The sequence below is a fragment of the Camelina sativa genome, chromosome 13 (assembly GCF_030686135.1).
Source record: "Camelina sativa cultivar CO46 ecotype springtype chromosome 13, ASM3068613v1".
Lineage (NCBI taxonomy): Eukaryota > Viridiplantae > Streptophyta > Magnoliopsida > Brassicales > Brassicaceae > Camelina > Camelina sativa.
Window position 1 is genome coordinate 19955362 of NC_141892.1, and position 142686 is coordinate 20098047.

Sequence of the window (142686 nt, forward strand, 5' to 3'; positions counted from 1 at the left end):
TTATTACAATAATCGAAAGCTAAATTATATTCCACCAAAACTTTTGCCAAATACTAACTAAACTAAAGACCGCTCGATAAAGAAAATCAACTTATTTCCTTATAATTATTTTTATTTTACCCCGCCCGTCCGCCTATTGTTCTCAACTTATTTCTAACAAAATCAAAAGTTCTCATATATTTTTCTATATACCGAGGTTTAGACGGTTTACGAACCAAATCAGATAAAAAACCACATAAATCTGATTTGAAACCAATTTTAAAATGGTTTACCGTTCTAACTTTCCAAATTTCAAAATCGTTTCTCAATTACTTGATCAAGTAGCTTTTGTTTCAGTACCAGAATCATTGACATTATCCAGAAGAGAAAACTCTAGATTTTGATCAGAAACACCAACCATCAATAAATCTTCGAAACTTATAACACAACTAACTGAATTAGATAAAAAACCACATAAATCCGATTTGAAACGAATTTTAAAATGGTTTACCGTTCCAACTTTCCAAATTTCAAAATCGTTTCTCAATTACTTGATCAAGTAGCTTTTGTTTCAGTACCGGAATCATTGACATTATCCAGAAGAGAAAATTCTAGATTTTGATCAGAAACACCAACCATCGATAAATCTTCGGAACTTATAACGCAACTAACTGTAGAATCGTTTTTGGAACCTCCATCAGTGTCTCCATCCTCGATTAATATAGTGGGCTTTATATACTTTGATTCCATTTCATTGCATATGATAACTTCCATTGAGGAACCTGCAAGAATCAAAGACCTACAATAGATAAACAAAATTATATCAGAAAAAAAAATCAAAGCTTTCGATATAAACATGTAAATTTATGTAGATGTAATGTTATTTTCTTAATTAGCTTTCCTATTACGTTTCAAAAATAATAATTTTTTTGACATAACTTATGTTATTCTTTTTAGATTTGTTATTTCCTATTTACTGATTAATAATAATATACATGTTTAATGAATTATTTTTTTTTTTATTTACACATGTCAAAATCTAATTGAGAAAACACATAATATAATTACCGTACAATGAATAATATATAATTTTCCTTTTTGATTTAGGAAATTATTTTTTAGATATTAACATGTAAATTTTATATAGATTTAATCCTATTATCTTAATTAGTTCTTTTGAAAAATAATAATATTTGACACATGTCAACATCTCTTCAGTATACTTGATACATGTCATGATCCTGTTAATGTCTAACTTTGAAAACCTAACCTTAACTTTGTAAACCTAACCTTATATAAGATTTTATGATTAACTATTTTTAAATTTCTTGATATTTTAAAAAGATTTTTTTTTTTTAAATTGGAAATTTGTGTAAAATTGACACTTATCACGATCTGGTGAATTAATTATTTTTGAAATTGACATGTGTCACATCTGGTGAGTTAGTAAAAAAAATGCTTTTAAAATTAGAAATTTGTGTAAAATTGACAATTGTCACGTTATGGTGAGTTAGTAATTTTTGAAATTGACACATGTCACAACCTGGTGAGTTAGTAACTTTTGAAACCATACTTTATATAATAAGATATATATATAGCATAAACGTTGCATGGGTTGAAACGAGAGTTACAGACGCACTCACTATGGGACAATGACAACAACGAACAACCTACCGCCAGAACACATTAGGACACGAAAACAAGAAAACGAGGGTTACAGACGCACTAGCTAGGGGAGAATGACAACAACGAAAAACTTACCAGTCCTAAAAATCACATGTTGTTTCCCATGAACAACCTACCAGAGTCGTAATAATCACATATAGAATTCCATGACGCAAAGCAAAAATCCAGCAAGAAGACATGCGAATAAGGATAGAACAATCATGCACACATTGACTATGACAACCCGTCCCGTGGATCCAACTAGCCCTCCACTAGCTGCCCCAACGGACCGTTTGTGGACCCCGTTAGCCCACCGCTAGCCGCCCTAACAAACCCCAAGCTAGCCCTGCAGGGCATCGATCCGAACCCCTCACTGTGGATATCCAAATCCACCAGTAGGTTATTGGTGCGCCAGGCGTTCCTCGAACCATAGTCCCCACCCTTTAACAACCTTCCCACAGGACAAGCTGTCACCAATTGATCTGCACAAGGATCATATGCATGCCGCAAGGGCCGCCACAAAGGCCAAACAAATGTCCTAAACAGGACCGCCACCAAGGCCAAACAAATGTCCTAAACAGCACCGCCACCAAGGCCACTCAATCCGAAGAACCATCACAAAGACCATCTGTCCCGCAGGACCGTCACAAAGACCATCTGTCCCGAAGGACCATCACAAAGCCCATTTGTCCCGAAGGACCGTCACAAAGACCATCTTTTCCGAAGGACAGTCACAAAGTCCATCTGTCCCGAAGGACCGTCACAAAGACCATCTATCCCGAAGGACCGTCACAAAGACCATCTTTCCCAAAGGACCGCCTAAACAGGCAACTCTGGCTAAACAGCCAGCCACAAAGGCCACACTCTGGCTAAACAGCCCGCCACAAAGGCCACACTTTGGCTAAACAGCCCGCCACAAAGGCCACACAACGGCTAAAAAACCCGCCACAAAGGCCACACAACGGCTAAACAGCCCGCCACAAAGGCTACACAACGGCTAAACAGCCCGTCACAAAGGCTAAACAATCGCCACAAAAGCCACACACGTCTCGCAAGACCGCCGCACACGGCACACGATAACCCCATGGCCCGCCACTAAGGCCTTACTAGCCTCTCCAAGGCTCACAACCACTAAAAATGGACAAATTCTAACTCAAATAGAACTTTCCATTTTTAGAACTTTCCACTTCTGGAAAGTTTCCTCTTTTAGCAACTACTAATCAGGAAACCTTTCCCCTTTAAACAACAGGCTCACGGAACTTTTTATCCCAAACACCACCTCATCTTGTTACTTAGTCACAATCAATGACCTGTTCGGACCCCGCAACATGGCCATCTTGAGATACACTTTATCTCCAACCTGAAACTCAAGATCTCTCCTCCCCTTGTCGGCATAACTCCTATGCTGATCCTGAGCTTCCTTCATGTTCAGCTTCAGAATTCAAATCTTTTCTGAGGTCTCCTGCACAAAATCTGCCCCGTACATGCTCCTCTCCCCCACCTGAGTCCAGCATAACGGTGTACAACACGACCTCCCATACAAAACCTCGTAAGGAGTCATCCTAATACTCGTCTGGTAACTGTTGTTGTAAGCAAACTCTACCAAGCACAAGTGATCTGCCCAATGGCTACCCCAATCCAGCACAGACATCCTCAGCAAATCCTCCAACGTCTGGATCATCCTCTCGGACTATCCATCTGTCTGGGGATGATAAGTTAAACTCATATGCACCTTAGTACCCATTTGTGCTTGAAATGCCTTCCAGAACACCGAAGTGAACTTGGAATCCCTATCAGACACAATACTCGCTGGCACTCCATGCAATCTGACTATCTGTTTCACATACTTCTTAGCCAAGACCGCAACCCATCAGTCTTCTTATTGGCCAGAAAATGTGCCGACTTAGTCAACCGGTCCAGAATGACCCAAATAGCATCAAACGTCCTGTACACTGGCAAACCAACCACAAAGTCCATAGTAGTCATAGCCCACTTCCACTCTGGAATGGGAAGACTCTTCATCAATCCACTTGTTACTTGATGCTCAGCCTTCACTAGCTGACACACATCGCACCTCGCAACCCAACTAGCCACGTCCTTCTTCATCCCGACCCAGTGATAATACCTCTTGAGATCACGGTACATCTTAGTCGCTCATGGATGTATAGAGAACATGCTCGCATAAGCCTCTCTCTGGATCTCTTGCCTCAACTCCTCATCCTTAGGCACACAAATACGCCCATGCACCAAAATAGTACCATTAGCCGAAACCTGATACTCTGAATCCACATCCTTTGAGGCATTCAACAGCCCCAAATCCTTCTCCTGAGCCAACCGCACTCTGCTCAACAGATCTGCTCTATCAGCTGCCACCAAACCCAACGGCTCTTGTGAAACAGCACACAGACTCAACGCACTGATCTCTCCTACCAGAGATTCCATATCCTGCTCTTGAGCCGAAGCCACCCGCTTCCGACTCAAAGCATCAGCAACCAAGTTAGCCTTACCGGGGTGATAGGCTATCTCCAAATCATAATCCGCCACCAGCTCCATCCACCGCTTCTACCACAAATTCAGCTCAGGCTGAGTGAATATATATTTCAGGCTCTTATGATCTGTAAACACCTGTACCTTTGCACCATAAAGATAAGATCTCCAAATCTTCATGGCAAAAACTACAACACCCATCTCCAAGTCATGAGTAGGATAGTTGTTCTCATGCTTCCGCAACTGCCGCAAAGCATAGACAATCACCTTCCCATGTTACATCAACACACACCCCAAACCAACTCTGGATGCATTTGTATGTACCACATAGGGGTTTCCCTCCTCAGGCAAAACCAATACTGGAGTAGTAGTCAACATCTCCTTCAGGCTTGCAAAGCCTCCTCGCACTCCTATGACCACACAAAAGGAACATCTTTCCCTGTCGTCTTAGTCATAGGACGTGCTCTGCTTGCAAAGCCCTGCACAAACCTCCTGTAATAACCTGCCAGCCCAAGGAAACTCCTGATCTCTGTGGCATTTTGCGGTCTAGGCCAATCCCTGATAGCCTGAATCAACTCCGGATCTACATAAACCCCATCTACAAAAACTATGTGACCCAGAAAACCCATCTCACGCTGCCAGAAACTGCACTTGCTCAACTTGGCAAACAACTTCTGCTCCCGCAGCTTTTCCAGAACTGCCCTCAAATGCACTGCGTGCTCCTCAGGACTCTTGGAATAAACCATGATGTCGTCGATGAAGATGATGACAGACACGTCCAGAAACTCCTGGAACACGCTGTTCATCAACCTCATAAATGCTGCTGGCGCATTTGTCAACCCAACGGCATCGCCACGAACTCATAAACCCATACCTCATCCTTCTACTTGACAAACAACACCGACTCTCCCCACGGTGAAGTGATACGACGTAAGAATCCCCCTATTTTCTTCCTCAGCTCTACTAGACTAATAATCAAGTATGCTGACATCAACTCACCACCACCCGGATATTAACATCTCTTGTCCATCCAAGAACCTCTAGTAACTTGTCTCTTAGGGAAACTTCCACAAGATAGCTTATTACAAAATTAGTTTTTCGCTTAGTAATTCTCCACAACAAATCATCAATACGAGCGTAATAAAACAAACAAGTACCATACGTTCTCATATTCTGATTCACCGTATCAAATGCTTTGCAAGACGCCAACTTAAACCACTTGCCTTGTTTCCCTCAGCAAGCTTACCAAAACTCTGAATCTAGCAACCCTGTTCATCTCCAATAAACTTAATCCAACATCGTCGAAACAATTAGATTATCCTGCCATGAAGGCTTCTCGTAAACTTATGTATCTGGCAAACATGCTTTTCCCGGCTCAAACCTGCTGCAACTTCCCTTCCCGGGACTCCAGTACCACCGGCCTCACAATGGCGCAACAGCCACGCATTCATAACTACTCTGGTCACAAAACCCTGACCCATTGTCAACACATCCAAAACCCAAGATTAAACCACCATCAATCTCCAGTCTACATTCAATCGGGTTGTTTTTACTCACGTCCTAGGTATTGCTCGCTCCAAACTCCTCCACCCTTAGGTCACAACCTTCGAGCCATACCGATCTCACTCTCAGACCAACGTCTTCGAGTTATACCGTCTCACTCTTGGACCACAATCCTCAAGATCTCGGTATCAGGAGAACTACTCATCCCCTCAGGGGAACATCATCCCCTCTGTCACTCTTGGAGCCCCCAGCCCCTCGAGCTATCGGTATTCAGGAGAATCACCATCCCCTCAGGAGCATCAATCTTTAACGACCAAATGTTACACCTGTCCACTCAACTTCTCATATCAACCTGGATTACCCACCAAAACAGAGAAGCATCTGATCCAACTGCATATGACCACCTATCTGCCCCTCTAGGCTCGATACCTCCTGAGAAGAATCTCGTACCGGTCATCTACAACTGCTCCATCCTCCTAACAAAAGATGGATAGTCCTCAACATCCGCAGCCCTCGGCTGCACCCCGCCTCATGCGGTACAACTAGAGCTTGTACTGGAACCCTCTCGGTAACCGCTCCCACAACACGTCAACAGATCCGCCAAGCGATCATCTCGACCCTGGGCTCCACCTGCAGCAACCCCACACTTGGGTTCCCAGCACCCCCGACATGCTTACCAGCTAACCCCCTCTGGTTCCTCCTGATACGCTTGCGATCCTACGTCGTACCTCCTCGTGGAACTCTGGAACACACAGTCGCTGGCCTCGGAAACCTGCCTGACCACGTCCACGACGAACAACTTAAACACCTGTAACCACTGCACTTCCAAGAACATAGGCTAACAAGCAATCTTAACATAACATACAAACACAAAAACATAAACTCACCGTGGAATCACACTGTAGGCTCGAAGAGGATGTTCTAGGACTACATGCCACACACAATTGACTAACTCACATAATCAATCAAGACATGCAATCCCCAAACATCACAACAGAAACCTAGTGAACCCAAACCTAGAACCGTAAGGGCTCTGATACCAAACTGAAACGACCTGACCCGTTTTATTTTTTTAATAATAAATAATAGTAATAAATAAATATTCTACAACTAGTGGTCTCATACCCACTAGCCACCTATCCACAAACACACATTAGCGGATAACATAACCAAAACCAATATCCAATAATATCGAATAATAAAATAACCAATATCCAAAACATAACCATTCCAATATCAAGAAACAAAGAATCAGCAACCTAGCAAGTTCTAAAGACCCAACTCTAACAGCCTAACAATTCTAGACAACATCCAACTGAGTCCCTAGAACATCCTCCTCTTCATTGCCTCGATTCCACGATCACACTTTGCATTTACCTGCACCACAAACACAAATTGAGATGCATGAGTATTTGATAAACACTCAGTGAGGCAATCCTCCCATCTACTGGGCTATACACACAAGCAATAAGATCTCTCATGCCACAAACAACAACAACAAAACAAACCAGGAACATGCACAAGCAACCCGACACAATCCGGTTACTATCAGAAGGGTGTCGACCGATACCCGAAGGTGTCGACCAACACTGGACATATGGTGTCGACCAACACCACTTGGGTGTCAACCGACACCTGCTCGACACTCCCGAAACCCTAATGGTGTCGACCGACACCTCTACATGGTGTCGACCAACACTCGCTAAGTTCCCGAGCCGTTCTCACGTTGGTGTCGACCGACACCACATTGGTTTCGACCGACACCACTACCGAGCAGTGAATTCCTTTGAGCAGAATCTCTGAAACTCGCCTCCAAACTTCTCCTTTTCATCCCACACGATCCCAGGAACAAATCCAAGCCTCAGGAGCTACGAAAAAACTCACAACAACCAACAGAAACAATCAAACAACACACAATATCACAGAAACAGAGATCTTAGCTTAGATAATTCATGGTCATGCACTCACCTTAGCCAAACAACGAGATATAAGCCCAAACGACAAAGCTACCACCACAACAACCTTCCCACCACGTTCCTAGCACTGGATCTTTACTCCCACAGTAAGATCTTACCAAAAAGGCCTTGAAATCTCACAAAAAACTCCCAAAACCACAAGAACAAAGTTTTTCCCTTTTCTCTCTGTTTCAACGGCGACAGAACAATAAAACCACGACCTAGGTTGTTCTCCCACTTAAATAGTCTGGTTCCATGGTTTTCTTAAACCAAACCGACCCAAAAATCAACAATTAAATTAATTTGGTCGAACCAGAAATAAGTGATGTCGACCGACACCACCTGAGTGTCGATCGACACCCACCCAAAACGCAAAGTTTTGGTCGCGGGTGTTACATCGCCAAAGCTCATGAAAATACATGTGGTAACAAAAGCGGAAACTAGGGAGGCTACATCCAGATACTCCCACCACTAATGAGTTCTCTTAGGACGTAAAGAAAAAAGATAAAACACTGCCCAGAAAGCAGCGCAAAGACCCAAACAAGTGTCTTTAAAGTAGTCAGCTAACGTCTTTGAATCTTGAGGAAGAAAAGGGATTTTGGTGGTTATGTTGACTTTGAGACAAAGCGGAATAAAAACCAACGTTGTTGCTATCACTTTAGCAAAGATTGAATGCAAATCTTGTAATGTCATTTTAATAATTTACGTAAAATTAATTAAACAAAGAGTGGAGTATCGTATATTGCATGTGCAATGTGTAGTACAATGTGCAGTGCAACCTCTTCTCTAGGAGCATATACTTCGATTACACATATTAAGAAAAGTATCAGATAAAATGCTACCATGATGATTGAATTCTATGATAGTATACATGATGAGAAAGATTATTCATAAATTAAGAGATAAATGCTTAGATTTGTGTAGGTAAAATTATATTTGATAAATTAGTTTAGATAAGATCTGTTAGTAGCTTGCATATATCATCTTCTCTCAACAAAAAAAATGTGTTCCACTTTTTAGAGAGACATCATGTATCAACACGACAATATATTAAGGTTTTAGCTTGAACTATTGGTATTTGGTAACATATGTGCTTTTTTATTATATTTATATATATATATATATATATATATATATATATATATATATTATATATACGTATTAGGTGGTAACCCAAACGTGGTGTGGGTTATTACATAATTGTTATTTTCTATTTGAAGAAATAACATAAATTAACATGTTACTATTATTTTGGTTTTTTTGTGAACATCAAAATTTTTTACTTATGTTTTGCTTATATTTTACATAAATTTTACTTATTTTTTTTAATATACTTTTTCATATGAAAATATATGTAAGAATGTGAATTTGTCCATAAGATTATATATTTGTTAAACCGTCTTAAATTTGTTACAGTTTTAGCATAAATCTAATATATTGCATTGATAATGATATCATGCATTTTAAATGACTTTTTGGGATCTTATTATGTTTTAAAATATAAGTAGAACAATATATGGATTTAAATTACAACATTTTTTCAATATATAAATTTTAAATTATATTAGTTTGATCTTTAGTTATTAAAAGAAATGATAAAAAGGAAAAATAAATAAAATGCTGGAATATTATCACTGATATATATTTTTAATATAAATATATCAAATTTGAGTAATAGTGTATCTGAGTTTGATTTTTTTGATTATAATTGAAATTAGCGAAAACAAATAATTCTAAAACTAAATTTTTTAAAATGATAAATGTCAGAAAGAGAACTGTGTATGTGTCAATTTCTTTGAGAATGAATTTAAAGAAAATCTTAATTTATTATATAAGATATTTTTGGTAGATTAAAGAGACACATTATGTCATTTTAAGCCGACAACTATCAATCAATAGGTCCTTTTATATTAGAAGTAATGAAAATTGAAATCTTATTTTTCTAGAAGCAAATGACGTTCATATTTTGATAGACATAGGTCCTTTTATCATTTTGAGCGGACAACTTATCAATGGGTCCTTTTAGATTAGAACTAATGAAATTGGAATCTTATTTTTCAAGAAGCAAATCTTATTATAGACATAGTTAGGATTTCGAAATATTAGGGCAAAAACCGTATATCCATTTTAACCCGACAATAGCTTATGTTAGCTTAGAACAATTTTGAATAGAGTTCTGTTAATTTTAATTTTCTAACTAATTTTTTACTTGATAAATAAATAAAAAAACTCAAAGAATCAATATATAATCGTAAAAATAAATGAAACATATAGGGAATTGTTTTTAGTCAAGTGGCTATGAATCGACTCCACGATGTCGTATTTCCTCGTGTAATAGAGACTGGCTATGAATCGGGTCTTGTCGATTCATTGTTGACAAAAACAAAACAAAACATATAGAAAGAAGAAACAAGTACTTCTTCTTTTTTAACGATCTTCATGTTCCAAAAGAACGTTTTATAATCGAATGATTACAAATTAACAATGTTATTTGTCTCACATGTAAAAATTACATATTATAAAATTATTTGAAAGTATGTGCTACGAATAAAAGTAAAATTATTTTAAAAAAGAGAAATGAATAAGTAGGTTTAGTTACATTAATATTAAACATAAACTGTTACTAAAACACAACAATCAAAATGAAAATTTTAATAAAAAAATATTATGGTAAAAAGACGTAACTTTGCAAAAAACATTGTTTGAACAATTATAAATATAACATATTTTATGAAGAATTATGGTAAAAACCTATGATGACAAATTGATCCTAACTAAGAATATTTATATTACTAGTAAAAACCTATGATGACAAATTTATCCTAACTAAGAATATTAAACTAATGGTTGTAATGAGTAAATGAAATTTTCTAATTATTAATTATAATTAATAAAATATATTTAATACTGAGTAAAAATGTATCAACGAAAAATTAAAATAAAATACAAAATTTTTAAAAAGAAAATAAATTTTAAATATTAAAGTAGTTTTCTTTTTACAAACGTTACGAGAAATAGACGCAACTATAAACTATATATTAAGTCTTACTAAATTTCTATATTACTATATTCATTTCCAAAAATTTATTTAGATCATAGAATAACGTTGAATACTGGATATTAATATTCAAAATATTTAGATTCAACATAAAACGGAAAATTTGTTTGAACGAACAATCATTTGTTAATTATTGTTGAATAGAAAAATATATAAAGAGTTTAAAAGTGTAACGACCTGACCCGTTTTTTTTTTAAATAATAATAATAATAATAATAATTAACTACGACTAGTGGTCCCATATCCACTAGCCACCTAACCACAATCACAAAACAACAACGGAATAACAATACCAATTAAATAACCAATAATAATCCAATATAGAATAACCAATATCCAATCCTAACCATTTCAATGTCAAACAACAAGAAAACAAGGAACTGGCAACCTAGCAAGTTCTAAAGACCAACTCTAGCAACCTAGCAACGCCAGGCAACATCCAATCGAGTCCCTAGAACATCTTCCTCTTCATTGCCTTGATTCCACGATCACACTTTGCCTTTACCTGCACCACAAACACAAATTGAGATGCATGAGTATTTGATAAATACTCAGTGAGGCAATCCTCCCATCTACTGGGCTATACACACAAGCAACAATGACTCCAATGTTCCAAACAATCAACAAACAAAACACACAAACCAGAAAAACGAACATCGTCACACTGGAAGGGAGGTGTCGACCGACACCAGCCTAGTGTCGACCGACACTGGCATTGGTGTCGACCGACACTACCCCACAGTGTCGATCGATGCCCATTTTTACTGGTGTCGATCGACACTCCACCTGCAACTGCTATCCGCACGAAGCCGAGAGTCGAATCTGGCTTCCCAATCTCCTCCAAATCATCCAATACTCAAAACCTATGCCGGAAACATCATTAAGAACCTGTATAATCCAATCGCCAGCAAGAAAACACACAAAAACAACAAAAAACAAGCAAGAACAAAGAAATCAAGGGCTTAGATTAGCCATAGTCATGCACTCACCTCTTTGGAAATAGCAACGAATCCAACCCTCCTAGCAAGCTTCTATCTCCCCCTTAGCCTCAAATCTCCCAATAACAGCCAACAATCTTCTCAAAAATCACCAAAATCTCAAGAACAAGGTTTTTCTCTCTTTTCTCTCAAAAACAAGAGAACGACGACAAACACAACTTGCCAAAACCCTCTTCTGCGACAAAGCACCTAAATAGTTCGGTTCAATGGTTTTCCCTAAACCAAACCGATTCAAATCGATAATTAAATCGATCAGATCGAACCAGAATAAGTGGTGTCGATCGACACCCACCCCCAAAACGCAGAGTTTTGGTTTGCGGGCGTTACAATTCTCCCCCACCCAAATAGATTCATCCTCGAATCTCGAACAACTCCCAGTCAAGCACTCATGTGCTACCGACTCCACGGCCAACACTCCTCCGACTGATATACGAAAGGTCACCTCTAGGTGATAGACTCACGCTCCAGGCGTTATTTGCTCTCGACTTTTGGACTCACCTTTTTTTACTCACAAGCCCAAACCTTGAGTTTTTATTGGCTCGTGTAAGACAACACAATTTCCTACCAACCACATATCCCCTCACTGGAATACCCCATGACCACACAAGGATCATCTCACTGCCCCACGGGCCGCCACAAAGGCCAAACAAATGTCCTAAACAGGACCGCCACAAAGGCCAAACAAATGTCCTAAACAGGACCGCCACAAAGCCCAAACAAATGTCCTCAACAGGACCGCCACCAAGGCCACTCGCCCCGAAGGACCGTCACGAAGACCATCTCTCCCGAAGGACCGCCTCAACAGGCACTATGGCTAAACAGCCTGTCACGAAGGCCACACAATGGCTAAACAACCCACCACGAAGACCACACAATGGCTCAACAGCCCGCCATGAAGGCCACACAATGGCTAAACAGCCCGCCACGTAGGCCACACAATGGCTTAACAGCCCGCCATGAAGGCCACACAATGGCTAGAAATCCCACCACAAAGGCCACACAACGGCTAAACAGCCAGCCACAATGGCCACACAAGCCCTCCCCCAGGCTCTCCGCCACCAAAAATGGACAAATTCTAACTCACATAAAACTTTCCATTTTTAGCACTTACCACTTTTGGAAACTTTCCACTTATAGCAACTTCTAATTCAGGGAACTTCCCTCCAAACACTGCCTTGTGGAAATTTTGTACCCCAAACACCACCTCATCTTGTTACTGAGTCGCACAACCAACCACCCCAAGCGACCGAGTAACAAGAGAGATGGGCTAGAATACTCCATTCCCGCTCCAGCCACGGACTACAGATGGGACCAGGCTAGGCAAGCTCAAGTTGTGGCTTGCTTCTCATACCACTTCTTAAACCTGGCCTTCATCCTCGCCTCAGGCTCCCAAGTCTGCTCCTCAACACCATCACAGTCCCAAAGGACTCTCATCAAAGGAATCTTCTTCTTCCAAAGTTCCTTGATCCTCCTTTCGAGAACCCTCACTGGTCTCGCTTCCAAAGTCATGTTGGGCTGAAGATCCTCGGGGATCTTAGCCAACAACTGGTCATCCTCACGGAGACACTTCCGCAACATAGACACATGGAAAACCTTATAGAATGCTCGCATAACCTCAGGTAACTCTAATCTATATGCCACTGGTCCGACTCGCTCAATCACTCTGAACGGACCCATATACCTCGGACTCAACTTAGTCTCAGTCAATGACCTGTTCGGACCCCGCAACATGGCCATCTTGAGGTACACTCTATATCTAACCTGAAACTCTAGATCTCTCCTCCTCCTATCGGCATAACTCCTCTGCCGATCCTGAACTTCCTTCATGTTCAGCTTGAGAACCCGAATCTTCTCCAAAGTCTCCTGAACAAAATCTGCCCCGTACATGCTCCTCTCCCCCACCTGAGTCCAGCATAACGGTGTATGACACGGCCTCCCGTACAAAGCCTCATAAGGAGCCATGCTAATACTCGTATGCACCTTAGTGCCCATCTCTCCCTGAAATGCCTGCAAAACACCGAAGTGAACTTGGAATCCCTATCAGAGACAATACTCGCTGGCACCCCATGCAACCTGACTATCTCCTTCACATACTTCGTGGCCAAGACTGCTGCTCCATCAATCTTCTTAATGGCTAGAAAATGTGCCGACTTAGTCAACCGGTCCACAATGACCCAGATAGCATCAAACGTCCTGTACACTGGCAAACCCACCACGAATTCCATAGTAATCATATCCCACTTCCACTCTGGAATGGGAAGACTCTTCAGCAAACCACCAGGTACCTGATGCTCAGCCTTCACTAGCTGACACACATCGCACCTCGCAACCCAACTAGTCACGTCCTTCTTCATCCTAACCCAGTGATAGTACCTCTTGAGATCTCGGTACATCTTAATCGCTCCTGGATGAATAGAGAACATGCTAGCATGAGCTTCTCTGAGAATCTCCTGCCTCAACTCCTCATCCTTGGGCACACAGATCCGCCCATGCACCAGAATAGTACCATTAGCCGAAACATGATAATTTGAGTCAACATCCTTTGAGGCATTCACCAGCCCCAAATCCGACTCCTGAGCCAACCGCACTCTGCTCAACAGATCTGCTTGATCAGCTGTAACCAAATCCATCGGCTCCTGAGAAACCGCACACAAGCTCAACGCACTAATCTCACCTACCAGAGAATCCATATCCTGCTCCTGAGCCGAAGCCGCCCGCTTCCGACTCAAAGCATCAGCAACCAAGTTAGCCTTACCAGGATGATAGGCTATCTCAAGATCATAATCCGTCACCAGCTCCATCCATCGCCTCTGCCTCAAGTTCAGCTCGGGCTAAGTGAATATATACTTTAGGCTCTTATGATCTGTAAACACTTGTACCTATGCACCATAAAGATAAGATCTCCAAATCTTTAGGGCAAAGACTACAACATCCATCTCCAAATCATGAGTAGGATAGTTGTCCTCATGCTTCCGCAACTGCCGCGAAGCATAGGCAATCACCTTCCCATGCTGCATCAACACACATCCCAAACCAACTCTGGATGCGTCTGTATAAACCACATAGGGTTCTCCCTGCTCAGGCAAAGCCAACACCGGAGCAGTGGTCAACATCTCCTTCAGGCTTGCAAAACCCTCCTCACACTCCTGTGACCAGACAAAAGGGACATCCTTCCCTGCAACTTAGTCATAGGTCGTGCTCTGCTCGAAAACCCCTGCACAAACCTCCTGTAGTATCCTGCCAACCCAAGAAAACTCCTGATCTCCGTGGCATTCTGCGGTCTAGTCCAATCCCTGATAGCTTGAATATTCTCTGGATCTACAAAAACCCCATCTGCACACACAATGTGACCTGGAAAACCTATCTCACGCTGCCAAAAACTACACTTTCTCAGCTTAGCAAACAGCTTCTGCTCCCACAGCTTCTCCAGAACTGCCCTCAAATGCATTGCATGTTCTTCAGGACTCTTAGAATAATCTAGGATGTCGTCGATGAAAATGATGAAAGACACGTCCAGAAACTCCTGAAACTCGTTGTTCATCAATCTCATAAACGCAGCTGGTGCGTTAGTCAACCCAAACGGATCGCCACGAACTCATACCCACAACACATGAGTGTCGATCGACACCCACCCCCAAAACGCAGAGTTTTGGTTCGCGAGCGTTACAAAAAGATATGACTATTTAAATAGAACTTCTGTTATACCGAAAAATTGTGATGAAAAAATATGAATAAAATATGATGAAAAGTCACAACTATATAATGAACAGTTGAAATCATATAATTTTTTAATAAAACATTTAAAAATATTTTTTTATGAAAAGGTACAACGAAAGATCGTGTAACACCCGCGAACCAAAATTGCATTTTTGGTGGGTGTGTCGATCGACACAGTTAGTGGTGTCGATTAACACAATGTGAAGTCGGGTGTTCGGTTTGATTTTAGGATTCTCTTTTCAAGTTGGTTTGGTTTGGGGGTCGTATATAAGGTGTGGAATCGACATATTTGGGTTTAGAAAACCTATTTGTCACCTCCTTTGTGTGAAAAACAGAGAAAACGATTCCCAAAAGTTCATGTGAGTTTTCATGAAGGTTCTTTGAAGCTTTTTTCATTGTTCTTGTGAGTTTTTGGCTTGAAGGTTAGAGATCTAGGGATGAGAACGTGGGAAAAGCTTGTGGTGGTGTGTCGGTCGACACTAATGCGAGGACGGCGCGATAAATCTTACGAGCATCGATCGATGCCATGTGGAAATGTCGATCGATGCAATTAGGGATTTCGTGTAATGTCGAGCATGCGTCGACCGACACAAGGGTAGTCTATATCGGTTGACACACGTCGTGTGTCGATCGACACCAACCATCAGCAGCGGCTGATAATGTGTTTGCTCTGTGTTGCCTGGTCTGTTTTATTGTTTGTTGATTGTGGCATGAGAGATCTTATTGCTTGTGTGTATAGCCCTGTAGATGGAAGGATTGTCTCACTAAGTATTTCTGGTAATACTTACGCCTCTCTTTTGTGTTGTGGCGCATGTAAAGGTTAAGTGTGATCGTGGAATCAAGGCTGTGAAGAAGAGGTGTTCTAGAGGTTCGGTTGATTGCTCTCTGCATTTGATATGATGCTAGAGTGGAACTTAGCTGTCTAGAACGGTTGCTAGGATTGTTGGTTCTATGACTTTGTTATGTTTTAGATTGTTGCTGGAATTGTTACATGTTATTCATTTATTCATTATTGGTTTATTGGAATTGTTTTGTATTATCCGCTGCTATTGATTGGGGGTTAGGATGCTAGTAAGTATGATATTACTAGATATTAGGATATTAAAAAAAAACAGAGCGGATTATTTCAGGTCGCAACTTTTATTGGCATTTATTCAGATTCTTATTATTATATAGATTACTTTCTTCCAAGTAATTTTTTCATACTAAAGTAAAATTTAGTTTGTAAAACAAAAATGTAATTTTGATTAAATCAAAAATTCTACTATAAATTCAAAAATTCTTCCATGACGAGAATCTGATACCAACTGGTGTAGAGGCAGAAGCTAAACAAGGGAAAGGAGTGACAGAGGCTCTATTTTGGCGAGACAAAACAGAGTGAACAAACAGTGGAGAGGATGAGAGGGACGATCGGTTTGGCGGAGGTGTTACGGAACAGTACAGAAATGAAGCGAGAGTCCTCCTCTCGGGGCTTGACACAAGCTCTTTTGGGCAATTAAGATTGCCTCTTTTTTGGTTTTTATTCGACTTCAAATCAATGATGTTGATACAAAGATTTGTTACTCTATTTAAGGCCAAAGAAATAAAAGATACGAATTAATCCTAACGAGATATCCTCAAGCTTTGAGTTTATCCCAAACAAAAGAAAACCAAATAAAGATAAAGACCAAATACGAAGCTTGTTGAACACGCAACCCAACACCGACTCTTAACGTCCAACATCTTGCAAATGTAACACGATGCACGTTGCAATAGTTCTCCCCAGCTGGGAGAGGATTCGACCATGAATCCGGCTCGGCATGATCACCAAGATAAGGTGATAAATACTTCACATTAAACACACCCGATGTGTCCATATGCGGTGGTACGCTCCAGAACCTCGACAGTACCGAACCGACGAGACTTGAGTTTATTGTATTCACGAGCAGGAAGATGATATTTTGTAAGCACAACCCAAACCAGATCACCCGGACCAAACAAAAGCTCACAATGCTTAGCATCAGCAGCCACCTTATAATTAGTCGTTGCGGACTCAAGATTTTCCTTTGCAACATGGTGGACATGCTCTAGTTCAGTAACAAAGTCGACAACATCCCCATGGAAACGAGTACGGTCTGGAACAGCAGCGAAATCCAACGGACCGTGAGGAACTTGACCATAGACGACCTGAAATGGACTAAAACCCAGATTCATAGTGTGGTTGTGAGCAAATTCAGCTTGACACAACATAGATTCCCAGCGGCGAATGTGATCACCCACCAAACACCGCAGTAAGCTGCTTAACAACCTTTTGGTGACCTCAGTCTGACCATCACTCTGCGGATGATAGGCGGTGGTCATCGAGAGACGTACTAGCATTTTCCACAACGACCGCCAAAAGTGGCTTCAAAACCGAGAATCCCGATCAGAAACAATAGACAAAGGCAAGCCATGCGAACGATAGATTTCCCGGAAGAAAAGAGTAGCCACATGAACAACATCCGAGGTCTTTTTGGAAGGAAGAAAATGGGCCATCTTGGAGAAACAATCAACCACCACAAAGATGTAATCATGACCCCGCTGAGTACGAGGCAGGCCGAGAACAAAGTCCATGCTCAAGTGGGTCCACGGCTGTGACGGAATAGGTAATGGCATGTAAAGTCCCGCATTAGAGGCTTTCCCTTTGGCTTTTTGACACACGTGACAACGCTCCACAAAACGTTCAACATCACGACGAACAGACGGCCAAAAATAAGACGTTGTGGCGAGGGTCAAGGTCCTATCACGCCCCACATGTCCCTCGTTATGGAGCTCACGAACGATCTGCAAACGGAGGCTGCAATCTGGGACACAAACGTGCAACCCTTTAAACAAAAAGCCCTCGTGAATAGTGAAGTCACTAGGTAAACCATGTTCGACGTCACGGAAATTGTAGAGAAAAAAGGGTTAGACGCGTAAAGAGTTGCAAATGTCTCAAACCCAGGAACTGAAGAGTGAATCGAAGCCAAACCACAATGTCGACGACTGAATGCATCTGCGACACGATTGCTCTTGCCCGCTTGATGGCGTATGGAGAATGTGAACTGTTGAAGAAACGCGATCCAAGACGCATGACAAGCTGACACCTTTGCTTGACTATCCAGATGGCGAAGGACAACATGATCAGTTAAGAGGACAAAATCCCAATGGAACAAATAGTGACGCCAATGGCGGATAGCCTGAACTATCGCATATAATTCAGAGTCATAGGTGTTATAGCGTAACCACACACCAGAGAGCTTCACACTAAAAAATGAGATGGGCTTCCCTTGTTGACTAAGAACAACACCGATACCCAACTTAGAAGCATCACAATGGAGCTCAAAGGTAAGCTCAAAGTCTGGCAGGACCAATATCGGCGTTGTGGTAAGCTTCTCCTTGATAAGTTCAACTGCTGCATTGGCATCCGAAAACCATACAAACTTATCGTCTTTCATGCAACTAGTGATAGGAGCCATGATAGAGCTGAAGTGAGGGACAAAACGACGGTAAAACGAAGCTAAACCATGAAAGCTGCGAACCTCCGTAAGAGAGCGAGGTACTGGCCATGAATTGACCGCTTCAACCTTTTCACGGTTCAATGCTAAGCCCTGATCAAAAATCACGTAGCCAAGGAATTGTACTTTGGACGTACCAAAATCGCACTTCTGTCGGGCCGCGAGAAACTTATCTCGACGCAACACTAAGAGGACGTCACAAAGATGCTGCTTGTGCTCGGCCAGTTGTTTACTGAAAATGAGAATATCATTGAAGTACACCACTACAAACTTACCAATGAATGGACGCAGGGCTTGATTCATTATGCGCATGAATGTGCTAGGGGCATTGGAGAGACCAAATGTCATGACTAGCCACTCGAATAAGCCTTCTCGTGTCTTAAATGTTGTCTTCCATTCATCGCCAGGGCGGATACGTATTTGATGGTACCCACTCTTAAGATCGATTTTGGAGAAGATTGAAGCTTTCCTGATTTGATCAAGAAGGTCGTCTAAACGCGGAATTGGGAAGTGATAGCGCACAATGATCTTATTAATGGTGCGACTGTACACACACATCCGCCACGAACCATCCTTCTTAGGAATAAGCAAAGTTCTTCATGCTCCGACGCGCTCATGCGCTAGTGAGGACTGTTAGGTAATGTAGCTCCTGGTGTAAGGTCAATGTGATGTTGGAGGTCTCGTACTGCCGGTAGACCATCTGGAAGCTCAGCGGGAAAGATATCACTAAACTCCTTGAGCAAAGTTTCAAAAATAGTTGGTGGTGTAGAAACCTGAGAACTGACTTGTGTAGTGAACACAGCTAAGGCCATGCCTTCAAGCTGAAATTCTTCCTTGAAGGCAGCATAAGAACATAACAACTGCGGCGGCTGTGAAACACCCGGTGGCAAGGAAAATTGTGAGAAAACTGACGGGCGAGTAGGAGGTTCAACTTTGGCAGGTGGCGGATTGCAAGTCAAATCAGGCGATGGCTGAAGAACAATCTGGTGTGACTCCCATATAAACTTATAGGTATTCTTGGCTCCGTCATGTATAATCTTTCGATCATACTCCCAAGGTCTTCCCAAAATCAAGTGACTTACATCCACTGGGGCAATGTCGAAGTAGAACCGATCCTTGTAAAAAGGACCAATGGAGAACGTCACTAGTGTACGCTGCAAAACATGCAAGTCAACACCATCATGTAACCAGGTGAGAAAATAAGGACAAGGGTGAGCTTCGACAGGTAACTCAAGTTTTCGGACTGCCATCTCGGAGATGACATTACGGCTACTCCCTGAATCAATGATGAACGTACAGATGCACCCTCGAATTGTGCAAGTAGACTTGAAAATGTTGTAGTGAAGCCAATTATCAGTGCGGTTAGGAGGCGCCACACACACCCGTCGTGAGACCAATGAGACTCCCGTGTCGCCAAAGGTAGGGTGTTCTTCATCACCTTGGGTTCCTTCAACCTCCTCTGTAGAATCATAAACATCATCAAGAGTTTCTCCTTTGTCGTCAAGGAGCATAGAGCGACGTTGTTGATTGGGACAGGCTGTCATTCGATGTCCTAATTCGCCACAAGAGAAACACTTAAGCGCGTTCCTGGTGGAACGCTTCAACCCATTCTCGCCTTCGCGAAAACCAAGCTTCAGCTCTGTTTTGACTTTCTCTTTGCTGTCACTAAGGTGAGTAGAAGACGGAGATGTTTTTTGATCAGTAAAAAGAGGTTTAGACGACTGTGAATTCCACTGGGAGGAGCGTAACTGGTGTTCGAACGAAGAGGTACGACGATGAGCTTCAGAAATTATGGTTGGGTCGAACTGGGCGAGACAACTCTACAGTTGAGGGCAGAGTCCACCAATGAACCTTGACACCAATTGTATTTGACTATCCGCGATATCATTGCGGGTAAGCAACACATAGAATTCCTCAGCATATTTGTCAACGGAACGAGTACCCCGTTTCAGGTTTTGGAGTTTGTTGTACATGTTTCTGTCATAATTGTGAGGCATAGAGGTCTCTTTAAGGTTCTTCTTAAGCTTTTCCCATGACTGAATCACACCTTTTCCATTGCGAGATCATGTAAGCTTAGTTTGCTGCCACCAAGAGGCTGCATGGCCCCGAAACTTAGTGGCTACCAAGGACACTCTTCGTTCGTTAGGAACGTTTTTAATCTCAAGCATATTTTCTACCGTTACGATCCAATTCAAAAGAGAGTCACCGCAAATTCCACAATGAAGTTCTGGAATATCCAGACGAAACCCCGCTTCCCATCGATTGTCAAGGAAGTGCTGGTCTTGGGGTCGTTGTAAGGCGAGATCACGTTGTTGATGTCCATGATCAGCGGCTGGAATGTCGTGCTGGGGAATAATTTGCCTGCCAACGGCGGCCACAGGTGGTGGATTATTGTCAACACGATTGTTGAGCAACGCATGAGTTAACGTTGTGATGGAGTTCTGCATCGCGGTTTGAGACTCAAGCAAGGTATCACGAAATTCCACCCAATTGATTGTGTTATCTGGGGTATTTCCCGGAACTTTTTCAGGCTTTGGAGGCATTGTATGGCAGATCATGACTCAACGCCAGGAACGAAGAGAATCTGATACCAACTGGTGTAGAGGCAGAAGTTAAACAGGGGAAAGGAGTGATGGAGGCTTTTTTTTGGCGAAACAAAAAAAAGTGAACGAACGGTGGAGAGGATGAGAGGAACGATCGGTTTGGCGGAGGTGTTACGGAACGGTACGAAGTGAGAGTCTTCCTCTCAGAGCTTGACAGAAGCTCTTTTAAGCAATTAAGATTGTTTCTTTTTTGGTTTTTATTCGACTTCAAATCAATGATGTTGATACAAAAATTTGTGACTCTATTTAAGGACAAAGAAATAAAAGATACGAACTAATCCTAACGAAATATCCTACAAGATTTGAGTTTATCCCAAACAAAACAAAAGAAAACCAATTAAAGATAAAAGACCAAAAACGAAGCTTGTTGAACACGCAACCGAACACCGACTTTTAACGTCCAAGAGCTTGCAAATGTAACACGATGCACGCTGCATCAACTGAAATACTAGTATTGTTTGGCTTTGGAGGGGATTCATTTTATGTTGAATAATTGATTGCTTAGTTTGGGTTTTATGTTGCTTAATTTCTATTTTACAGTTACTTAAATTGATTACCCGTCTCTTAAAACCAAACCAGAATTTTGCTTTTTCTCAGTTTTTCTAAACAACATTTCTATAATTTTGAAGAAAGACATACAAGCTATAAACATGTATGTAGGTAGACACATCAGTAGACCACCAGATAAAAAAGAGACTCCAAAGTGGGATTGAGAATGAGAAAAGACTCCAACATTGTATTGAAAAGACACATCGACTGGGTTTGAGAATGAGAAGGAATACTCCAACATTGTAGTTGTTGTGAGCTAAAACAACCATATCAATTCATCAAAAACCCATAAAAGCTTTGTAACTATGTGGATATGCCAAGCAAGTGCTAGATTTGGCTGATGACTCATTCTACAAATATGGATCAATAACTTGAATTGATTACAAATAAGAATCTTGATCAACATGGTATTATTTATTTAATTGATATTTAATTTGTATTATTATATTAAACAATGTAAAATTATATTTTTTGTTAAATATTTTGAAATAATTTAAATTAAAATAAAATTGTGTCACTTTTTAGTGACCCGATGTTAAATTATTTAATTACTACATCATTAATTACAATTGATACTAAACCATCTATCATTTATTAATAAATCATTTAAATTAATATCATTTATATTGTGCTTTTTTTTTTTTTGGGTTGTAGTATAGCTTATAAGTGTACATTATCAATGACTCCAATTGTACTCCTTATAAGTTGATTGTTCAAGGAATCTTTACGTTGGTTTTTTTTCTATTTTTTTTATTTTCTCGTTAATCATAAGGGCCGGGTTTTCAGGAACCATTAACTTAAGTTATTTCTTATACATTTTATCCTTCAAACTATATAACAGTACTATAGCTGCGGTGATACGTATAAATTAAGGGCACTTGAGGCGACCACCACGAGTGGTAATGGAGGCATAGCAAGGGCAGAGGTGGTGGTTTCCGGCTGTGCCTGGTGGCACACAGTTGCAGCGGGAACAACAGCTGTTGCATGCTCTCAAACACAGATTCGGCCTCGACGACTTGCTGCATCTACCTTTGCATCTCCCATCACAATCTACACACATATATGATGATAGTTTCATACACACATGTCTAATTTCAAAACTCATCAAAAGTGAGTATATATAAACAGAAAAATACGTACCAATTTTCACTACGCCTTCACCGACTTGTGCACCTTCAGCAGCGTGAACATGAAGCTGAAGAGAAATGATCAAATAATTATCATGCATTAATAGCTAGTGATTCATTATCACTGATCAACGTATGAATCAAGTATAGTATGATGTAAATTACATTATGTGATTCTTGTACGAATAATTAAAGACAAAAAATATGAACCTCATAAGTGATGTGACAGAAGAGGATAAGCAATAAAAGCAGTGTACTTCGGAAGATTGCCATGTCTACGAAAACATGCAGTTTCGTGCAAGATATAAAAACTATTATCTCTGATTCTCGTTTTGGTATTTCGGCTATGATTATATAAACCTAACACCTCTTTGGGTATATTTATAGTGCAAATCCAAATATTTTATTGTTACAACTTTTGTATTTTATAACAAGGTGGACGATCGTGCGTAGTTTTCATTTTTTTTAGCTAGGTTCGATAGTGAAGACATGTGTTCAAGATATAAGTGAGTGTGGTGAGTGTTCTCACGTTTACATGATGATGTGGACGGATATGAACATGCCACCAAAGTAGAGGCCACATGCCACCCAATGGCAATGACCATCTCGTTGAAATTGGTAATGTCCTTTACAAATTTCAAATTTAATAAGAAGATTTGGTGGCAGCTGAAGAGCAAGCATCTTCAATTTGTTAAATCACATAATTCGATTCACGCATTCTCTTTTACACGCGTATATTTTACAAGGTATGCATGTATAGTGCCCCATTTTGATAAATGTGATTTTCTTTATAACATTAAAATTTAAGAAAAGAATTGTAAAATTATTTTGAAAATTATAATATAAAAACATAAAGAAAACTAGGTTTGAAGAAATTAAGTTCATGAGAAATTGATAATGAATATTTTTTTTTGTGAAAATGTGATGGTAAAGTTAATTTAAACACAATTTTTCTCCTCTTTCTTTTTTCTTATAAAAAAATGTGTGACTTTCTAGTAATTATTTTCGTGGCTTTGGGCAATCGTCTCTACTCTTTAAGCTTAGCTAATGACTAGTGAAACACGGCTATTATACAAATTTTCAACAACACGAGTGAACCAACATTTACTTAACGTACATAACGCGCAAACTTGTTTATTTTTGGCAAAGTCGTTTGCGATCTTTGTAACATTTTTATTTTATTTTGAAGGTCTTTCGTATATAATCATATATATACAAGAACTTCCATTAATGGAGATACCATTTTGATTTAGTAGAATCACTTTTAGATTTAGTACACACTCCGCTACTAATGACATTGATATGATATGGCATTGGCCTTCTAACCAAGAGATCTTTCACCACACACGTGAGTAAATCAATCTCCATACCAAGAAATTGCAAAAATGCTTTCATGTTCTTCATCTTTATAATTTTTTGTTGTGAAAAAATTCACAGTCGACCCAAATCATCATTGTTTAACACCTTAGTAGCTGTGAATTACCAAAATTTAGAAATCCCAAGTGCTTCAAAGGTTTTCATTTTATCATTTCCTCTTCTCATCTTGGAATATTTTAGTTGCTAATTTTTATTGTTAAATGATCCATTTTCTTGCAGTATCTATTTATTTTGATTTTTTTTCAGGGTTGCTATACTTACAAGTTACAACAAGACCGGAACTTTAGTTGTTCAAAAGTAACACGTACAGTTTGATACGACTCATACCAGTTCAACAACCATTAACTTCTCATTAGTTTATAGCTACTCGTACACATACGTTTGTCTTCCAAAACATAACACATTCTATATATATATATATATATATATGGAGATGGAGGTAAAAATAGAATTTAAGGGCATTTAAGACGGCCACCGCGAGTGGTAATAGAGGCGTAGCAAGGACAAAGATGGTGGTTTCCGGCAGTACCAGGTGGCACACAGTTGCAGCGGGAACAACAGCTGTTGCATGCTCTCAAGCACAGTTTCGTTCTCGACGATTTGCTGCATCTACCTTTGCATCTCCCATCGCAGTCTACAATCAAACGTACACACATTCATATGTATAATCCGCTTAAAACTCACCAAAAGTATATATTTGGTTTTTTGTAGCAAGGGGAATTCCAAGTATTAGTCCATATATATAGTTTCCTTCGTCCAAAGACCATCAGCTTGTGATAACATCTCACTAAAAAGCGTTTAATGTTGTCCATAAAGAAAGATAAAACTAATTGGGAAGAGAGTACTGCACCCATCAGAAATGTTAAAAGTTATATACAAACATTAACATAAACATAGTTTACAAGTTAGGGTTACGTACCGATTTTCACTACGCCCTCACCAACCTTTACGCCATCAGCAGCATGAACGTGAAGCTGAAGAGGATGATCATTCATCATCACCTTTATCAGTTATTTCTTATACACATAATTTTAAACATAATATGATTCAAGATACATTAAGTGATGCTTCGATAAATAAAAGACTAAATTATAAACCTCATAAGTCGTGAGACAGACAATGATTAGTAACAGAACCAGTTGATATCTTAATCTTGCCATAGATGCAACTTCTAAGAGTTTTGCAAGATATAAAACTAATTTTCTCTGATTCTGGTTTTGGTATTACGGCTTTGACATTTATGGTATATTTATAGCACTACAAGAAAACAGCATAAAATCGACAGGCATATCCATCAGTTTTCCGTCGAAAACGACAATTATCGATGAATTACAGACGTAAATGTCTGTCGGTTCTAAAGCGTCGGAAAAAATAATCTGTCGGAAATTTGTCGGAAATTACCGACTGATTTCCGATAAGACAAATACCGACGGATAACCGACAAACATGTTGAGTCGGTAAACCGTCGGTAAATACCGACAGATTTCCGATGGATATTTTACCGACGGATTTCCAACGGATTTTGTACCGACGGATTTTCGACAGCATTATACCGACGGGTTTCCGACAGCATTATACCGACGGGTTTCCGACAGCATTATACCAACGGGTTTCCAACGGAATATTTACCGACGGGTTTCTGACAGCACGAATACCGATGGATTTTCCGACGGTATTACCGACGGAACTACCGACGGTTTCACGATTGATTTTTGAAAAACTCCGTCATTTCCGACATAATACCGACGGAATGTTTCGAAAAAATCCGTCGTTTCCGACAGATTATCGACCGATTTCTTCGAAAAAGTCTGTCATTTCCGACTGATTAACGACTGATGTATTTTTTGTATTTTTTTAAAATTGCATAATTATTCAAATTTTAATACTAAATTTTTTGTTAAAATAGAAATGCTTATATATTAATATTTAAAAATTTTAGGGAAATATTATTTCGTACAAACATGGAAAATGTTCTAAAAACCGAAAACATAAATATTTTACAAAACAAAGCTAGAATTCAGAAATCTAAAAGGCAGAATGTCTTGCCCGCATTCGCTCATGAACGCTGCTAGATCCTCATCCCTCTTCTTGTTCTCCTCGTCCCTTCTTTTGTTCTCCGCTTTTTGTTCTTCCATTTCCTTTTCCAATGCTGCAATCCGAGCATCCTTCTCTTGCAGAGCTTGTTGGAACTCTTGTGTGGGAGCAAATGAGTAACCTGTTGATTGAGATAACGGGCTTTGTTGGGAGAGATTTCCAAGTCCAAAAATCCGTCCCTTGTTTTTTTCAGTTTCCTACACATTCATTTTAAAAATTATTCAAACATTTTAAAACAAAACAAAGTAAAATCAAATTTTTTAAAAAAACAAATATTACCTCATAAAAAATCTCGTTTAATTTCTCTCTTCCAAGTTCAACAGTAGACTCCGATCCTTCAGAAGATTGTTGGGAACTGATTATCTCCTCTTGCCGCCTCCTCGAACTCTCAACAACCAGCTTAGCTCTACCATCTTGTATTTGTTTGGTCTTTTTGTTGGTATGCATATCCTCCATCAAAGTAATATGGTCTGGTACCACACCATCCCTAATAGTCTAAAAGAAGTATTTTAATTATATAAAGATTGTCTTATTAATGATAAAAAATAACAATTATACGAAATCTTAAAACTTACAAGTTGGCGTTGTCGGGTATAGGCGCTAACTGGACCATTGTTGTGGGTTGCCATGCCCAACCCGCCACGGTCGCTCCTTATATTCTGAGAATATTTTGAGGAAAGTGAAACTGTATTTACTTCACCCCAATATTAAATCAAACCTTGGAAGAGATCATCGCTCAACCCTTTTGGCACATTTCCTTTCTTCCACTTTTGCTTCCACTCATTCAACATCTTAGAATATTGTCTAGCAGCCGCCTTCTTAAACTCTTTTCGAACGTTGTTGGTGATATCCGGATGCCAAGTGAAATCTTGCTAAAAAAAATAGTAAGATAATGCATTATGAGAAAAATATTATAAAACGATGTTATAAAATTAAAGTAATAAAGTTGAAAACTGTACCGCAAATTGCTTAAACCACATTTCTTGTTCTGACGAAGGCATCACTGAAAACTTTGCGTATGGTGTTTTGAGGATTCCATACATCATACGTAAAAGAGATTTTGTGATCCCATTATGCGAATCACAAAACCATGTGGTATTTGGAGCGCCATAAGAATCTAAGCGGGTGATAAGTTCTCGTCCCGGTTGAGAAACAAAATCTTCAATGGTCATCTCCATGGGAGCATGTTGTGAAGCTTGTGAATCTGGAACGGGGCTATGACGTGAATGGGAACCACTAGCTTCTCCAGCAGCGTGGTTCCCACATGTGTTTGCAACATAAGAACCATAGTTTCTTTGGGAAAAAAAAACAAATTTAGATCCTATATGAATATAGGGAAAAAAAATACAACAGAGGCACAAAAAGATGGTAAATTTTAAGCTGAAAAACGATTGGAGTTTGATAATTAAGAAATATAAATCCAGAGTTTTAGTTTAATTAAAGAACATAAATGATTGTTTTACCAAAAACACAAAAATTAGTTTTTTCCAAAAATAACAGTATTAGTTTTTTTCCAAAATCATTTTTAGTTTTTTTCTTCAAAAACTAAATTAACACATAATTTATAACATTAACACATATTTTACAATAATAACAAATAACTAAACTTTCAACCCAAAAAAATTTTCTAGAAAAAAAAACAAGATAAAACAATTAAACAAAAACCAAATCATCAAAAAAAAAAACGAAATCTAACACCCTAACAAAAACAAAAACGAAATCCAATTCATCATTCATCAAATCACAGTCTAACAAATCACACTCTAACAAATCTAACACTCTAAATCTTCAAATTAATCTAAAGCCAAATCTTCATAAAATCGAACAAATATACCATAATCCTAAAAAACTAACAAAAATTAAGGAAATATGACAAAAAATGAGAGAACTTACGCCATGCTTTAAAGAGAGCCGCCGGAGTAGAGACAGCCGCCGGAGTAGAGAAATCCGCCGAAGTAGAGAAATCTGCCGGAGGGAAGAAAGCCGCTGGATGAGGGAAGAAAGCCGCCGGAATAGCAGCTGGTTTGGACGCCGGAAGTCGCCGGATTGGAAGCCGATTCGTCGCCAGAATTTTGGTTGCGAGAGCGAGAGAGAGGATTTGAGAAGTTGGCGTTATGTCGACGAGTGCGAGAAAGAAAATGAAATGACTTAGGTTTTATCGATGTTACCGACGGAAATACCGACGGAACATCCGTCGGAATTCAATAAAAAAATTAATTCCCCGCGATACCGAAAATTTAATTGTATTTCGTTCCCGGGGTGAAATTTCGCAATCCGTCGGTAATCCGTCAGAAAAAACCGATGGATTACCGACAAAATACTTTTCCGACGGTGTTCCGATTATTTACCGATACATTAGATATTAAAACCCTTAATCTTATTATTTTTCTTGACAAATATGCTCATATTATGTAGTTTATATTTTTTCTTGACAAATATGAGTAAATTATGAAAAATAAAAAAAAATTAATAATTTAAAAACATTTACCCATAAGATATAATATCATTCTATTAGTACTTTAGGCAAACAATATATTCATTTTTTTAAAACACAAATTTTGAAGATTTTAGTTTAAAAGAAGATTATATAGTCATTGAAACTTCATACTTTATACATCTCTTACTAAATATGTGCGTTATAGAACAAAAATTAGAGGTTTTACAAAACTCCATCGGAAATCTGTCAGTATCCGTCGGTAAAAACCGACGGATTACCGACAGCACAAGGAAAACCGACCAAAATTTTACTAACCCGACGAAAGTTAGATATCCGTCGGTAACCCGTCGGTAATTTCTGACGGATTACCGATGGATTTGTTTTACCGACCGAATTACCGACGGAATTTACCATTTTTTTAATTGATTTTTTTAATTATTAAGTTAATTACATTTATTTATTTTACTAAAAATTTTGAAAGCAAATATTTATTTATTACTAAAAAATTTTGAAAGCAAAAATTTTGAAAGCAAATATTTATTTTTATTACGCATGTACTTCAAAGTTACAATTGTTAATAATTAAAAAAATCTATTCTGAATTAGAAGAGTAGTCGGTAGAAGCTGAGTCTGAATCATCTTCGTCAAATTCTCCAATTTCATCTTCTGATTCAGAGTCGACTCTATCATCTGTGTACTGGGTGAAGTCAAGCACGAGGTCAACATCAAAAGAATGCTCAACTGGGGCCATGTAGCCAATTCCACTAGGTTGCAAAGGATCATGATCGGCAACTCTGTATATTCTTCCTCGGGTTTATTTGCGTAACTGTTACCCAAGTATCAGGAGCATTAGAAACGCGAGGATAGCGAATGTAGCAAACCTGTTACAAATAATGTTATGTTAATAATTATGTTAACTAAATTTATTAAATAATTATTTAATAAACGGATAATGTAATAGTTACTTGGTCTGCCTGTGATGCAAGGATGAACGGATCATATTTCACCAATCTACGTCTTATGTTAACGGACGTAACACCAAATCGGTCAACTCTAACACCACGATCGATGTAAGGATCATACCAATCACCAAGTCGGTCTTCCTCTTGGGTTTATCCACGAACGCCGGTAAGGGTGACGAGCTGGTTGAAATCTTCTATGGCAATCAAACCAACTCGTTTTACGTCCATGCCTCAACTGGAACGCATCTTTGTTATCTTGACAATATGGACACGCTAATCTTCCATGAGTTGTCCATCCAGATAGCATCCCATAAGCTGGAAAGTCACTTATCGTCCACATAAGTGTTGCACGCATCTGGAAATTCTGCTTGGTTGATACATCATATGTTGTAGCACCATGATCCCATAACATTTTCAACTCATATATCAACGGTTGGAGAAACACATCAAGAGACCTCTTTGGATGATTTGGACCGGGAACCAAAATCAAAAGGAAAAGAAACTCTCGACGCATGCACAAAGATGATGGTAAGTTATAAGGTGTTACAATTACTGGCCACAACGAATATTGTCTTCCATGCTTTCCAAATGGGTTGAAACCATCTGTAGATAATCCTAGGTACACGTTTCGTCGCTCATACGCAAAATCCGGATACACAGATTGGAAATGCCTCCATGCTTCCGCATCTGAAGGATGCTAATCTCTCCGTTTGATCTATGTTCTGCGTGCCATCTCATTGGACCTGTCGTACGCTCAGATTGATATAATCGCTTCAACCTTTCCGTGATCGGTAAATACCACATCCTCTTATATGGAACTGGAACCCTACCGATTCTATCCTGATATCTTGGTTTTTGACAAAATCGACACCTTGTCCTATCTTCGTCTTCTCTCCAATAGATCATGCAATTATCTTCGCATACATCTATCATTTGATAAGGCAAACCAAGACCGGCGACCAATTTCTGAATCTCGTAATATGTACCTGGAAAATGATTATCTTCCGGCAAAATGTCTTTCACAAAATCAGTTATCGCATCCACACATTCCTCAGCCAAATTATAGTCCGTCTTTATGGTCATCAATCTCCTTGCAGATGACAAAGCGGAATGACCGTCCCTAGAACCTCCGTATAACGGCTGCTTAGTTGTGTCCAACATAGAAAAAAACTTGTGTGCCTCTGCATTAGGCTCCTCTAAACTATCAACATTTTTTGACCCATCGATTGCATATTTTCCCTATATGCATCATTCACCATCTCAAGAGAATCCACACCATAATCTACTTCTGTTCTAGGTTCCTCTACTCTATCAACAATATATGGTTCGCTAGAACTATTGTACTCTGGTCTTTCACCATGGAGAAACCAAATCTTGTAACCCGGCATAAAACCATTGGAATAAAGATGACCCCATACTAAATCAATCCTAATATTGTGAGAATTCTGACAAATCGAACATGGACATTTCAACTTACGGGTTTTTAGAGCGATCGGTTGTTGACAAGCCAATTCCATAAATTCACCAACACCATGAGCATACTCATCATTCAATAAATTTGATTCTGGATTGAGCATCGGTCCGTCCATCCACGATCGAAAATAAGAAGAAGAAGACATTTTACGTACGTTTTTTTCTGAAAAAATGAGTGAGAACATGAGACAAAGCGATTTGTTTATATAGAATGGTTTCCGTCAGTAATCCGTCGGTAAATTTTGAAACTGCAACGGTCATAAAACGACTATAAGAACGGATACTTTGGGTCGTCGGAAATCCGTCGGTAATTCGAAAAATGTAAAACGGACATATTTTCCGACGGACTATATCCGTCGGAAAAAGTGACGATTTTCCGACGGATAAAGTCTGTCGGTAACTTACCGATGAAAAACCGACGAAATAATAAATTATTATTTTATTATTTAAAACTTTTGTATTTTTATATCACTGAAATCTATAACTACTAATCCATGTATGAGTTGGATGGTCGTAGTTGTCTTTGTGTGAGCAACATACGATAATGAACAACACTATATATGGTCATGGTTTTTTGAGCTAATAGGCTAATAATGTCCCAAGACTCATGAGTCTTTAAAATCTTTTGATATAAAATTAGCTTCTTTTTCTTAATAAGATTTTTTAGTTCAATATTTTGATGTTAAACTCATGCTATATTTTAATGATATGATTAACTACAATTAGTATGGCCTTCTCTGCGTATATAGTATGGTATAATCGAATTTAAAATATGGTCTGAATGAAGAAGACAAGTGTTTGGAGATGTAAGTGTACTTGTGTGTGCTTCCACGAGTAGAAGATGACCTGGAAGGATATGAACATGCCAGCAAAGTAGAGTCCGCATGGTACCTAGTGGCAATGACCATCTCATTAATTAAAATGGTAATGTCCAGTACAGAATAACAAGATTTGGTGGCAGCTAAATAGTAAAACTCTCCAATTTTTAAACACACATCATACGAATCACGCGTTCTCCTTTTTACACGCGTATGGTACTACACGAGGCATGTGTGTTCCACGTTGAATCACCCGACTCTTATCAAATATGTATATGATTCGATTTTTTAGTTAAAAAAGTAATAACAATTATTCACTTAAACGAAGATCAAATGATTCTTTATTTAAGTCGCTGATACAAATTTGGTTTTGCTCTAATTCTAAGCTAAACAACACTCAAATAGGTACAACAATATCAACGATCACTCAGTTTGAAACACTAAAACCGAACCCAACACCGAGTGCATTGAGCAATACAATCTCCTTTACAATCCACATTGTATCCCAACACTTTCGGATTCCGAAGCAACAGGTTCTTTAGTTGCTTACCCGAAATCCCCCATTGGTTTTCCAAAATCCCAATGTTTGGTTTCATCTCCTCTTCTAAGCTGCAACCGAGTACTTCCGGGAACTTCTTCATCACCTTATGCAGATCTTCGTCTGATAAACCAAGACTCCTAAGAAACTCAAGTATTTGATTCAAAGTTTCCACCTTTGGATTCTCTTTCGCTCGCTCTTCAGTCCAGTACGGCGAGTGGATATGACCAAACGCTTTTCCTAGTATCTTGTCTTTCTCCTCTATACTGAAATCAAAACAAGAAAGAGCTTCTTTGCATTCTTCCCATGTCTTTGGATCTTCTTCCTTAGAGGTTTCCACTTGTGTTGTTGAACAAAACACTACCCATTTGTTTCGTGAAACAAGACATGTCCTTTTTCCTCCAATAACACCATGATACGACGAGTTCAGGCTCAATGGTAAAACATTATTGTATGTTACAAGATCAGACTGCAAAACAAAAAGCAATGTATTATGTACCATGAGATTTCAAAAAAGACCATTAGTGTATAAAGTTTTGGTCAGCGAATATGTTACATATACAGAAGAGTGACGGACGCATTTCGCCGAACACAATGTTGCCAAAGGTGAAGCTAAAGAGTTTCCTAGCATATCTCCTGTTTATCAGCAAATCAATTAGTAACTATAAATAATGTAGACAAAATCAGAAATTACTTGTATCAATTAGCAAACAAGACTATTGCATATTCATCTCTAGATCCATGACTCATTCTGAATTTGAGCAAGAATCACTTAGATATAAATACATTCATACCCATCAAGAATAGTGAAGCTAATACTAAATAAGTAATAGTGTCCTGAATCACAAATGGGCATTGAACAACCAATACCAATACGAGAATATCATAAACCTAAGGACAAAACCGTGTGTGAATTTGCTAATTGATCTTGGCAGGAGCAGAAGCAGAAGAAGCCTAAGCTTGGTTTTTCTAGCTCATCTCATCTAAATAACCACAACTTCGATCCAAAGCAGAGAGATTTGATGAACAGAATCATAATGGATATTCTTCTCAATTTTATTTAATCTAAGACAAAAGCAAAACTCTACTCACTTGTCCTAAACCAATTCAAGAAGGCCCTATGTAATAATAAAAATCCCAAATTTCGTGTAACCCTAATCGAATTCGAGAATCTAATTCATAGGAAACTACAGATTGGGAAAATTAGTCGACAAGGTATAGAGAAAGGTGGTACCTTTAGTGCAAACTCGGTCACCTGAGAATCCGAATCACTGAGTCAAGAAGATGTGTAACCGAGTCAAAAGTTTCACGAACTCTGAAACTGTGGATTCAGAAACAGGAACCTCCAACCATCGTTCGTTTGAGAGATGAGGCACAAACACACAAAAAAAAAAAAAAAAAAATTTGAAGTCGCTTTCAGAAATTTTGCGTCTTTACGTTGTTTCCAACAGACACGGATTTGTGATATTCGTAACTAAACCGTCTCCGGTTATTTAAACCGCTTTCAATTAACGATTCAGATGTCATACCGGGTGATTAAATGACATATATAGGCAACCATAAATTTTGGTGACGCTTTAGAATAATCTCTTAGGAATATATATATGTTTTATTATTTTGCTCTAAAAATATATATTTTCATCTTATTTTACAATACAAATTCTACGAGGCATTATAATTAAATTATCTGCTAATGTTATTTTAATAATTTACTTAAAAATTAATTAAACAAAGAGTGGAGTATTGTACATTGCATGTGCAATGTGGAGTGCAACCTCTCCTCTAAGGACATATACCTCGATTTCACATATCATGGGGATCAAATACATTGTGATGTTTCCTCCAAATCATATTTTTCTTTGTCTGCATCTTTACGTTAGATCAAGTAAAAAAAATATCTGAACATTTTTTGTTTATGAGGAAATAATCTCAATAATCATCTACTATTAAATTCTATAATTTTTGTAGAAAATCATATAATGACTACTTTATATCTGGTAGACTATTTTATTTGTAAGATATAACTTCAAATTAACACATTTTTCTTAATTTATTTCTTTTTAGTTTAACGATTGGGTTTTGGAAAAAAAAAAACTTCAAATAATTAATTTTGCAACATTGCCTTCAACCTCAAAGCAAAGATCCAACAAGAAGACATGCGAACAAGGGTAGAACAATCATGTACACATCGACAAAGCTCATGAGAAGACATGTGGTAACAAGAGCGGAAATTAGAGATGCTACATCTAGATACTCCCACCACCAATGATTTCCCATATCGCGTAAAGACAAAAGATAAAAGTATAAAACACTGCCTAGAGAGCACCGGAAAGACTCAAACAAGTGTCTTTAAAGTAGTCAGCTAGTGTTTTTGAGTCCTAAGGAAGAAAAGGGATCTTGGTGGTTATGTTGACTTTGAGACAGAGCGGAATAAAAACTAATGTTGTTGTTGTCACTTTAACATAGATGAAATGCAAATCTTGTAATGTCATTTTAATAATTACTTGGGGTATTTTTAAAAATATTTTTTTTCATGTCCATTTTCAAAAATATTTTTCCATGTTGATCATTTTCAAAACTACCACTTTTTATGTACAAAATAACCAAATTATCTTTTTTTTAGTGATATCAAGAATGTAGTCACAAAAACTGAAAAAAAATTTGGCCAAAATGAAAAACTTTCCCTCCAAAATTATTTTTTTTCTCACCAAAATAAAAAAAAAAAAACTCGCCAAAATTGAAAAAATCTCCCCCAAAAATTACGAATTTGTATTTTTCCGCCAAATTTTTTGATGTTCATATATTTTACATTATTTTCCCTTAGTATTTTCACCTCTTTTGCATCATTTGCTATTTAGTTTCACCATATTTGCATAGCTTTTAGGACTGTTCATGCATTAGAGTATAGTTGCATTGCATTTACATATTTTCTTGCATAAACAAGTGATTTTGGAGCCTAAGGAGCATGGAAGCAATGCTGAAGAGGAGTGAAGCTATCAAGAGAAGAAAGCAAGGGAGTTAGAGGTGAAGAATAAAGGTCCAGAGTTCCACTCGACCGTGTGTGGAGAAGGACTCGACCGAGTGGAAGGAGCACAAGAAGAGCCAACTCGACCGGTCACTCGACCGAGCACCAGGTCGAGTTGACCGAGCCGCCTAGCTATTTTGTCTTTTAGCATTTTTAGGGCTTCCACTAATTTTTCTATAAAAAGGCCTTGTACCCTTCAGCTACCAAGAGAGCCACCTTGGAGAAAATCTAAAAACTTAGTTTTTACCCTTTTGGGAATTTATGCTTTTTTTTTTTACATTTCTTAGATTTTGTTCTACTTTTAAAGGAGAAAACAAGAGATTTCTTCATACTTGTTTGTTCAATAACTCTCAAAGTATAAAGAATTTGAGTTTGATTCTTTTTTCAATATTGTAGATCTCTGCTTTATCTTTCTAATGATGCAAGTTTCATTATTTTCTGGGTTTATGACTTTGTTCATCATGTTTAGCATTTGTGAGTAGTTGCTTCGGATCTTGAGGATGGGTTAGGCTGGATTGTGGTTAAGGTTTGTTTAGCTAGGTCAAACTTGATTGTTATAGATCTCTTCTAGGCTAGATGTACTCTATGCTGATCCTATAACTGAGAGGGTAGGATTTGATTTTAAGCTTCTTAGCATCACACCAATGTCTAGGTTGCAAGATAAGGCTAGATCTAGAGATTATCATTAGGCATGCTAAGAGATTAGATGTCTTGTTTGATTTTTGACATAAATGATCTGTTGCTTAATGCTTGCTTGTATAATTTCTTTGCTTTGTGAGAACAAGTCTAGAAATATATGAGCTTGATTGTTTTTGCCATGAGAGTGGATTAACATGTTATAGGAGATCATTGTCTAGAGATTAGCTCAAGTTGATTGAGATTTGTTGACCAAGTTAGATGACCTTAATCATTAGTACAGCCCATGAATCCCTCCTCAAGACCTTCCTTGTCTATTGATTTCTTAGTCTAAATCATGTTGTTTGGTCGTTGTTTGATTTACTTTTGTCTTTCTTTGTTTTGTTTGCATTGCTCTGTTTCTCGCATTTGTCTGACTCGACCCTGTATTCGATCGCACACTCGATCGAGTGCTTGCTCGAGCTCATCCCCAGAATTCTTGTTTATGCTTTGTGTTTTTCCTGTTTCAATTCCTATTTCATTTTAGTTGCTTTTCTGTTACATTCATTTAGTTTCCTGTTCATTACTTGCCTTGCATTAGTTTATTACTTGCATTACTATAGTTTCTATTTCTGTTTCATTGCATTGTTGTTTAGATCATCCTGTTCTCTTTACTTTTAGCATCTAGTTTTATAAGCTTTTGCATTCTGCATTTTACATTCATCATTAGGTTGTTAGTGACAAACATCCTACATATTTGGCTTGACTTAGACAAATATTCACAACCTGATTGCTTGCATAACACTCATTTAGGATTGACATCTTTTATACTACAACAACATACGGGAAATTGAAACTCCTTGCATTCCACCTGTTCATCATCACATCATATCATCTCATTCATCATCACCCACCATAAAACCACAAGTTTTATTTTTTAAAATTTGTACCTTATAAAAAACTTATAAGGTTTTTTTAAGAGTTTAATAAGATTTTTCTAAGATTTTTGTAAGATTTTTGTCAGACATTTATAAAGTTTTTATAAGATCGGATCTCTTTAAGATATCTTGTTATTACCAAAGAAAACTATTAACTAAAACTCTCATCATTCTAAACAGAAGCATTTACCTTTCAAATCTATGAATCATATGCGTACTAAACTATTTGAATTACTTCACATATATACTTGGGATCCCTTTTCTGTTCCTACATCACATGGTTATATATATTTCTTGGCAATTGATCAAAGGTCAATTAATAACCTAATATGTACTCAACCACGATTTAGTGGTATCGTTGTAACACTTTAGCATCGAATCCTCAGATACCAAACAATTACACTATGAAATTATGTAGATTAAATATAGCTAAGACAATGTAAAAGTTTGTGAATGAAAGTAACTATCAAAAACAAAAAAATAAACAAGTGGTTTAAAAATCAATAGAAAAACATTGGGCGTAGGGAATCATTAGGGAATATGATCGCGAATTTGGGTGATTAGATAGGGATGCATTATACACCGTCCTAGAACTCAAATCACGGTTGTAAATCTAACCCACTCTCAAAAATACTTCCATAGTTTTGCAGGATATGGTTTTAGATACATGTGTAGCTGAAGGTGTTGTCCATAATGATTTGCACTATATGATCATGTCCAATATCTTGAATGATGGAATCAAAGAGATCAGCAAGGCATTTTGTGTTCTTAAAATATGAGGAGGCGTTCACAGACCTGTGAAAGAAGATTCTGGAAGGTGATGAGACAAAGAAGTTAATGAGAGCTCGTGATTTGTTGTAGGTCCACGCCTCTGTGATGACAGTACAGCCCATGGTGACCCACTCCTTTTGAGTCTCTCTGAGTTGTAAAGTAATTTCTGAATTAACCCTGTCCAGCAGCAATTCAGCAAGGCATTTTGTGTTCTTAAAATATGAGGAGGCGTTCACAGACTTGTGAAAGAAGATTCTGGAAGGTGATGAGACAAAGAAGTTAATGAGAGCTCGTGATTTGTTGTCGGTCCACGCCTCTGTGATGACAGTACAGCCCATGGTGACCCACTCCTTTTGAGTCTCTCTGAGTTGTAATGTAATTTCTGAATTAACCCTGTCCAGCAGCAATTCAGTCTTGAGAGCTGGGGCAACAAATGCAGGACCACACTTGGCAATGGTATCGAGCATAAAGTGATAAGAGGGTGAGCAGGCAACACACCATTCAATCTTGTTCTCAAGGAAGAAAAGAGATATACTCCTCTCTGTAGTCTCCTGAGCTATTGGAGAAGAGGAGGAGGACTGGGGTAGAAGTATGATATGATTATGAAACCATCCAAGATGACTCTTAAGTCTTGTTCAACACAAACAAAATCGACGATCAATTCTTTCAGCCAAACGACTATTTGGGATACATTCTTACCTCATTTAGAGCATATTTCGAAGTGGAATCAGTCCAATCAGAGTTTGGATGAAGGAGTTATTTATTTTACAAATCAGGTGAACTCATGGCTACGCGATTTGGACCAACGAGCATTCAACGGAGGATTCCGACCAAGTCAGAAGGATTCAAGGTATGGACAAACTATTCTGGAGTCTTGATCCATTCCATAATTACGGAGAATTGGAATCACATTACTATCAGTTCATATGTGACAGAGACAGATATTTCAATTCATTGGATCTATCTTAGTCCCAGTTTCACATTTGAGCAAAAGATCGTGTTACACAGACCAACTCATAAACAATTCCGGTACTTAACCACTCGGATGATGACAATGGATCTCTTATGTTTCCAACAAGCTCATAAACAGAAGATTTGGCCTACGGAATACAAGGATACATTTCATTTGCCACAAGAGGTCAATCTAGTTCTTCAACTAAAGAGCTTTAGGTCCAATTGGTTTAGGTGCTTCCAGAATTATGTTTGGCATCCAAGAGTTGTTTCTACTAAGCAAAATGTAAAGAAATCATACATCCCATCTTGTTTCTCATCAGCAAGTTGGACTAATGAGTTAAAGGGAAAGAAGTTCAAGGATGCACTTAATGGGTCAATTCAAGCGCTTATGGCCAAAGAAAACATAGGAAATTCTATTGGAGATGATGTCTATCAAATCCAGTCTACTTTGAGCCTAATACAAGCCCAAGATAACCCAAAATAATCACTTTATTTTGTGGTCAAAGAAAAGTGAAGAAACTAGACTTCAACTCACCTTGGGAAGGAAAACATGCACCAAGAGTTGGATCTTCATTCAACTTAGTATCTTTATTGTTTTTTAGTTTCAAGAATAATCAATATTTGGCTTTGTTACCAAGTTTCTTATCCCTATATAAACAATGTAATCTCATTTAAGAAATAAATCAATCAAAAAGTCTTTTATCTTTTATTTGAGAGTGGTAAACTCATTTGTTCCTTTGGAACTTGTTCTTTCTCCTTGGTGGGTTACATCAAAGAGTTTTTGGTATATCAAGTGATTCAACTGCACTTGACGTTGCCATTCATAAGCTGAGGGTTGAAGAGTCATTATAAGAAAGTCTAGGGCACAAGAATTTTTGGGATTCGTCTCACGCCGTGTCATCTGTCTCCGCGAAGCTTCTATCTAAAGTTCCACTGCGTTGCTTTGTTTGGTTTGTTTTAAGAGAGTTTGGGGCATAAAGATTTTCGAGTTTATCTCACGCCTTATCATCCAGCTTCGTGAGCCATCGGAGTTCTAGGATTATCAGTCTACCTACCTTAGAGCGTCGATTATTTGGGAGAATCTCATCAAGACTACTAGTAGGAAAGAGTTTGGAAGCAGAAGAGAGAGCACCATCTGAATCAGGAGGAGGAGGCAGGGAAGAAGAGAAAGGTGGTGGTGGTTTAACTTGAAGAGGCTTGTTGTTGGTGGTGGTGAGAGGGGAATCTTTGGCATCATCCTTGGCCGATAAAATGGATAGGACTCTGTCAATAATATCGGGTCTAACCTTGGCACAAGGGTTGACACCTTTACTGGGAAGGCGAGAGAGATGATGCTTCAACCTGCTAATGCCACCATTAAGAACTTTGGAGCAAAACTTGCATTTCACCTTATTACCATCGAGTTTCTCTGCATATTCCCAGCAGATATCCTTTTCTCGTACCACTGTCAGTATGTGCAATTTATAGTTATAGCAAGCAGCTTTTCTAAATGCAGTAGTATGTATGTTAGACACGAAATGACTAAAGCATGATCTTTCGTGACATGCAAAAAGAACAAGAAAATCAAATTGAGCTACTAAATTACTTACTTTACTTACTGGTGCTGAAATGTTTCTTCGTCAGTCAAATTATTATACACCTGCCAAACATACAAACCGTATAGTAAGGAAAAAATAGCGTGGCACACTGCTGGATTGATCCAAATATGAATATCTATTCTTCCTATCTACAAGTTAAGGATTTCCTCTTGAGGATTGCCAGATTCAATCAAGTAGTCATAAGTTAAGCCAGATTCAAATTAAGTTTCTTTTTTTGTCTAACAACATAGAGTAAACGAGATGCAGGAACAAAACGAGTTTGTAGAACAAGAGCTAAAATGCAATAATGGAATAGAGCAAGAACAAGCTAAACATACAAAGACAAAAGAGCAAGCTATTGCAACAAAAACAAAGAACAAATTTAAAGATGTAGAAACAATCAGATAAGTAGAGGCCTTAAGGATGAGGTTATTGATTTTGGTGGAGTCTCTTGATCTACCTAGAATGCCTAACAAAATACAATCAAGCTATCACTAGAAAACGAACATCATAGATTAGCTAATCCAATCTCTTGACAGAAGCTACTTAGACTCAATCACTTCCAAACCTAACTCTCGCTAGAGAAACATGATTAAACAGGCATGAAAAACAAGTTCATTCACGTCAATAAACACCCTAGACATCTAATCTCTTAGGCTATGAATGTAAATCTCTGGTATTAGTTTGTTCAAGCATCTCATGGAACACCTTTTGGATGTTGAGATGCTTAAGATCTAATCCCAAATGATCAGTAAGATATTAGCAGTAAGAACACTAATCCAAAAGGGAAATCAAACAATCTAAGCTTAGGCATCCTATTAGACTAAGATTCTCCACCTAATTTATCACATCCTCAAGAACCCTAGTTCACTACTCAAGAACAATCATCATCAAAAACCCAGAAAACCCAAAAAATACTAAATTAATCATGAATAGATAGATAAAGATGAGATAAACAACTTTTCAGAAGAAATCAAATGCAAAAACTAAATAGATTAAGAGATATCTTGATTACAACCTCAGAAACGTTTTTGGTGGTTAAAGAAAAATCCTAGGAAAAAAGCAATGTTCTTTGGGTAAAGTCATAAGAGTCTATTTAAAATGACAAAATAGAAAGGCGGTTCAGGAACCCTTCTCGGACGTGTCTTCAGAACAAAACCAGGACGTCGGTTTAAGAGCGTCGATCGAGTCGCATCGTGAGAGTGTCGATCGAGTCGGAGTCTAGGACGATTGATCGACGGCGGCTTGAGATCGTCCATCGAGTGGCAACTTGAAAACGTCGTTCGAGTGGCAGCTTAAGAACGTCGATCGAGTGGCAGATTAAAAACATCGATCGAGTGGCAGCTTGATAAGTGTCGATCGAGTGGCAGCTTGAAAACGTCGATCGAGTGGCAACTTAAAAAGTTTCGTCTGGGAGCTGCTGATTGAGTCGCGTCTTGAGGGTGCTCAGGAGCCCTCCTGGGACGTCTTGGTCGAGTCGCTGCTAACATGTCTGATCGAGTGGGAGCTCTCCTTCGTGTGCAGGTCGAGTCGGAAATATGGGTGTACATGCATCTATTAAAACGGTGATAACTCTTAAATCATGCTTCCGATTGGCTTGAAATAAACGACATTGAGAAGATGACTCAATTACCTACAACTTTTATGCAGACGTCGAAATCTGAATCCCAAATTAAAATCTTCACTCGACTCGATCAAAAACATGGAAGATTAGGTCGTTGGGTAGTGTAGATCGAGTCGCTGGACTGCTTTCCTGCTCCCTGTTTGCTTTTTATGGTTTGGACATCTCCTAAAAAAAACTGAAACAACTCGAATATGCAAGATGCATGCAAGAACAATGCAAAGACTACCTAGATATGCATATTATGCAAAAGAGATTAAAAACAATGCAAAACAATGAGTTATGAGAACAAAATGAATGACAAATGCATGGTGAAAGAGTGTAAAATATATACATATCAAAGACTCAAAACAAATGTAAAAACTATAGTTAAAACCCTATAAAATACACACACATCAACAATTGTTGATGATTATAGTAGAGCTACATGGTTATATATGCTTATACAAAAATTTGATGTTTTGACTGTTGTTCCTGGTTTTATACAAATGGTTGAGATTCAATATAATACTAAAGTTTGTTCTATTAGATCTGATAATACCAATGAATTGAAACTTACTAAATTATTCTTACAAAAAGGAATTAAATCTTTTTATTCATGTCCTGAAACTCCTGAGCAAACTTCTGTAGTAGAACGAAAGCATGAGCACATGTTGAATGTATCTAGGGCTCTCATATTGGGAAGATTGTGTGCATACTGTAGTGTTTTTAATCAATAGATTACCTTTCCTGGTAATAGATAATAAGACTCCTTTAGAGCGTTTAATATCAAAGGTTCCAGATTATCATTCTCTTAAGAGTTTTAGTTTTTTTATGCTACTGTTCTATTTCTCCTAAGTCTAGAACTTAATTTGATCCTAGGGCTAGAGCTTGTATATTTTTAGGATATCCTTTAGGTTTTAAGGGTTAAGAGCTATTAGACATAGAGATATACTCAGTTTTTTTGTTTCTCGACATGTTATATTGTATGAGGATATATATTTTTTCTTTTGTATCATCCACTATCTCAGATGATGTAAAGACTTTCTTTCCTGAATTTTTTTCTTCCTGCGAAAATCAATGATGACCATTTGATTTTAGTGCAATCATCATTTGATGCTCTTCACAATCTTGATGAGTCATCCTCCATGGTTTATGTTCCTTCTGAACTTAAATTAACTCGGCAGAAAAAACTATCTTCCCATTTGCTGGACTTTCATTGTTATAATAGTAATACTCTTATTAATAGTAAACCTACAAAAACTTATCCATTAGGAAATTATATCTCTTATTTATATCTATCTGAGCCTTTCTATGACTTTACTAACATCATCACCAAAGCAAAAATACCGAAAAGATATTCAGAAACTAGGCTTGATAAGTTGCTGCCAAATCTGTGAAGTCTAATATTGAGGAGTATGATGATGAGGATTCGGTTTCTGTTCCGCTCAAGAAGCCATTTAAGAAGTTGTCTACAACTGAGACTGAGCTTGTTCCAGACATCAAACAATACAAGAGACTTATTGGAAAATTACAATATTTGACTATCACTAGACCAAATACCTCCTTTGATGTGTCCAAGTTGTCTAAGTATTATGTGGCTCCGAGGAAGTTTCATCTTACAACTGTTCATAAGATTCTGAGATATTTGAAAGATACGATTGGACAAGGTTTGTTCTATGGGAAGGATGATAATTTTCTATCAATGGCTTCTCTGATTCAAATTGGGAAGCTTGTCCTGATAGTAGACAAATATGTCACTAGTTTTGCTTTATTCATTGGCCAGTATTTATTTTCTTGGAAATCAAAGAAACAACAAATGGTCTTAATGAGTTCTGTCGAATCTGAATACAGGGTGATGAGCATGATTACAAAAGAGTTGATCTTAAAGGCTGATATTTTGTGTTTTTGCTGGGGTTTAAGCCTTGTTTTTGCATAGTTTTGTTGCATAATCTTGTCATTCTATGTTGTTTTAGGAGCATATGCATCTAGTGTGTCATCTCTCAGGTTCTTTGAGGGTTTCTTTTGCCTCTCCTGCCTTTCTGTATTGTGATAATACTGCAGCTCTTCACATCGCCAGTAACTATGTTTTTCATGAGTGTAGGAAGCATATGGAGTTGGATTGTCATAAGGTTCGTGAGGGTATTGAAGATGGTATCATCAAGACCATGTATGTTCGGACAGACAACCAACTTGTTGACGTCTTAGCGAAGGCTCTCAACCCAATTCCTTTTCAATATAACATCAGTAAGATGAGAGTCACTAACATTTTTTCCTCTTCATCTTGAGGGGGTGGGGGGTATTAGAGTAGATGGTTTATTTACATTGGTTAACTCAACCTAGATTTATTTCCGGTTTAGTTCTATTCAAATGTATATAACATTCATTGTAAAGTTTGTTACAATCAATCAATCAGAAAATCATTTCACAAATCTCTTTGTTCTACGATTCTGTTAACTTCGAATCATAAGGTGTATGAACATTATATTTTGTTGCACTAAATGCATTAGTTCCATGAACCTATATGATACACAAGTATATGCGAAATTTTGTATTTATTCTCTAAAATATATAAAATCATGCAATTGTATCAAAAAATTCAAATAATACAATGTACAGAAAACAAAAAAAAATTGTTTATTGATTTACCTTGCTATTATTAATTGTAAGAATATAATACATTAATACATAACTTGTAACCAATGCCGGCCCAGAGGGGAAGCAACCCAAGCAAAGGATTGGGGTCCCAAATTTTTTCATTTTTTTTCTTTAGTAATTAAGGCCTTTTTTAAGTTTAATTTGATTAAATCTCTAGAAAAAATGCTCAATTTTATAGAAAATAAATAAATTTTGTCCCAAAAATCAGATTTTAGTATGAATTTGGTTCAAAAAAATTTAACTTTTGGTCTGAATCTATTAAAAGTAGGTCCAAATTTTTTTTCTTTAGTATAAGAGGTAAAAAAAAAAAATTTGTTCTAAAGTCTCCAAACTGGATTGTGCGTAGGGCATCCGATTATACCGGACCGGCACTGCTTGTAACCATATAATTGTCTTGTTTGTTTTCAAGTAGCTGAATGAGAGACTACGACACAGAAAATATATTTTTTGCATGCACTCAAGTTTTTACTATGTAGAGTCGCTGAGTTAAAAACTAGCGACCGGAGAAAAAAACCAGCGTAGGGGGATGAAGTCGCTTGAAAAACCAGCGTTCACCAGCGACACCATGTAATGCCATCAAATTCCTTTAATATGCCGCTGGTTCAGTTTTAGCGACACTGATTACAGAAATTTAATGTTTTTTTAGTCGCTAACTTCCGTCGCGGCGATTCATAAACAAACAGACCAAATATATCAAACGAATGTAATGATATTTGCATTTTGCTGATATTTAAACCTGTTTTTTCGTTAACGAAAACTGAAGTTGCATTTTCTTCATTACACTTTTTAAAATTGTCTAATAATTGACATCAAAATTAGTCAAACAAAAATAGAAAACAAAAATTGGGAAAATTGTTGTTACCCCGATACAAACCCACCCATGACCCAAACAAATAATGGAATTGGGTCGGATCCAGAAGGACAGTCTCGTGACTGCCACGTCATACAAACAAACTGTTGCTGATCCAAACACGCCGTCATATTATCCCCGGAAGCGCGTGACATTTCACGCGCCTTCACACATCTCTCTCTCTTACCCAAATCAGATCGTTTTTAATTGTTGTTTAATCCGATTTCTTCGTCAAGTATCCCTCAAAATTGCTTCAATCATACTTCAATATTACTCCTCACATTCTCCACTCTAATGCTTTGTGTATATGTAAAGAAGAATCCGGCGTAGACGTAAAGAGCGAGACACGGCGACGGAGGAGGTGGCTCGGTCGACAATGCGAGAATGGCTCAGTATAGGCAATCAGGAACGGATAGGTTTTTGGGAGGTCGAAGCGGTTACAATCCATATGTCAACGGCGGAGCTTCGTCGGATCACGTAGCGATCGGGGTCCGTAACGGCGGTGGTGGTGGTAATTTCGGAGTAGTTACGCAGCACGGGAAAGCTAGTCGATGGCGGCGATCTGCTCGTTTGGATAGGAATCGCCGTTTCGGTGTTGGCTCTTTGGTGTTTCTTCTTTGTGTTGTGCTTGTTGTTTGTGTTTCCGCTTACTATTATTTCTCCCGTTATACTAATTTTGGCAGAGATGATAAAGGTCAGTTCGATTTCTCGAGTTTGAAAGTATGAACGATTCCGCTTAGCTAGATCCTGGTTTCGGTTGATAGGAATTGGATTTGAGAAATTGATGTTCGTAAGCTGATGCGTTGTATTACGTTTTTTTTTTTTGCAGGAATTGATACATCTGAAGGTGATTTTCTCACGAATGTGTCAAGAACTGATCCTTTGAAAATTCTTAAGTTTGGTCATGGTTCAGTGTTACAAGGACGAGATTCGAGATATTGGGATAAGGATGATAGAAGACGGGATGAAGATTATAATGAGGATGATGTAGAGGATAAATCTGTTGCTGAGGAGAGGTCAGTAGTGTCTGAAGTGAAGAAGGTTTCATCGCTGCGCAATCCTTTGAAGGGTTCAGAATTGAAGGGGGTTGGTTTTTATAATGAAGCTGGACGTGATGTACTCAAGAAATATGAAGTGGAGTATCAGGCGTCTCTTATAAAAGGTGGTCAATCATTGAAAGAAAATGATGGGCATCATCCGCCATTTGATACAGACCCTCATGGAGATGATTCAATTGATACTCATGATACTCAAGGTGATGAATACGTTGATATGGGTCATGAGGGGGACGAAAATGAAGAATCACACATAGATAATCATAGGCACAATGAGGATGGTGCTGAAGAATCTCACAAAGAGAATGCATCCGTGTCTCTTCATTCCATGACCAAGCATCATAAAAATGAAAAGGTTAATGGAGCTACATCGAAAAGGTCACGTGGGAAGTCTACTCTCGTTGGTGCGGGTGGTAAGTCTGGGAAAACATCACAACCTGATACAAAAAGACGAGCTCGAAGTCACAGATTTTCAGGTAATGTCTTATAATTAGCTGGGTTGAAGAACATATTCTGGGCTCTTGCTTCTCAGAATCCTCTTTTTGTTTTAATCTTATAGGCGTATCTTGTGAGATGAAGCTGTTGAATTCCAGTCAACAAATACAAGAGCCATTGAACACTCAAAATTTTGCTACACCCTCCTTACAATACATACAGATGGAAGATAAACCCGATGGAGAAGAACAGTGGGAGCCTAAATTTGCAGGTCACCAGAGTTTACAGGAACGAGAAGACTCTTTCTTGGTTCAAGAACAGAAAATCCATTGTGGCTTTGTCAAAGCCCCCGAAGGATTGCCAAGCACTGGATTTGACCTGACAGAAGATGATGCTAACTATATCAGTAGATGTCACATTGCTGTGATATCTTGTATCTTTGGAAATTCTGATCGCTTGAGGCATCCTGCTAATAAAATGGTATGATAAAGTAAGCCCTTGATGTATCTTCATGTTGTGTTTTCCTTCTTATTTCCACATCTATAATTTGAAATTCTAACCACTATTCTCTTTTAGCATCAGGTTAGGTACATGGAAATAGCCCATCCTAGAGATTTCAGAAATTTTGTGGCACTTAGATACTCACTAGCTGAGATTTGCAAGCTCACTTTGAGCAATTGTTGAACCTGACTGGATGAGCAGTAGTAAACTAATTTTGGCAACTAGATGAAGATGAGTAGTTGACAGTTATATTTGAGTGCAAAATATTTTTAAAATAAAATTGGTCGCAGGAAAATATATTGTCATGTATTTATAATTGCCATAGCCAGACATACAAATGTTGAATTATGAATAGTTGAATGAATTCATATATATTGTTTGATGGGTGTATATGTAATCATAAATTCAACCATCTCTTAAGCTCTATGCCCACCAGGAAATTAACATTGGTTCCCGTAACTTGTTTAGTAGCTTCTACTGCGTTCATTTTGGCATGATTGTAGTGCAATAAAAGCTAATAACACAATAGTCACATATCCCTTTTGTATGTGGTTTTCTTTGATTACACGCTGTTATTATCAAATTTTTATATTCGTTACTTTGCTAACCTGAGTATTCTTTCTTCATGTAGGTAAGTAGTTTGTCAAGAAAAGATGTTTGCTTCGTTGTGTTTGTGGACGAGATTACCATGCAAACACTTTCTGCCGAAGGCCAAGTACCTGACGAATCTGGATTCATTGGGCTGTGGAAGTTGGTTGTGGTGAGGAATCTTCCTTACGCAGATATGCGGAGGGTAGGCAAAATACCAAAACTGTTACCACACAGACTTTTCCCTTCGGCGAGGTGAGACTCATGTCGTAAGGATAGGTTTCAATAGGTCTAACTAGCACAATTTCTCCTGCAGTTACAATTAGCCAAAGTTAGAGGGACTAGACAAGCATTTCTCGGTTTAGTATGAATAAGAATCTACTGGAGAGGATATTAGTTGTCTAGCATATTGTCGCGGACCGATTCCGTACTAGTTTACGTATGTATAGTTTCCGTACTAAGCTAAAAATGCAAGAGCCAAAATGGGAATACGTTGAAGTTTAGATGTTGGAAGTTGTTTTGGTTACCCTCCTAAAGCTCTACAATTCAAAACAGAAACTCATCCGATGTATATTCTTTAGGTACTCAATCTGGTTAGACAGCAAGTTACGTCTCCAGTTGGACCCCCTAGTCATTTTGGAATACTTTCTGTGGCGTGAAGGGCACGAGTATGCTATTTCCAATCATTACGACCGCCATTGCCTATGGGAAGAGGTTGCACAAAACAAGAAGCTGAACAAGTACAATCACACTGTCATTGATCAGCAGTTTGAGTTTTACCAGACTGACGGGCTGACGAGATTCAATGCTTCAGATCCCAACAAGCTTCTACCCAGCAGTAAGTTTTTTTTGATAACTGCAATACGAGATGATCAAAACCCCGCTTTTATGGACGATGAATGATTAGAAAGAAACTGGTCGATAATAATTACAAAAATAATGATTAGTGTGCATGGTAAAGTAACAAAATCTTATCAAGCATGATAAAGAAGTAGAATTCTTTTGCCAACGATTTGCATATAAAATTATGCTAATACGTGCATTGTGGAATTTCACACTTGAAATTTTGCCAATGCTGTGCATTTGTGTGTTTGAATCTCATGTGAAAATTGGTCACATGTATCTGATTGCTGTCAACTGCAGTTCCAGTCTTCAAATTTAAGTTTTCATTGTGGGTTAAATGCTTTATGGCTCCGAGTTATGCTATGGTCGACCAATAGATGCATTCAACACATTCATATGTTTTCCTTTTCTCACTTTGTGACTATAATCCTCCTTGTGTATGTTGTTTGCAGACGTTCCAGAAGGGTCTTTCATTGTAAGGGAACATACCCCCATGTCAAACTTATTCTCCTGTCTTTGGTTCAACGAAGTTGAGCGCTTCACTCCCCGAGATCAGCTGAGCTTTGCATACACCTACCAAAAATTAATAAGGATGAATCCTGACACTCCATTTAATCTTCACATGTTCAAGGTAAAAGATTCATGTTTCAGTAATCCTCAATGAAACTGTTGAGAGTCAAATATTGACCTGCCTGATACTTATAGGCATCAGTGGATTTGCATTGTTTCCACTTTGAAGCTGAGGATAGATAGAGAGATATCTTCTACTTATGGATTTTTGCGAAAGTGGAGTTGGTATAGTATAGTCTGTAAGATATAAAAAATAGTATCAGAGCTGAATATATGAAACTAGTATCTTGGGTTTGTAGGAAGTGATGAATATGAGTGTCACATGTGTTGAATTATCTGTTTTGAATCAAATCCATTTGTAGGAATGTGTCACGATGCAGGTTTGGCTATATTGCCGAGTTATGTTCATATCATGATCCTGACTCCTGAGCAAAACGCATATCAAGAAGAATTCTAATTTTTTTTGTCCCTTCTGTAAAATTTTCAGGATTGCGAGAGGAGAAAAATCACGAAATTGTTCCGTCACAGATCAGAGGAGAAGCGAAACCTTATACAAGCAGCAACACAATAACACAGACCATTTGTTTCTGAATGCTGTATATTATCGCGGCTGTACTGACTGTGAGTAAGAGTAACACACCACAGTTAATTTTCTCTGAACTACCATTGTTGTGAGAAGATCAACAACACCCACGTTTTAGGTGAGAACTGGTTTCGAGGTATACATATGTGATGTGATTTTAAGGGAGAGGGAGGAGAGGTGTTTCATTGGAAAAAAAGGCCGATTCAATTCATTAACAGTCGTCTCAATGTTTTATTCAATTCATTGCTTCCGTAGGCTTTGTAGTCTGTATCAGTGTATGATTTCAACGAGAACCCATAAAGTTCTGATTGATTATCACGGAAGCAGATTCAGGTTTGGGTTCTGATATGGTATTGGGCATAAAATCCAAGGAAGGTATTTTCTATGATTTCAGTGCGTTATATTTATTTATGTCACTTTTGGTAAAACCGATATTAATTGGGACCAAACTTCAAACTAAGCTAGATCTTGTAGTTGTATGGTACACTCAAATCCAACGCAATACGAAATGTTCCCGAAATGAAAACTTTGTTCTGTATGATACCAATGGTTAAGAGCTCAAGACAAGAGTACACATTCAAGAAGCCAACTTTTCAGTATGACAAAAATATATTGTGGAAAAATGGCTCAGCTAATCATAAGAATGCTGTTTCTCTACAGCCGATGATATTAAGGCACTGAAGACCTTGAGGTAAAAGATTATATTTACGCATATATAGGCAAAACAACCTTTATGAACGTGATGAACTTTCTTGTCTCCGAAGTGGTACAGCTGCTTCAAGATCCTCTTCTTGTTGCTTGATCTGACGTGCAGGCCGTGGTGACTTTGCTGACTCTTGACGTCTTAGACTGAGAATGATGCCTTCTTGTGCAAACCCTTTACTGTCTTCTGAATGTTTTGGAAGTCGCAGAAGCAGATGATTCTCCGATGATAAATCTGCATTTTTTGTCGCTGTTGATTATTTGGTTTATGAACAAAGCTTGAAATGAACATATCCTGTAAACAATCAAGAAATAAAAAAAAATTGCTTACTTCCTTTAGACTCGCCATCAACCATATCTGCTGTTGTGTGAAGAAGAAACGTTCCAGATAAGATTGTGACGAACCCACACAACTCTGTCATGATCTGTGTTCCGTTCTGCCCATCCCAGTCCTGTTTAGGCATTGCAATCACCAGACAAAACAAACAGATCATATCATTGTTTATGGCCAATTGTTTGTAAACTGGAATGTAGAATATGATACATAGAGCAAAAGAAACAAGTGATACCTTAAACATAATGATACTAGCCAAGATCGTCAATGACGTGAACATAACATAATATATGGGCGAAACCACTGCTGTGTTGAACGTATCAAGCGCCTGCCAGTGACAAAAAGCGAGAACCCGAAATAAATATTTCTAAACCAGCATTTCATCCAATAAACATTACCAAATACAAAATGTGTAGAACTGGCACTTTCACTTTAATCACTTACCTTGTTTAGATAGTTCATTTGCGTAAGAATGCACATAAGAACTATCACAGTGAAGACCCATGTTTGCGGGTATCCTAATTGATTTGTTCCAGAAAAAGTGAGTTTCAATGCTATCCCGAGAGCTTTAACGCTCATAACCTGTTTTGTAAACAGTCACGAACATTGTCACTCCAACAAGGGTAAGTGTATCAACATTGTAAGATTTATAGAGTGATCACGTACCGATAACGATCCTATGAGAGAGCAAACACCGATATATACCATGACATGTGACTTCCCATAAAGTGGTACAAATTGAACTATAAGTAAGATGGCTGCTCCTACCACACCCGCGGCGTAGAAGAGAAAAGCTGTTAAAGAACACACAATGTGTCATGAAAACTATCATATAATCTTAATGGGAGATGTTTGAACTTTGAAAGCGAGAGAGAGAGAGATGTTTATACCAGGTTCTGTTGCAAGATTCCATACTTCTAAAACAGAATCAATATCTCGTTCTTGTGGAGCATGTAACACGATTGTTACTGAACCAACAATACATAAAGCACAACCAAGGATCCCGAAAGTGTGTAGCTTTTCATGTAAGATGATATGTGCAAGCGAAGCGCTGCAACATAAACACAATAAAAAAGCTCAATGATTCTATATACAACTTGGATGGATAGGTTATGAAGCTATCAAGTACAAAACCCAATCTATAGCAAAAGACTACCTAGCCTAGGAACCACTTTTGTTATGCGAAACTTATGAGTTTACTCACACCTGATAATAATGCTAAGCGCACCAAGAGGAGTAACTAGAATGGCAGGTGCAAACGCATACGCGGCAAAGTTTGCAATTTCCCCTACAATCACTACAAAACAAGCAACATTGTATCTACCATAAACGTCATCACAATTTTCCAAGAACAATCATGCCAACACCACAGGGCACCAGCAAAATTCAGGGTTGAAGAATCAAGGAAACTCACTTGTTATCATGCCTATCCACCAGAGAGGCTCAAGCAAGTATGAATAACCTCCAGACCCTACACAAATATCACCAACAAATTTAGCCAAACAGACAAAAAAAAATCCAACATTTGTATTGAACAATATCTACTAGACTTGAGATCAATTGCAAAGAAGATTTTGCCATTGACTATACAACTCCCAGGAATTACAAATACATAACAAAATCCACCAGAATCTTCGCAAAATATGCTGCATTATTGAACTTGAAAGTTCCAAACACCTTCTAGATTGAATCAAAAACAAAAAAAAGTTTCAATTTTTGCCACTCAAGTCTCAATAAGTCTCCCTTTCAAAACACATGTCAAGTGAAGCAGACACAGATTGATCAATAGACACATTCATCATACCCAAATTACCAATAGCAAAGTTTAAACAGCGCAGAAGTAACGAGTGAGAAGAATAGACCTGCTCTCAGACCAGAAGCACCAGCCCTCTTAAGTCCTTTCTTCTTCACAATGAAACTAGCACCAATGAATAAGCTTGAAGATAGAGCCAAAACTAAACCCTTTACATTATCCGAGGACATTCCTTTATAACTTCCACCAGAATCCACCATTGCTTCTAAAGCACAAAACAAAAACCTAAAACTCCTAAATATAAACCCAGAAAGCCAAAAGCACCGAGCTTTAGCTACTGGGTATGCTCAATTCTGCGATTGACAGTGAAAAGCCAGAAACTTTCAGATCTTGGCTTTGGATAAGAAGTATGGTGTTCGAGAGCAAATGTTGTATATTACAAAAAAAAAAAAAAAAAAAAAAAAAAAAAAAAAAAAAAATTGACAGTGGATGTGAAAAGAGAGAGAGTGCCGAAGCATCTAAGAAGACGCACACAACAACGCAAGCATCCAATAGAAAAAAGGAGAGATGGAGATGCGTATGCGTGTGTTTGCAAATTGCATAGAATCCTTTGGAAGCTTTCTCTTTTTAATTTGTCTTTCACTTCACACGTCTCTTTCATATTACTTGTAAATAGTTGTAATCTATGTATAATAGCAATCCTAATTGCCCAGATGTGTTTTCTCAAATTGTACATTTTCAATAATTTTTTAAAAAAATCAGTAAAAAAATTAAATTATGTGTTTTACAAAAAGTTGTGATTGTTCCTTATAACCGTTTGTTTTGTAAAGTTGCAACGATTCATTGTAGAAATGTGTTTATTCTATCTATAATAGCAATCCCAATAAATGCCACAAAAATTGTGTTTTTTTTCAATTTTACCTTTTGAATAATTTTCCAAAAAAATCTGTAAAAAAATTAAGTTATGTGTTTTACAAAAAATTGCGATTGTTCATTGTAACAGTTCGGAACTATCTTTTATATGACGAAGGAAGGGTGCTTACCTTACTAACAACTAACAAACATTCCTGGGATTACTTCGTGACAGGGCTTAGCTTACTTACTAACCTTTCTTACACGTTTTTTTGTAAAGTTGCAACGTTTCATTTTAGTGTTGTGTTTATTCGAATATTACTATCTTTTGAAATCTATATATTTGTCTATTTGAGCTGTTTTTATTTTTTTGTCATGACAAAAAAATATAAAATTTAAATCTCACCAGTTTTTAAAGCATCTATACTATTAAAGCAGAAGTACCCACTAGACTCAAATTGGACCATGACTTTGTTTTGGTACGTTTTTCATTAAAAATGATTAGAGAATCACTTAATTTAACTAAACTATTCTATAGTTTCGATTTCAATAAATGACCATTATACCTCTTAATCGCCCATTTAATTACGACCGGGTCGGGATGCGGATCCTCTTTAACCCGGTAATAGAACAAAAATCTACACGCGGATCCGTTTGTAATCCAGGTTTATAATATTCGGATCGTGTATTTAGTTTGATTCAAGAATAATTATTCACACAACCAAACAGAGGTATTATCGCTATAAATAAGGAAACTGGTATCCGAGTATTTAATGGTTTCAATAATATCAAATATTAACTACTACCATACTTAATCCCTATAATTATTACGAATATTAATAATAATGAGAAATCTTTAATACTTATGGATTGTGACTTTGTTGTTTCCAAAATAATCAATAGATTAAATACGAAATTGTATATATATGTAAACTTATTTGATTTGCTTTTATATTGTGAGATATTTACGGAAACAACAAATCATCTTAATACAATTAAATAAAAACAAATCATCATTTCGTTTAGATTTTTTAATATTTCCTTAACAAAATTATAATAATTAATTATGATTAGTATAGATGGAAAGAATAAAACGCAAAAAATATGTATATGTAAAGTTGTAAACTAATTTACAGAAATTGTGTACTTTATATCCCACATCGACTAAATATTTTCGAATATGGTTCATAATCAATATAAATATATGACTAATATGTTTTGAGTGCAAATGAGTAGGAAGCTTGATTTATCAGGTATCCAAATTTAAAAATTTAATTTGATTTTATATTTGAGCAAATTTAAAATTTAAAAAATTAAACATATTATAATATATTTACGTTTTTAAAAAGTTTAAGAGATTATAAATATTTAAATTTTTCTAGAATGTTAAAATTATTAAAAATTTCAAAAAATATATTTTAATATTTTAAATCTTTTTAAAGTTTAAATATTATAAATATTGAAACTTTTAAAAGTTCTTAGCTTATATTACTCAATAGATGAATAAAAAAATACGGGTAAAATATCCCACATCGCCTAAAAAGTTGGGCAGTAGTTCAGAGTCTTATTATAAAAGAGACCAAAATGATTCATTATAAAAATGAGTAGAAAGTTTGATTTATCATGCATTCAAACTTCAAAAAAACTTTTATTTGGTTTATTCCGGTTCTTTATTTTAAAGATTATTAAAAAGTTAAATATTATAAATATTTATATTTTATAAAGTATGAATATTCTAAATATTTATATTTTTTTGAAAGGTAAACTTTATAAAATGTTAAAAATATTAATAATATTTAAACGTTTATGAAGTTTCAAATATTATAAATATTTAAACGTTATAAGAAGTTTAAATATTATAAATATTTCAACTTTTAAAAAACGTTAGAAGACCTTTAAAATATGAATAATATATTTAAACTTCTACGAAAATTCAAATATGAGAAATACTTAGCCATTTTAAGAATTCCAAGTATTATAAATATTTAAACTTTATAAGAAGCGCCAATCTTATAAAATTTAAATGGGTACAACCTTGATAAATAATATATCAACTTAATCTAATATTTATAATAAAGACAATAAATATGAAAAATTGAGATTATATAGTGCGAGTTAAAATATCTCGAGACAGAGTTATTTATATAAATTTTAAATATCATTAATTTGGTGTTAAACGGGTTAAACATCATTTCATTATTTTGTTAACATTATAGGTATCCGAGAATAGACATATCTAATTAAATTTATTAATAAATATTATGTAAAAAATAAATTATATTGCAGTATTATATGGTTTAAACTTTAAACCAAAAAATTATTAATCTTATTATATAAAGTTGGGTTTTGAAAGTTAGCCATTAACAAGATTTTGACATGTGTCAAGTTATCATTCTGAGATTTTGACATGTGTAAATATTTAATAGGAAGAATATGATTACAACAAAAAGAAAATATTTTGTTTTAAAAAATATTAATAATGTAAAAAGATAATTATAAAAAAATCAGAATTTAGAAAAAAAAACAAAGTTTTTAAAATAATTATAAGGAGATTTTATATATATATATTTCATAAATTATAATATTATTTACTTATTTTTAATTTTAAGTGATTAATTATAAAAAATAGAAAAAATATTAAGGAAAATATACTTTTAATTATTAATTCTAAATTTTGTACTCACTTCTATGTAATCAAAGATCACCTCAATATTTAAATAATTTATTCAAAAACATTGCTTTCAACTTTGTTTAATTGGGAATATATTTTAATGGAAAGATAAATTTTTCTTATTTTCTTAAACCAAAATTTTCTACTACTTTCTCCTTTTTCGGTTGGGAATAGTTTAGATTAATATGTTGACCAAAAAGAAGATTAAGATATTAGTCTTATTTTTCTAATACTGTATTTTAAATTTTATTGTAGTATTTTTAGATTATTTTAATTTATATTTTAATCTTTGAATGATTTGGGATTCATATATTACCATGCTTATTTGACAAATATATATATATATATATATATATATATATATATATATTACCATGCTTATAATTTTCTATTGTTTCTTTAATTATGCCAAATTAATTTTCTTTCAATTTCTCAACCTTGATTGGTTTGTCATAAACCCTTTTTTTTTTTTTGCAAACATAATTGTTACCATTATTCATTCAATCCCAAAGGAAGATAACGAATAGAAGTTCATCAACCTAATGAATTGATAAAATAGGCTAATCAAACACAAGCGTATGACAAACATAGATAGATAGATTGGAAAAAATAAATCGTTGTTGATAGATCCATAGGAACTCAAAGACACTAACACCCTGGTTTGCGGAAATGTTCAAAAGAATTGATTTAGCCATATACGTCACCAAAATGCACTTATTTTTTAAGTCAGGGGTCATGAGAGAATTTAATAATGGGTGACCTTTCTGCAAGTGATTGTCGAAATTGTGCAAGGGAGGACAAAACAAAAGAAAATATCATTTGTTAATTTGTAAGGTCGTTAATCAAGTTTTTAAAGACTCTCAGTAGTAAAAAACCGGCCATCGAATATGGGTTAGTCCATAAACGAGAATATATGTAGGCGCCACTTGGGAACGTGGGCCCATGGACTGAGAGTAGGCATGGTGTAACGCCCACGAACCAAAACTCTGCGTTTTGGGGGTGGGTGTCGATCGACACTCATGTGGTGTCGATCGACACCACTTATTTCTGGTTCGACCAGATTGATTTAATTATCGATTTGGACCGGTTTGGTTTAGGAAAAACTATTGAACCGAGATATTTAAGTGGGAAAACGACCTAGGTCGTGTTTTATTTTTGTCTTGGTCGCCGTTTGTTGTTTTTGAGAGAGAAAGAGAAGAAAACAGTTTCTAAGAGTTCTTGTGAGAGTTTGTGAGATTTGAAGGCATTTTTGGAGAGATCTTGCTGTGAGAGTGAAGATCCAAGGCTAGGAACGTGGTGGGAAGGTTTCTGTGCTGGTAGCTTCGTCCTTAAGGCTTAGATCTCTTTGTTGGCTAAGGTGAGTGCATGACCATGGCTTATCTAAGCTAAGATCTCTGTTTCTGTGATATTGTGTGTTGTTTGGTTGTTTGTGAGTTTTTCGTAGCTCCTGAGGCTTGGATTCGTTCCTGGGATTGTGTGGGACGAAGAGGAGAAGTTTGGAGGCGAGATTCGGAGGTTCTGTTCGAAGGAAATCACTGCTCGACAGTGGTGTCGGTCGACACCAATGTGGTGTTGGTCGACACTAATGCGAGGACGGCTCGAGAACTTAGCGAGTGTCGGTCGACACCATGTAGAGGTGTCAGTCGACACCATTAGGGTTTCGGGAGTGTCAAGCAGGTGTCGGTCGACACCCAAGTGGTGTTGGTCGACACCAGATGTCCAGTGTCGGTCGACATCCAAGTGGTGTTGGTCGACACCAGATGTCCAGTGTCGGTCGACACCTTCTGGTATCGGTCGACACCATTCTGACAGTAACCGGATCGTGTTGGGTCACTTGTTCATGTTCCTGGTTTGTTTTATTGTTGTTGTTTGTGGCATGAGAGATCTTATTGCTTGTGTGTATAGCCCAGTATATGGGAGAATTGCCTCACTGAGTATTTATCAAATACTCATGCATCTCAATTTGTGTTTGTGGTGCAGGTAAAGGCAAAGTGTGATCGTGGAATCAAGGCAATGAAGAGGAAGATGTTCTAGGGACTCGATTGGATGTTGTCTGGCATTGCTAGGTTGCTAGAGTTGGTTTTTTAGAACTTATTAGGTTGCCGGTTCCTTGGTTTCCTGTTGTTTGACATTGAAATGGTTAGGATTGGTTGTTGGTTATTCTATTATGGATTAGTATTGGATTATTGGTTCAGTTGGTTATTTAATTGGTATTGTTATTCCGTTGTTGTTTGTGATTATGGTTAGGTGGCTAGTGGGTATGGGACCACTAATCATAGTTATTTATATTATTATTATTATTTATTATTAAAAAAAAACGGGTCAGGTCGTTTCAGTTTGGTATCAGAGCCCTTACGGTTCTAGGTTAGGGTTCACTAGGTTTCTGTTGTGTTGTCTGGGATTCCATGTCTTGATTGATTATGTGAGTTAGTCAATTGTGTGTGGCATGGAGTCCTATAACATCTTCTCCGAGCCTACGGTGTGATTTCACGGTGAGTTTTTGTTTGTGTGTTATGTTAATTGTATGCTTAGCCTTCTGCTCAGATGGTTAGAGAGGATGCTGTTGCTGGTCGTGGTCGTGGACGCAGACGTGGTCATGGTAGGGGCAGAGTCCCAGTGGTTAGCGAGTCGCAGGGTGTCCAGGGGTATTCCACGAGTGTGGCTGGAGGGGGCGGTGTTGATGTGTCCAGGGTGATATTAGGACCCCAAGTGCGGGTGTCCCAGTGGGTGGAGTCCCGGGTGTCGACCTTGCGGGGTTGCTGGCACAGTTGTTAGAGCGGTTGCCACCTGTGGTACCGGCTCAGGCTCAGGTAGTGCCACCAGTGGTGGCGGAGGAGCGGAAACCAGTGGCTGCGGATGTGGGAGTCCATTCTCGTTATATCAGCATGCTGACAGAGATGGGCCGTATTGGTACCGAGCGGTTTTCGGGAGGTACAGATCCTACCGTTGCTGATGCATGGAGGAGGAGTGTGGAACGTAACTTCCATACTCTGAGGTATCTAGAGGGGTTTTGGGTGGACATTTGGGTTCACTATTTGACTGGTGATGCTCAGTTGTGGTGTAGTTCTGTGACAGCCAGGAGAGTGCAGAGGGAGATGTCTTGGGCTGACTTCGTCTTGGAGTTCAACCGCAATTATTTCCCTAGGAAGGCACGAAATAGGTTGGAGGTGCAATTCCTTCAGCTAGCTCAGGGGACTCGGTCAGTTCGGGAGCTTGACTTGGAGTTCAGTCGACTTCTGAGGTATGGGAGTCGGGATATGGAGTCTGAGGAGGCTCAGATCAGGAGGTTCGTGAGGGCCCTACGTGATGACTTGAGGGTTCACTGTAGGGGGCGGAGTTATGCTTCGCGTGCAGAGCTGGTCGAGACTGCAGCAGGGATTGAGGAGGATATCCGGGCACAGTCAGTGGTGGCTAGCCTAGCAGTCTAGCCTAGTAGGGCTCAGCATCAGGGAGGTTCTAGCAAGGGCGGTAAGCCTGCGCAGGGAACCAAGAGGAAGTGGGAGGCTAGGCAGACGTCGAGTGGTGCGAGTTGCTTCAGGTGTGGGAGAAAGGATCACAAGATTGCTAGCTGTCCCAAGAGGAGTGCCCCATCGACAGCAGATCGTGTGTGCTACTATTGCAGGGAGCCAGGACACGTCAAGCCCTATTGTCCCAAGTTGCAACCGATAGCAGTGCCGGCATTGCAGCAGGTGCAGCAGGGAGGGCAGCAGGTGGCACGGATTGAGCAGGCGCCACGGGTTTATACGAGTGTACAGACTGGTGGAACCAGCGCCGGGGCGATCACAGGTATAATCTCTGATACTTTGTCTTTGTGAATTCTTAGTAAGTTCAGATTTTATGTTGTCCTATGATAAAGTGTTAGGTTCTCAACAAATGAGGTTTGTGTAGGGACCTTGTTGGTGGGCGGGTTTAAGTCGCACGTTATGTTTGATTCTGGAACTACTCATAGCTTCATTACTCCGGAGTGTGCAGAGAGTGCGGGTATCGTGGGAGATCCCAGAGAGCGTACAAGAGTTGTCAGAGTTGTTGGAGGCAAATTTCTGAGGGTCATTGGTCGAGCGAGGGGTATCGATATTCAGATCGCGGGAGAGTCTTGGGCTGCGGATTTGCTTATCAACCTAGTGGAGTTGTATGACGCTATCTTGGGGATGGACTGGTTGCATCGGCATATGGTTCATCCGGGTTGTCATCGTGGTAGAGTGGAATTTGAGCGTTCAGGAGGGAAGTTGGTTTATCAAGGGATTAGACAGACTTCGGGGAGTCTCGTGATCTCGGCAATTCAGGCTGGGAAGATGATCGAGAAGGGTCGTGAGGCTTATTTGGTTACTATATCTATGCAAGAGTCAGTGGGGAAGTCTACGGTTAGCGGTATTCAGGTTGTAGAGGAGTTTGAGGACGTGTTCCAGTCGTTGCAGGGATTACCACCTTCTCGGTCTGATCCTTTTACGATTCAACTGGAGCCAGGAACGACATCGTTATCCAAGGCTCCTTACAGGATGGCTCCAGCAGAGATGGCAGAGCTGAAGAAGCAGCTAGAGGATTTGTTAAGCAAGGGATTCATCCGTCCTAGTGTATCACCGTGGGGAGCGCCGGTGTTATTCGTTAAGAAGAAGGATGGGAGTTTTCGCTTGTGCATTGATTACAGAAGTCTCAACCGGGTCACTGTGAAGAACAAGTACCCTCTTCCGAGGATCGATGAGTTGTTGGATCAGTTGAGAGGTGCTACTTGGTTCTCCAAGATAGATCTGGCGTCGGGTTATCATCAGATCCCGATAGATTAGGCAGATGTGAGGAAGACTACTTTCAAGACGAGGTATGGGCATTATGAGTTTGTGGTTATGCCGTTTAGGTTGACTAACGCACCAGCTGCGTTTATGAGATTGATGAACAGTGTGTTCCAGGAGTTTGTGGACGTGTCTGTCATCATTTTCATCGACGACATTCTGGTTTATTCTAAGAGTCCTGAAGAGCATGCAGTGCATTTAAGGGCAGTTCTGGAGAAGCTGCGGAAACAGAAGTTGTTTGCTAAGTTGAGCAAGTGTAGTTTCTGGCAGCGTGAGATGGGTTTTCTAGGTCATAGTGTGTCAGCAGATGGGGTTTCTGTAGATCCGGAGAAGATTCAGGCTATCAGGGATTGTCCTAGACCGCAGAATGTCATAGAGATCAGGAGTTTTCTCAGGTTGGCAGGGTATTATAGGAGATTTGTGCAGGGGTTTGCGAGCAGAGCACGACCTATGACTAAGTTGACAGGGAAGGATGTTCCTTTTGTTTGGTCATAGGAGTGTGAGGAGGGCTTTGCAAGCCTGAAGGAGATGTTGACTACTGCTCCAGTGTTGGCTTTGCCTGAGCAGGGAGAACCCTATGTGGTTTATACAGATGCATCTAGAGTGGGTTTGGGATATGTGTTGATGCAGCATGGGAAGGTGATTGCCTATGCTTCACTGCAATTGCGGAAGCATGAGGACAAGTATCCTACTCATGACTTGGAGATGGGTGCTGTAGTTTTTGCCCTGAATATTTGGAGATCTTATCTTTATGGTGCAAAAGTACATGTGTTTACAGATCATAAGAGCCTGAAGTATATATTCACTCAGCCCGAGCTGAATTTGAGGCAGAGGCGGTGGATGGAGCTGGTGGCGGATTATGATTTGGAGATAGCCTACCACCCTGGTAAGGCTAACTTGGTTGCAGATGCTTTGAGTCGGAAGCGGGCGGCTTCGGCTCAGGAGCAGGATATGGATTCTCTGGTAGGAGAGATCAGTGCATTGAGCTTGTGTGCGGTTTCTCAAGAGCCGTTGGGTTTGGTTGCAGCTGATAGAACAGATCTGTTGAGCAGAGTGTGGTTGGCTCAGCAGTCGGATTTGGGGCTGGTGAATGCCTCAAAGGATGTTGACTCAGAGTATCAGGTTTTGGCTAATGGTACTATTCTGGTGCATGGGCGGATCTGTGTTCCCAAGGATGAGGAGTTGAGGCAGGAGATTCTGAGAGAGGCTCATGCGAGCATGTTCTCTATTTATCCAGGAGCGACTAAGATGTACCGTGATCTCAAGAGGTACTATCACTAGGTCGGGATGAAGAAGGATGTGGCTAGTTGGGTTGCGAGGTGCGATGTGTGTCAGCTAGTGAAGGCTGAGCATCAGACCAGGTGGTTTGCTGAAGAGTCTTCCCATTCCAGAGTGGAAGTGGGATATGATTACTATGGACTTCGTGGTTGGTTTGCCAGTATCCAGGACGTTTGATGCTATTTGGGTCATTGTGGACCGGTTGACTAAGTCGGCACATTTTCTGGCCATTAAGAAGACTGATGGAGCAGCAGTCTTGACTAAAAAATATGTGAAGGAGATAGTTAGGTTGCATGGGGTGCCAGCGATTATTGTGTCTGATAGGGATTCCAAGTTCACTTCGGTGTTCTGGAGGGCATTTCAGGCAGAGATGGGCACTAAGGTGCATATGAGTACAGCTTATCATCCCCAGACAGATGGACAGTCAGAGAGGACGATCCAGACGTTGGAGGATTTGCTGAGGATGTGTGTGTTGGATTGGGGTGGCCATTGGGCAGATCACTTGAGCTTGGTAGAGTTACTTATAACAACAGTTACCAGGCGAGTATTAGCATGGCTCATTATGAGGCTTTGTATAGGAGGTCGTGTCATACACCGTTACGCTGGACTCAGGTGGGGGAGAGGAGCATGTACGGGGCAGATTTTGTTCAGGAGACCTCAGAGAAGATTCGGGTTCTCAAGCTGAACATGAAGGAAGCTCAGGATCGGCAGAGGATTTCTGCCGATAGGAGGAGGAGAGATCTTGAGTTTCAAGTTGGAGATAGAGTGTACCTCAAGATGGCCATGTTGTGGGGTCCGAACAAGTCATTGACTGAGACTAAGTTGAGTCCGAGGTATATGGGTCCGTTCAGAGTGATTGAGCGAGTCGGACCAGTGGCATATAGATTAGAGTTACCTGAGGTTATGCGAGCATTCCATAAGGTTTTCCATGTGTCTATGTTGCGGAAGTGTCTCCGTGAGGATGACCAGTTGTTGGCTAAGATCCCCAAGGATCTTCAGCCCAACATGACTTTGGAGGGGAGACCAGTGAGGGTTCTCGAGAGGAGGATCAAGGAACTTTGGAAGAAGAAGATTCCTTTGATGATAGTCCTTTGGGACTGTGATGGTGTTGAGGAGCAGACTTGGGAGCCTGAGGCGAGGATGAAGGCAAGGTTTAAAAAGTGGTATGAGAAGCAAGCCATGACTTGAGCTTGCCTAGCCTGGCCCCGTCTGTAGTCCGTGGCTGGAGCGGGAACGGAGTATTCCAGCCCATCTCTCTTGTTACTCGGTCGCTTGGGGTGATTGGTTGTGCGACTCAGTAACAAGATGAGGTGGTGTTTGGGGTACAAAATTTCCGCAAGGCTGTGTTTTCGAGGAAAGTTTCCTTAATTAAAAGTTTCTATAAGTGGAAAGTTTCCAGAAGTGGTAAGTGCTAAAAAAATGGAAAGTTTTATGTGAGTTAGAATTTGTCCATTTCTGGTGGGCTGTTTAGCCATTGTGTGGCCTTCGTGGCGGGCTGTTTAGCCAGAGTGCCTGTTGAGGCGGTCCTTCGGGACATATGGTCTTCGTGATGGTCCTTCAAGACGAGTGGCCTTGGTGGCGGTCCTGTTGAGGACATTTGTTTAGCCTTTGTGGCAATCCTGTTTAGGACATTTGTTTGGCCTTGGTGGCGGTCCTGTTAGGACATTTGTTTGGCCTTTGTGGCGGTCCTGTTTAGGACATTTGTTTGGCCTTTGTGGCGGTCCTGTTTAGGACATTTGTTTGGCCTTCGTGGCGGCCCGTGGGGAAGTGAGATGATCCTTGTGTGGTCATGGGGTATTCCAGTGAGGGGATATGTGGTTGGTAGGACATCACTTATTTCTAGTTCGACCTGATTGATTTAATTATCGATTTGGACCGGTTTGATTTAGGAAAAACCATTGAACCGAGATATTTAAGTGGGAAAACGACCTAGGTCGTGTTTTATTTTTGTCTTGGTCGCCGTTTGTTGTTTTTGAGAGAGAAAGAGGAGAAAACAGTTTCTAAGAGTTCTTGTGAGAGTTTGTGAGATTTGAAGGCATTTTTGGAGAGATCTTGCTGTGAGAGTGAAGATCCAACGCTAGGAACGTGGTGAGAAGGTTATTGTGGTGGTAGCTTCGTCCTTTGGGCTTAGATCTCTTTGTTGGCTAAGGTGAGTGCATGAACATGGCTTATCTAAGCTAAGATCTCTGTTTCTGTGATATTGTGTGTTGTTTGGTTGTCTGTTTTTGGTTGTTTGTGAGTTTTTCGTAGCTCCTTAGGCTTGGATTCGTTCCTGGGATAGTGTGGGACGAAGAGGAGAAGTTTGGAGGCGAGATTCGGAGGTTCTGTTCGAAGGAAATCACTGCTCGACAGTGGTGTCGGTCGACACCAATGTGGTGTCAGTCGACAATAACGCGAGGACGGCTCGGGAACTTAGTGAGTGTCGGTCAACACCATGTGGAGGTGTCGGTCGACACCGTTAGGATTTTGGGGGTGTCGAGCAGGTGTCGGTCGACACTCAAGAGGTATTGGTCGACACCAGATGTCCAGTGTCGGTCGACACCTTCTGGTATCGGTCGACACCATTCTGACAGTAACCGGATCGTGTCGGGTCACTTGTTCATGTTCCTGGTTTGTTTTATTGTTGTTGTTTGTGGCATGAGAGATCTTATTACTTGTGTGTATAGCCCAGTAGATGGGAGGATTGCCTCACTGAGTATTTATCAAATACTCATGCATCTCAATTTGTGTTTGTGGTGCAGGTAAAGGCAAAGTGTGATCGTGGAATCAAGGCAATAAAGAGGAAGATGTTCTAGGGACTCGATTGGATGTTGTCTGGTATTGCTATGTTGCTAGAGTTGGATCTTTAGAACTTATTAGGTTGCCGGTTCCTTGGTTTCCTGTTGTTTGACATTGAAACGGTTAGGATTGGTTGTTGGTTATTCTATTATGGATTAATATTGGATTATTGGTTCAGTTGGTTATTTAATTGGTATTGTTATTTCGCTGTTGTTTGTGATTGTGGTTAGGTGGCTAGTGGGTATGGGACCACTAGTCATAGTTATTTATATTATTATTATTTATCATTAAAAAAAAAACGGGTCAGGTCGTTTCACATGGGCTCACTAAACAATGTGACGGTTGAAGCGTTACAGAGACAGAGACTACATCATGGTGTGTCAAAGACACTTCTACGGATACATTGAGAAATTTAGCATTAGTTACTATCAAAATATTTTGTGATGATTGAAAAAGGTTTTGACGTTTATTAGTCGTCAGAGAAAGCTATTTTGAGATAGCAAAAAAACGTGAACATTTTCTCTCCACACATGATGAGGGCAGAGCCGAGGTTCTCTCTATGGTAAAGAATATTGGACACAAGGTTATCTACCCAACAAAGGAAGGTTGAGGAGGTTGGACGCAAGGTTATCTCTCCAAGGGAGGAAGGCGGAGCCAAGGGTCTCTCCATGATGGAGGAAATTGGACGCAATGTTCTCTCCATAAGGGATGAGGGCGGAGCCGAGGTTTTTTCCATCGCGGTCATACATTATTGTGATGATACATCATTGATTAGTATATTCTGTTATCTATAAACACATTAAGCCAACTATTTTATTTTCACTTTGGCATAGTAACTATCACGAATACATTGGGAAATTTAACATTAGTTACTATCAAAAGATTTTTTGTGATGTTAGAAAATTGTTTTTAGTTTCATTGGTTGTCGGAACAAGCCATTTTGAGATAGCAAAAAGACGTGAACATATTTTCTCATACTCACTAATGATACTAATCTAGTATAATATTAAACTAGTGATCTCATACTCACTAACAGCTTAATCACATTCAAACCAAACAACGAAAATAAACAAATATTAAACCAATGAATTAAATAACCAATAATGAATCCAACAATACCAATAACATAAAACTCTATTCTGTGTCACTTGTTGTTTTGTCCCTTTTTAAAGGATTTGTGACAAAAAATAGAGTTTTCGGTTATGTATTTTGGTTTTATGCTTTTGTGACAAAACAAACTGGATTAGGTTATTTATTTTGGTTGATGCTTTTGTGACAAAACAAACTTGATTAGGTTATGTATTTGGTTCATGCTTTTGTGACAGAGAAATTGGATTCGAGTTTATTATGTATTTGGTTTATCTCCATTTTATTATGTATTTGGTTGATGCAAGAATGACTAAGAAAACCGTTAATGACTAAAAAAACTTGGATTCGAGTTCAAAGTTGGAACCATACCAACAAGCTCTTACAAACGACCTAACAACATAAGTACTTCAAAATCAAACATAGGCCAAGATGTCCAAATACTTATAATTACTTATAAGCAAATACACATGTTCTTTTCAAAGATTTTCCATCAGCCAAAGATAATGGCTCCAACAACACATACAAGCAATCCAGTTAACAATGTGATGATCAAACGTTGCCTATAGATGACCTACCCTGAATCTTCTAAATGCTTCTCTAAATCACTACGAAATTCCACAATTGTTATCTGGAGTTGATTTATCAATTTTTCCTTCTCACGATTTTTAGCTACAGCTTGAATTAAAGCGTTTCGCGGCCTTTCACCTCTTCTTGATCGAACCACTTAAAGTATATACAGTTCTCAGTTCCACCATCCAACAAAGATTGAAAACACTCATAACTTGCCAATTTTAATCACTCGACATAACACACACATACCTTGTAGAATTGACATCTGAACAACTTTCTACTAAGATTATTTACAGTCTATGATGTGAAGATCTTTGATGGCAATCCACAATCACACTTCTTCAGATTCCAGAAAATATACTCATACTAGATGAACCCGTGCTTAAATCAATCTCTATCCTCAAATCGACCCAGATGATTTCTTTTCTTACACAGATGATTCATTTTCTTTCCTCAAATCGACCAAGATTTATACTCTGAAGAAACCTAGGTAAAGGGGAAAATTGTTTTTATAGGTTAAATCTTGAAATGAAACTATCAGGTTTGTGTCATTTTTACTATGTCATTTTTATAGATTGGGTCGAATTTTATTGGGTCCGGTTTAATAAAAAAAAGAACCGGGTCGAAAAGTTTTAATTGGGTCATAACGGACCAAATCGCTGGTACCGGATTCTGCCGCATCGTACACCAGAACAGTAGCCGAAGCTATGGCTATAGTGCTCTACACATAACTTGTGTTAGTTTACCCACATATTTATGTAATATCAATAGTTCATGTAGTTTAGAAGACATTTAAATTGTTTGTATGTGTGAACATGTGTTGGAGTTAACTTCAAGTAGCTGACAAACATTTTTGCTATAAACAATCATATCTACAATTTATAATTATATAGAATTTAATGTAAACTATATTCAATGTATCAAACAATCAAATAGTTTATATATATAGATGATTTTATCATAGTCATAAAATAATATAAAAATATATAAACAATTAAAAATACAGGGCTGGGCAAAATATCCGAAACCAAAAATCTAACCCGAATCGGATTTTAAATATCCAACCCGAACTTGGACCCGAACTTAAAAATATTTGGTGGGATACTTTTAGTAAATAAATTAGATATTCGGACCCGATCTAAACACCCGAACAAATATCTGAAACCATCCAAAGTCATATATCCTTAACAACTAGATGAGGACCCGCCCGATGTGCGGGTTTAAAGTTTTATAAATGAAATTAAAAATATTAAACTTTGTTGTATGTTATATAGAAATTTTATTTTTGTTACAATACACTGATTTATATCCATTTACAAATCTTTTATGTATGTTACTATTAAAAGTATATTTTTTATACCTAAATGTACTTTTGTATGTTACAAAAATATTCTTTATCACCATCTAGAAACTGTCTATATAAACACATTAAGCCAAGTATATTACTTTCACTTCTGCATAGTTTCTTAATTACTAAAATTGTTGGCTCAAAAAACATTTTGAATAAAAAATATATTACATAATATACTAATCAATGATGTATCATCACAATAATGTATGACCACCATGGAGAAAACATCGGCTCCGCCTTCATCCCGTATGGAGAGAACCTTGCGTCCAACCTACTCCACCATGGAAAGAAGTTTGGCTCCGCCTTTCTCCCTTGGAGAGATAACCTTGCGTCCAATCTCCTCCACCATCCTCCCTTGCGGAGATAACTTTGTGTCCAACCTTCTCTACCATAGGGAGAACCTCGGCTCTGCCCTGCTCCTATGTGGAGAAAATATGTTCACGTCTTTTTGCTATCTCAAAATAGCTTGTTCCGACAACCAATGAAAGTAAAAACAATTTTCTAACTTCAGAAAAAATCTTTTGATAGTAACTAATTTTAAATTTTCCAATGTATTCGTGATAGTAACTATGCCAAAGTGAAAGTAAAATAGTTAGTTTAATGTGTTTATAGATAACATAATATACTAATCAATGATGTATCATCACAATAATGTATGACCGCCATGGAAAAAACCTCGGCTCTGCCCTCATCCCTTATGTAGAGAACCTTCCCAAGGGGGCCCTACATTTATTCCCGGCTTGTGGACCGGTTTGTTACGTCTGGAAGTCTTTAAAAACTTGATTACCGATCTTACAAATCAACAAATTTTATGTTCTTGTGTTTTGTCCTTACTCGCACAATTTTGACAATCACTTCCAGAAAGGTTACCCATCATGAAGTTCTCTCAAGACCCTTGACCGAAAAATAAGTGCATTTTGGTTAGGGGTGTCAAAATGGCTAACCCGACCCGACCCGAACCATACTCATGTGGGTTCGAGACTTTCATGGACGGGTTCAACCTGACCCATTTATTATAATGGGTTGAATTTATATACCCAAACCCAATAATATAAAACCCAATGGCTAAATGGGTTATAAGGGTTATCCATATATAAATAAAATAAAATAAAATAATTAATATAAAATCAATAACATATTATATAAAATAAAATTATAAAACTAACCAAAATTTTTAAGCTTTTGAAAATAATATCAAATATTAAAACAGAAAAAGCATCATAAAATCCTTAAGACCAAAATACAAAGTCATTATATATATATATATATATATATATATATATATATATATATTATTTTTGTTTTTTTCATTAACTCATGGGTTACCCATAACCCTAATGGGTTTACCCCGTTAAACCCACAAATCCATTGGACGAACCCATCAATACCCATTTATTTATATATGTATAAATACTTAACCCATAACCATTAAAATAATAGACAAACAGGGTAAACCCATGAGTTTCTACCCATTTTGACACCCCTAATTTTGGTGACGTATGTGGCTAAATCAATTCTATTAAACATTTCCACAAACCAGGGTGTCAGAGTCTTTGAGCTCCTATGGATCTATCAACAACGATTTATTTTTTTCCAATCTATCTATCTATGTTTGTTGTACGCTTATGTTTAATTAGCCTATGTTATCAATTCATTAGGTTGATGAGCTTCTATTCGTTATCTCCCTTTGGGATTGAATGAATAATGGTAACAATTATGTTTACAAAAAAAAAACAAGGGTTTATGACCAACTAATCAAGGTTGAGAAATTGAAAGAAAATTAATTTGGCATAATTAAAGAAACAATAGAAAATTATAAGCATGTTAATATATGAATCCCAAATCATTCAAAGATTAAAATATAAATTAAAACAATCTAAAAATACTACAATAAATTTTAAAATACAGTATTAGAAAAAGAAGACTCATATATTAATCTTTTTGGTCAACATATTAATCTTACATATTCCCAACTGAAAAGGGAGAAAGTAGTAGAAAATTTTTGCTTAAGAAAATAAGAAAAATTTACCTTCCCATTAAAATATATTCTCAATTAAAAAAGTTGAAAGCAATGTTTTTGAATAAATTATTTTAATATGAGGCGATCTTTGATTATATAGAATTGAATACAAAATTTAGAATTAATAATGAAAAGTATATTTTCCTTAATCCTTTTCCTATTTTTTTTAATAATTAATCACTGAAAATTAAAAATAAGTAAATAATATTATAATTCGAATTTTAGAAAATATATATATATATATAATCCCCTTATAATTATTTTTTAAAAAGGTTGTTTTTTCTAAATTCTGAATTTTTTTATAATTATATTTTTAATTTATTAATATTTTTTAAAACAAAAATATTTTCTTTTTATTGTAATCAAATTCTTCCTATTAAATATTTACACATGTCAAAATCTCAAATTGATAACTTGACACATTTCAAAATCTTGTTAATGACTAACTTTCAAAATCCAACTTTATATAATAAGATAGATCGAGTCAATTTACAAGTTTTGTAGGTAATTTTATAATCAAAATTGCAAGATAATTAGTTTTCATATTCATATGTTAGTTTGGATAGATTATATGATTCTAACTTTATTTGATATCATTTGATGTTTTTGGAAGTCAAGAAATATCGGCTTATGAATGTGTTTTTATATTTAGATTGTCTTTTTTTTCTTTCATAAATTCAATTTAGTTTGATAACTTTAGTTTTTTTTTTTTTTTGATGATTATTATCATTAAGTGGTAATAAAGAGCAACTCACAAAATATGGCGAAGTGGGCAATAAGAAGAGCATGAAAACTGATGAATATGGACATCTTTGTTCGAGACAAAAAAAAAGTCCTAACATACTTGGTTCTTCTAACTCTAAAATAAACACAAAAGAGTCCTAACATACTTGGTTCTTCTAACTCTAAAATAAACACACCTATTTTTATTATCTTTGATCAATTTCTGGTAACTTAAGTTTGACACATATTTCATAATTTCTGATAAAGACTCCATTAGTTCTCATTAGATAAACATCCGCAATATACTGAGGTATATGTTATAAATAAATTTTATTATAAAATAATTATGATCAGTAAAAAATTATAATGCATCTAAGATTTCGTATTTTGCAATTACCAAAATTTTCGTAACTTTAATTGATATTTATAAGTGTAATGTATGGCCAATTTAATATTTAGTTTTTATTTTATCTTATTACTTTTATTCAATAAATGTCACAGGTTAAATCCTAATTATTATAGAAGAAAATTACATATTCAAATAAAATTGAAAAATATATATTACACAAGAAAATTTTAGATCCCAAATAATAAATTTAATTAAGTACAATAGATTTTGTCAATAAAAATTACCTAGATTCTAGATAATTTACAAACATTAACAATCCTAGATTCTTTTGTTTTAATTGAATAAGACAAAAAAATTATTGACATTATAAAAGTATGAATCCAATAGCCCTAAACTTGTTAAGATTTTAATTTTTTTTTTACAAATCACAAACTAATAACACTAAAGTTTAACATAGTTTACCAAAATCTTGATCGAATAACAACAGATTCTAAGGTAACATTTAAATTCTTTAAAACCTTATTTAAATCACAAACTAATAACACCCCTAAATGCCAAGTGATGTGTAAAGTAGCTTATGTAAAAATAACTTTTTTTGGTTTGTGTCTAATTTTTTTTACTATGGCTAATGAAAAGTATTTATTTTTTTTGGGTACATACACACATGTAAATTTGTAAAAAGAAAAGGAAAAAAGAAAGGTTATTTCAAAAGTTTAGGTTTTTGACTCATTTTTCCTCACACTTTAGCTAGGGTTAAAAAAATAAATATATGTTTTACTGATCTGTGTTGAAACATGCAAAGTAGAGAGAGCTTTTCAACATAAACTTTAAAAGAAATTGGATTTAAGAAAAAAAAACAATAAAAAAAGGAGATAGATAGCTAAATGGTCTCTCACTGTTTTTTTCTTAAAAATGACTCTTTTGAAAGCAAAAATAATGGGAAAGTTTCAGAATGTTAAAAACCGTACTATATAAAGAAAATATATGTTATTTATTTTAATGAGTATTTTTCGTGATTTTAATAAATTATGTGATACTCGAAGAAAATTAAAATGCCCTTCTTGTCAATGCTAGTGAAGGTTTATATAAATAAGATTAGAAGTATTTGTTTTGTTCAGCAAAAACCCTACCTTAATCTAATCTCTCATCGCATGGCTTACAAATCGGAGAAGGAGAAAATGAGAAGCTTGAGAGGCAAAAATCATCAGAGTTTGAAGAAAAAAAGTTTAGTTTTATCTTTTTTTTTTTCTGTTGATTGATCCCAAATGCATTTCTTTCTTAGAACGAGTTCGTCAGTCGTTGTTTTTTTGGATCAAAACCTTGTCGAATTAGACTCTATGGAATCCTCGATTCGAGTTCATATTATTCTGTGTGTGTTCTAAACTTACCTAAGTGTTGTAACCACGATACCTCGGGATAGCGGGCCGAGGCCCAAATATGAGCAATGAAAGTGGGCCGAGGTAAGTCGAAATGGGCCAAGGCGAAAATTCGGACCAGTTCACTAAGCTCAGAAGGAGTATCGAAGCGGAGGAAAGCATCCTTCAAATTGCTTCGGAGCTCGTACTCGTACAAAGATTCCTGCAATTAAGTGAATTAATTGCGACGTGAAGTCTGCGCAGAAAATTGTTTTGGCATTTATTGTGTAATAGAAAGATACAAATACAAGAGAAGGGGGATTGTAACGGGATTGTAACGGGATCGAAAAACTTTCATTTGGCAATAAGAATAAATTTTTTACTTCGCAAATTACGATTCATCATAATTTCTTTTCGGAACTAGAAAGGTGGTGAAACGACCTGATCCGTATTTCTTTTTTTAAATAATAAATAATAATAAAATAAAATAATAATAAATATCTACAACTAGTGGTCTCATACCCACTAGCCAAATAACCACAATCACAAACAACAGCGGAAAAACAAATACTAATATCCAATAATACTCCATAATAGAATAACCAATATCCAAAGCATAATCATTCCAATGTCAAACAATAGGGAACAAGGAACCGGCAACCTAACAAGTTCTAAAGACCCAACTCTAGCAACCTATCAACGCCAGACAACAACCAATCGAGTCCCTAGAACATCTTCCTCTTCATTGCTTTGATTCCACGATCACACTTTGCCTTTACCTGCACCACAAACTCAAATTGAGATGCATGAGTATTTGATAAATACTCAGCGAGGCAATCCTCCCATCTACTGGGCTATACACACAAGAAACAATGATTCCAATGTTCCAGAACAACCAACAAAAACAAAACACACAAACCAGGAAAACGAACATCATCTCGCTGGAAGGGAAGTGTCGACCGACACTGGCATTGTTGTCGACCGACACTACCCCACAGTGTCGATCGATTCCATTCTGCTGGTGTCGACCGACACTCCGCCTGCAACTGCGATCCGCTCGAAGCCGAGATTCTATTCTCGCTTCCCAACCTCTTCCAAATCGTCCAATACTCAAAACCCAAGCCGGAATCATCCTTAGGAACTTGTAGCAACTAATCCCCAGCAAGAAAACACACAAAACAACAACAAACAAACAAGAACAAGGAAATCAAGGGCTTAGATTAGCCATGGTCATGCACTCACCTCTTTGCAGGAAGATTCAGACCAAAAACAACGAATCCAACCCTCCTAGCAAGCCTCTAGATCCTTCCTAGCTCCAAATCTCTCAAGAACAGCCAAGAATCTCACCAAAAATCTCAAGAACTCTCTTTTTCATCTTTCTCTCTCAAAAAGCGTTAAACTTCGACAAGAGAACTTCCGAAAACCCTTCTGGTCGACAAAATACTTAAATATCTTGGTTTTAGTGGTTTTTCCTAAACCAAATCGGTCCAAATCGATAATTAATTCAATCTGGTTGAACCAGAAATAAGTGGTGTCGACCAACACCACCATGGGTGTTGATCGACACCCACCCCCAAAACGCAGAGTTTTGGTTCGCGGGCGTTACAATTCTCCCCCACCAACATAGATTCGTCCTCGAACCTCGAACAACACTCCGCCAAGGACTCACGTGCTACCGTCTCCACGGCCCACACTCCTCCGACCGATATACAAAAGGTCACCTCTAGGCGATAGACTCACGCTTCAAGCATTATTTGCTCTCGACTTTTGGACTTTCCTTTTCTCATAGGCCTAAACCTTGAGTTTTTATTGGCTCTTCATCAGACCTAAGTCTGCATGCCATAATGTTGGCTCCTCGTCGGGCCTAAACTCGCATGCCATAATTTATAAGGAAAAATCCAATACTCGTCTCTCGGGTCGTCTTCCTACAGAGCACCTTCGGATCGTCATCCGAAGTCGATATACAAACCACACTCCCAAGCCACAAAGTCTTAGAAGATGGCGGTACTAAGAGAACCGAAGTTCCCCAAGAGTCGCGAGCAAACAATTCTGAACACGTCTGAGTCCTATCCCTATCCAGGTTTCCTTCCCGTGGCTCGCGTAAGACAACACAATGTCCTACCAACCACATATCCCCTCACTGGAATACCTCATGACCACACAAGGATCATCTCACTGCCCCACGGGCCGCTACAAAGGCCAAACAAATGTCCTAAACATGACCGCCACAAAGGCCAACCAAATGTCCTAAACAGGACCGCCACAAAGGCCAAACAAATGTCCTAAACAGGACCGCCGCCAAGGCCAAACAAATGTCCAAAACAGGACCGTCACAAAGGCCAAACAAATGTCCTAAACAGGACCGTCACCGATGCTACTCGCCCCGAAGGACCGTCACAAAGACCATCTGTTCCGAAGGACCGCCTAAACAGGCACTCTGGCTAAACAGTCCGCCACAAAGGCCACACAATTTGCTAAACAGCCCGCCAAAAAGGCCACACAATGGCTAAACAGCCCGCCAAAAAGGCCACACAATGGCTAAACAGCCCGCCACAAAGGCCACACAATGGCTAAACAGCCCGCCACAAAGGCCATACAATGGCTAAACAGCCCGCCACAAAGGCCACACAAGCCCCCTCCAAGGCTCTCACACCTGGGACCCTAACATCACCGGCTATTGGAGCATCAACACCGCCCCCTCCGGCCACACTCATGGAATCCCCCTGGACACCCTGCGACTCGCCAACACCCTCTGCTGTCACACTCTGGTCTGCGGTCTCACTAACCACATGGACTCCGCCCCTACCACGACCACGTCCGCGTTCACGACCACGTCCGCACCACGACCACGACCAGCAACAGAATCCTCTCTAACCATCTGCACTACCATGAGCAGAAGGCTAAGCACACAATTAACATAACACACAAACAAAAACTCACCGTGGAATCACACTGTAGGCTCGAAGAAGATGTTCTAGGACTCCATGCCACACACAATTGACTAACTTAAATAATCAATCAAGACATGCAATCTCAAACAACACAACAGAAACCTAGTGTACCCAAACCTAGAACCGTAAGGGCTCTGATACCAAACTGAAACGACCTGACCCGTTTTTTTTTTAATAATAAATAATAATAAGAATAAATAACTATAAATAATGGTCTCATATCCACTAGCCACCTAACCACAATCACAAATATCCAATAATACTCCATAATAGAATAACCAATATCCAAAACATTATCATTCCAATGTCAAACAAGAGGAAACAAGGAACCGACAACCTAGCACGTTCTAAAGACACAACTCTAGCAACCTAACAACGCCAGACAACAACCAATCAAGTCCCTAGAACATCTTCCTCTTCATTGCCTTGATTCCACGATCACACTTTGCCTTTCACTGCACCACAAACACAAATTGAGATGCATGAGTATTTGATAAATACTCAGTGAGGCAATCCTCCTATCTACTGAGCTATACACACAAGCAACAATGATTACAATGTTCCAGAACAACCAACAAAAACAAAACACACAAACCAGGAAAACGAACATCATCTCGCTGGTAGGGAGGTGTCGACCGACACCAGCCAAGTGTCGACCAACACTAGCATTGGTGTCGACCGACACTATCCCACCTGCAACTGCGATCCGCTCGAAGCCGAGAGTCGAATCTCGCTTTCCAACCTCTTCCAAATCGTCCAATACTCAAAACCCATGCCAGAATCATCCTTAGGAACTTGTAGCAACCAATCCCCAGCAAGAAACCACACAAAACAACAAACAAGCAAGAACAAGGAAATCAAGGGCTTAGATTAGCCATGGTCATGCACTCTCCTCTTTGTAGGAAGATTCAGACCAAAAGTAACGAATCCAACCCTCCTAGCAAGCCTCTAGATCCTTCATAGCTCCAAATCTCTCAAGAACAGCCAAGAATCTCACCAAAAATCTCAAAAACTCTCTTTTTCCTCTTTCTCTCTCAAAAAACGTTAAACGGCGACAAGAGAACTTCCCAAAACCCTTATGGTCGACAAAACCCTTAAATATCTCGGTTTTTCTGGTTTTTCCTAAACCAAACCGGTCCAAATCGATAATTAAATCAATCTGGTCGAACCAGAAATAAGTGGTGTCGACCGACACCACCATGGGTGTCGATCGACACCCACCCCCAAAACGCAGAGTTTTGGTTTGCGGGCATTACAGGTGGTAAGCACCCCCGCTCTTAATTCACTTCGGAACTAAGGTTAGACCTCAGTTCTCACATTTGGCGCTAGAAAGAACGGGCTCCATCACCTACACTCTCGCTAGTTCCGACTATACCTACGGTTCCAAACCAAACAAGCACCGTCATGGCTAACGAATACTCCAACCAGGTAACCTTGGATACAATCCAAAAACTTTTGCAGGATTTGGCCGAAAAGTCAGACCGTCAACAAACAGTCTCCGTTGCTTTGTCTGAACGCTTCGACAGCCTGGAGGGGCCTTTCGCCGTGCGTATGCCAATCGGGTAGATCTCCTTTCTTCCAAGTAAAATCCACGGCGACGTTCTTTAGATTTCACTGGCATCATTCTGCCATTCACCTCGCAGCCGGCAGAGGCAACGGTGACTCAGGGGAATACCTTCCCACCTCATACAGTCTCTCAATCATCACCACCATCGGCCAGTGACAGTCACACTCCGGTTCAAGTCGAAGTCGCTGGATCCTCCGAAGTTCTAGTTTGGGTCCCTCTGTAAGACCCCGACCCTAAAATCCCGTAGATGGCCGTACAGGCCGATAAAAAATTTTCTAGGGCCTATTAATTTTCTACTTGTTCGTTTAACAATTTGCAACATCGGATATGTATAACAGGTCAAATAACTTAAAAATACGAATTCATTAACTTAAAGGTTCAATTATCCTTAACAACCATGCATGGTAAAAGTACAACCCATAAAATATCATGCTATAATTAAAACTACCCAAGCCAACCATCCACTTCCTCCCTTGCCTCCGTCACACGAGCTGGTCAGCCACTATAATCCTCAACATCGGACCTTTTTTTTCCTGCGTCCATAAAAGAAGGCGTAAGCAAACAAGTTTGCTTAGTGGAGCGGTCATCCCGTCTCACTAGGCTCAGTTCAATAATCTCAATCCAACATAGGTTAGTTTAATCAAGTCACGCATGTCAAAGAACCATGGGATAGTTGTCCAAATCGTTTAGAACAACTTCCGAATTATTGCAATAAAAACATTAAACAAGATAAACAAGCAATCAAGACTAAATAACCATCGATCAAGAGATCGACCATAGAACTCGGCCACAGTCACGCACTCACCTTCGGTTTCGACCTACGGTGTTAAACTCTCGGTTCCTATGCCCAATTCTGATCCCCACCTCTACACGGACAGATCTACATCGTTAACCACCAATGTATGAACCATATACTATCGACGGATCAAGGTGGACGAAGACTTACCGTACTTCTCTCGATCTAGAAACTCGGCCAAACTCGATAGAAACTCTTCTCTCTTTCTCTCTCTCTTGCGGCGGCTCAAAAGGTCTTATGCGAATGCTAGAGAATTTCTCTAAGGGTTCCATCCTTTATATAGGATCGACTAAACCGCCTTGAGTTGCCCCAAAACGATAAACCTTATCGTTCCCCAACTTCCTTATTTTTCGCATTTATCCTTATCCGACCAATTTTGCCTTTTCCGCGAGTTTCCATTTCTCTCGAGTTTCCTTTCTCGTTAGTCGGCTTAAATCTTCGTGAGATTCTCGAGTCCTCGGGCCACCCATCGGCCCATAATCTAATCGATCCATCTTTGTCCATCGGTCCGATCCATCGTTCACCGATGCGACCATTTCCGGATAGTCCTACTTCACTATCATTCTCACTATCACTATCACCATCACTAGGACTTTCACTCCCACTATCACTCGGACTTTCACTTAGACTAAATACCAAAAACTTCCCATTTTCATCTAGAAACTTGCATGCCTGCATCATCTACAAGGTAAGCCAAGGACTTCCTTTTTTTCAGTTCAAACATTTGTTCACTACTTTAGTAGTCTCGAACTCTCCATTCTCTACAAATTCCATCGACTATTGATTCATGGCCATCGTCCTTTTCGGACCATGATTCATCCTATTCTCATCCGAGTTTCGTACCACTTTTGATCTCTATCGACACTGATTACCGTTCCGCTATCGGCACTTCTCGGCATAGATTGCCGTACCGCTCTCGGCACTTCTCCGCGCAGATTGTCGTACCACTCTCGACACTTCTCGGCACTGGTTGCCGTACCACTCTCGGCACTTCTCGGCACAGGTTGCCATAGCGCTCTTGTACCGCGTACGTACCATCTCTCATACGATCTCACGTACAGCTGGTACCGAGGGAGCTGGTCGTTACATTTCTCCCCTACCTAAGGACGACTCGTCCTCGAATCTTTGCTCTCTGTCCGAGGACCTTCCCTCTTGTCGAACCACTTCTTGAAATTTACTTTCATAATTTCTTTCGGTTCCCAAGTTATTTCCTCTACTCCTTCACAATCCCATACCACTTCGATCAATTTCAGCTTTTTCTTCTTATGCGGACCTCTCTTCTTAGTACCAATTATCCGAACTGGTCGTCCGATGATCGTCATGTTCAGCTGTAGATCAGGCGGTGGTTCGAAAATCACATTATCTCGTCCCGTTATACATTTCCTTAGCATAGATATGTGAAACACCGGATGAAAAGCTGCCATGGCCGGCGGCAATTCCAACTTATATGCCATCAGACAATTCCTTTCCAGGATTCGATATGGCCCCATGTAACGCGGTGTCAACTTGGTGTTCAATTCCACTCGATCTTTTCCCTTATAAGTCACAATTTTGAGGTAAACTGATGGAACCCGGGTCCTGGCCATACCGCGGTAAGAACCGGTACAGTGGTACCATCGTCTAGCAGCTCGCATAGGAGCATAAAAGTTGGTCCAAAACATCAATACGTTATCAGCGAGGCCCAAGGATCATCAAGGGGAGCAAGGCAAGATCATATAGTATGCATCCCAAGGATATCTATTCGATAAGCCAAACTCCAACCTTACACCAATGGCTCATGGCTAGCATCACCAATGAAGAGCCTTGGGTGCGACCAGCTTTGGGAAACTTGATTTGTGTGTCTTCACCATCACGCTAGCGTGAAGACACCCCTAATGGGTTTGTCCCAATGGGTTTACCGAAGGGGTTTTAACGAGGCAGCGAGCTCTAGTACATCTCCACTTCGCTCTCGCTTGGCTCATGACTTGGAAAATTTCTTTGACGAGATAATGGGCGAAGGAAGTGAAGATCCTACCATCCACGTCCCACCAATGACGTGGAAATCCTATCTCCTTCGTTCCTTTCCTTTATTTCCTTTGAACTCTCTTATGACCGTTGGATGGTCTTTGTTCCCTTTTGCTTTTGCTTTTTACTTTATGTCCAAGTGTATGGATCAGATCCTGGCCATGTTTTCTAGGGTTAAGTGTTCCCTTATGTAAGTCTTGCCTATATAAAGGCCTAAACCCTCATTGTAAAAGGTTACACTTGAATAGAAATTATTTTCCCAAAGATTGGATCTTTGTTTCTTGTCTCACTCCTCTCTTCCGCTCAAGTCCGGGACTTGGCTCTAGAGAAACCCTAGAATGTTCAAGAACCGGGTTCAAGACCTTCTAGTCCAACCGTATCACGGGCCGTGTCATTGCCACGTCACGATCGAGTCATCAGCCTTACCATCCGCGAAACGACCGATCGAACAGCTGCACCCGCGTATCATCGTCCCGCTCTCTTATCACCGTACTGCGAATCATCAATCGTACCGACGACCGACCACCGTTGGCCGTCCGTACCAGCCGTACGTACCCACCATCCGTATTGCTGTCCGACCACCATCGGCAGTACGTCCCAGCCGTCTGTTGGCCGTCCGTACGAGTCGTCCGTACCGACGTCCGACCACCGTTGGCCGTCCGTACCGTCGGCTGACCATCATTAGCCGTCCATACCATCGACCGTACCTAGTTCCAAGAACGCAATCGATAGCCCATGTTTGATTCAACATTGATCTAGTATGGAGCATGAAGATCCTTACTCGGATGATTAGTCATGGTACGACGAACACCATGGTACTAACCCAGAACAAGAGGCCACTGAAGGCGAGTCATGGTACGACGAACACCATGGTACCGATCCGGAACCAGAGGCTATTAAGGACGAACCATGGTACGAAAAGGACTATGAAGAAGGGCATGGATCACCGGACTACTATTGGTCGGCTACTTCACAAGCTATGCGCCATAGCGAGACGATGGTGAACCACAACGATGATTTGGATAGTGATGACTTGGGTTCTTACCATATACCGTCCACATATTACCGAGAGCCCAAGGAGAAGATCCCAAGACGCGTTCAAAGATTTCCGAGTTGGTTATCATGCGCATCACCAGCCAACAAGTCCAGCCGCATCCGGGATAAAGCCAAGGCGAGCACTGTGGGATCTCGGACTAAGTCAAGGGAACAAGCCTCAAGGAATCTGGTGCATTCTCCCAGAACACCAAGTTTCAAGGACGAGTTGATATCTATCTATTCTCAACTCCAACGCCTCCGAGAAGAGCTGGACCAAGTAGAGTCATTCTACACTCGTGGAGGATCATCACGGCACCAGCACATCGTACCTTCTTATATGTTGGCTCCACGATCTAGCCACCACTCGGACTGGGATGAGAAAATAAGGACGTGTGCGTCTCTAGTCCCGAACTGTGAGATGTCAACACGGTACGAGGAACCAGCCCAAGGAGAAGTCCGTCCCCAGATCATACCAAGGCCGGAAATGCCAAGGACGTGTATCAAGCCGTGCACCAAGCTACCTGAAGGACCCGCGTCAAGGATGCAACCAGATCATGAACCGGACAATAAAGAAGATGTCAACGGCCCAGGAGGAATCATAGAGAAGGCAGCCGAGCCGCCGGATCACCAAGCACATATACTCGGTTGTACAAGCCCAGGCAATCAAGCGAACAGCGGTCAACTCCTTACCGCTCCTGATCGAGACCAAGCCGACACTTGACTGCCTTGCTCGGAGTAGGACATGGTACGTGAATCTTCACCCCGGACGCGTACCGAACCACTAGGAGATGCCAAAGAAGATTCTGACCGTATGATCAGTTCCCTATCCGGTGCTCACTTGGTAATGGGGAGTTTCAAGCAATATGAGCAACCGAAGATAGCCATTGAAGGGTCCTTTCACTCGGTATTATTCTTGACTACTTCAAGTAGTATGCTCCAGCTGGGAGTTGCCAATACCTTGCCACCCTTCTCCATCCATAGCGCCAAGGCCGTCACCGCACAAGGACCTATGGCCAGGCATCTTTGCCACTTTGGTGCGGACCAAACCTTTGTGTGGCATCCAGGAGAGTTTCAGCAAGCAACCAAGGTTCATGAAGGTATAGGAGCGACCAATGCCATTGGCCTTACCGGGGAAGTCCTATCCTTTTCTCTTAAGGCCTTACTTTTTCCTTTTGATCCCGGTAAACTTAGGCCTTGGTTGAACTCTTGATGCTGCTGATTTGGTTTCCTTTTTTATCCACATTTTGGGCAGAGTTTTGAGGTCAAACCTTTTCAAGGGGGAGGGAATGATGGAACCCGGGTCCTGGCCGTACCACGGTAATAACCGGTACAGTGGTACCATCGTCTAGCAGCTCACGTAGGAGCATAAAAGTCGGTCCAGAACATCAATATGGTATCAGCGAGGCCCATGGATCATCAAGGGGAGCAAGGCAAGATCATATAGTATGCGTCCCAAGGATATCTATTCGATAAGCCAAATTCCAACCTTACACCAATGGCTCATGGCTAGCATCACCAACGAAGACCCTTGGGTGCGACCAGATTTGGGAAGCTTGATTTGTGTGTCTTCACCATTACGCTAGCGTGAAGACACCCCTAAGTCATTATAAGGAGCTGTACTCTTCTTTCTACTTTGGTTTTGTCGCAATGGGTTTACCAAAGGGGTTTTAACGAGGCAGCGAACTCTAGTGCATCTCCACTTCGTTCCCGCTTGGCTCATGACCTGGAAACTTTCATTGACGAGATAATGGGCCAAGGAAGTGAAGATCCTACCATCCACGTCCCACCAATGATGTGGCAACCCTATCTCTTTCCTTCCTTTCCTTTATTTCCTTTGAAATCTCTTATGACCGTTGGATGGTCTTTGTTCCCTTTTTCTTTTGCTTTTTACTTTATGGCCAAGTGTATTGATCAGATCTTGGCCTCGTTTTCTAGGGTTAAGTGTCCCATTGTGTAAGCCTTGCCTATATAAAGGCCGAAACCCTCATTGTAAAAGGTTAGACTTGAATAGAAATTATTTTCCCAAAGATTGGATCTTTGTTTCTTGTCTCACTCCTCTCTTCCGCTCAAGTTCGGGACTTGGCTCTAGAGAAACCCTAGAAGGTTCAAGACCTTCTAGTCTGACCGTATCACGGACCGTGCCATCTCCTGTGTGTCGTCGACTCAATCAACCGTCCGTTCATCCGAGCGTCCGTCCGACCGTATGAATCACCGTCTGTCCGTTCGTACGCAGCGTCCTTTTCCATCCGCTTCCTAACTAGAGCCGAACGAGTCGAGTACCTCCTCGTGACTCTCTGCTCCATCCGCGTTCAACCCGCTCACTTGTCCATCCGCCGCGACCGTACGTCTGTTTATCGGCAACGTCCGTCGCGTCCGACAATCTGTCCATCCGTCCGTGTACCACAATCGAGGATCCAGGATTTCATCAAATCCCCCTCTATTTGACCGACCTTGTCTCAAGCCGTCCCAGTTTGCGTCCGTACTCTGTTTTGTGATCAGATCAGCAGCCGACTGTCCGTCAGCCGCGTCTGACTGTACGTCCGTACATCTGCGCGAACCAGTCACGACCTGGGGTCACATCATAAACCATGTCCCCAACCTGAAATTCTAGCTCTCTTCGGCGTTTATCCGCATAACTTTTATGTCTGTTCAGGACTTCCTTCATCTTTAACTTCAAAATCTTGATCTTTACGGTCGTCTCGTCCACAAAGTCTCGACCATAGACGCTCCTCTCCCCTACTTGTGTTAGACACAAGGGTGTCCAGCAAGGTCGACCGTATAAAGCTTCGTACAGTGTCTGATCCAATTATCTCCCCAGTCCAGTACACTTGCTCACAAAAGATCCTCAAGTGTCCATATAGTACGTTCGGACTGTCCGTCCATTTGTGAGTGATTGGTCGTACTCATGTCCAGTCTCGTCCCAAAACGCCTCTGCAAGGCCTTCCAAAGTCCAGAGGTAAATTTGGAATCCCGATCTGATACTATACTTGCCGGAATACCATGCAGTCGTACATTCTCATGTACGTACACTTCAGCCAGTTTCTCGGTCTTGTCCTTCTTGTTCACGGCTATGAAGCATGTCGATTTGGTTAATCGATCCACGACCACCCATATGGCGTTCTTCTTGTCACATGTCGGTAAACTAGTGACAAAATCCTTGGTTAGCATGTCCCATTTCCATTCGGGTATCGGTAGGCTTTGTAACAACCCACTCGGAACTTGGTTTTCCGCCTTGACCCGTTGACACGTCGGACAAGCTGCAACCCACTTGGCCACATCTCTCTTCATGCCTGACCAGTGATAATACCTTTTCATATCTTGGTACATTTTGGTGGATCCGGGATGGATCGCCAATTGGGAATGGTGTGCTTCCTTAAGTTTCTCAGTACGCAAGTCCTGGTCCAGCGGAACGCACACTCAACCCGTAACCAAAATGTTACCATTGTTCGATGTCCCGTACTCAGTTCTGTACGCTTTGGACATCCGTATCAAATTTGCATCCTTCTCTTGTGCCACTCGCACCCTAGTCAGCAAATCTGCTTGATCTGCGGCTCCAAGGCCTAACGGTTCCGACTGCTCCGTCAACACATTCAACCGCAAGGTTCTGAGCATACCAACCAGGTTCTCCACGTCTCTCTCGGCATTAATGGTCGACCCTCTTCTGCTTAAGGCGTCCACCACTAAATTGGCCTTTCCCGGATGGTAACTGATTTCCAAGTCGTAGTCCGTGACTAACTCCATCCATCTTCGCTGTAGTAGATTCAATTCCGTGTATATTTTCACTTTCCCACCATACAAGTAGGACCGCCAAATCTTTAGTGCAAATACTACGGCTGCCATCTCCAAGTCATGGGTCGGATAATTCACTTCAAGCTTCCTTAGTTGTCGAGAGGCATATGCGATTACCTTCCCGTTCTGCATTAGTATGCACCCTAACACTCGACCAGACGCGTTTGTGTAAACAACATACGGCTCATCCAGTTCTGGTAGTGCTATTACTGGTGTACTAGTGAGCATGTACTTGAGCCTTGAAAAACTCTGTTCACAATCGGTTTTCCATACATACGGTACATTTTTCCCCGTTAGTTGGGTCAGCGGTTGTGCCATACTCGCAAAAACCTTTGACAAACTGCTGGTAGTAGCCGGCCAATCCTAGGAAACTTCGGATCTCCGAGGCGTTTTGCGGTCTAGGCCATTCTGCTATGGAACGAATCTTCTCCTGGTCCACGGACACTCCCTTGTCTGATACCACATGCCCTAAGGACCCGATCTCCCTTTTCCAAAAACTGCACTTACTAATTTTGGCGAATAGTTCTGCTCCTTCAACCGTTCCAGTACTTTTCTCAAGTGTGCGGCATGCTCCACTTCATTCTTCGAGTAAACCAAGATGTCGTCAATGAACACAATCACAAACTCGTTCAAGTATTCTCGGAACACATTATTTATAAACTTCATGAATGCGGCGGGGACGTTGGTTAATCCGAACGGCATAACCACGAATTCGTAATGACCGTACCTTGTCCTAAAGGTCGTCTTCCGAATGTCTGATTCTTCTATCGGGATTTGGTGATATCCCAAAGACAAATCGATCTTTGAAAAGTATGTGGCTCCTCGGAGTTGATCTAGCAACTAGGCAATTCTTGGCAACGGATACCGATTCTTTACCGACACTTAATCAATCCTCGGTAGTCGATGCAAAGTCGGAAGGTTCCGTCCTTCTTCTTCATAAAGAGTACCAGTGCACCCCATGGTGAGCTACTTGGCCTCACAAATCCTTTCTCCATAAGTTCACCCAATTGTTTCTTTAACTCGGCCATCTCCGACGGTGCCATACGTTACAGAGCCTTTGATATTGGATCCGTATCGGGTTCCAGTTCGATGGTGAATGGATCCGACCGTGCGGGTGGTAGACCGTGCGGGTGGTACCAGTGCACCTCATATTCTCGTACCACCGGTATATCTTGCAACCCTGTACCCGTACCCACTTCTTCTATCATGATCGAAGCTAGGTACGCTTCACACCCATTACTGATCAACTGTTCGCCTTGAGCTGCCAAGACTAACAGATTCCCTGGCAGTGGCCTGATGCCCTGATATTCGACCATTCCCTTAGCCATCTCAAACAGTACTTGCCCGCGGTGGCAGTCCAAGTGAGCCATGTATTTTCTTAGCCAACCCATGCCCAGTATCACATTGTGTGCCTTCACCCTACATATCACTAAGTCCGCTGGCATATCCATACCGCACACCATGACCACAATGTTCCACATTACTCCGTACGTCATCATCACTTGGCCGCCCGCTGCTTGTACCCTTCCGGAATCCGCCCTTACCAATCATACTCAGACTCACAAAACAATGCATAGCCCCGGTGTCAAAAATCACATGCGTTTCCAAACCGCCCATAAGTAAGGTCCCTACACAATGCTGCTTACTAATAACCTAACCCCACACAAGACACACACACACAATGTTCACGCAAAAATTCCACTAAGGTGAGTATTACAACTTACCAATGATCTGCCGTGAAGTGCTCGCTTCCACCTGCCCGTCCACTATCGAATACACCTGAGGCATAATCGTCGGCCGTTTCAACGGTAGTGGCAACGGCAACACCTCGCTGACCCGTTTCTTCCCTTGCGTTTCCAATTGCGGACAGCTTGGCCGGATGTGCCCTGCCTGTCCACATTGGTAGCACACTCTTGTGTCATTTACTTTGTGCGGACAATTGTTGGCCATGTGGTCCTTTCCTTCGCACGCAAGACACATATCGAGGAAACGTCAGCACTGTCCCGAATGTATCTTGCGGAAAGTCGGACACACACGTATACTGCCTAAAGCCTTACCCGCAGGTTTCCGACTCGTGGTCTGCTTGGTTCCATTACCCGATTCAGCTTTTGTCACTGGCGCCTGTTGCAACGTGACTCCACCGAAGTGTTGCTGAGATTCCTCGGCCAGTCCATCCTCCAACATGGCTGCCTTCTCCACTAACTCAGCAAGGCTCCCATAGTTATGAATCATGCATCGGTTGCGGACATCTACTCTCATACCCTCCAAGAACCGACGAATCTGGACTTGCTCATCCTCCATATCATGACCCTCATACCTCTTGAGCCGGTTGAACTCGGTCTCGTACTTTCGCATGGTCCGGTTCTCATGTCTCAGGTCCAAGAACTCCGATTCAAGCCGATCAAGAGCTTCCCGTGGAAAATACTTCTCAAAGAACATCCCACGAAAGTCTCCCAAGAGCAATTCGGGTTGGCCATACGGCTTACCATGCCTGTCCACCACGCATGGGCTTCTTCGGACAGGTAGTAGGTAGCGATGTCCTTCCGATACTCCATCGGACAAAGCACGGAGTCAAAATTCCTCTCAAGGCGACTTCTCCATTCATTGGCCTCAATCGGGTTTGCTCCCCCACCAAAGTACTGTGTACCCAACTTCAACATGTGGTCCATGATAGTCAATTACGTAGGAGTTGCCATTCCCATTGGCACCGCGTGTGGTACAAGCGGGTTTGCGACTGGTGGTGTCATTCGGTTCAGTATCTGGACCAAGGTCTCCAGTACTTGCCCCATCCCCACGGTTGCATTCGCATTAGTGCCCGTACCCACTGTCGGTGTAGCTCTCGTACCGACTCGTTGGGTTCCATGTCCTCCGGTTTCCGTACCGGTTCCCACACCTACTAGCCCCGCGTTCACCGCAACAGGGTTCGGTAAATCCTCACCATTCCCTCTAGCTCCTTGTCTAGCCATGGTGTTAGAAGAGTTGTGAGTGTTAGGTGCCATCTGAAATACTATAATCCGATTCTAAGTTAGCATCCCAATCCAACTTAGTCTTAAACACCCTATCATCTAAACATGACCAGTCTTACCGTGAGACGTACTCGGCAAGGAAGGATGACTTTCAGTAATAATAACCCATGCACCCATTATACAAACATGTCCTAGAACTATAACCGTGCTCTGATACCAAATGTAAGACCCCGACCCTAAAATCCCGTACATGGCCGTACAGGCCGATTAAAAATTTTCTAGGGCCTATTAATTTTCTACTTGTTCGTTTAACAATTTGCAACAACGGATATGTAGAACAGGTCAAATAACTTAAAAATACGAATTCATTAACTTAAAGGTTCAATTATCCTTAACAACAATGCATGGTAAAAGTACAACCCATAAAATATCAAGCTATAATTAAAACTACCCAAGCCAACCATCCACTTCCTCCCTTGCCTCCGTCACACGAACTGGTCAGCCACTATAATCCTCAACATCAGACCTTTTTTTTCCTGCGTCCATAAAAGGAGGCCCATAATCTAATCAATCCATCATCGTCCATCGGCCCGATCCATCGTTCACCGATGTCGACCATTTCCGGATAGTCCTACTTCACTATCACTCTCACTATCACTATCACCATCACTAAGACTTTCACTCCAACTATCACTCGGACTGTCACTTAGACTTAATAACGAAAACTTCCCATTTTTATCCAGAAATTTGCATGCCTGCATCATCTACAAGGTAAGCCAAACACTTCCTTTTTTCAGTTCAAACATCTGTTCACTACTTCAGTAGTCTCGAACTCTCCTTTCTCTCCACATCCCATCGACTATTGATTCATGGCCATCATCTTTTTCAAACCATGATTCGTCCTATTCTCGTCCGAGGTTCGTACCACTTTCCATCTCTATCGACACTGATTACCGTTCCTGATGTGAGCACCAGACCAGAGACGTGGCGAGGAACACTCGCACCAGACCCAGACATCGACGGAACAGGTGTATCACCCGCGGAACAACTTGGAGCCAGCATGCCGAGGATCACTCCTGGTGCAACCACGCGGAGCAAGAGCTCGTCCAGGACTTCCAAGCAAAGGATCAACCACTTCGTCCAATCCTTCATCCAAGAAGACCAAGCGATCGACTCGGCCAAGGCAACCATCGGCGAGACCGTCCGTACGGCCTTCGTCCTTACCCAAGGATGAGGGTGCCAAAGACGGTTGGATCATGACTCTTACTCTTTTTCCTTACTTCGGGTTTTTCCCATGAGGTTTACCGGAGAAGGTTTTAACAAGGCAACGAGTCCTACCGCACAATGCCGCGTTTAACCCAAGGACGCATGCAACACCACGTCTAACATCGGTGATGTGGCAATCCGCACTCGGCCTAAGGACGCGGCCTTTCTTTTGTCGTTTTCCTATAAACTTTGCGTTTTGATTTTATCTAGAATCTTCCCTTGTGAACGTTGGAATAGTGTGACGTGTGTGGCCTTGTTTAAACCACATAGAGGGCGATGTGTCACCGTCTGTGGAGACGCGTCAAGGGCAACGTGTGTGGACCATAGCGAGTCCGCGTGTCCCTAGACTTGAATGAAACCATAATTTTCCAAAGAGAGAATTTTTGCTTCTTGTCTCAACCCTCTTTCTCGCAACAAAGTCTGGGACTTGGCTTGAAAGAAACCCTAGAAGGACCGATCCGAGATCGCTTGTCTTCTAGTCGGCGTACAACGCTCACCACCGCTCGTGTACACCGCCGGTTCAATCCGTACCATCGTCAGCACACGACGTCCAAATTCAGATCGTTAGTTGTGTCTCACTTCGACCCCATCATCCTCTAGAGAACCGAGGTTGAGTTTCTTACTCGGTTCACTAGCCACCGTCTGTACTCTCCTGTCCGTCTGTCCGCTACCGCGTTCAGCCGTCCGTACCCTCGAATTCATACCTCTTTCCGTTCTATTCCGTATTCTATTCATCCATTTCCCCTCAAATATCGTCTCCATAACTCATCCTCTCTCTACTTTCATTCCACCTTCCTTTGTCCGAGAAAAGTACCTGCCTTTATGTCCGTCCAACGACGTAGAACTCCGTCCGAGGCTCTAGGCCGTCCGGCGTTCACATCAGTTCCGCTATCAGCACTTCTCGGCATAGATTGTCGTACCGCTCTTGGCACTTCTCGGCACAGATTGTCGTACCACTCTCGGCACTTCTCGGCACTGGTTGTCGTACCACTTTTGGCACTTCTCGGCACTGGTTGTCGTACTGTGTATGTACCATCTCACGTACCGCGTACGTACCATCTCACATACCGCGTACGTACCATCTCAGATACCGCGTACATACTATCTCACGTACCGCGTACATACCATCTCACGTACTGCCGGTACCGAGGAAGCTGGTCATTACACCCTCCCCCAGTGGGAGGAAACCTCCGAGAGAACTTTACTCCGGGTTTTTCTTCCAATCCCGAGTTTCATAGAATGTAGAGCGAGATCCGAGATATGCGATCTATGATGCACAATACAACCACTTCTGCACCGAAAATCTCCCGAGTAATCGAAGAGTCAAAGCAAACTCCTTTTTCTGAACAGGTAGCCCAGGTTTGTGTCAGGGATACTGGCAAAATAAAATTCTGGAGCTACGAAGGGAGAGGAGACCCGACAAATAACCTCAAAACTTTCTTGCTGACGGCTAGCCGCGTCGACCTCGAGCCGCACGAAGCGGACGTTGGATACTGTATATTGTTCGCAGAAACGTTTTCACGGAGCGATCAACTTCCTTTCTCAAGCAGTACTCTAGCTTGATCGAAACAGCGGTAACAGACGCCCAACTATGGAACCTGAACCAAGCCGCTGGAGAATAACTCCATTCATACATCACTAAATTCAAAGAAATTCAAGTCCAGATTCCATGGCTTTCGGATTGAACCGCCCTGGCCGCACTGAAAAATGGTCTCTGGCATGAGTCTCGTTTCCCCGAAGAGGTGATTGTTAACCAATTCGCTACCATCCAAGACGCATTACATCGGGCTTCGAACTGGATAGTTGTAGAGGAAGAGAGGGCAACCGCAGCTCAAAAGCATAAAGTTGCTACCAAACCTCGATTCGAAGTGCCCGTCAAAAAGACCCCTCCATGTACTCCGAAGCCCGTACCAGGAACTTTTTCCGTGGACAAGTCTCCACAAAAAGGTTCCCCAAGAAATTCACCATCAGAACCACCATTCTCACCGCGCTCCAAGAGCGGGGCGCACCTAAGTAATAAGTGGGTCTGAGACGAAAACGCGTACTGCGAGCTACATAAAGCAAACGGACACTCAACCCGGGATTGCAAAAAGTTGATGCATCTCCTTGCGGAAAAATTCGTGTCTGGCGAAATGCCACACGTTACTATCAGTGAGCTCGATCAGAAGGCACCTTTCGAATCTGATGAGGAAGCTCCACAGCAGAAGAAACCAAAGCAAACTGACGGTGATGCAGCTCCCAAGAAAAGAATAGATGTCATAATTGGAGGTTCACGCCTCTTCCAAAACTCCATCACGGCAATAAAATACCATCAGCAGAAGTTCACAAGTCCGCAACCTAAGCGAATCAAAGTCACTACGAGTGATTAACCCGAAATTACCTTCTCGGAGAAAGAAACCGAGGAACTAAGTACTCTGCATGATGACGCACTTGTCATATCGTTGGATGTTGCAAATCACGAAGTATGTCGGATCCTAATAGATACTGGGAGTTTGGTGGATTTAATATTTCTAGAAACACTTACTAGAATAGGCATTGGAAGAGAGCATATTTCTCCACTACTCTCGTTTACGAGTGAGACATCAATGTCATTAGGGACAATAACATTGCCAGACTCCACTCAAGGCGTAGTGAAAAAGGTGGAATTCACGGTCTTTGACCGACCTGCGGCCTACAATGCGATAATGGGAACACCTTGGCTTTTCCAGATGAAGGTCGTAGCCTCAACGTACCATCAGTGCGTCAAATTCCCAACCCCACAGGGAGTTCAGGAAATTTGAGGAAGCCATAGGACGGCGAGAAGTTGCTATCTGGCGAGTCACAAACTTTTGGTTCAATAGCAACCACAACTCGAGGTCACGAAGAATCCTGTTCGGAAGCAGGTTAAAGGTGACCTCACTAAGTCTATTTTTATTAATGATAAGTTTCCAGACCAGGAAATCAAGATCGGAGCCAAACTTGCGAGCGAGCTCCGAGCCAATTTGATCTCGTTATTGAAGGAGAACATGTCCACCTTCGCCTGGTCCGTTGATGAAATGCCCGGGATCAGTTCAGGCCGGTAAAGCAGAAGCGAAGGAAACTCGGTCCTGAGCGAGCTGATATCATTAACAAAAAAGTAGATAGTTTACTGAATGCATGTCAGATCCGTGAAGTAAAGTACCCAGAATGGCTTGCAAATATGGTGGTTGTAAAGAAGAAAAATGGGAAGTCACGAGTTTGCGTTGACTTTACCGATCTGAACAAGGCATGCCCTAAGGACAGTTTCCCACTTCCACACATCGACAGGCTGGTCGAGTCTACCTCGGGACACGAACTAATGTCCTTCATGGACGCTTTCTCTGTTTACAACCAAATCCTCATGAACCCGGAAGATCAGGAAAAGACCGCATTCATTACGGACCGCGGGACTTATTGCTACAAAGTGATGCCATTCGGATTGAAAAACGCCGGAGCAACCTACCAGCGTCTTGTGAATCAGATATTCGAGCAGTAGCTCGGAAAAACCATGGAGGTCTATATTGATGACATGCTGGTGAAATCCATGGAAACCATCTTGCACCTGGCGGACTTGAAAGTTTGTTGCGGCATCCTGAACCAGTTCGGGATGAAGCTTAACCCCACAAAGTGCACTTTCGCAGTCCCATTAGGGGAGTTTTTAGGTTACATCGTCACAGAGCGGGGAATCGAAGCAAACCCGAGACAAATCAACGCCTTCTTATTCATGGGTTCCCCAAGGACATTACGAGAAGTACAGTGTCTCACCGGACGGATCACAGCTCTCAATCGTTTCATCTCCCGATCAACGGACAAGTGCCTCCCATTCTTCCAGCTATTGAAAAAGGGGGGAAAAACTTCGTGTGGGATGCGAAGTGCGAGGAAGCGTTTACTGAGCTGAAAGCATACCTATCTCAACCTCCGGTCTTGGAAAAGCCTGAATTAGGTGATCCACTTTTCCTCTATGTAGGTTTCTCGGACAGCGCAGTGAGTGGAGTGTTAGTTCGCGAAGAAAGGGGGGGAGCAGAGGCCGATTTTCTATGTCAGTAAGTCATTTACAGGGGCAGAATCTAGGTATCCTATGATGGAGAAGTTGTCCCTAGCAGTGATTACTTCAGCAAGAAAGCTATGGCCTTACTTTCAGTCTCATTCGATCGTAATCCTAACGACACAACCACTTCGGACGGTACTACACAGTTCGAGCCACTCTGGGCGATTAGCTAAGTGGTCACTTGAGCTCAGTGAATATGACATCGAATTCCGAACTCGAACTTGTGCTAAGGCACAAGTGCTGGCAGATTTTCTTATAGAACTCCCTCTCGCCAGTTCAGTCAAAGATAACATCTAGGTCCCATGGGCGTTGCACGTGGACAGTGCGTCTTCTAGGAAAGGTGCAGGGGTTAGAATTCGCCTCACCACCCCTACAGGCGAAGTGTTCGAGCAGTCGTTTCGCTTGGCATTCGGTGAATCAAACAACGAAGCTGAATATGAGTTTGTTCTCACTGGCCTACGCCTCGCAGTAGGGATTGGTGTGCAAAAGCTCCAGACTTTTTGTGATTCACAGTTGGTCACTAACCAGTTTCTGGGCGAGTACGAGACAAAAGATGGGCGCATGGAAGCTTACCTAGCGGCAGCTCGGGAGTTAGCAACCAATTTTGACGATTTCAAAATCACTAATATCCCACAAAGTGAAAACTCCGCTGCAGACGCCTTAGCAGCGCTAGCCTTGACTTCAGATCCCGTAAATACAAGAATTATCCCAGTGGAAGTCATCGAATTTCCGAGCATACGTTTAGAGAGTTCGCATGCGGTAACCCGGACAATGAAGAAAAAATTAGCTGCCAAAGAAGTGGTTCGCAAGGCGATTTCTGACCCTCCACCACGGGTGGACTCGGCTCCCATCACGCCTACTCTGGACATTATTCACTCTCCTACGGTCCAACAAGCCCGCCAACCACCGACCGAGCCATTCTCCCGCACACACTTTTGAGCAATACGGACACCAACAATTGGGGGCAGGAGACTGGCGGAGCCTGATCTGGGCTTACTTGGAAAAAGGGGAACTCCCAGCTGACAAGTGGACAGCTAAGAAACTCAAAATTGTCAGTGCATGATATTGCATCTACAGCGAAATACTCCTACGCCGAAGTGTAGCTGGTCCTTATCTGACGTGTGTCTCTGGTGAGGAGCCCGCGGCATTAATGCGAGCTGTTCATGATGGTCCCAATGGGAATCACTCCGGAGGGCGGACCCCAAACACCACCTCATCTTCTTACTGAGTCGCACAACCAACCATCCCAAGCGACCAAGTAAACAAGAGAGATGGGCTGGAATACTCCATTCCCGCTCCAGCCATGGACTACGACTGGGACCAGGCTAGACAAGTTCAAGTCGCGACCTGCTTCTCGAACCACTTCTTGAACCTTGCCTTCATCCTCTCCTCTGGCTCCCAAGTCTGCTCCTCAACACCATCACAGTCCCACAGGACTCTCAACAAAGGAATCTTCTTCTTCCGAAGTTCCTTGATCCCCCTCTCGAGAACCCTCACTGGTCTCGCCTCCAAAGTCATGTTGGGCTGAAAATCCTCAGGGATCTTATCCAACAACTGGTCATCCTCACGGAGACACTTCCGCAACATAAACACATGGAAAACCTTATGAAATGCACGCATAACCTCAGATAACTCCAACCTATATGCCACTGGTCCAACTCGCTCAATCACTCTGAATGGACCTATATACCTCGTACTCAACTTAGTATCAATCAACGAACTGTTCGGACCCCGAAACATGGGCATCTTGAGGTACACTCTATCTCCAACCTGAAACTCAAGATCTCTCCTCCTCCTATCGGCATAACTCCTCTGCCGATCTTGAGCTTCCTTCATGTTCAGCTTGAGAACCTGAATCTTCTGAACAAAATCTGTCCCGTACATGCTCTTCTCCCCCACATGAATCCAGCATAACGGTGTACGACACTGCCTCCCATACAAAACCTCATAAGGTGCCATCCCAATGCTCGTCTGGTAACTGTTGTTGTAAGCAAACTCTACCAAGCTCAAGTGATCTGCCCATGGCCACCCCAATCCAACACACACATCCTCAGCAAATCCTCCAACGTCAGGATTGTCGTCCTCTTTGATTGTCCATCAGTCTGGGGATGATAAGCTGTACTCATATGCACCTTAGTGTCCATCTCTGCCTGAAAGGCCCTTCAGAACACCGAAGTGAACTTGGAATCCCTATCAGACACAATGCTCTTTGGCACCCCATGCAACCTGACTATCTCCTTCACATATTTCTTAGCCAAGACCGCTGCTCCATCAGTCTTCTTAATGGCCAGAAAATGTGCCGACTTAGTCAACCGGTCCACAATGACCCAAATAGCATCAAACGTCCTGGACACTAGCAAACCAACCACGAAGTCCATAGTAATCATATCTCACTTCCACTCTGGAATGGGAAGACCCTTCAGCAAACAACCTGGTACCTAATGCTCAGCCTTCACTAGCTGACACACATTGCACCTCGCAACCCAACTAGCCCCATCCTTTTTCATCCTGACCCAGTGATAATACCTCTTGAGGTCACGGTACATGATGTGATCATGAAACCATCCAAGACGACCCTTGAGTCTTGCTCACCACGAACGAAGTCAAAAGTAAACTCTTCCAGCCAAACTACTACTTGGGATACATTCTTACCTCATCTAGAGCATATCTCGAGGTTGAATCATTCCAATCAGAGTTCAGATGAAGAAGTTATTCATTTTACAATTCAGGTGAACTCATGGCTACACGATTTGGACCTACGAGTATTCAAAGGAGGATTCCGACCAATTCAAAAGGATTCAAGGTATTAACCAAAATGTTCTGGAATCTTGATCCATCCTAGAATCACTGAGAATTGGAAGCACATTAAAATCAGTTCATACTTGAAAGATATGGATATTTCAAATCAGTGGATCTGCCCCAGTCCCAGTTTCGCGTCTGAGCCAAAGATCGTGTTACACAGACTAACTCATCATCAATTTCAACACGAAATCAGTTGGAAGATGTTAATGGATCTCTTATGTTTCCAACAAGCCAAATAACACAAGATCTGGCCAACAAACCACAAAGTTACGCTTCATTTGCCAAAGGAGGTCAACCTAGTTCTTCACATGAAGAATATTAGGTCCAGTTGGTTTAGGTGCTTCCAGAATTATGTTTGGCAACCAGGAGGTGTTTCTACTAAGCCCAATGTGAAGAACTGGCACAACCCATGTTGTGTCTCATCATCAAGTTGGACCAATGACTAGAGCAAAAGCTAAGAGGCTAAGAAATGCACTAAATGGGCTTATTCAAGAGCTTATGGCCAAAGAGAGCATGGGAAGAACTATTGGAGATGATACCTATCAATTCCAACCCACTTTGAGCCTAATTCAAGTCCAAGAAAGCCCAAAATAATCACTTTATTTTATGGTCAAAGAGGGATGACGAAAATGGAGTTCAACTCACCTTGGGAAGACAAACTTCAAAGAGTTGAATCTTCATTCAACTATCTATCTTTATTGTGTTTTAGTTTCAAGAATAATACTCTGCTTTGTGACCAAGTTTTCTATCTCTATAAAAACTCATGTAATCTCATTTGAGAATAATCAACCAATTTTCCTTTTCATTTTAGAGTCTATCTCTTTGTTCTTTGTCTAGAACATTTATTTGTTTCTTGGTGTGTAATATCCAAGCAACAGCCTCCTTTTGCTGGACTAGTGTGCCATATCTAGCAGCGATTGGAGTTGGGAATATCAGCAGCCTTCCGCAACTGATGTGCGACCCCTCAATCCATCAAATCTCCCTTGTTGCACCTTGCACCTTGGCGAGTTTCTATTCTTTTTAGTCCGGCTGAGTGATCTTCGAATTTTGGGCGTATCAGTACATCTTACTCGCTCATGGATGAATAGAGAACATGCTAGCATGAGCCTTTCTCAGGATCTCCTGCCTCAACTCCTCATCCTTAGGCACACAAATCCGCCCATGCACTAGGATAGTACCATTGGCCGAAACCCTGATACTCTGAATCAACATCCTTTGAGGCATTCACAATCCCCAAATCCTTCTCCTGAGCCAACCGCACTCTGCTCAGCAGATCTGCCCTATCAGCTGCAATCAAACCCAACGGCTCATGAGAAACCGCACACAAGCTCAACGCACTGATCTCTCCTACCAGAGACTCCATATCCTACTCCTGAGCCGAAGCCGTCCGCTTCCGACTCAAAGCATCTGCAAACAAGTTAGCCTTACCATGGTGATAGGCTATCTCCAAATCCGTGCCACCTGCTGCCCTTCCGGCTGCACTTGCTGCAACGCTGCCACTGCTACCGGCTGCAACTTGGGACAATAGGGCTTGATGTGCCCTGGCTCCCTGCAATAGTAGCATACACGATCTGCTGTCGACGGGGCACTCCTCTTGGGACAGCTAGCAATCTTGTGATCCTCTCTCCCACACCTGAAGCAACTCGCACCACTCGACGTCTGCCTAGCCACCCACCTCCTCTTGGTTCCCTGCGCAGGTTTACCGCCCTTGCTAGAACCTCCCTGATGCTAAACCTTACTAGGCTGAACTGTTGGGCTAGCCGCCACTGACTGTTCCCGGATATCCTCCTCAATCCCTGCTGTAGTCTCAACCAGCTCTAAACGCGAAGCATAACTCCTCCCTCTACAGTGAACCCTCAATTCATCACGTATGGCCCTCAAAAACCTCCTGATCTGAGCCTCCTCAGACTCCATATCTCGACCCCCATACCGCATAAGTCAGCTGAACTCCAAGTAAAGCTCCCGCACTGACTGAGCCCCCTGAGCTAGCTGAAGGAACTGCACCTCCAACCTATCCATTGCCTCTCTAGGGAAATACTTGCGGTTGAACTCCAAGACGAAGTCAGCCCGAGAAATCTCCCTCTGCACTCTCCTGGCTGCCACAGAACTCCACCACAACTGAGCATCACCATTCAAATAGTGGACCTCAATGTCCACCCAAAACCCCTCAGGACATCTCAGAGTATGGAAGTTACGTTCCACACTCATCCTCCATGCATCCGCAGCGGTAGGATCTTTACCTCCCGAAAACCACTCGGTACCAATACGGCCCATCTCTGTCAGCATGCTGATATAACGAGAATGGACCACCACATCCGCAGCCACTGGCTGTCGCTCCTCCGCCACCACTGGTGGCACTACCTGAGTCTGAGCCGGTGCCACTGGTGGCAACCGCTCTAAAAACTATGCCAGCAAACCCGCAAGGTCGATACCCGGGTACTCCACCCATGGGAACTCCCTGGCCTACTATGGTCGCCGACTGCGAAGAATATTCCCGAATCTGTGAGAAGTGTCAAAAGCAAGCTCTGTCAATCCATCAGCCTACCGAACTCCTATCTTCGGTGTCTGCACCTTATCCGTTCATGAGGTGGTCTATGGATATCATTGGCCTATTACATCGGGGACCGGGAGGAGTTCAGTACGTGTTGGCTCTTACTGATTATTTCTCCAAATGGGTGGAAGCAGCGGCCTATGCGAAAGTGATAAGTGAAGAAGTAGAACAGTTCGTGTTTAAAAGCATAATCTACCGGTACAGCGTTCCTCATGAAATCTTCACGGACAATGGCCCGCAGTTCATCTCCTTGCAGTTCGAAGGCTTCTGTGCGAAATGGAAAATACGACTCAGCAAGTCAACTCCACGTTACCCACAAGGTAATGGGAAAGCCGAGGCAATGAACAAACGTCTCGACTCTCGCAAAGGGCGCTGGCCGGACGAACTGCAAGGCATACTTTGGGTAATCCGAACAACACCTCGTCGGGCTACTAACAAAACACCTTTCCTTGGTATACGGAGTCGATGTTGTATTCCTAGCTGACATAGAAGTACCCGAAGTTCGTTCCACGCTAAATCCACTTCGGGCTACGGAGAATGAGGAATTTCTACAGGATACCCTCGATATCATAAATGAGCGTCGGAATCGAGCTTCAGTTCGGATGCAGAATTACCAAAATGCCGTTGCCCGCTATTATAACTCCAAAATCCGAACCAGGCCTTTGACAGTCGGTGATCTAGTCTTTCGGAAGGTCTACAAAAACAAGGAAGAGAACAATGCAGGAAAATTGGGAAACAATTGGGAAGGTCCATATAAGATCACCTACGAAGTACGGAATGGCGTTTACCGACTGGAGGAGTCAAACGGGAAACCCGTGCCGAGGTCCTGGAATTCTTTAAATCTCAAACGTTTTTACATTTAGTTCGATTTAAACATTGTATCGAACTACGGTTGGCTTGATCCCGACAAGGGTACGTAGGCAGCCAGTTTCGGGTCCAGCTATCCATTTTTAATAAAATCAAAAGTTTCCGCCAAACTCATTGTTAAGAATGGGGGACCGTATTAATAGCCGAAGTCTAACTTCGCAAAAGCCGAAGTCTAACTTCGCCGAAGCCGAAGTCTAACTTCGCAGAAGCCGAAGTCTAACTTCGCAGAAGCCGAAGTCTAACTTCGCAGAATTCGGAGTCTAACTTCGCCAAAGCCGAAGTCTAACTTCGCAGAAGCTGAAGTCTTACTTTGCAGAATTCGAAGTCTAACTTTGTACCAAAGAAATCGAAGTCTTACTTCGTGACAGATTAAACTTCGCAAAATTCAATAAAACCGGAGCCTCGCTTCGTAAATCTCTTAGGCCAAAGTAAATTCGCGAACCCATAAAATGGAAATCGTACTTCCTAAGAATGCTCAAACCAAAGTTACACTTTAACCTCGCCTAAAGTTAAAACAGAAGCACGATCCCGCGAAATCAGTTTGTTCGCGAGATAATGCTAAAACTTCGGTTCGTAAAATATAAAGTTAAGGCGAATCATATTATAATTTTTAAGATAAATTATTCACCGCGACCAAAAAGTTTCGAGTTAGGTTCGATGAAACAAAAGGAAAACAACAAAAGAGGAGGCAACTCGTGCCAATACAACCCCGAAATAAATCTGCTGCTAAAGACTGGAAATCATATTTCCTATGTAATGTTAAGTAATGGTTTTGAAATTTCTTAATTTTCTTTGCATTTCATGTTTTAGAGTCATTAAACTGATGGATCTTGTTTAATATTGACTTGGGTGATTATATATAACATTATACTGTATATATATTTTGTTTTGGTTCTTAAGTTTTAAATTCATAAGAATAGGATTGTGACCCATAATATATTTCGTCATCACAAAAGAGTAGCAGCACTTTGCCACTATCCAAAATAAAAGTTACAAAGAAGTCAATTAAATACCCACATATATGTGACATATATGATTATTTACGACTAATGACACCTATGATTGTGATAGTTTTGCTACCTTTTGGCAACCCTCGTTAATATGTTAAGTTTGAAGGTTTCTACATTGATCCGAACTACTAGAGATACAAAATCATTATAATACCAAAAAAAAATGATTGTTTTGAAATTTTTAATTTTCTTTGCATTTCATATTTGTACTCACTAAATTGATTGCTCTTGTTTAGTATTGTCATGCATTAATTGTTTGTAGTTTCACTCATAAAAAGTTTTATAGAAGTTGTATAATTAAGAGATTTCTTAATTTTATAAGTGAAGTCATAAAAAAACCAAAACATAATTGTTATATATATACATAAAAGCGGCCAATATTTAAAACCTTTGTTTTTGTTTTACGTGTTACATTAATAATTATCTACTTATAAATTATATATATATATAAAAATATATGTAAAGAAGTTCTTATTCAAAATTCCTAAAATGTAAAATTCAAACGCTATATTAGAAATTCTAAAACTTTTAACTTTAATAATAGTTATAGACTTAAAACAATTAAATAAAAAACTATAAAACCAAAAATACTATACAAAAAGCTAAAATAGGGAAGGTCTCTCATTGGCTAGTCCATTATGACAAGGATTGGGATTTCGTTAATTATCCACCATCGATTCGATAGATTCAATCCAACGATTGAGATCTTCTCCTTATTTTGTTTTCGTTTTTGGTTTAAGGTGGGGGTATTGGACAGTGGAACGTAAAAGAATTTAATAATATGATGAATTCCAGTGTTATTTGATCAAACATTTTATAAATTCTTTTGAAGTCTACTGTTATTCAAGTTGTTACTTTTTTAACTCTATTAAATTCTAGTGTTATTGGATGTTATTTAGTTTTACACAACATCATTATTTAGCGAGAATTCAAGAGAATTATTAGTGTAAAATGTGAAGAATAGATTCCTAGCTTTTAAGGTGAGATTTGGATAGATAAAAAATATATATATATATACTCATCAATTACTCGTGACAAATTCATCATAAGTCCCCGACGGCAACTATCGCTCAAGTTCCTGCCGACTATCAAAACGTCTCATATTTTCCAAATTCTTATCTTATCTAAAAACAATTTATGGGTCATAGATTCATCGAGTCAGAAGCTCTCCATTAAAGATTCTCCATTGGAATAGAACCAGAAGCTCTCCTCCCATGTAAGTAAGAGTGACTTCAAGATTGAAACGAAAAATCAATCAATCTCAAATTCTCTTCTAATAAAGGGATTGGGTACATAACCTCTCTCATTTCGAATTCTGATTTGTATATTTGATCCTCTGTTTCCAGTATTGTGTTAGCACGTCATATTCTTCTAGTCTCAGTTTTGATTTATGAAAATTACTGAATACAGAGAAGACAATATTATCTATTATGCTAGGCTGTTCTCATCTCTCGAGTCTCGAGTATGAACTATATTTTTTTCCCTGAGTTTGCTCTTCTTCGTTTGCTATTTATTAAGGGCATAACTACTGAGTTTGAATTTGGAAATTTAATTTGATTCTCCGTCTTCAGTGTTTGCAGTTTTTTAGTGAAATAAAAATTGAATCAATCAAGAGTTCACTGCAGCGTAAAGATGGAAGAAGAACGACGGTGGCCATAAGGAGGCAATATCTTCTGTTAAAATTCTATAATTTTCCATTAAAATATAATAGGTAGACTGATAAAAAAAGATTTAAGAATCTTTTACTATCACTAAAAATCGGTAAATTATGACTAAAATTCTATTCAATTAAATTCTCTCACAATCCACTGACGAATACCACCCCCTTAAGACTTGAGACTTCCCTCATTCTTCGTGCTTCTCCTTCGGCTCCTTCATTCTCTCAGGTGAAACCGACTTCACGACACAACACTCACTTCCACTCGACTGTTGCAGCCCCGTAAAGTTCACCGATCTAATTGCTTAATACTCCTCTTTCCGACTCGTCTCTCGCTTCCACAGGTGCGATTCTGAATTTGATACTCGTCTTTGTGTTCTTTTGGATTACGAAAGTTTTTATTTGAGTTTGTGTCGCTATGAATTTTCGATTTGGAAATCAGGGTTTGAGTTTGAGTCAGAGAGACCCAATTGCACAATTTCTCAGTTTCGGAGACCAATATGGTTGGGTTTGAGACTCGAAATCTAGGGTTAGATTATGAAAGGCTTGATTTTTTCTTGTGGAATTGATAGATGCGTCTTCATTAGGGGTTAGATTATGAAAGGCTTGATTTTTTCTTGTGAAATTGATAGATGCGTCTTCATTAGTTTGATTCTCCTCTTACATTCTCATAGTTGGATGCGTCTTGATTGTGTTTTCTTTGATTTGCGGCTTTTTGTTACGGATTTGGAAGAAGAAGTTGAGAATCTGTAAGTACTAATCATCAGTTTTTTTTCTTTCTTCAAGTCACCTCTCGTCTCTCGGTGTCAAGACTTAATCACTTCATCAATCTCACAAATTCTTGGTCTGCGAATACCTTTGATCATGATAATGGAGGCATCGTTGAACACCAGATGCAATGGATCCCTGGCTTGGTCTTACCAGTCATTGTTGCTGAAGCTTTTGAGGATGAGGATGGTGTAGGTAATGATGTTGATGAGGGTCTAGCTGCTGGAGGAGGTTTTAATGCCGAAAATGTTGATCAGGCTGGTGTGAACGACCTTGGGGAAGTTGTGAACGCCCTTGCGGTTGAAGAAGGTCCTATTGCTGCTGGAGTGGTCTTCAATGCTGAAGAAGAGCTAGCTGAGATTGAGATTGTTGCTGTTGCTCCTCTCAACCAACACGCTCCACTTATGCCCTTGCAGAACGCACTAGTCGCTCCAGCTGTGAATGAGGATGCACCTCATGGATTTGAGGATGGAGCAGCAGGGCAGAACGCTGTTGTTGTGGCTCCAGCTATGAATGAGAATGCACCTCCTGTGCAGAACAACGCTGAAGATGGAGGAGAGATCCTTAGGAGGCCACTTAAGCGCAGAAGAAGAAGCATCTGAATCTGGAGAGATGCCACTTAAGCGACAAGTATAGAGGAGCTTTATTAGATAGAGTCAGTCTATTAACAACACAAAATGTATTAAAAAAAAAACTTTTGATAGATATAATATTCAATATTCTTTGTGACTTGTTGTTCGGTCACCATGTGTCCCAGCAACAGAGTTGTAGAATCTTTTGGTAAAAAAGAAAATACAGTGCTTCTGTTTTTTTTCATATCGTTCACAAATAGAAACTACATGAACATATGTACAAGTAGATTACGGCTACCTGTTTGAGTGAGAACCGCATGGGGATTCACCATCTGAGTCCCAAGAGAATGAGCACAGCTACAGCTGGTCCCCGTTTGAAACAGATAAAAGAAGTTCCTTTGTTTTCCAGACATATCAACTCCCTCATTCAGAGATCAAACACACACAATCCAGAACAGCAACATTGCCATATTGTAGTGTAAAGACGGATTCATGTTATACATATATAAGAAGAAACTAGAATTCCCTCGAGAAGAAAATTTAAATTTTTTTTAAGTTTAGAAATTAACAAACATATAATAAAATAAAATCAAGAAACAAGCTTAGGGAGCGGGTTAAGCCAGGGTGGGAGCACAAACTGTGAAAAGTAAAGATTATGAAGAGCGCCGACATGATGAGCAATGAAATACATTGAATAGATGGAGTCCATATACTCCTTGCAACCGCTAAGGCTCAAGATGCAACCACCATTGGTAGACTGGTTCTGGCCATCATTATCTTCCTCCTTGTGAAGACTAAACCTGTGAGTCCTCAAGTTTAACAAGACGAGACCATTCTTGTCTCTGCTCCAGAGGTATATGATGTCGGAGTTGAGAGGATGCATCACCACAGGGAAATAATCAGTACCAAAACCGACCAAAGAAGACGAGTTGGTGGTGTTGAGTTCCCACAAGAGATTCCATGCGGCCAAAGGATCATCATCACAGTAGTTGACCAGCCTCCAAACTCTGATGATACGGCCTCCTCCATTAGTAGCCTTGAAAACGTTGCAATACACAACAGATCCAGCAGAGGTTGTGATAGTTCTCTTGAAACGCTGATGCCGTGCATATAGCTCCATACCGGGAAACAGCATAGCACGACACTCGTCGTCACCACCACCACCATTATCATTGTCATTATTATATAAATCATAGGATAAAACATAATTTGCGTCCAGATTGGTACCATTGGAGGCAATCCAGTGAAGAATCCCGTTGAGAGGGACAGAATACTCTAGTCTAGACCAGAACATGGGACGGAGACAACGCACCTCTCGGGTTGTCCACAATCCTGTTTCCGAGGCATACACCATAAAAGTGATTTCTTTAGATAAATATGATGAGGCCAACATCCAGACAACCTTGTAACCCACAACAATACCCTTTTCCATCCTTGTGACAAGTCCAGTGTCGCTGAAAAGTTTGTTCTCCTGTAACCTCACGACATCAAAAGGAGAGAGATGTGGAGGTAGAGGGATTCGAACCCATTGTCGCAACAAGGGGTTTCCGACATGATACTCAGGGGCTCCTTCGCTGGTCTCAATGTAAAGCAATACCAATCCATCCGCGCAGCTCAACACCAAAGTTTTTCTCACCAATTCGGTGGTCGTCTCAGGATCGTAACGCGTGATCGAAGAACCTATGGAATTCCTAAGTCCCCATCTCTCACATCCATGGTGTCCAACGATTTCCAGAGACAGTGTTTGGTTCCTTCGGTTCATGATTGACCACGACACGGAGGTCGAGTTCACAGACTCGTACAGCTCTCGGAAATAGTCCGAATCGATTATCGATTTCCATTCTTTACAAACTGATCTCACTCTCCTCAATTGAAATCGAGCAAATATATTTACCAGCGTTTCCTCTAAAAGTTGAACCACCGCTCTTTTTTCTCTCCCCATCATTCTTTTGATTTTCTTCTTTTAGGTTTCTCAAAGATGGAAGGGTATGATTTTTCTTTATTCCTTCTTTTAAGCCTATGAATCCCTACAATATATATAGAAACTTAATGGGCTTTTTGGTTCTTTTTTTTTTGTTTTTTTTGGTTTTTTCCTTTTGTGTGGCTGCCTATATTCTCCTGTTTTTTTCTAGCTAGCATGCGAATTTGGTTAGTAGAGTAGGTTCGATTCAGGTCAGTTTATCCCGGTTTTTGATTATTTTGGAATTTGAAATCTATTAGGAAAATAACCGAATATAAACTTCAAAATTCTTTTAATTTATTTCAAAAATAGCATCACAAAAAACAAAAAATAGTTACACTACACTTTGCGACTATTTTGCTGATACGTTGCAACTTTTACAATTTTATTAAGATATTTACCAATAGAGATATTAAGCTTGAAGATTGCTACATTGATTTAAACTACTAAGTCATTATATTACCACCTTTTCTTTTTGAAAATTTTTACAATTTTATTAAGATATTTACCAACAGAGATATTAAATTTGAAGGTTGCTACATTGATTTAAACTATTAAGTATTTGTTACATGGTTTTCTACACATCATCTCGTTGTATTTTAATGACAAGGTGCTTCCCAAGATCCATTGATTTATTCCGACGATATCTCCTACTGCTCCTTTAATCACCCGATGAGTCTCTGGGCTCGTCGAGAATCCGGTCCAAAAGCCCACTAAAGCCCATTAACTAACGGACCAGACACGGGCCTGGAGTTAGCGAAATCCAACTCCAACACAAACCATTAATCTACAAAGTCAACTTCCATGCAACAATTCACATGGTGCATGCCAAATAAGAACATGCATGTTTTGTCTTATCTAAAAAGTACATTAAATTGCTATTGATGTGGAAATGACAATCGTTCCGAGTGCATTTTACATGTGTCAAGAAACAGAAGTTATAATGTTTCTACACTAACTTCTCCTCTTTCCACATTTTGTTTCTCTTTTGTGGTAAAAACACTAAACAGAAAAATAGAGATAAAAAAACTAACAAGTTAATGTCCTCCCACGGTGGAAACTTTGAGAACATCAGCTTCCGGCGGTGGAGAAGGAAGCACAGTGAGCGCTAAAACTCCACTCACGGCCGCAGCCACCGCCGCCAACACAAACCCCGGAATGTTTCCTCCTCCGAACATCTCATCAAAGGGTCCTGCTCCCACCGACACCACCATCTACATTCATCATTACTTTAGTTTAACAAACCATAAGATAAATAATAAAACATATCAATTGATCATAAGATATATTTAACCTGTGGTACAACTATTGCAAGATTTAAAACCCCCAACGACAATCCTGCATGCAACCATAAAGAATACAGTATAAATGTATAATCTCTCCAATAGATATTCTTATAAAACCAACAGCCATGCATGCTTTCTGTAAATGTAACATGCAAATAAAATTTTCTTTTGATATATATATATATATATATATATATATATATATATATATATGTAGAAATATACAAACTTACCTTGGCCAGCACCAGAAGAAGAAGAAAATATAGATGCCAGTGCGAAAGGAATGCTGTAAGTTATCTACAAAAAAAAAAATTATTTATACTATCAGAAATTTTATATAATCACATTTCGTTTTTTATTTAATTACTATCAGAAATTTTTAAAAACGAACAATATTTGATATGAAATAATATAAAAAAGTCCATAAATTATACTTACAGCTAGAGGTACACCGAGAAGAGCAAATAACGCCAAAGCTCCAATTTTAACACCAACCGGCGGAGAAGAACTAACCACCGTCTCTAACACGGCGGAGCCACGACGGTTCGATTCAGCCACCTTAGTAATTAAAACAGTCATCCCCAAACAGAACGCTAAAATGAAATTCACAATTCCCCACAACCGTTTCACACCGCCAACCCCACGAGCCAACCACTCTAACCCAAGCGAAGTGACTCCCAGAACCACCGAGTTCAACATTAACCCTAACGCGCCGGCATGAACTCCCTTGTTATACACGCGCCGAGCCTTATCGTCAACATTACCCACCGAGTCACCACCGTACACTTCTCTCCCCATCCAATCAGTATCAAACAAAAGAAAAGGAAACCAAGCAATCCAATTAAGACACGTCACCAAAAGCAACATCACCATCGGTCTATTCATGTCCTTCACCGCACTGAATAACTCCCCGAATAACGGAACTCTAACAACTTTTAACGGCGCCGTTACTTCCTCCTTTATCTCACCATCTTCTTCTCCGCCGTTAACTTCCGTCACCGTCTCCGTCGACGACCACCGTTTCTCATCGACGTACCAGAGCGCGAACGTCGTTAGACTCATCAGAATCAGAATCGAGAAGAAGAAACAGCTCTTGAGATTCACGCAGTAGACATCGCAAGCTTCCGTCACCGTGAACGGAAACGCGTCGTGGAGATGAGCGAAAGCTCCGGCGGCGAATCCGAGTACGTTTCCGACGGCCATGAAGAAAGAGAAGAGAGAGTTCGCAGTTCTCGTCTTCTTCGCGCTGTTACCTGAGAGATCCGCAAGCAAAGCTCGACAAGGTCCTTGAAGCATGTTGTTAGCAACATCGAGAATCCAAAACCCGACGGCGAAAACAGCGATTGCGTGTGATTTAGGCGTTGAATCAACTCGATCTCCCAAAATCTCACCGATATCGGCGGCGTAACCGATAAGAACGACGGCGATAACGACGAGTAATGCGCCGGCGGCTATAAAAGGACGACGGCGACCAAAACGCGATTCGCAGCGATCGCTGTGGTAACCAACAATGGGCTGGACTAACATACCAGATATTGGGCCGCATAGCCAGATCAGTGAGGCCCATTTATGAGGTATGCCTAGAAGCTGAACGTAAGGAGTTAAAAGTGAGAGTTGTAAGGCCCAACCGAATTGAATACCTGCGGCGATAGACGCAACCGCAATCGTTTGTTTCAGCGGTGAAGAGGATAACTGCGTTTGCGTTTGGGACTTCTTCATACTGAAATTTTTTTTCTCTCACTAGATTTAATAAAAATTTTGGATTTATGGATAGAGAGAGAGAGAGAGAGGTATAAGTAGTAAGGAGAAGGGTTTTGCATGGGAGGGCAAATGGCGGGAGGAGCTTATCCATTAGTTTGAGTAAGAGTGACTTTGATAGTATACTTCAACGTATACATGTGTCATTTCTGCATTTAATGCTACTCTCTTATTTATTAAAACTAGGTTTAAATTTATCAATTTTATCATCTCCAAATCTTGTGAATGTCAAACTTTTAAAAGCAAGTCATTCAACATGACCATATATATATATATATATATATATCTTTATCTACAAAAAAAATTTATACATCTAATTATTCAAACCGTTGTTATATACTTATAGATATTTATATAAATAGTTTAAATCGTAAAATACATGAAATTATATTATTATGCTGAAAATCTAATAATATACTCCTTTTGTTTCACAAAAATGTCATTTTAGAAAAAAAAATTTGTTTCACAAATAGAGTTATTTTACATTTTCAACGAGTATTTTAATGCTAAATTTTCTTTTTTACTCCTAAAGCCAAAGTTATTTTCGTTGAATTTAGATAATTAACCACTTATTAAATAAGGACAAAAATTTATAATTTAAATTTTTTTTAATTTGTGTGAAATGTGTCAAAATAACATTTTTTGTGAAACAAAGGGAGTATTAAAGTTTACAATTTCAGGTAAGTCAAACTCTTAAGTTCAAATTACCAAATATTCGAGAGACATATTAATTATATGCTTATCGTAGTGTTAAACATTTAGACAAAATTATTATCAGCTAAATATTTTAATTTTAAATATCAATCAGAAATTTTAATTTTCATCCATAACCTAGTATTTTCTTATTTCAACAAAATAACAACTATTAAGTTTCTTTAGTATAGTTTGCAAAAACTAGTGTTCTATTTAAAACATATAATTTCAACTATTAAATTCAAATATATTCAGGCGTAGCCCGGATTTTTCTTTAGATCTTATTAAAATGGTTATGGCATGATTATATAGAATGTAAAATGTACATTAGTCAAAGCTTATTAAAAATATCACTACAAGAAAATAATTGTATTGAGACGTATTTTTGAGACAAAAAAATGTCATCACAAATTTGTGACACTTTAAATACGATATTATGACTATATTTTTTTGTCACAAATTTATAGTATTTTCGTCATTATATTATGACGAAAAAATCAGTAACAAAAGTTTCACAATTAGTGACGAATATGCTACGATAATATTAATCGTCACTCCTATGACTACATTGTGACCAATATGTTGTTGTAAATTAGTTATGAACTTATAACAGATATGCAAGTCACAGTTTGTGACATTAAAATGAGTAACCATTAGTCATAAAATAGTATAAAATGTTATGTCATTTATACAAAGCCCATTAAACCAAGTCTCTAACCCTAATTTAACAAGACTTATTTAAGAGATGATTAGGGTTTTATTCTTTATAATTCTGTGCCTCCTAAACCTAGAGAGAGAGTAAACCATTTGAGAGAAAGAGAACAAGGAGCCACAGTTGAGATTAAGGACAGATATTACATGTCCTAGGAGATGGTGGAAAAGCAAGGGTAAACAGACTTTTTTATAGACGAATTTTGGTGAGCAATTTCCGAACCCATAGATGTAAGTTTTGCCCAAAGGATTTTGTAATCCTTTTTGTAGATTAAAAGTTATACATGTTTTCTCAAACCTATTCTGCGCAGATCCGCAAATTAACATCAGTCATCTTGTGAAATCGTTTCCCACTGCTACAAATTGAAACAGAAGCTGATCTACCCGCCGTTGGAAAGATCTGAGTCTTACCTTTCCAGAGAGGATGAGATCGTTTCCATAGGATTTATAATATGAAAGGGGGAAAAAGTCTAAAAATACCTCATTTATTTTTTATTTGGAAGTTTAATACCTCGTCTTTTTAAACTGGAAGAAAAATACTTCATCTAATTTTTATTGGTTTTAAAATATTTAGTCTTTAAATTTTTGGTAGATTCCAACCCGTAACTTAACCGTCATTAACGGACGTTACAGATTATTGAACGGGCGCTAAAGTCTAACTTGTGTATATACATATACATATATATTTTGGATACACTTTGTTCCGAATATATTGGTATGGTCTGGTGGTATAATGTGTTTTGGTAATCCTTTAGAACAGATGTTCGAAGCCACTCTCGTACACATTTTGATTTTTTTTAAACATTTTTTTTAAAAATGGTAAAATCGTAATTGTTAAGTCATTTTCTTTACTAATCGAAACCCTTACGACATTGATGGTGGCCGACTAAAACTGAAGTTTTCAAATCCATCTATTACAATGGTTTTTCCGATCTAACAATGTCAATTTCTTCTTCTTCCTTAGCCAGCAGCCGATGTATTCACTACAAACAACGGTAAGGATGATGATTAGGGAGAGTTCGTTGATACTTCAGATTCCAGATAAAAAAATTGAAATCTGTTCGGATTTGTCAAATCTGATTACGGAATATCTCAAAAGAGATCAGAGAGTTGTTGTTGGCCAGTATTGATAGACAAAGAAGAAGAAGACTATTCGTCTATTCCACAAAATCCAAACAATTTCTTTCACAGATCCAACAGATTTTTCTGAAGGAGAAAGATAATTTTTTTTTTTTTAAATAACCTCAGCGGTTTGGTGTCTCTCGAACCCGAACCATGGTGTCAAGATGTACCCAACTCACTCGTAACCACTACACTAGAACAATAAATCATCTAAGTAGCCTTACCGTGTTTTATATATCTATAAAAGTTCGTGTAGTTAGACTTTAACGCCCGTTAAATGATCTGTAACGTCGGTTAATTCACGGGTTGGAATCTACCAAAAATTTAAAGACCAAGTATTTTTAAACCAATTAAAATTAGATGAGGTATTTTTCTTCTAATTTAAAAAGACGAGGTATTAAACTTCCAAATAAAAAATAAACGAGGTATTTTTAGACTTTTTTCCCAATATGAAAGTTATGGTCTAATTTGTGATTTATTTTCTTTGTAAGAATAAAGATAGCTTATAATGTATATCTAATGTTTATGATTATAAAAAATTTGTGTGATTATAAATTTTTTAAAATAATATTGTTTTGAGATTAATTTTTTAGTCATAATTTTTTATCATATGCAATGAATTTTTTAGTAATAAATTGTGACCATTTGAAACTAACTTCTAATGACAAGATCGGACATTATGATAGTCACAAAATATCATGATTTTTGAGTATTTATTAAATTTTTGCGACAAATTTTTAATTATCATTTGTGACCATTTGAGACTATAGTTTCGTAATAATAAATACATAATTAAAACGTTATTTTAAACACGAATTGTGACGATTTAAAGACGTTTTGTTAGTCTGTAATTGAGACAGTTTTGTTACTTTTTTGTGTCGTAACTATTGATGACAAAATGGTTACTAATATATTTATTGCAACTGTTGTGACGTTTTTGTTACAAATAAAAATTTGTGACCATTGTATTGCAACCATTCAAAAAACATCACAAATCCATAACAATGTTTATATTGTGACTAAATACTTTTTATTGTGACTAAATATTTCATCTTAATAAAATTATTTTCTTGTAGTGTATATTACCATTTTATTACACTGTTGGGTTTCAATATTTGATTATTTACTAAAACAAATGATAATTTAAAGTTATATTTTGAATAAATCATTCACATTTATTGTATTTCCAATATGAAAAATCACATTTTCAAACTTTAAAGTGTCACTGAATACCAGTTTAAACCTCGAGATAATTTCACTAACATTATAAACTTTAAAAATGATTTCATTAGTATTTTAAATCTCGAGATAATTTCACTAACACTCCATAACACTTTGTAGTTTTAGATATTATAACATTGACCAAGGGTTATTTTGACGCACCAAAAGCTAGCTAAAAGTTGTTTTGCTAGTAATCTCTACTTTTTCATCTTCGTCATAAACAAATCTCTATATATTTAAACGATTAAGCTCTAACATTTTATTTAGTTATCTTTTTTTTTTTGAACAACTAAAATATCAGAAAAATGATCAAATCCACAAAGACAAAAAAACAATTGCACTACGAATTTACGAGAGTCGAACCTAGCTTACTAAAACATGGTTTCTTCTTTTAGTGAGTCGGTGATGAAAACTGTAAATAGACAAATTAAAATTAAACATGAGTACATAAATTATGTAAAAACCAGTGAGAAAAAAAAGATTCTTGCAATTAGAGTATCGTTGTGAAAAAATAGACTACAAGAAATAGAAGGGAATCGAAAGTAAACCATTTTGAGAACGAAATTATGAATTTATAATCAATTTTCAATCACAACATCAGTTACAATTTTTAACAAAAAAATTTGCTTGCTAGGGAGTTCCTCATGATCTATATTTGTTTAGGCAAACTAGGAAAAAAAATTAAGAGTATATTACCCTAGCTAAGAACATAAACTAGGTGATAAATAAAGTTCACCATCTGATCGGATCTTGATGCTCGGGTTTTGTTGGATGTCATGATGAATGGAAGACCGTTCGTAGGTTTCTTCTCCTCAAGATAGATTTAAATCATCATTGCCATCAGATTTCTCTATTTCAAATATTTTCAAAGTCGCCTCCTTTATACTTTCATTTCTTCAACATGTGAGCATGAGTCTTGAGATTAATCATAAGAAACTCACAGCTCACTGATAAACCTCACAAACTCATCATACGTTAAGAGATGATAAGCTGGTTAAGAACGGCTTAGAAACTGTTTAAGGTTGTGTTCTTAATTTTTTGGTCACAACTAAAACTATCTCATGTTAAATATTATAATCTGTGACATTAAAAAAATTCGGATAACTAGAATCAATCTTATATATAACTCAATAAGGAACACAGATATCTCACCTATCAGATAACTCCACGTGTCGTCTCCTCACTCCTTCTCTAATCCTTCTGAAAACTCCACTCAAGATAAACCTTCTAATCTTCACCGTCGATCTAACCACAATCCAATATCTCCACCGTCCATTCTCATCTTCCCCAAAACCTTACCTTCTTCTTCTCCTCCTCCCACCTCTATCGTCTTCGAGAAACCACAAACTCATCTCTCTCTCTCTCTCTCTCTCTCTCTCTCTCTCTCTCTCTCTCTCTACTCTTTCAAGCTTCAGCAATGGCGTCTCTACAGAAAACTCTGTTCTCTCTTCAATCAAAACTCCCACCATCCTCCTTCCAAATCGCCAGATCTCTCCCTATGCGAAAAGCCTTCCCAATCCGAACCAACGGCGGAAACGCCGCCGGAGCGAGAATGGCAGCCACCGCAGCGTCAAGCTACGCGATGGCATTAGCAGACGTGGCGAAGAGAAACGACACAATGGAATTAACAGTCACAGACATCGAGAAGCTCGATCAAGTCTTCTCAGATCCAACGGTTCTCAACTTCTTCGCGAATCCGACGATCACCGTCGAGAAGAAACGCCAGGTCATCGACGACATCGTGAAATCGTCGTCGCTACAGTCCCACACCTCCAACTTCCTCAACGTCCTCGTCGACGCGAACCGGATCAACATCGTGACGGATATCGTCAAGGAGTTCGAGCTCGTTTACAACAAGCTAACGGATACGCAGCTGGCTGAGGTTAGGTCGGTGGTGAAACTTGAGCCGCCGCAGTTGGCTCAGATCGCGAAACAGGTTCAGAAGTTAACCGGAGCTAAGAATGTGAGGGTTAAGACGGTTATTGATCCGAGTCTTGTAGCCGGGTTTACGATCCGGTATGGTGATTCCGGTTCGAAGCTAATTGATATGAGTGTGAAGAAGCAGCTTGAAGATATTGCTCAACAGCTTGAACTTGGTGAGATTCAATTAGCTACTTGAATTGAATTTGGGAAAACATAAATTGTATTAAGAGAAATTGAGAATTACTCACTTTTTTTTTTGTGCAATTTTAATTTTTTTTTCTCCTCTTCTTCTTCTTCTTCTTCTTCTTCTTCTTTCTTATTATTAATCAAATCGTATAATATACTGATGAATATGATATATAATAATAATTCTGAGTTTATTATTATCTTTTGTAATTGTTAATAAGTGGACTAAGCCAATTTGAAATTGCGTAACGATGCATCAAATTTGAATAGAATGTGATTTTACTGTTGAGTTGCTTCTGAACTCGGTGAACGTATTTTGAACATATGTGACCTTTAGCAAAATATTTTTGAGAGTTGGTCATGTAAGTTTCTACATTTGTTTGGGTCTTTGCAACTACTTTACACTCCATCTCTAGAAATTGTCGGTTCGCATTTTGAGGACAAAGATGTTAAAGACTGTCTCCCACATAAAAATGATGTTATGCTGATGACTGAGGATTTGTAGAACTGCACGAAATAGTCGATCCAGAATTAATGCCCTAAAATGGGTTTTTTTTTTCTTTGGAAATCATTAGGAATTTTAAAATTACATCGAGTAAACACGAAACAGAATTGTGAAAGTACACATCTATAATGAATATCATCCAATGAGAACACAGTCAATTTGGCCTACTGCTCATTCGATTCTACAAACAATCCAATTTACCCAATATATTACTTATTAGCAACATATTCATCTATATTCATGCAACAACATTCCTTGTTTTTTTCCATTTTTTCAGTATCGACTTGAAAGCTATCTAACAATCTCTTCTTGGTGGTAGTAGCTATCTAACAATCTCATGTGCAAAAGAACTCAAAAATCAAAACAACCTCAAAAGGCCAAACAAATCTAAATAACAAAAGAATCCCCAAACCGTCCTCAAAGGTCACTTATCTTTATGTTAGCATTCCGTTCTTTTTCTATTCACCATTTCAATTTGAACTTTCTATATTGTGATTAAGATCAATACCGCATACTGTACATTTTACCGATACACGCTATAACAATTTTTTTACATTAAACATGCTCAAAGGCCAAGGAAAAGAATCATAAATCACTTTCGGTAGAAAAAAAAAAATCTATATTCTTTACTAGGTTCGGCCCAAATAAAAAGCTTTGTGTAATGGGTTTGCTTTTAGTAAGTACTTTATGAATTTTATCAAGAAACCGCTGATGGATTTTGCATTCGTGATTCGTGATCAATATACATTTAACGTTTTAAACGACAAATGTACTAACCACATGTCTACTTCACAGGTGTGAACGAACACTTAATGCCAACGCTAGGGTTTACAAGCCTTGGCTCTTCGTATTCTTAGCCAAAACTTCGCCTTCCCCATAACGTTTTTAATAGTAAAATTTAATTTTATATCTCAAACCAACCCTTCCTCTCCTCTCTCGACTCTCTATATAAACAAACCCTCATACCTCTCGTGTTAAAGCAATTTAGTAAAGACAAAAAAAAATTATACTAATGTGTTCAAACGTATCTTCGATAACTCTTCAGAGTTGGAGAGAGCGTCCTCCTTCTTCCTACTCTATCAAAGTTAAAAACCTCTCCCAGCTCGAGATCTCAACTCTCCACTCTGATGGCAAATACCAGTCCCGACGTTTCTCCTCTGGTGAATACAAATGGTACGTGTGTTTTGAATATAGTGTCACTAGTATCATCTATATATATATATGGGACTTATCGTTTATAAAAACTTTAGGAGACTGATCATATACCCAATAGGGAACGAAAAGGACAATGGAAGCGGGTTTATTTCAATGTATGTTGAAATAGATAGCACAAGCCTTACTTCCACAACTCCAACTGAGGTGTATGCAGATCTCCGTTTTTTTGTCTTTAGCAAAAAGGAAAACAAGTACTTTACTAATCAAGGTATGTATGTTCTTGTTTTTACTATATATATGCATGTTTATTTGCTTTGGTTCTCTTGGTCTATGAAGATTCCGTGTATATCCAGATGTAGAATCAAGGCCGTTCAATTCACTAAGAACGATGTGGGGATTGCCGCAAGTGCTTGCCCTTGGTAAATTCAATGATCGTGAAAACGGATACCTCTTTGATGGAGATCAATGTGAGTTTGGTGTTGATATCACTGTTGTTCCACCTCCAACCAAATGGGAAATCCTCTCTTTTGATGAGGATCTTCCTTATCCAAAGTTTTCTTGGACTGTTAAGAATTTCTCAGATATAAAAGAGAATCCTCACACATCCGATAGCTTTTCAAACGGAGGAAGGAAATGGTAAAAATTCATACAAATATGATACAACAAATCTTTGCTTATAAGTTTATGATTGTGTAAGAATGTTAACAAGTGTAATATAATGTTTTGTAGGGTTCCAAAGCTGTATCCCAAGGGATACTCTTCACCACATGGTAAATGGTTATCCATTTTTCTGTATTTAGCTGATGGTGAAAATAAGGAAGATAAAAATATTTATGTGGAAGCAGATGTGAAAGTTGAAGACCCGCGTGGATCCAATCACTTGATACGCAATCGTATGTTATGTAACACTATCTACTTTATATTATATATATAGAACAATAATATTCCGGTGACATGATTATCAGTTAACCAATGCGTATTACCTATTCTATTTTCAGTTTATTGTTGGTTCGAAGATCAAGGCTGGGGTTATGGTTGGGATCACTATGTGTCTATAGCTGAACTTCGAAAGTCTTACTTGGACAAGGAAGACACTTTGAAAGTTAAGATCGAATTTAAAGTTGTTTCTGCGACCAAATATTCTGCCTTTACCTAAGATCTACTTTTTGAATATATATATATTTTTTTATGTGTTCCAAACGCTCTCAAATTATCTCTTAAATTTATTCTTAGCGTTTCTTCTTATTATTCGCCAAAGTGTCACAAATGTATTTTTATTTTTTATATTTTAATTGGTGTCTTATTATATTGAACGTTAATATGTACCTGCCTTAATTCCTACGATTAACCACATTGCAGCTGAGCATCAAAATTTTCTATGGACCATCCAAAGTCATCATCATTTACATATTGATAACTTTGAACTCAAACTAAAGGCAGTTTCTAATCCCTATCAGTGGCCAAAACATCGATCTTATGCTGTTAGAATTTTCGTCTCTTCTCTAGCCGCGAATATGTTGGCTAAAATTATAGCTAAAAGTGTTACGTGGGAGGGATGTTTCAACTCATACTTGGCAATTGGAGGTCTTCCTTGGCTTCATAACAGCATTAGCATCGAAGAGAAACGACGCTCTTACTCTGTTTTTGGTGGAGTGCTCACACTCTTGTTTCATGTTTACATGTTTATTGTATCGCCAGAGTGGCTAACTTTATCATTTAGTTGAATTAATATATGACATTAAAAAAACATGTTAACACGGTAAAAAAAGAATATTTTCCGTAATGAAATATGAAAAAAGTGTGTTTTGTCTCTGAGCTGAACCAAAAGGCGATTTAGGGTTTTTTGCTTTCCACCCAAGTTTCCATGCTGCCGGGGGCTTCTCCGGTGCCGGATGTGGATATTTTGTGTCCAACTCAATCTCCGATGCGGAATATGGAGGAGGGGGAGATCTCAAGCACACCTCTTCGGACAGATCCCCAGACTGTGACTACGACCAACACTACAAAACAGCGTTTATGGGTGTCAATGGTTAAAACTACTGAGATGGAAAGGGTGAATCTCGAGATTGAGGATGTTGATGGTATGCCGACGGTTCGAATACCAGACAGCGTGTTTGAGGAAGCTCATCCTCTATGGGAAGACTTTCTGGTTGGTAAGTTTCTTGAAAAGGCTCCGTTTGTGGGGGGGGGGGGGATTCATGCTCTTGTGAATAAGATCTGGACTCTAAGAGATAAAACGAAGAAGATTGATGTGTTTGTGGTGGATAATACCATGGGGCGTTTTCGTATAAAGGATGATCGAACTCGAGCTTGAATCTTAAGACGTGGTATGTGGAATCTTTGTGGTGTCCCTGTGGTTTTGTCAAAATGGAGTCCTATTGTGGAACAGGATCAGGAGGAGATTAAAACCATCCCTTTGTGGATCATTGTCAAGAACATTTCTGCAAAGTATTTCTCTTGGAAAGTTCTGAGTGTTGTAACTAGCCCTTTAGGAGTTCTAAAACGACTTCATCCGGATACAAAGGCCTATAAGTCGTTTGAAGAAGCAAAAATATTAGTGGAAGTGGACCTCACAAAAGCTTTGCCAAAGTTTTTCTCATTCAAGTCTAGGAAGGGTGGTGACACGATGGTGGAGTTTGTCTATCTCTGGTTACCTCCTAAATGTACTGCATGTTCTAAGTGGGGCCATTTATACTCAGATTGTCAGCTAAAACAGTAGGGTACAGGAGTTCAGGGACAGTGGTCGCGGTTGTTCCTACAGCACAAAGTACGAAGGTTGCTGATGCTCCTTCTGTTACCTTGGAGGATGTTGGGAATGGTGATTCGGAGGATGTCTCGGAGGCTGCTGAGATAAAAATGCAGGAGGGTGTGAACAAAGATGTGAACAGAGGTGTTCATCCACTACATACTGATGATATTGGTGTGGATACTGTCGAGAAGAATATTGCAGATGATAGTTCGGAAATGGGATGGACGACTCCAACAAAGAGAATCCATAGTCCCGGAAAGACACAATCCCCAGGTGATCCTGTGATTTCGCTGGTGAAAAACACTTTCTCCTGTTTAAGTGATAAAGATGAGCAAAGGGATGATCTCGAGGGTGAAGACTCGGAACAAGGCACTCTTGATGAACCGGTTAAGGTGGGGGATGTAGAGCGGTCTGAGGATAAGACACATTTACCTGATGCAGTGGACGGTACTAGTGCCTCTCAGGAGGTGGGAGTGCTACTAAGGCCTTCGCTACCCCGTGCTTCCAAAGAAGGACATAAGTATCTATCCAAGGATGGTCTACATAGTTCTAGGATCTTACCTCCTAGTACACTGAAAAAACGTCAAACCCCCAAGAATCTCTGATGTCCGGTTTCTTCTGGAATATTAGGGGATTCAATAAAAAGGAAAAGCATACAATTGTTCGAGAGTGGATGAATCAGGGTCGTTTTGACTTTGGATGTCTACTTGAAACAAAGTTAAAAGAGAATCAAGGTGACAAAGTAGTTAAATCGGTTTTTGCAGACTAGTCCCTCTTGTCAAACTATGATGAACATCGTTTAGACCACATTTAGTTACTCTGGAGGAATAATGTACGGATTACTCCGGTGTATAAAACTGCATAGCTTATCACGGTTTTATTACAGATTGAGGGAGAGCAGGAAGAATTCTTTGCCTCTTTTGTCTTTGCTGCAAATCTTTCTACTGAGCGGAAACCGCTATGGTAGGATCTTCGGTACCATTATGACTCACCTATGTTTAAAGACAAAGCTTGGATTATTTGTGGTGATTTTAATGAGTTTTTAGAGGGAGGTTATCATTCACTGCATGCTACTTCCCCTTCTATTTCCACTGGTATGAGAGACTTTCAGGACCTGGTACGTCATTTTAAGCTCACAGATATGAGATATCAGGGACAGAGATTTACATGGTGTAACAAACGGCAGAAATGTGTTATCTGCAAGAAACTTGATAGGGTGTTTGTTAGTAAACAATGGATCCACAAGTATCATCAATCTTATTCATTTTTTTAGCCAGGTGGCTGCTCGGATCATATGAGGTGCAGATTTTACATTTCTGATGCAAAGCGGCGGGTTAAGCGACCTTTTAAATTTGTGAATGCAGTTACTACTCACCCTGAATACCATACCACTTTAGCAGAAAGATGGCGACCTTTTCCACCACTCTTTCACTCAAATTCTGCAATGCATAAATTCTCGAAGCGACTAAATGATCTTAAACCTCATCTGCAGACTTTGAGGAAACAATTGGTTGGCCATATTAACATTCAAACAAAAGAAGCTTATAAACGGTTATGTGATATGCAGCTCCAGAAAATGGCACATCCTTCTTCACAAGCGGTTTGTGCTGAAGCTAAAGCATACACAAAATGGAGAAGACTCTCGGATATTAAGAAAAACTATCTTAAGCAAAAGGCTAAGCTACATTGGCTAAAAGTGGGGGACCAGAATAATAAAGCTTTAATATCTCTGCAATTTTGACGGAGCAGCAGAATAATATTAAGGAAATCCTTTGTGATGATGGGAGATTGGTAAATCAGCAGGGATACATCAAACTTGAAGCATAGAGGTATTTCAAAGAGTTTCTCACACTGAAACCTGCATATTTTGTGGGTTGGTCGCGTGAGGAACTGGAGGAGTTTATGGGGTTCAAGTGTGGCGATAGTGATAAAAATCTTCTCATTCACAAAGTCACAAGGGAGGAGGTTAGAAGACTTCTATTTGCGATGCCAACAAATAAATCACCTGGTCCTCATAGTTTTACTATAGAATTTTTCAAGGAGTCCTGGTCTACTGTGGGTGAGGACTTTTTGGTTGGAGTCCAATCTTTTTTCAAGACTGGTTTCTTACCTAAGGGAGTCAACTCGACTATCTTAGCATTGATTCCAAAAAAGAAAAAAGCAAAGGTGATGAAGGATTACAAACCGATTTCCTGTTGCAATGTGATCTATAAGGTCATCTCCAAGATTATTGCAAACCGCCTAAAGATCATCTTACCAAAGTTCATCTCGCATAACCAGTCTGCTTTTGTTAAAGATTATCATAAGGAGTCAGTCTCCTCCCGGTCTGCAATTCAGATTGACATATCCAAAGCGTTTGATTCAGTACAGTGGAACTTCCTTCTCACTACTCTTCAAGCGCTTGATTTCCCGGAGTAGTTTGTGAATTGGATAAGAACTTGTGTTACTACGACATCCTTCTCTGTCCAAGTCAATGGAGAGTTAACATGTTACTTTGGTAGTCACCGTGGCCTTCGACAAGGCTGCTCCCTCAGCCCCTACTTGATTGTCATATGTATAAATGTGCTCTCCTGCAAACTAGACAAGGCAGCTACAAATAAGGTCTTCGGTTTCCACCGGTACTGTAGACACTTGCAGCTAACCCATCTATGTTTCGCCGACTATCTGATGGTCTTCGTCGGCGGTGACAAATCTTCTGTTCAAGGAGCACTAGGTGTTTTTGCTGATTTTGCAGTTCATTCAAGGCTCAACATCAGTCTGGAAAAGTCGACACGATACATGGCTGGTGTTCCTATTGAGCAGAGGAGGGGGATTCTTCAGCAATTTCCTTTTGCGTCTGGCTCTCTCCCGGTTAGATATCTTGGTCTCCCACTCCTCCCAAAGAGGAAGTCATCGGCGGACTACTTACCTCTACTGGAGAAAATACGCTCTAAGATCAGTTCCTGGACTGCTATAACTCTCTCATTTGCTGGACGGCTGCAGCTGCTTAGATCAGTTATCTTTGGCCTCATAAATTTTTGAATTTCTGCATTTAGGCTCCCCAAAGCTTGTATACGAGAAATAGATCAGTTGTGCTCTGCATTCTTATGGTCGGGTCCTTCCTTAAATACTAAGAAGGCAAGGGTTGCATGGTCAAAAGTCTGTCTCCCAAAGTCTGAAGGGGGTTTGGGGCTCTGTTCATTGCATGAGGCAAATACTGTGAGTGTCTTAAAACTGATTTGGAGAATTATCTCTGTAAAGAGCTTGCTATGGGTCAACTGGGTCCATCGGTACCTCATCCGTAGTGGCTCCTTCTGGTCTGAAAAAGACAATTGCGCAGCTGGTTCCTGGATATGGAAGAAATTACTAAAGTATAGAGATCTAGCAAAACAATTCCACTGCGTAGAGGTAAACAATGGTGAGACCACATCCTTCTGGTTTGATAACTGGAGTTCTTTGGGTCGTCTCTATGAGAAAGTGGGGGATCGAGGCTGCATAGCAATGGGATTACCACTATAAAGTACCGTAGATGAAGCAATAGACATGACTAGAAGGAGAAGATATAGAAATGACTTTCTCTGTTTGGTTCAAGAAGAGCTTCAAAGAAAACAACTTGCTCGTGCCCACGATAGGTCGGATGTCTCTTTGTGGAAACGCAAGAGTAATACATATCATAAACAGTTCCACACCAAAGACACATGGATCCACATCCATGCAGTGCACCCAAAGATGGTGGAAGCTAGAGCGATTTGGTTTTCTCAAGCAATTCCAAGGTATGCGTTTATCACATGGTTGATGGTTAAGAATAGATTTGCAACAGGGGACCAAATGATAAAATGGAAAACAAACGCACTTTCAAGCTGTGTTTTCTGCAACCAGCTACTAGAAACAAGGGAGCATTTGTTATTTCTCTATCATTTCTCACAGAAAATGTGGGAATTGCTGGTCAAAGGGCTTCTCAAAGACAAGTACACAAACAAATGGAAGCAGGTGATGATTTTGCTGCTTGGGAATGATTTGGATAAGACAAAAAGTTTCCTTCTGGGCTACACTTTCCAAAACACCATTCATTCTATTTGGAGGGAGAGAAACAACAGGCGCCATGGAAAACCAAACTCATCCGCAACGGGTTAAGTACCATGTTGGACAAAGAAGACACCCATATTCAGGCGTGGTTTGAAGCAAGATTCTACTAAAGTTTTTGATTTTTCAAACAAAATGTCTTAAAACACAGTTTATACAAAGGATGTAAAACGTTTATTTTTTTTGAATATAATTTAACATTGAATTAAAAAAATGAAATATGGACAAAAAATTTTATAATTATTTTATCAAGTTTGATAACCAGCTTTTTAATAAATTTTAATTAACACTGGATTTCAAAGAAGTATTTTAATATTCAACTTGGATTTCGACATGTATCAAATTCTTTTTCACATCAAATTTATTTATTATTTATAGAAAATAACTTCCTTTTCTTTAACCAAAAATAAAATAAAAAAATTAACACCAAATAAAACATATTTTAGGATATAATTTACGAATAATCAATTAAGAATGTGAGGGTTAATTAAGACGGTTATTGATCCGAGTCTTGTGGCTGGGGTTTACGATCGGGTATGGTGATTCCAGTCGAAGCTTATTGATTGCTAGCTTGATGTGACTTGGTGATATACTGATATTCAATTAGCTACTTGAAAATTTGGAAAACAAAACAAAAAATTTATAAGAGAAACTGCTGTTATAGCTAAATGATGGGAGGTGGCACGTGTGACACGTGAGGAGAAGAATCAAGTTGCAGACACGTGTGAGAGGCCGTTGCAGAAAAGTTTGTTACATTTTACTTTTTATAAGAGCAAATGTTAGCTCTTATCCTCATCATTCAGAAAAATATCTTGTGTGAATGTTTTAGAAGTTTCTCTTCCTCATTGTTTAGCCGGAGCTTCTCTGTGAAGTTTCTTGCTGGTGAGAAGTGTTATCGCGTTTCATGAACGTTGTAACAATTGTTCGATATCATTTCATAATACTTGAGTTTTCGTTATTAGCGGTATCAGAGCTCAACGAACCTCGGAGAAGATGGCGAAAACAAGATCACAAACATTTTTGAAGGATACGGTGGCGCGTGAAACGAGTGCGGTGGTTCGAGAAACAGAGGAAGCACTCGGATCAAAGATCGATCATGTGTTGAATTGTACCCAAGCTTTGGAGATAACAGTAGCGGGACAAAATAAGAAATTCGATCAACACATTGCTGATATGTTTGAAGCGATCAAGTTGATTCCTTCGAATCAAGCTTCATCGAGTGAGAATCCAACTCAGATTCGAGATCGTAACTCTCCGGTAGTATCAGCGACACCAGAAATGATTAATATGGGGATGGAAGCTAATCGCGGTAACATATCTTATCCACATCCATATCCTTATTACTCTGGGTTGACAAGAATTGGAAAAGTAGATTTCCCTAGATTCGATGGTAGTGCGATGAAAGAATGGTTGTTTAAGGTTGAAGAGTTCTTTAGTCTTGATCATACTCCTCCTGATATGAAGGTTAAGATGGCATCAATTCATTTCGATGGTCATGCAGCTATGTGGCACCAAGGATTGATGCAACCACCGTGTGATCTGATTATGTTGTATGATTGGAACGTTTATAAGCTGATGTTGAAAGAGAGGTTTGAGGATGTGTGTGATGATCCAATTGCAGAGTTGAAGAATTCACAAGAGACAGATGGTAATTTTGATTACCATCAGAAGTTTGAGGCAATCAAGACTAGGGTAACACTTTCTGAAGAGTATTTGGTCAGTGCTTACGTAGCTGGGTTGAGATTGGAAACACAGATGCATGTGAGGATGTTCCAACCTCAGACTGTGAGGCATTGTTTACTCTTGGGAAGGCTTTATGAGAAGGCACACCCACCTAAACCAGTTTCTAGTGGATGGAGTGGTAGTAAGCAGCTGGTAAATGCAAGTGGTAGCAAGAACTTTACCCCAGCTAAAAGAGAGAATCCTTTTGTGAAATCACCTGCATCAAATGAGATAAGTACCTAGTATCCTAGAAAGGCTCCAAGAAAGTTCTTATCTCAAGAAGAAATGAGTGATAGGAGAGCTAAGGGGTTATGTTACTTTTGTGATGAAAAATATACCCCTGAGCATTATCTGAAACATAAGAAGACTCAATTGTTTATGATTGAAGCAAATGATGATACAGAAGAGTTTGTGGATTGTGAAGAAGAACAGGATGAGACTGCAGATGAAAAATGCAGAGCTCTACTATCATTAAGTGTAGTCTCTGGTATAGCAGATTACACTACTATGAAGGTAAGAGGATTACATGCTAAGCAGGAGATATTCATTCTTTTGGACACTGGATCAACTTACAACTTTATTGATTATAGAACCGCTGAACGGTTGGGTTTGAAGAAGGAATTTGCAGATGTTTTTATAGTAACAGTGGTAGATGGAAGTAAATTTGGTGTGACTGGTGTGGTAGGGAAGTTTAAATGGGAGTTACAGGGCACTCCATTTCAGTCAAGTTTTTTGATTATCCCACTAGGAGGTTGTGATGTTGTTCTTGGGGTTCAATGGTTACAACTGTTGGGAGATGGTTTTTTCTGGAATAATAAAAAATATTGCTACACGGTTTGAAACCGGGATCCGTTCGACAGGTTAAAGCTGCTAAGATGAACAAGATACAAGAAGAAGAGGTGCAAATATCTATGATTTATGCTCATAAAGTGGAACAAGAGTCGAACGTATCTTTATATGCAATGGAAAAGGAAAATGCAGAGGAGGAGGAGAGTTCTGCAATTATCCAGCTTAAAGAAAAGTTCAAAGATATATTTGCAGTAACAACGTCCTTACCTCCGTTCAGGAAGAATCACAATCATCATATTCCATTACGTGAAGGTTCGGACCCGATCAATCAAAGACCATATAGATATGCAGTGTACCAGAAGAACGAAATTGATAAAATAGTAGAGGAGATGCTATCAAGTGGTACTATTCAAGCCAGTTCGAGTCCTTATGCTTCTCTTGTGGTGTTAGTTAAAAAAAAGATGGGACTTGGAGATTATGCGTGGATGATATGTCTATATTTTGTCTCTGCTAAACATGTTTTTGTCATGCATTTAGTAAGGATAACTAATTGTTTTGCATAAATTTCTAGTCTCTTTTGTACACTTTGCATATTTAGGTAGTTCTTGCATTATCTTCGCATACATCGTGCATTTTGGAGTATTTCAGGTATTTAGGAGACTTCGGAGTCGTGCCGATCGAGTCACGCAGTCGTGCCGATCGAGTCGTGTAGTCGTGCCGATCGAGTCGCGCAGTCGTGCCGATCGAGTCGCGCAGTCGTGCCGTTCGAGTCGACTACCGTTCGAGTCGACGCCACTCCACTCGAGCCAACGCCATCAGTCACTCGAGCCATTACTCATTCGCACATGTCAAGAAGACGTTCCATCTTACACGCTTTAGGATATTCCCAAACCGACTCCTCATCTTGTCGTTTTAAGTTTTAGGGATTTTATGTCTTTACTATAAATACGTTTTGTTAAGTCTTGGCGACATCATCTTAGTTTTTATCTCGTTTTCTTTTGTAAGGTTTCCCTAGCCACCAAAAACGTACTCTGATTTTGTATCCTGAGATCTTTGAACTTATTCAGTATTTTGATTTGATTCCTTCTACAAAGTTGTTCTTCACATTTTTACTTATCTAAGAATGCTTGTTTCAATGTTTTCTGAGTTTGTATTGTTGATGATGATTTTCGGATCTGAGTAGTGCGTTAGTTCTTGAGGATGGGATAGATTAGGTGGAGGATCTTAGGATGTAGAGTGTTTAAGCGTTGATTGTATGATTCCCTTCTGGACTAGAGTAAGAAATACTAGTTTTTCTATGATCAATTGGGACTAGGTTTGAGACATTTCCACACCCAAAAGGTGTTTGATGAAATGTCTGACCAACTAGTGCCAGAGACTTACGTTCCTAGCCTAAGAGATTAGTTGTCTAGGATGTTTGTTGATGTGAATGAACTTGTTTTTCATGCCATGCTTGATCATGTTTCTCTAGCGAGAGCTAGGTTTGGAAGTGGTTGAGTTTGAGTAGCTTTTGTCAAGAGATTGGATTAGCTAAGAAGTGATGTTCATTGTCTAGGGATAGATTGCTTGTGGCATGTTAAACACTCTGTAGACTAGGATACTCCACCGACGTCAATTACTTCCATCCTTAGGACTTCTTTCTTTCTGATTTTTATTACATTCCTGGAATTGTTTCGTTTCCTGCTTTTTAGTTCATGCTTAGACTCATTTATGTTTTTATTCATTTTCGTTTCTTGTCATGCATTCTCGTTTCTAGTTCTGTGACTCATTTCCGTTTTGCATTTTGATCATTCTAGGATTGTTACATAAAAACACTCTTTGAATTGGCTTAACTTGTGACTTCTTGATTGCATCTTGAGTGATAGTAAACTTTCCCAACTGGATTGACACCTTAAGTATTACAACGCATAAGGTTAATTGAGACCTACTAGGAGACACAAAAATCTTAGTATCAATTTGGCGCCGTTGCCATTTGGGATTCGTTTTGCTACATTTAAGATTTCAAGTTTTGCAAGATTAAGTTCTATTACACATATCGTTCTGAGTACTGATTTGTTTTGGTTGTCTGCTTGTTTGTTTTGCATCTCAGGTACCTGTTGATCGCAACCTTGCATGCACACCAGATCCAGAGGGCATCAGAATCTCCTTCCTGTTATCGACGAAATCAATCGGTTGCAACGACCACGACAAGCTCATCAACTCACTGATCATCCCGCACCCGTCACTATGGAACAACCGAATGGACCACCTCCGGGACCGCGAAACATTGGTGTTGGGGATGCACCGAATACTCATACTCAGCATGCTGGAATCGTCCCTCCCGCCGTGCAGAACAACAACTTCGAAATCAAGGGCAGTATGATCTCCATGATCCAGGGAAACAAGTTTCATGGGCTACCTATGGAAGATCCGCTAGACCATTTGGACGAGTTTGACCGTCTATGCAGTCTCACCAAGATCAACGGCGTGAGTGAGGATGGTTACAAGTTGCGCCTCTTCCCATTCTCCCTGGGAGACAAAGCTCATCAATGGGAGAAAAACCTTCCCAAGGGATCAATCACCACTTGGGACGCCTGCAAGAAAGCCATCTTGGCCAAGTTTTTCCCCAATTCCAGAACAGCACGTCTGAGGAATGAGATTTCCAGCTTTACTCAGAAGAGCTCAGAATCATTCTGTGAAGCCTGGGAGCGTTTCAAGGGTTACCACAGCCAGTGTCCACACCATGGTTTCAGCAACGAGTCATTACTGAGTACTCTCTACCGTGGTGTCCTTCCCAAAATACGCATGCTGCTTGACACTGCCTCTAACGGTAACTTCCTGAACAAGGACGTAGATGAAAGTTGGCAACTGGTGGAGAATCTCGCTCAGTCTGACGGCAACTACAATAAGGATTATGACTGCACAGTTCGCGGCGATGCTGGGTCTGAGGAGAAGTATAAGAAGGACCTCAAGAATGTAAATGAGAAGCTTGACCATATCTTGCTGAGCCAGTAGAGGAGCGTCCACTTCGTATCTGAGGATGACCCTTTCCAAGTTCTTGATGGGGAGGGTGAGCAGAGTGAAGAGATCAGCTATGTCCAGAATCAGGGTGGATACAACAAAGGTTACAACCCCTACAAGACGAACTCCAATTTGTCTTACCGAAGTAACAATGTTGCTAATCCACAAGATCAGGTGTACCCGCCTCAACAACAACAACAAAGTCAACAAAAACCTTTTGTGCCTTACAATCCGGGATTCGCTCCAAAACAACAGTTCCAGCAGGGTTACCAAGCTCCCTCAGGACCACCGCCAGGATTCCGCCCTCAACCAGTTCAGCCTACTCCAGCCCCAGATCAAGAAATGAAACAGATGATGCAACAACTTCTTCAGGGCCAAGCTAACAGTTCTATGGATACTGCTAAGAAGTTTGCTGACCTTAGTAAGAGGATGAAATGTTCATACAATGATCTAAACGTCAAATTCGAAGCTCTGAATTCAAAGATAAGGTACATGGAAGGCCAATCCGCTTCTACTTCTGCACCAAAGCCCGGCCAATTCCCAGGTAAAGCTGTTCAGAACCCCAAGGAGTTCGCCAATGCCATTACATTGAGAAGTGGGAAAACATTGCCTCCCAGGCAAGGAGCTCCAGACATCACTGAGGACAGTGCGGAATTAGCTGGGGAGGATTTTGATCAGGATGACGCTCAGATGGAGAGCCCAGACGAAGCAGTCAAAGACCCGGTTGAACCTGTGACGCAGTCCGAACATGAAGCGGTTAAGGAGCCTGTTGTTTCTGAAGACAGACCTGCGAGGTTCATCCCTCCACCGTACAAGCCTCCTCTACCATTTCCAGTGAGGTTCAAGAAGCAGCTTACTGAGAAATACAAGGCCTTGTTCGAAAAAAAAGTCAAGGAGATTGAGTTGAGGATGCCATTGCTTGATGCATTCGCACTTGTTCCTCATTACCAGAAATTCTTCAAGGACTTAGTGATGGAGAGATCAAAAGAAGTTCAAGGCATGGTTGTACTAAGTCTTGAATGCAGTGCAATCATCCAGAAGAAGGTTGTACCCAAGAAGCTCAAAGATCCTGGAACATTCACTCTACCCTGCTCCATTGGACCTATGTCTTTTGAGAGGTGCTTATGTGATCTTGGCGCTTCAGTGAATCTGATGCCATTCTCTGTGGCTAAGAGGTTGGGGTTCACAAGGTTTAAAGGTTGCGACATCTCACTCATCCTCGCAGATAGATCAGTGAGACTTCCACATGGTATTTTGGAGGACTTACCTGTCAGGATCAGAGACGTGGAAGTGCCAACCGATTTGTGGTTCTGGAGATGGATGAAGAACCGAAAGACCCTCTGATTCTAGGAAGACCGTTCCTAGCGACTGCTGGAGCCATCATTGATGTCAGAAATGGCAAGATTGACCTCAATCTGGGCGAAGACTTCACTATGAAGTTTTACATCAAGGATACCTTGAAAAAGCCAACGATAGGAGGACAAGTCTTCTACATTGAAGAGATGGATAAATTGGCTGATGAGTTTTTGGAGGAACTAGCTGAAGAAGATCATCTCAAAACTGCTCTAACCAAGGATGGAGAAGAAGGGTTCCTTCATGAGGAGACCATTTGCTACAAGAATCTGCTAGATTCCCACAGAAAAACGGATGGATCAGAGGAATTCGAGCAGCTATATGATGCAGAGGACGTACGTGCAGTTGAGACAGAGAGTTCAGAACGTGATATCTCTCACTCGACCGCGACCACTCCAGACTCCCATGCTGGCGACTAGTCGGAAATGAAAGCTCCAAAGGTAGAACTTAAAACTCTTCCTTCCGGGCTCAGGTACGTCTTCCTGGGAACCAATTCTACTTATCTTGTTATAGTGAATGCTAGGTTGAGTGATGATAAATTGGGGATGCTAGTAACTGAGCTAAAAAAGTATAGAAAGGCTATTGGTTATTCTTTAGATGACATCAAGGGAATTTCACCTAGTCTTTGCACCCATAGGATCAATCTTGAAAATGAATCATATGCTAGTATTGAACCCCAAAGAAGATTGAATCCTAATCTGAAAGAGGTAGTTAAGAAAGAAATTCTGAAACTACTTGATGCTGGAGTTATCTATCCTATCTCTGATAGTACTTGGGTATCTCCAGTGCACTGTGTACCTAAAAAGGGAGGCATAACCGTGATCAAAAACGACAAAAATGAGTTAATCCCAACTAGAACCATCACAGGACATAGGATGTGTATAGATTATAGGAAGTTGAATGCTGTATCTAGGAAAGATCATTTTCCTTTGCCTTTCATTGATCAAATGTTGGAAAGACTAGCTAGTCATCCCTATTATTGTTTCCTTGATGGGTATAGTGGATTCTTCCAAATCCCTATCCACCCAAATGATCAGGAAAAGACAACCTTTACTTGTCCTATGGCACTTTTGCCTACAGACGCATGCCATTTGGCTTGTGCAATGCTCCTGCCACCTTTCAGAGGTGTATGGCTTCAATTTTCTCGGATTTAATTGAAGAGTCAGTGGAAGTGTTTATGGATGACTTCTATGTATACGGTTCCACTTTCTCCTCCTGTTTGTTGAATCTGTGCAGGGTATTGACGCGATGTGAGGAGACGAACCTGGTGCTGAACTGGGAGAAGTGTCATTTCATGGTTGAAGAAGGGATCGTTCTGGGACACAAGATTTCTGAAAGAGGAATTGAGGTTGACAAGGCAAAGATTGAGGTCATGGTTCAGCTTCAACCGCCTAAGACAGTGAAAGACATCAGGAGTTTCCTGGGACATGCTGGGTTTTACAGGAGATTCATCAAGGACTTCTCAAAAATTGCAAGACCTTTGACAAGGTTGTTGTGCAAGGAGGTTGAGTTCTAATTTGATGCAGCATGTTTGGAAGCCTTCAGCAAGATCAAGGAAGCCTTGGTTTCAGCACCCATAGTGCAAGCTCCGAATTGGGATCATCCTTTGGAGATCATGTGTGATGCTTCAGACTTTGCAGTTGGAGCAGTTCTGGGACAGCGAATTGACAAGAAGCTTCATGTCATCTACTACGCCAGTCGCACCTTGGACGAGACTCAAGGAAGGTATGCCACCACAGAGAAGGAACTCCTAACAGTTGTGTTTGCATTCGAGAAATTCAGGAGTTATCTTGTGGGTTCGAAGGTCATTGTGTATACCGATCATGCCGCTCTGAGACACATCTACTCGAAGAAGGATACCAAACCGAGACTGTTGAGATGGATCCTGCTTCTCCAAGAGTTTGACATGGAGATAGTTGACAAGAAAGGAATAGAAAATGGAGTTGCAGACCATTTGTCAAGAATGAGGATAGAAGATGTTGTTCCAATAGATGACTCAATACCTGAGGAACAACTTCTGGTCGCCCAGGTTTGTGAGCAGATGCATGACACCGGGGTTGAGAACCTAAAAATCAACTGTATGGCGATCATTTCGGATACTGCGCCATGGTATGCTGACTTCGTGAATTACAAAGTCTGTGGAGAAGTTCATGATGACATGGATCCTTACAGGAAGAAGAAGTTTTTCAGAGAAGTAAACCACTACTTCTGGGATGAACCCTATATGTACAAGAGAGGTTCTGACGGTCTGTTCAGGAGGTGCATAGCAGAAGGGGAAGTGCAGGGAGTGCTTGAGCACTGTCACGGCTCCACCTATGGAGGTCACTTCGCCACGTTCAAGACAGCTCAGAAGGTTCTTCAAGCAGGTCTCTGGTGGCCAACCTTGTTCAAAGACGCTCACAGTTTCATCACCATGTGTGATGCTTGTCAAAGAATGGGCAACATCACAAGGAGGAACAAGATGCCCCAGAACCCGATCCTGGAAGTAGAGATATTTGACGTTTGGGGGATAGACTTCATGGGACCTTTCAACCCCCCATCAAATGGCAATGTCTATATTCTGGTGGCAGTTGATTATGTTTCTAAGTGGGTCGAAGCCATTGCCAGTCCTACCAATGATCACAAGGTTGTTCTGAAGTTGTTCAAAAGTATAATTTTTCCAAGGTATGGGATACCTAGAGCAGTGATCAGCGATGGCGGAACTCATTTCATCAACAAAGTGTTTGAAAGTATGTTGAGAAAGTATGGGGTCAAGCACAAGGTATCTACTGTGTATCACCCTCAGACCAGCGGACAGGTTGAAGTCTCAAATAAGCAGATCAAAGGTATTTTGTCAAGGATTGTCGGGGTTTCGAAAAAAGATTGGACTGTCAAGCTGGACGAGACTCTCTGGGCGTACAGAACAGCGTTCAAGACGCCAATAGGCAGAACACCGTTTCAGTTGGTATATGGTAAAGCATGTCATCTCCCTGTGGAGGTTGAGTACAAGGCACTTTGGGTAATCAAGCTGCTGAACTTGGATATTGACACAACTCAGGCTAAGAGAACTCTTGACATCCATGAGTTGGAAGAAATAAGACTTGATGCTTATGAGAGTTCCAAGATTTACAAGGAAAGGACAAAGAATTTTCATGACAAGAAGATTATTGTCAAGGAGCTCAAAGCTGGAGATCAGGTTTTGCTGTTTAATTCCAGACTTAAGTTATTTCCTGGAAAGCTTAAGTCTAGGTGGTCTGGACCTTTTACAGTCAAAGGCGTTCTGCCATTTGGAGCTATCACTCTTCTGAACAAGGATGGCAGCGAATTCACTGTAAACGACCAAAGAGTAAAAAAATATTTAGCTGATCAAGTCCGTCCAGAGGGGTCTTCTGTGCTCTTTTATGAACCTCCAAAAGCCTAAAACGCTGAAAAGTCAAGCTAGGGACTTTAAACAAGCTCACTTGGGAGGAAGTCCCAAAGGTATCACTGTAAATATTTTTTTTTTAGGATCCTTGTGTTTTTAATTTTTGTTTTTGATTTTCTTGTGTTCAGGAATCTACAGAAGGGAGTTTAAGCAACATATATAAAAAAAGGGGCAGTCAAACTAGTGAGATCAGGGGTCAAACCGAGTATGATAGTGCTATAGAAGCAAAATCAACAAAAAGAGGGAAATCTACAAAAGGAAACAGAAGGCAATATAAGGAGGGAATCTTAATTATTGGTTTTGTCACCCTTCCCCTCTATCCCACGTGCCCATCACTTCAATTTACCTCACCCCTTGTTTCCCCCCACCAGACATATCATCTTTATGTCTCATCACCTCACATCACTACACCATCACTCTCTTTTTCTCTCCACTTGCACGACATATCAACTCCATCACCTCACCATAATTCATCTTTCTCACCCATCTATTTAACCCTTCTCCCGTTTACTCTCAACCCACCAACCACAACAAACAACCATCAAACCCTACTCAATTATTCACTCACTCACTCTCTCTTTTCTCTCTTGCTTGACGTCGACGAAGGTAATTATCACCTTGCTGCTCAACTTAACCAACGATCGAAGCAACCGGATCCGCCGTTCACTCCACCAACATCGACGACGAGATTGCCTTCCACCCCGCTCTGCCGCTCGAACCGCTGACCATCGACTCGACCAACGGTACTGCTTACTGTTATCACCACTCGATCCGCCCTCTACGCGCTCTGACTCGATCGACAACGACGAACGTCTCTCGTACTGCTTGACTCGATCTACCGCTGTTGTTATTCACACGTCTTCACGCCAACCACTCGAGTCACCGTCGAAGCTTCGAATCCCGAAATCTCCCTCGCTCGAGTCACCGAACCGTGTCGCTCGAGAGTTGCGCCATCACTACTTCACTCGATTGGCTTTTCTCGCTCCGTCGTCACCGCTCGTTCCACTCGATACACTGAAGGCACCACCGTCGACTCGATCCAAGACCCCCGTCGACTCGATCCAAGACCCACGTCGACTCGAACCAGCTTCACCCACATCCGATCGAGTCACGCCATCGCCGGACTCACCTCGCTCGAGTCACGCCATCGAAGCACCGTCCACTCGATCCAGCTCGTTTGATTCACCGACGTGAACCATACTTGTCGTTGCCATTTGATACACTCCTCTCTTAGCATTCTAACAATCAAGTTTGTTAATTGCTCTTATTATTCGCTCACTAACGTATTAACGTTTAACTTTGAGTTTACATGTTTCAGCGAAACAGAAAAAGTACTGAGTTTATACACGAGATACGAGAGGCATATGGTTGTGTCGTCGGAGAACGTTCATCCCCCGAATCCATGGCGAAGCGTTTCATGAAAATGAAGAACATGGTTGACGAGGTTGTTGGGGGTTCAGAACAACCAGCGGGTTCGAGCAGACCAGACAAACCGCTCTCCAAGAGCAAGAGTCGCGGGAAGAGACCGGCACGAGCTTCCCTCTCGGGAGACCAAGGCAGTGATTACGAACAGGAAGAACCTGCGTTTCGTCCAGAACAAGAGCCAAGGAAATCTGTACGACGGCGACAATATGAGACGAAGCTGACTCCCAAAGAGTACTACGAGCTGTTCCAACAGTGCGAGTTCAGTGGAACCAGATATCCACATCCTGAGACGATGGAGCTGCTAGGGTTTGGGGAGGATGTTCAGTACTTGTTTCGGCGATGTCATCTGGAGAGAGTTATGAACACCCCCAAGAATGGATACAGAGAGGAGACAATTCAGTTCCTTTCCACCTTGGAGATGCACTGGTACGCGGATGAGCCAGGCATGATGTCTGATGGAGGATTGGGATACATTACCTTCCGCGTTCATGGCCAGTTCTGCAATCTTACATTCCGAGCCATCAAAGAGATATTCGGTTTTCCCAGCGGAACAGGAACCACGCCGCAGTTTGACAGGAATGAGATAACTGCTCTCTGGGCAATGATCGGTAGCACGCCAGCATTTACTACATCAAAAACAAAGGCGACGAACCTGAGAAGCCCGATGCTGCGTTACTTTTAGAAAGCCGTCGCAAATGCCTTCTATGCCAAGGAGATTAAGGGATATATTACTTATGGCGAGCTTGAGATGATCGATCTAGCACTTAAGGGACTCTCGTTCACTTCCATGGATTGTACCGCACTGCAAGGCGACATGTCCAACACCTCCGTCTCGCTCTACCTTCTCAACTACATCATGTCATACAAGACTTGGGTCTCGAGACTCAACAACAACCACACTCCAGGAATAATGTGCATGGGAGGTATAGTGACTTGGTTTCTTGAGGCTGCAAGAGTTGCTCTACAATCCGAGCCGTACCTACCACGCTGGATAGACATAAACAACTTGCGGCAGCTACGCACTTTGGACTGGGGTTTGAGGAATGGACGATTGCTATACAAGTTTGTGCATCCTGCGGTCGGTCCCTCGAGACTACTCCTCCCTTGCGTCGACTTGACTACAATCTTGAGCGGTGAGCATATCGAGTTCATTCCCCCTGCAGAGACATTATACAATTCTGATGTTGAGGAGCACCACATCAACGTAGCGGAAGCAGGAGATGATCCGATGGAAGACGACGCAGTTGAGTACCGCCCTGAGCAGTTCCACTTTGATGAGTACTCAGAACCAAGAATGGCCAGAGGGGTCAGAGCAGCTCATGACCGCCTCAACAAGCTTCAACAATGGGGGAAAGCTAGAGACAAGGCGCTCACCAGCATTTTCAAGACTGTCAAGAAACTCGTGTGTATGTTTAGCTGCTCGACTTCCATAACCGCTCTCCCTAGGTCTATACCCGAGGATAACAGACCAATGTCAGCACGCCCTTCCGAGAACCTAGAGCGAACACCTTCTCCGATTCCCTCTCCAGCACGTCAATCTTCATATGTGTCACGGCAGCGGCAGCCTACTCCCGCCCCTTCATGCCACTCGTCACATGAATCTAGGGAGAGAAGGGGACACGGTTCGCGTGGTTCAAGAGCCTCCTCAAGTCGTCGATCAGCGCATCGTTCTGCAGCTCAATCTGAGCAAGAGGTTGAGCAGCAAGGCGATTACCAGCCTACGGAAGTGGTAATGTTAGTCTCGGACCATGGCGAATCCAGAGTTGATGACATGCAGTGCGACGAGCAGCCGAACACTTATCAGAACACGCAAGCGATTGAGCAACAAGTCGACCAACCAACTGAGACCACTCCCGCGGATCCTGAACACCGTGAAGGACAGAGCCAGTATCACACACCAACTCCTTGGACGAGCTCCGACTCCTTCTTCTACTACTGAGGTACTCCGACCTTCCCTTGTATATACCATTTCATTTGTGCATTGTTTCTGCTGTGATTCTTAAATTCTCCTGCAAATTCTTCTTACACAGGAGACTGTGTAATTTAAGTTTGGGGGAGGGTTTGAGATGATGTATCTGATGACGTTTTCTGTGATTCTTATTTCAAATTTTTGCATCATATCATGTTTGAGTCTGCATTCATCTATTTGCATAGAAAAGCCATAAAAATTTGAAAATTTTCCACAAAAACAGAGTGTTCATGTAGTTTGCATTTGCATATTAGGATTGAGTCTAGTGTTGTTCATTTAGGAATGTTGCATTTAGCATAAGGGTTGATGATGATTGTAACCTTGTTAACATGCTGAATTCAATAGGATAGGATCAAGGCCCTTGTTATTAGTTCTTTGATGCATGTTGATTGAACTTGAAATGTAAGACTGAACCAGGTTTTGAATTCTCGAAATTGCATTCTAGTCTTGATTGAAGCTTGTTTTGAATTGACATCATTCCCTATCTACCTGAACCTAATCCTGACTTGCAATTATCATGTTATGCATTGAAGTTGAACTCATGGATACCACATACATACTTGGATTTTCTTTCTCCGTTTTACCACCCTTAATAATCCAAGTAGCTGATTCCCATCTTTGGAACAGTTTCCCGCACCCTTAACCAACTGTTCTTTCAAGCCAATTGTATTCTTGAGTGTGAGGTCTTTTCCGAGTTGAGCTTGTTAGAAAGTGTTAGGTTCTAGCCGACAAGAGTAGGATCATGTGTAGTTCTAGTTCGCGCTATCCGGACTAGTAGGACTAGGTGAGAACTCGATTTTGGGTTTTGGGATTGGATTTGTTCTGAAAAGAGAAAGAAAAAAAAATGGGTAAAGAGTCTTTAGGAGGGGGAATGTGTTTTCAAGGTTTACAAGTCTAGTAAAGGATGTTGGTTGTGCAATGTAAAAGAATTATTGGTTCTGGGCATAGAAAGAAAAGTTTAGACAAGGAAGAGAAAGCAAAACACTTAAGAAGTCTGAAATTCTAAGAAGAAAAGAAAGAGAACCATAGTGATAAAAAAGTTTCCCATCCGCTAGATTGAAATGAAGTAACCTCCTCCTAAGGCTAAGTTAAAAGAATGAGAGCATGGGTTTTAGAAGAGATATCGACGAGGGGTAGAGATAGGACCAACTTCTGGGTTAGAAAGTTAGAGCTAAGTTTTCTTGGGACCTTTGGGTAGACGGGGCACTGCTCTTGTATGTATCAGTTGGTTTCAACCTTTAGCCTTCTCTTAAGCTCAACTCGTTTTCGCGAGAGATCCCTGTTCTATATTGTTAACACCACTTGTAAAGAAGACCAATTTTTGTCTTTACCGCTTCACCCCAGCCAAATGAGTTCGATGACATTGCATAGCTTGATTCATGGTTCTTTGTTAATGAATGTTAAAGGGAATGATAGAAATGATGGCATGTGTAGACTAAGGTTCGGAATCGTTTCAGGTTGAGATGAGCTTGTCTAAAGTTTTTAAATAGAGTTCCTTCACCATGAATCATAGAACTAAAAACAAGGACCTTGATTCTAACTACTCTATTCAGCATGTTTTAGGTTCTGAGACCCCCATCTTCACACCTCTTCTCCATACTTTGTTCTTGGTCGTTTGCTTGAGGGCAAGCAGAGAATAAGTTTGGGGGAGTTAATATGTCTATATTTTGTCTCTGCTAAACATGTTTTTGTCATGCATTTAGTAAGGATAACTAATTGTTTTGCATAAATTTCTAGTCTCTTTTGTACACTTTGCATATTTAGGTAGTTCTTGCATTATCTTCGCATACATCGTGCATTTTGGAGTATTTCAGGTATTTAGGAGACTTCGGAGTCGTGCCGATCGAGTCACGCAGTCGTGCCGATCGAGTCGTGTAGTCGTGCCGATCGAGTCGCGCAGTCGTGCCGATCGAGTCGCGCAGTCGTGCCGTTCGAGTCGACTACCGTTCGAGTCGACGCCACTCCACTCGAGCCAACGCCATCAGTCACTCGAGCCATTACTCATTCGCACATGTCAAGAAGACGTTCCATCTTACACGCTTCAGGATATTCCCAAACCGACTCCTCATCTTGTCGTTTTAAGTTTTAGGGATTTTATGTCTTTACTATAAATACGTTTTGTTAAGTCTTGGCGACATCATCTTAGTTTTTATCTCGTTTTCTTTTGTAAGGTTTCCCTAGCCACCAAAAACGTACTCTGATTTTGTATCCTGAGATCTTTGAACTTATTCAGTATTTTGATTTGATTCCTTCTACAAAGTTGTTCTTCACATTTTTACTTATCTAAGAATGCTTGTTTCAATGTTTTCTGAGTTTGTATTGTTGATGATGATTTTCGGATCTGAGTAGTGCGTTAGTTCTTGAGGATGGGATAGATTAGGTGGAGGATCTTAGGATGTAGAGTGTTTAAGCGTTGATTGTATGATTCCCTTCTGGACTAGAGTAAGAAATACTAGTTTTTCTATGATCAATTGGGACTAGGTTTGAGACATTTCCACACCCAAAAGGTGTTTGATGAAATGTCTGACCAACTAGTGCCAGAGACTTACGTTCCTAGCCTAAGAGATTAGTTGTCTAGGATGTTTGTTGATGTGAATGAACTTGTTTTTCATGCCATGCTTGATCATGTTTCTCTAGCGAGAGCTAGGTTTGGAAGTGGTTGAGTTTGAGTAGCTTTTGTCAAGAGATTGGATTAGCTAAGAAGTGATGTTCATTGTCTAGGGATAGATTGCTTGTGGCATGTTAAACACTCTGTAGACTAGGATACTCCACCGACGTCAATTACTTCCATCCTTAGGACTTCTTTCTTTCTGATTTTTATTACATTCCTGGAATTGTTTCGTTTCCTGCTTTTTAGTTCATGCTTAGACTCATTTATGTTTTTATTCATTTTCGTTTCTTGTCATGCATTCTCGTTTCTAGTTCTGTGACTCATTTCCGTTTTGCATTTTGATCATTCTAGGATTGTTACATAAAAACACTCTTTGAATTGGCTTAACTTGTGACTTCTTGATTGCATCTTGAGTGATAGTAAACTTTCCCAACTGGATTGACACCTTAAGTATTACAACGCATAAGGTTAATTGAGACCTACTAGGAGACACAAAAATCTTAGTATCAGTGGATTATAGAGGGCTGAATGGATTAACTATTAAGGATAGATTCCCTATTCCTCTGATCGAAGATTTACTTGATGAATTCGGAGGCTCCAAAGTCTTTTCCAAGATAGATTTGCGAGCAGGTTATCACCAAGTGTGGATGGATCCAAATGACATTCATAAGACTGCATTTAAGACTTACAGTGGTCAATTTGAATATTTGGTGACGCCATTTGGTCTTACGAATGCTCCTGCAACATTCCAAGGCTTCATGAACTCAATGTTTAAGGAGTATTTAAGGAATTTCGTGTTGATATTTTTTGATGATATACTGATTTACAGTTTGACGAAGGAGGATCACTTGCACCATCTCCAACTGGTATTTTAGAAGATGAGAGAACACCAATTATACGCAAAGGAGAGTAAGTGTGCTTTTGTTACCTCAAAATTTGAGTATCTAGGACATTACATTGAAGCTGGAGGAGTTTCTACTGATCCTAATAAGATCAAAGCAGTAGCAGAATGACCTCTCCCTACAAATTTAAAACAACTGAGGGGGTTTCTGGGCTTACCAGGATGTTATAGAAGGTTTGTGAAGAATTTTGAAACTATAACAAGACCACTTACGGTATTAACGAAGAAAGACTCATTTATGTGGACTGATGAAGCTTATACAGCCTTCAACACTTTGAAATCGACCTTGTGCAGTGCTCCGGTTTTAGCACTACCTTTGTTCGACAAACTATTATTGGTAGAGACTGACGCTTGTACTCATGGGATTGGGCAGTACTAATACAGGATGGTCACCCACTCGCCTACATAAGTCGTCATTTGAAGTGGAAGCCACTGCATTTGTCTATATACGAAAAGGAGTTATTGGTTGTGGTGTTTGCAGTTCAGAAATGGAGACACTACTTGCTACCAAACCATTTCATCATTAAAACAGACCAGCGTAGCCTCAAATATCTCCTAGAGCAGCGTTTGAACACTCCTATCCAACAGCAGTGGTTGCCAAAATTGTTGGAATTCGATTATGAGATACAATATAAACAAGGGAAGGACAATATTGCAGCTAATGCCTTGTCTAGAGTGGAGGGAGCAGAAGTTTTGCATATGGCTATGTCAGTTTTGGAGTGTGATCTATTGAAGGATATCCAAAGTCATTATGCAACTGATAATGAGTTAAAAGGAATAATTACTTCATTGGAGAAGGATCCTAAGGCTAAGAAGCACTACTCTTGGGTTCAATCATTACTAAGAAGAAAGAGTAAGATTGTGGTACCACAAGATGTGGATTTGAAGAACTCTATTTTGAAGTGGATGCCTTTTTCTGGGAGTGGAGGTCATTCAGGACGTGATGCAACTCATCAACGAGTTAAGAGCTTATTTTACTGGAAAGGTATAGCTATTGATATACAAACTTACATTCGAAGCTGCAAGGTTTGTCAACAATGCAAATATGACACTGCAGCCTATCCAGGTTTAATTCAACCTCTACATATTCCTGAGTCACTATGGTCTGATATCTCTATGGATTTTATTGATGGCCTTCCTCGTTCGGCTGGTAAATTTGTTATCTTCGTGGTAGTGGATAGGTTGTCTAAAGCAGCTCATTTTATAGCTTTAGCACATCCTTACACTGCTATGACCGTTGCTCAAGCTTTCCTTGATAATGTTTTCAAGCTCCATGGTTGTCCACGTTCTATTGTAAGTGATAGGGACACTGTCTTCTTGAGCACATTCTCGACAGAGTTCTTTGCATTACAAGGTGTGGAGTTAAAACTCTCTAGTGCTTATCATCCTCAAAGTAACGATCAAACAGAAGTGGTGAATAGATGCTTGGAGAATTACTTAAGGTGTATGTGTAGTGACCCCATTTGTGGAGTCAATGGTTGCCTTTGGCTGAATATTGGTACAACACTACTTTCCATACAGCTACTCAGTTAAGGCCTTATGAAGCAGTCTATGGTCAAGCTCCACTAATTCATCTACCGTATCTTCCGGGTGAGCCCAAGGTAGCAGTGGTTGCTAGAAGTCTCCAAGAACGGGAGAGTATGATTTTGATGCTTAAGTTTCACTTACTGCAAGCTCAACACTGTATGCAGCAAAATGCAGACTTGCATCGAACATATCGGAACTTTGACATTGGAGACTATGTCTACGTTAAGCTGCAACCATATCGACAAGGATCAGTGGTGGCACTCAACAATTAGAAGCTGGCTCCTAAATACTATGGCCCTTACAAGATCGTTGATAAGTGTGGTAAGGTCGCCTATAAGCTACTATTATCTGAAGGCTCTAAGGTGCATCCAGTATTCCACGTCTCTCAATTGAAGGTGTTGGTAGGTAATGTTCAGACCTCAACTCAATTACCGACGATTGTATCTGATGTGTTAGTACGTGAACCTGAATCTGTTCTGGAGAGGAAACTAGTTAACTGTCAGGGTCGAGCGGCCACTATGGTTTTGGTTCGTTGGTCAGGCGAAACAGAGGAGGAAGCCACTTGGGAATACCTCTTTGATCTACAGAAGAAATTTCCTGCATATGAACCTTTTGGACAAGGTTCCTCGGACAGGGGAGCTTTGTTATAGCTAAATGATGGGAGGTGGCACGTGTGACACGTGAGGAGAAGAATCAAGTTGCAGACACGTGCGAGAGGCCGTTGCAGAAAAGTTTGTTACATTTTACTTTTTATAAGAGCAAATGTTAGTTCTTATCCTCATCATTCAAAAAAATATCTTGTGTGAATGTTTTAGAAGTTTCTCTACCTCATTGTTTAGCCGGAGCTTCTCTGTGAAGTTTCTTGCTGGTGAGAAGTGTTATCGCGTTTCATGAACGTTGTAACAATTGTTCGATATCATTTCATAATACTTGAGTTTTCGTTATTAACTACTCCTTTTTCTTGTTGCAATTTTAATGTTTTT

General features: G+C 40.0%; 12 protein-coding genes, 1 long non-coding RNA gene, 1 other non-coding gene and 3 pseudogenes across 25 annotated transcripts; 5 read left to right on the forward strand and 12 right to left on the reverse strand.

The window, feature by feature from the left end:
- Positions 1–22808: 22808 nt before the first annotated feature.
- On the reverse strand, positions 22809–23633 carry LOC104736957 (gibberellin-regulated protein 3). Its single transcript, XM_010457045.3, has 3 exons — positions 23367–23633; positions 23170–23224; positions 22809–23079 (listed from the first exon to the last, which is right to left on the reverse strand). The coding sequence occupies exons 1-3, from the start codon at positions 23427–23429 to the stop codon at positions 22898–22900; spliced, it is 300 nt and encodes a 99-aa protein (XP_010455347.1). The 5' UTR covers positions 23430–23633; the 3' UTR covers positions 22809–22897.
- A 1230-nt stretch (positions 23634–24863) lies between these two features.
- On the reverse strand, positions 24864–25758 carry LOC104736958 (gibberellin-regulated protein 2-like). Its single transcript, XM_010457046.3, has 3 exons — positions 25631–25758; positions 25453–25507; positions 24864–25167 (listed from the first exon to the last, which is right to left on the reverse strand). The coding sequence occupies exons 1-3, from the start codon at positions 25691–25693 to the stop codon at positions 24986–24988; spliced, it is 300 nt and encodes a 99-aa protein (XP_010455348.1). The 5' UTR covers positions 25694–25758; the 3' UTR covers positions 24864–24985.
- A 3897-nt stretch (positions 25759–29655) lies between these two features.
- Positions 29656–34610, reverse strand: LOC147929726 (uncharacterized; annotated as a pseudogene).
- On the reverse strand, positions 30641–31644 carry LOC147929727 (uncharacterized). Its single transcript, XM_087482330.1, has 2 exons — positions 31262–31644; positions 30641–31223 (listed from the first exon to the last, which is right to left on the reverse strand). Exons 1-2 carry the CDS (start codon positions 31642–31644, stop codon positions 30641–30643), a joined length of 966 nt encoding a protein of 321 aa, XP_087338456.1.
- LOC104736959 (uncharacterized) lies at positions 32635–34284 on the reverse strand. Its single transcript, XM_010457048.3, has 3 exons — positions 34089–34284; positions 33411–33490; positions 32635–33323 (listed from the first exon to the last, which is right to left on the reverse strand). The coding sequence occupies exons 2-3, from the start codon at positions 33483–33485 to the stop codon at positions 32757–32759; spliced, it is 642 nt and encodes a 213-aa protein (XP_010455350.1). The 5' UTR covers positions 33486–33490; positions 34089–34284; the 3' UTR covers positions 32635–32756.
- An 11199-nt stretch (positions 34611–45809) lies between the features above and the next one.
- LOC104736960 (uncharacterized) lies at positions 45810–50805 on the forward strand. Of its 2 annotated transcripts, none has more exons than XM_087480947.1 (7): positions 45810–46536; positions 46672–47373; positions 47457–47812; positions 48465–48676; positions 49003–49259; positions 49717–49895; positions 50322–50805. In XM_087480947.1, the coding sequence occupies exons 1-7, from the start codon at positions 46227–46229 to the stop codon at positions 50403–50405; spliced, it is 2100 nt and encodes a 699-aa protein (XP_087337073.1). In that variant the 5' UTR covers positions 45810–46226; the 3' UTR covers positions 50406–50805. The 2 variants fall into 2 exon arrangements, 1 of the variants encoding a protein (XP_087337073.1); XR_015577786.1 differs by having other exon boundaries at positions 45964–46536; positions 47457–47822; positions 47909–48676.
- A 121-nt stretch (positions 50806–50926) lies between these two features.
- Positions 50927–53808, reverse strand: LOC104736961 (putative magnesium transporter NIPA5). 6 transcript variants are annotated; one of them, XM_010457051.2, is made up of 9 exons: positions 53316–53808; positions 52868–52924; positions 52660–52750; positions 52344–52504; positions 52120–52247; positions 51898–52035; positions 51689–51781; positions 51451–51571; positions 50927–51354 (listed from the first exon to the last, which is right to left on the reverse strand). In XM_010457051.2, the coding sequence occupies exons 1-9, from the start codon at positions 53464–53466 to the stop codon at positions 51149–51151; spliced, it is 1146 nt and encodes a 381-aa protein (XP_010455353.1). In that variant the 5' UTR covers positions 53467–53808; the 3' UTR covers positions 50927–51148. The 6 variants fall into 6 exon arrangements, with proteins under 6 accessions (XP_010455353.1, XP_010455352.1, XP_087337076.1 ...); XM_010457050.2 differs by having other exon boundaries at positions 50927–51369; positions 53316–53759; XM_087480950.1 differs by having other exon boundaries at positions 52660–52773; positions 53316–53685.
- Positions 53809–72088: 18280 nt separating this feature from the next.
- LOC147929728 (uncharacterized) lies at positions 72089–73417 on the forward strand. The gene is made up of 2 exons (XR_015577348.1): positions 72089–72166; positions 72790–73417. It is a non-coding gene; the product is annotated as an uncharacterized LOC147929728 (long non-coding RNA).
- Positions 73418–79440: 6023 nt separating this feature from the next.
- LOC104738311 (uncharacterized) lies at positions 79441–79974 on the reverse strand. The gene has a single exon (XM_010458507.1). The coding sequence runs from the start codon at positions 79972–79974 to the stop codon at positions 79441–79443; it is 534 nt and encodes a 177-aa protein (XP_010456809.1).
- A 6240-nt stretch (positions 79975–86214) lies between these two features.
- Positions 86215–87837, reverse strand: LOC147929729 (uncharacterized). Its single transcript, XM_087480707.1, has 4 exons — positions 87655–87837; positions 87226–87592; positions 86893–87058; positions 86215–86707 (listed from the first exon to the last, which is right to left on the reverse strand). Exons 1-4 carry the CDS (start codon positions 87835–87837, stop codon positions 86215–86217), a joined length of 1209 nt encoding a protein of 402 aa, XP_087336833.1.
- Positions 87838–102425: 14588 nt separating this feature from the next.
- On the forward strand, positions 102426–103916 carry LOC104736962 (uncharacterized). Its single transcript, XM_010457052.3, has 2 exons — positions 102426–102676; positions 103119–103916. Exon 2 carries the CDS (start codon positions 103226–103228, stop codon positions 103700–103702), a length of 477 nt encoding a protein of 158 aa, XP_010455354.1. The 5' UTR covers positions 102426–102676; positions 103119–103225; the 3' UTR covers positions 103703–103916.
- Positions 103917–104120: 204 nt separating this feature from the next.
- On the reverse strand, positions 104121–105675 carry LOC104738312 (putative F-box protein At3g23950 pseudogene; annotated as a pseudogene). The gene has a single exon (XR_015577767.1). The product of XR_015577767.1 is annotated as a putative F-box protein At3g23950 pseudogene (transcript).
- Positions 105676–106099: 424 nt separating this feature from the next.
- Positions 106100–108746, reverse strand: LOC104736963 (sucrose transport protein SUC8-like). Of its 3 annotated transcripts, none has more exons than XM_019234357.2 (5): positions 107357–108746; positions 107152–107215; positions 106927–106970; positions 106667–106846; positions 106100–106359 (listed from the first exon to the last, which is right to left on the reverse strand). In XM_019234357.2, exons 1-4 carry the CDS (start codon positions 108635–108637, stop codon positions 106670–106672), a joined length of 1566 nt encoding a protein of 521 aa, XP_019089902.2. In that variant the 5' UTR covers positions 108638–108746; the 3' UTR covers positions 106100–106359; positions 106667–106669. The 3 variants fall into 3 exon arrangements, with proteins under 3 accessions (XP_019089902.2, XP_087337033.1, XP_010455355.2); XM_087480907.1 differs by having other exon boundaries at positions 106100–106419; XM_010457053.3 differs by lacking the exon at positions 106100–106359 and having other exon boundaries at positions 106480–106846.
- A 4717-nt stretch (positions 108747–113463) lies between these two features.
- Positions 113464–114732, forward strand: LOC104736964 (ATP synthase subunit delta, chloroplastic). Its single transcript, XM_010457054.3, has one exon. The coding sequence runs from the start codon at positions 113841–113843 to the stop codon at positions 114540–114542; it is 702 nt and encodes a 233-aa protein (XP_010455356.1). The 5' UTR covers positions 113464–113840; the 3' UTR covers positions 114543–114732.
- Positions 113522–113705, reverse strand: LOC109128291 (uncharacterized; annotated as a pseudogene).
- Positions 114733–115832: 1100 nt separating the features above from the next.
- Positions 115833–117578, forward strand: LOC104738314 (TNF receptor-associated factor homolog 1a-like). 3 transcript variants are annotated; one of them, XM_087480910.1, is made up of 6 exons: positions 115833–116210; positions 116311–116460; positions 116546–116828; positions 116922–116962; positions 117038–117085; positions 117191–117578. In XM_087480910.1, exons 1-6 carry the CDS (start codon positions 116165–116167, stop codon positions 117346–117348), a joined length of 726 nt encoding a protein of 241 aa, XP_087337036.1. In that variant the 5' UTR covers positions 115833–116164; the 3' UTR covers positions 117349–117578. The 3 variants fall into 3 exon arrangements, with proteins under 3 accessions (XP_087337036.1, XP_087337035.1, XP_019090122.1); XM_087480909.1 differs by having other exon boundaries at positions 115989–116210; positions 116288–116460; XM_019234577.2 differs by having other exon boundaries at positions 115989–116210; positions 116288–116460; positions 116922–117085.
- Positions 117579–128136: 10558 nt separating this feature from the next.
- On the reverse strand, positions 128137–128243 carry LOC147929730 (small nucleolar RNA R71). The gene has a single exon (XR_015579044.1). It is a non-coding gene; the product is annotated as a small nucleolar RNA R71 (small nucleolar RNA).
- Between the last annotated feature and the right edge of the window lie 14443 nt (positions 128244–142686).

Bases quoted from the DNA above. Each gene is read 5' to 3' on its own strand.
- LOC104736957 (XM_010457045.3), bottom strand. From the start codon at position 23,429: ATGGCAATCTTCCGAAGTACACTGCTTTTATTGCTTATCCTCTTCTGT. The intron at 23,225-23,366 runs GTTCATATTTTT...ATTTCTCTTCAG, and splicing joins TCTGTCACATCACTTATGAG to CTTCATGTTCACGCTGCTGA. The intron at 23,080-23,169 runs GTACGTATTTTT...ATATGTGTGTAG, and splicing joins TGAAGGCGTAGTGAAAATTG to ATTGTGATGGGAGATGCAAA.
- LOC104736958 (XM_010457046.3), bottom strand. From the start codon at position 25,693: ATGGCAAGATTAAGATATCAACTGGTTCTGTTACTAATCATTGTCTGT. The intron at 25,508-25,630 runs GTTTATAATTTA...CATCCTCTTCAG, and splicing joins TCTGTCTCACGACTTATGAG to CTTCACGTTCATGCTGCTGA. The intron at 25,168-25,452 runs GTACGTAACCCT...GTTTGATTGTAG, and splicing joins TGAGGGCGTAGTGAAAATCG to ACTGCGATGGGAGATGCAAA.
- LOC147929727 (XM_087482330.1), bottom strand. From the start codon at position 31,644: ATGTCTTCTTCTTCTTATTTTCGATCGTGGATGGACGGACCGATGCTC. The intron at 31,224-31,261 runs AAATATGCAATC...TGTTGATAGTTT, and splicing joins GTGAATGATGCATATAGGGA to AGAGGAGCCTAATGCAGAGG.
- LOC104736959 (XM_010457048.3), bottom strand. From the start codon at position 33,485: ATGCTAGGAAACTCTTTAGCTTCACCTTTGGCAACATTGTGTTCGGCG. The intron at 33,324-33,410 runs GTAACATATTCG...TTTGTTTTGCAG, and splicing joins TCCGTCACTCTTCTGTATAT to TCTGATCTTGTAACATACAA.
- LOC104736960 (XM_087480947.1), top strand. From the start codon at position 46,227: ATGGCTCAGTATAGGCAATCAGGAACGGATAGGTTTTTGGGAGGTCGA. The intron at 47,374-47,456 runs GTAATGTCTTAT...TTAATCTTATAG, and splicing joins TCGAAGTCACAGATTTTCAG to GCGTATCTTGTGAGATGAAG. The intron at 48,677-49,002 runs GTGAGACTCATG...TATATTCTTTAG, and splicing joins AGACTTTTCCCTTCGGCGAG to GTACTCAATCTGGTTAGACA.
- LOC104736961 (XM_010457050.2), bottom strand. From the start codon at position 53,466: ATGGTGGATTCTGGTGGAAGTTATAAAGGAATGTCCTCGGATAATGTA. The intron at 52,505-52,659 runs GTGTGAGTAAAC...TTTATGTTGCAG, and splicing joins GCGCTTAGCATTATTATCAG to CGCTTCGCTTGCACATATCA. The intron at 52,248-52,343 runs GTATAAACATCT...GTTCTTTAACAG, and splicing joins GAATCTTGCAACAGAACCTG to CTTTTCTCTTCTACGCCGCG.
- LOC104738311 (XM_010458507.1), bottom strand. From the start codon at position 79,974: ATGCGAGCTGCTAGACGATGGTACCACTGTACCGGTTCTTACCGCGGT.
- LOC147929729 (XM_087480707.1), bottom strand. From the start codon at position 87,837: ATGGACCACATGTTGAAGTTGGGTACACAGTACTTTGGTGGGGGAGCA. The intron at 87,593-87,654 runs GTAAGCCGTATG...TTCTTTGAGAAG, and splicing joins ATGCGTGGTGGACAGGCATG to TATTTTCCACGGGAAGCTCT. The intron at 87,059-87,225 runs GTAAGGCTTTAG...CAATGTGGACAG, and splicing joins CACGAGTCGGAAACCTGCGG to GCAGGGCACATCCGGCCAAG.
- LOC104736962 (XM_010457052.3), top strand. From the start codon at position 103,226: ATGCAATGGATCCCTGGCTTGGTCTTACCAGTCATTGTTGCTGAAGCT.
- LOC104736963 (XM_019234357.2), bottom strand. From the start codon at position 108,637: ATGAAGAAGTCCCAAACGCAAACGCAGTTATCCTCTTCACCGCTGAAA. The intron at 107,216-107,356 runs GTAAGTATAATT...TTTTTTTTGTAG, and splicing joins TTCTCGGTGTACCTCTAGCT to ATAACTTACAGCATTCCTTT. The intron at 106,971-107,151 runs GTAAGTTTGTAT...GGTTGCATGCAG, and splicing joins TTCTTCTGGTGCTGGCCAAG to GATTGTCGTTGGGGGTTTTA.
- LOC104736964 (XM_010457054.3), top strand. From the start codon at position 113,841: ATGGCGTCTCTACAGAAAACTCTGTTCTCTCTTCAATCAAAACTCCCA.
- LOC104738314 (XM_019234577.2), top strand. From the start codon at position 116,050: ATGTGTTCAAACGTATCTTCGATAACTCTTCAGAGTTGGAGAGAGCGT. The intron at 116,461-116,545 runs GTATGTATGTTC...GTGTATATCCAG, and splicing joins CAAGTACTTTACTAATCAAG to ATGTAGAATCAAGGCCGTTC. The intron at 116,829-116,921 runs GTAAAAATTCAT...AATGTTTTGTAG, and splicing joins TCAAACGGAGGAAGGAAATG to GGTTCCAAAGCTGTATCCCA.